Raw genomic sequence first — 107773 nt, forward strand, 5'->3', positions numbered from 1 at the left:
ACATGCACAGTAACACACGGGCCGCTGCTGTCCCAAGGTAAGTTACCGAAGGGGGAAAACCAAAACATCTGAGCGCAGTAATGTTGATTTTATCCAACAGATCTGCTGTTAAGAGCACGAAGGTATGAGTGAGGAATGAGATAAGTGAGACAAACTGGTGGAGGAAGCAGGAAGAGAAAAAGGAGAGACTGGCGCAAAGAAACCAAAGCTGTGAGACACAAGCCAAGCAGCCTGCTTATTGCTGCACTAGAAAAGACAATTAATTAGTTTGCTATGAATCGCATTTAAAAAATCGATACTGATGGTCAACGCATCGATGCTTTATGAGGCATCGTTGTGTTTGCTGAGACTCTGGATGTTTAAGCCTGAGAGCAAAATGCTTCCAGAAAGTTCTGTTTGTATTGTAAAACCTCTGCTGAGGGACCTACGTCGCGCCCCTCATACAATAACACTTAGTTTCAGTTCAGTCTTAGTGTTTCTAACAAAAGAAGCTAAAACCAAAAAACCACAAAGAAATTTAAGAAACTGAGGATCACATACAGGGAACATCCTTCCACATGGTTATGAGAGTGATGCAGAAAATGACAGCGCCATTAGTGCTAATGGTTTTACGTGATCTAACATTAAGGTGCATTTTAAATTTAGGCTGCACGCTGGTGTCCAGCTGGACTTGTTTGGTGTGTTGATTCCCAGGACTCATCATCAGCTGTCACTTCAAGTCAGAACACAGGACAGCAAACATCAAAATGATGATTCTAACAAAGTAGCAGCAAAGTCATGAACACGCAGTCGGATTAGTCATCCACACAAACTCCAGTGACTGTAACTTACTGATCATAAAGTCTGCCCATGCTGATCATGTGGCAGCCGTCATCGTTAAGGGAGGTTCGATAAGAACGTGGATTACGCTCATTTCTAACAAACAAGAGGCGAGTGCCACAACACGTCACCTTCCCAGAGTTTATCATCTTATACAGAGGCTCAGTGAGGGTCTTCAGTACGCCTACTGTATAATAACTGAAATAAGTGGTTTTACCTCCATTCCTTCGTCCCCACAAACAAGACAGCAAGTGGGTGGGGTCTGTGCACCTGAGATGACCCTATAAGACAGGGGCGGGGAACTCCAGGCGTCAGAGGCCGGTGACCTGCAGGTTTTAGATCTCACCCTGGGTCAGCACACCTGAATCACATGATGAGGTCATTCCCAGGTCTCTGGAGAACTTCAAGACATGTTGAGGAGGTCATTTAGCCGTTTAAATCAGCTGACACATCTAAAACCTGCAGGACACCGGGACCCTCGAGGCCTGGGGTTGGACACCCCTGCTACAAGAGAGCCCCCCCCCCCTTCTGACATCACACAGCGCAAAGATTAGCAAAAAAGTGCCGTTGTTTTACATCCACAAAGGGGTGGGTGGTAGTACTCGTCTCTGTCAAATATTAATAAGCAAACAAACAAAACAACAACAACAACAAGCAATTATTGAATGACGTGCTTCATCTCTCGAGTGCAGATGTTTTTCCCCTCAGCTTACATGACACTGTCGAAAGAATTGAAGAAATCTGACGTGTCTGAAGAGCAATCGGGGAGTAGAAACGAGCAAAGTCACCCTCCTGCTCTTATGTGAGCTTCATGTACAGACAAGTGCTGGCACCCTCCCTGCATGGACTGGAAAAAACAAACATAAACATGTTAACAGTCTCTTTGTGTGGACAACCACACGTGTGCCTGCATGGGCTCGTCTCACAACCATCCGTTTCCATGGTGACAGCAGAGAAGTGCGTTAAAATAAGAACGACGGACAGCCTGGAGGGGACAGACAGACATGTGGACACGCTTTGTTCTATAAAGGCTACCGGTCAGAAAAGGCGAAGGTGTGTGATGACAGCAGCTGTCACTAACGATGCGAATCTCTGCCAAGAAGGCTGCTTAAAACGGGAGAGCGGCAGTCTGCAGACACATGACGAGAGGAGGGATCACCGGAGAGGGAAGGGTGGATGTAAACAAAAACATGTGAAGAAACAGATTATCACTATCATGACGGCGCCTCAGCGTCGCTGAAGTGGAGCAAACAAAGATTCCTCTTAAAGAGCACAGATCCGTCTGTCTGTGCAACCCTCATAAAACAAGTGCATGCTGGGAAAAAGCAGAGCTACAGACGTCTTTGCTGTTTTCACGTATACAGCATAGAAAGGAATACTGAGAGGCTCCGTCAACGTTTACACAGGAAAACAAAAGACTGCATATCCCACAGTTCACTGGGTTAAACTGACCATAACAGCAGATAAGTCCTTATCAGCTGTGTTTTCACAGTGTGGCCAGCAGTAGATAACCGCTGACCACCCAATAAATCTGCAAACACATAATCTAATGCAAATTTGTCTAACAGCAGTTTCCAAACAAGTGTAAAAAGCTGAAGCCTGTGTAAACACGTCATATCTTGGACTTTATTTATTCAAATTTTAGCGTCTACCTTTGTAAGATAAAAGTCATCTGTTAAAGACATTTTATGCTATTATTCAAATGGAAATGATGTTTCGCTTCCTCCACAGCTGTGATTTACAGCAGGCACCAGGACCTGTTGTTTAGTCATAAGTATACGGACATGTTAAAAGACTCACAAACCCAATCACAGGAAGCTGCACTGACACCACAACTGACTCTCCAAGTAACTCTTTTCTGAGTAACACAGAAAATGTCAGATACGAGTACAAATAGAACATTTGCTTTTCTTTTTTTACCTCTGAAGTGTAGAGATGGAAACGATCAGGATGTCCCGTCTCCTTTGTGCCCAAATCATGCAGCAGAGGCGATGACCCACTTTGGATCAAAACCTTTTGTCTCCTCGCTGCGACGTTGACATTTTCAACAATCAGCACATTTACACGTAGTACTGTCATCACTGAGTGCAGACAGCTGGATGAACAATATAACCAGCATCACTTGTATTTTCTCAGTTAACAACTGCAAACAGTAACGTTTCCCTAAATGAAGACTGCACAGTGAAGCAGGTTCACACATTTTTTATTATTACTCCTGTTTTCTGAGTACTTGGTGATGCTTCTCTCGTGAGTCTCTCATGCTGCAGACGAACTTCAGCTCGACTGACAGCAGCCCCTGAAGCAGGCCTCCACCTGCCGTAGGTTCTGGTTAGAGCAGATCTCCAGCTCAGAGCAGAAGGACCATCACTGACAGCTGGAGTCTGAGTGCGTCTGACCAGAGGATCAGATCCTCTCTTGGGAAGCAGAATGATATTGAGACGACCACCACAGCAAAAAAAAAGCTGGGTTAAAGATAAGGTACTAAGGCTCGCTGTGTGGGTGGGGCCGGACCTTCATTACCCCACCTGGTGATGTTTTGTGAGCACAAACAGGCATGAAATCCAAAATGGCGTGACAGGAGTGAACCAGTAAATCAATTATTTACATGACTGAGCATCATATCCACCACTGGAAAAGCACATTTCCAGCATCACTCCAGGTCACGCAACAAGAGTCGGTGTGCAAATCTGTGAGTAAGCACAAGTCCCACGTGAGACCACGTCGGAAACACGTTTTCCAACCAGGTGATAAATGAAATGCACGTACACGTGTGATAGATGACACAGCAGGCTAAGTTCATGATGTGGAGAGGATGGACGTTCTCTCAGGGTTCAAACAAAGTTCAACGGGCTGGAAGACTACAGCCCTCCCATGAGTAAACGAGTACGTGTGTGTCTGTCTGGAGCGTCTTGCGTCCTTTCTGCATGGCAACAGCCTATGAAAGGGTCACGAATCAGAACGGTGAGCTCTGCCACTGCGGACCTGATTTTGTTCTTTTCCACATTAACTCCATGTTTGTTAGAAACTCACTGGCCTTTGATACCAACTCACCTTCAAAACAGTACAATTAAAAAATGTATTTAGAAATATGTAATTATACATGTTTATAAAAAGCCCCACAGGAGACAGTTTGCATTCACACTAATGCAAACGAGGCCTTTCATTCATCGAGTGCTAACTGTTACACAGGAAACATGTCAGTCTGCTCGGTATGACAGAAAAACCTCAAGTGACGGAGCAGGTGCTGAAGCGTGTGGGAACTGTCTGCAGTTCCTTTGTTCTCATGCACAATTTCATGCGTGTAGCAGCACAATAATCAGCTTTGGTCTTCTGGTAAACAGAGCAGGTCCTCGTCAACATGCTGGTAAAAACAAAAATCTCATGAAATCGCATCATGTTCTGTTTCTTCAAATCACTTCATAACTGAATAATCAGATCAGCACAACATCTACCAACACAATCAGCATGGTTAGCATGCAGCGGTGAGTGCTAACATTATAGACTGATGGTTATTATACGTACAAGTAATATGTGGGGGAGGAGGAAGTGCTGTACTGATGCTGGAAACGGCTCGCTGAACCTGCTCTGCACTCTGTGGAATGTGGTTCCCGTTTGATTCGTCACAGGCTCGTGAGCCGACGACGTTAAACGGGGGAAATATTTTCCTGCACATTAAATGGTGACGCTGGTAAAACATAGAACCTGGAACATCAGCACAGGCTGATAAGATGATCTTCACGTTAAGTAAAAAGAATAAATGGATAAATAAAAATATTTCTAAAAAGCTTGTGGTGCTGTTCAAATAATTCCCAGATGAAGGAAAATGAGCAGCAGCCAAACGCTCGTACACTCTGGCTACGTCTGGGAGATTATCTGCAAGCCGCTCTGGCAAGGAATCAGCCACAGAGCTCTTGTAAGACAACGCAATAAATATCTGTTGAAAAGAAACTTTCCTCTGAATATTGTCTCGATTTGAGCGAACGATGCAGCACGAGACACGTTTTAGGAAAATCTGCCCAAAGTGCTGTTACAGATCAAGAACGAACACATAATAATAAAATAAACACAATAATCCCTTTCCATTATTTTCAGTAGCATGAGGTATTAATTATTATAAATAACCACATCATTACAAATTTATAGCCTAACAAAGTCCAATTAGAAGCTACATTGAAACACATGACAGGGCTGCATGACACGTTAAAGTCTTGGTACTGGTCCTAGAACAGTTTTATTTATACAGCGCCAAATCACAACAGCAGTCGCCTCAAGGACCTTTATACTGTAAGGCCGACCCTACAATAATACATACAGAGAAAAACCCACCAATCATATGACCCCCTATGAGCAGCACTTTGGCGACAGTGGGAAGGAAAAACTTCCTTTTAACAGGAAGAAACCTCCAGCAGAACCAGGCTCAGGGAGGGGCGGGGCCATCTGCCGTGATTGGTTGTAGATATACAACTAAACTTAAGCGAATAGCTTGTGAAAGCACACAAAAGTAAAACCAAAAATAGACAGTGAGTCCTCGGGTATGCTTGCCCACTTGTAAGCACATTAAAGACCAGTTAACCATTTACAAAACAACAGAGCAGTTTCAAGTTTACAATAACCATCCAGACAAACGCTTTCAACCAATGATTGGCCAATTATCTGTAGCGATTAATGATTATATTGATTCTTCACAAAAAAGAAGTTTTAGCACCAGTTTAATTAACTGACTGTTATTATAACGAGTTCCCAGGAAACCTGCCCACTGTGGATCGAGAGCTGTGACACCTGAACCGTCTTTTGGAAACCTGGAAAGAAACAGCATCGTGCCAGTTACGACACGGACGCGCCCATTTTTCTTGGCCTGCGTGTGCCCAACCTGTGTGTTCGTGTGCGATTGGCTGGCGCGGCTGCAAGGAAACAAATATTTTAAGTTTAAAAGGTTTCTGTGCCAAAGCCAGCTCTGCGAAGTAAACCGTTTCCTCTCTGTATAAACCACAGGAAACCAAAATCAACACCAATGCCCCGAAATAACTTGTGTTTAGGAATCTCTAGGAAAATGTCTGACAAGCATAAACCAGTTGTTTAACTGGTGTCTGTCACTACCAGCGTAATCCAAAGTGGTTTTAGAGTAACGACATCTTTTGCTCTGCGCCCCGTCCTTCTCGAGCAGCATTCACTACAAAGCTGGCACCGAGTGTCAGCACAGCACACAAACAACAGAAACTGGGGGCTCAACACTAAGAATAGTTCATAGTTCAGTCTGAAGCTCAGTTTGTCGCTACCTCTTTAGAGCAGCAAAGAAAAAACCATAACAGTCCCAATGCCTACTGTATGCTTTTAGGCTGTGTGCTGTCTGACAGTAGGATCAGTACACAACAATGATTAAATGTTACACACACTGATGTACAGTATGAACTTAAGTAATGAGCCCTTTTGGGGGGGAGGGGGTCACTAAGTGGCATATGGTCAAAAACTGCTCAAGTTAAGCCCATTAACTGTAGCTCCTCCAAAATAAAAGCACATTCGAACACACCAGCTTGGCTCTCTGCATCCATTTTTAAAATCCCTCGGCTGTTTTGACTGGCGAGGAAAACAGGCCTTCAAACTGGGTTAGGGGAGCTGTGTCTCCCTCAGGCGCCCTTTGCTGGAGCAAATGTGACAGCGGGGCATTTTGGAGGGGGTTGAGCTCAGCTCAAGGGGAGGTTGGCTGAGTTTTGCCCTAATATGGACATGGGCTGGGGGGTGGGGGTGCTGTTGGGAGGGAGGCAGGCAGGCAGGGAAGAGGGTGGGCTGGGTGGAGAAGGGGAAACCTGCCTAGCACCACCACAATGGCAGCCTTGCTCTTTATCCTCCCCTCTCACAGCCTGCTTCACATACCAGCACAGGGTTCAACTGTTTTGCTCTGCTAACCACACTCTGGAGGCTCTCTGCACACTGAAGAACTCTTCAGCAGCCGGGAGTCAGGCATCGAGCACAGTTCACTTTTGAGTACTTGTGCTGCTCTTTGAAAGGCTCTCACTCAGAAACAGTACATCTCATATCTGACAAATGGCTACGCGCTCCAGCTCGCTGTCACCGGAGCACAGAGCTGAGCCTCCTCAGCGGCTGCTCTCGGCTCTGTATGCCCTCTGGTTCAGCCAGCTGGGTCATTTTACACTCGCTCCATACAAACTCACCACTATCCCTCCTCTAACATCTGCAGGCAGATGAAGAGAGACGAAGATAATAAACAGACAAAAAAGTCACAGTGACCGTTATTCTGTTCGGTGAGTAGGAGGGGTGACGGGGGGAGGGGTGTCTGCGGACATAGTAAACATCTCAGAGAGGCCTCTGTCAGTGCTGAGAGTGGGATAGATGGAGGGAGAGACTGCCAAGGCGTTTAAGAGTGCATGAGGAGAACAATAAACGGAGGAAAACGAGCAAGTGGGAAAGCAGAAGCAGGAGGCTGGTATTCGGAGAGCAGGGGGAGGCAGAGTCGCTGGCTGCTAGCAGCTAGTGCTGCGTAGCGCGGGACTCCAGGCGTAAAAATTCCTCCTACGTTTCTGTTCAATGCCACTTCTGTTCTGCCCAGCCCTGCTTGTCAACAGCAATGTAGATACAAAGGGAACCATGTCTGTGTGTGAAACCAGCGCTAGCAAATATGAATGTGAATGCATCAAGCTAACTTCCTCAACACATGCCCTTTCTCTGAGAGCTACAGAGGCAGCAAGGTTGTCTTAACATACTCAGATAGATGTGCTACTGCCACAGACTGCCTTGAAGCAATGACATCAGTAGACTGTGACTTGATGATACTTCAGATACTCCAGATAAAGAAGTTCTTATTCTAAGAGAGGGAAAAACTTTTTGACAGCTGGATAAGGAGACTGGCACCTGTGTCTGTCAGGTAAATATGAAAACAAGACAGCCACAAAACAAAAACCAAACAATCAGCCTTCGAGGACTTATCAAGATCATCCAAATATGCAGGTTGTTTATTTATTCTAGAGATTCTTCTGAATGCTCCTGTGGTTGCAAAAGAGATCTGCCACCTTCATCTACAGGGAGTGCAGAATTATTAGGCAAATGAGTATTTTGTCCACATCATCCTCTTCATGCATGTTGTCTTACTCCAAGCTGTATAGCATAGGTGTCAAACTCTGGCCCGCGGGCCAAATTTGGCCCGCAGCCTAATTACATTTGGCCCGCGAAGCCGTGCCAAATGACTATTAGAGCTGGCCTACTGGTATTATACAGCTAATATATATATTGTTTAGGATTAAGCTTTGCTTGTTCCATATTCAGTTTTTCAGCAAAACGTGTTTGAGTCCATAAGAAAAGATTCATTCTCATATCTGGAGGAAGATTTTTTTTTCCAATAAATATTAATGTTAGCCCGCGACTTTGTTCCAGTTTTGAATTTTGGCCCACTGTGTATTTGAGTTTGACACCCCTGCTGTATAGGCTCGAAAGCCTACTGTCAATTAAGCATATTAGGTGATGTGCATCTCTGTAATGAGAAGGGGTGTGGTCTAATGACATCAACACCCTATATCAGGTGTGCATAATTATTAGGCAACGTCCTTTCCTTTGGCAAAATGGGTCAAAAGAAGGACTTGACAGGCTCAGAAAAGTCAAAAATAGTGAGATATCTTGCAGAGGGATGCAGCAGTCTCAAAATTGCAAAGCTTCTGAAGCGTGATCATCGAACAATCGAGCGTTTCATTCAAAATAGTCAACAGGGTCGCAAGAAGCGTGTGGAAAAACCAAGGCGCAAAATAACTGCCCATGAACTGAGAAAAGTCAAGCGTGCAGCTGCCAAGATGCCACTTGCCACCAGTTTGGCCATATTTCAGAGCTGCAACATCACTGGAGTGCCCAAAAGCACAAGGTGTGCAATACTCAGAGACATGGCCAAGGTAAGAAAGGCTGAAAGACGACCACCACTGAACAAGACACACAAGCTGAAACGTCAAGACTGGGCCAAGAAATATCTCAAGACTGGTTTTTCTAAGGTTTTATGGACTGATGAAATGAGAGTGAGTCTTGATGGGCCAGATGGATGGGCCCGTGGCTGGATTGGTAAAGGGCAGAGAGCTCCAGTCCCACTCAGACGCCAGCAAGGTGGAGGTGGAGTACTGGTTTGGGCTGGTATCATCAAAGATGAGCTTGTGGGGCCTTTTTGGGTTGAGGATGGAGTCAAGCTCAACTCCCAGTCCTACTGCCAGTTTCTGGAAGACACCTTCTTCAAGCAGTGGTACAGGAAGAAGTCTGCATCCTTCAAGAAAAACATGATTTCCATGCAGGACAATGCTCCATCACACGCGTCCAAGTACTCCACAGCGTGGCTGGCAAGAAAGGGTATAAAAGAAGAAAAACTAATGACATGGCCACCTTGTTCACCTGATCTGAACCCCATTGAGAACCTGTGGTCCATCATCAAATGTGAGATTTACAAGGAGGGAAAACAGTACACCTCTCTGAACAGTGTCTGGGAGGCTGTGGTTGCTGCTGCACGCAATGTTGATGGTGAACAGATCAAAACACTGACAGAATCCATGGATGGCAGGCTTTTGAGTGTCCTTGCAAAGAAAGGTGGCTATATTGGTCGCTGATTTGTTTTTGTTTTGTTTTTGAATGTCAGAAATGTATATTTGTGAATGTGGAGATGTTATATTGGTGTCACTGGTAAAAATAAATAATTGAAATGGGTATATATTTGTTTTTTGTTAAGTTGCCTAATAATTCTGCACAGTAATAGTCACCTGCACACACAGATATCCCCCTAAAATAGCTCAAACTAAAAACAAACTAAAAACTACTTCCAAAAACATTCAGCTTTGATATTAATGAGGGTTCATTGAGAACATGGTTGTTGTTCAATAATAACATTATTCCTCAAAAATACAACTTGCCTAATAATTCTGCACTCCCTGTATGACCACACAGATGAAGGTGGCTGAGTAATTAACGTAATTAACACACGATTGCTAAACAAAACTAATTTTACCACAAAGGTTAGCTAGCATATGGTTAGCGTCACTGCAGGTATCATATGGATGCAGGCACTTCTCTGAGAGCTATGTTACATTCACTGAAGCATTACATTAACAGACTTGCCTTAAGGTCATGACATCAGTAGACATGCAGATACTTCAGACAAGTCAAGCAAACATGCATTCAAAGGAGACAGGGTCAGGGAAAACAGCTTGATAAGGAGACTCGCAATCTGTCAGTTACATATGAAAACAGGACACTTTTAATTAGCATTAAAAAACAATGCAATATCCACATCAATCTGTTTCACATGCTGGTCAAACACAGCCTTTTGCTCATTTCTGTATTTGCTCTCTACCAGTGAGGCCCGGCAGCCAGTGCTTCTTTCCCCTTCATCACTCCAATAACATATTTTTCTTCTTATTAACTCTTTGCATTTTCAGTACACCCACAGATGAGATTGCTGTTCACAGCTTAGAGAAACGCTCTCAAAGTAAGTTCTGTAAAAACAGAGCGAGGTGCTGCTTATGAAAACGAACCTATTTAAGGCTTTCCATAAACACTGCTGTGAGGGCCGGTGTCATCGCGTCAAAGCGTTCTGCGAGGACACTTGCAGCTCCCTGGTCTGCTGGCCTGACCCAGGCACACCACGGGGCAGCCATTGTTGCTGCTACAGCAATCTCACATTGATTTATTCTCAAGAAATAAATATAGGTCTTTCCTCTGTATCTTACTTACACGCTGTTACGGCCCAAACTGCTTCTGTGTGTGTGCACAGTGTAAACCCAGGGTTTCTCATTGATCTAGATCATAAAGTACTGAAAGGTCATTTTTGTATAAATATTTTAAATGATCAACTTTCCCCTTTTTGTTTGCAGTACAATATTCTGTAATGGAAATTTCTGCTCAAGAAAATCAAAAGTGGTCGAAATGAGCAGTTAAGACTTGGGAAACATATTGTTCACAGCGCATCAATCATTAGTGATGCATCACACACAGCAAATGAAATGATGATAATAGCTGTTTATTGTGGTTTGGCAGGGCTGCAGTACGTCACAGAAAGTCGATTTTTTCCTGTAACACCCTCTGTCGGGAATTCAAAGTAATTACAAAATCAAATTATCAAGATTAATAATCAACATTAATCATCACAATCCCAACATACAGTAATCGGGGTCAGAGTTTAAGCCTGCAGCCCCCCCCCCCCCCCCCCCAAGCTGCTGCTGGTTAGATCTCGCCCACTAGTTTTACAACCTTCACTGTAAAGCACGACAGCCACCCATTCCCGCCCTCACACACTTTTAGCTTGTCATCAGAATCAGAATCAGAATCAGAAAGGGTTTTATTGCCAAATGTTGAGCAGGTTTACAACATTAGGAAATTGCTGCGGTGCTTCAGTGCAAAACATAGTGTCATAAATAGCACTTAAATAGACATGAAAAAATAAAAGTAGGGATAAGAATTAAAAGTGCTACGTAGAAAGATATGTGCATGAGATATACATGAGTGCAGGTGGTGATCAGTGCCAAACATGGAATGATGCAGTGACACAGCGTAGGGTCATGTGTTAGTGGCGGGAACAGTCATATGGTTATTGTTCATGTGTCCAACAGCAGAGGGGAAGAAACTGTTCTTATGGCGAGAGGTTCTGGTGCGAATGGACCGGAGCCTCCTGCCTGAGGGGAGCAGGTCAAACAGACTGTGTCCAGGGTGAGGGTCATGAATAATAAACTCTGAGTTTCGGGGTTCCTGCTGAGATCGGTGACTGTGCACAGGCTCTGATCCTTCTCAGAGTCGTCCAAATCCAGAACAACAAGTGTTGTGGCACAGCTGGCTAATCAAAGTTATAGATATTATAAAGTCAGAAATAATGTGTTGTGTATCTGAGCAGTGAGTCCAGTTTGATTCCCAGCCGGCTGGACTGTTTGCTACCCTGACCTTGTTTCCCATGTTTCCTGTTTTTCCCCCCACTCCATCCTTCGGTTCATCTCGCTGCAGAATTATGCTTACAAAGAAAAGTGTCTTGCACCACATGGACTAGGAAGCATGACACCCCGTAGCAGAAGGCTGACAGCGTTTAGTGTTAAATGGTGATCGCCTCTACGGAACCGAACACAAATATAATTACACTTTTACACCCACGAGCAACAACATAAACACCAGTGACAACTGGATCAAATGACATTAATCACTGCACAGGCACCAGTTAATATCAGGCTGCATGTCGACAGTCAGTTATTAAAGTTTAATGTGCTAGGAGCAGGGAACATATCTATGAGAGTTTGACATTTCCAACACGGACGTTGCTGTGGGGTCTTCCACATATGCAGTGGTTATCACCAAGCCCGGCGGGAATTATGAAATTACAGTAAACTGGAGAACTTGGCAAATCCTAACGGTCTCATTTTCACCAACACTGAGGGAGCTGCTGAACAACAGCTGAGCTCAGTGAGCTGTGAAGGATAACTGATGCAAGAAGAGCAAGAAGGGCAAGGCTTGGATTATTCTTTGCTGTGGACAAGTACTCATGTCTGTTGTACTTTTATCAAGCTTGCAGTTATAGTAAGAATAAAACCTGCAGTAGTCAGTGTGATCAAGCCTACAAGGACAAAACTGTGTTAAGCTCCAGACGCTCCAAACTGTCGCCCCACTCAGGACACTGACATGTGTGACCGAGTCCACGGGAGAACGACGGACTTTCCTGACCAGCTAAACACAAACAGAAGTGTAGACTAATCGACTGCTTCAACAGTAAGTAGCTAACATGAGCAAGGCTAGCACCAGCTAGCTTCATGTTCAGTGTAGTGATTCCTGTGGCTCCGTTTATTCTGACACAGCCAAACAATCCTGAGATGCAGCACTTAATCTTTGCTCATTTTCAACATTTATTACAGTCGTTAGTGTGGAGATAAGGGAGCTGCAGTCTCCAGCAGAGAGCAGGGACAGGTGGCTATAATAAAGCCCCCAGTAAACCAGTGTTGTACAACAACGACAATTAACAAGGCTTCACAAAGCAGCATCTCAGCTGCCAACAATCACAGGTGACAAAGGTTAAGCGTGTAGTTGGCTGATCCCTCACACGCCTCCCTACAACGACTGTCACCCACAGCTCAGTCTGACTCTTATCTTGTAGTTTCTGAACTGTGAGCTGCTCTTCCAAAGCGTTCCAATTTTCCACTGGCCCAGAAAAAATGATGCTTTCGGCATTTGGAACCAAGTGAACTGCCAAAGCAATTTTGTGCAAACTGTTGTAAGTAATTTGAAATAAGCACTTGTATAACGACTTGGGCTTCAGAAACATGTTAATACCAGACATAACGCAGACCTCATAAGAATGAATCTCAGGTTGGTTACAAAGTAGCAAAACCTGAACAACAACCAAAGCAACCGAAACAAACTGAAATAATTATGTAAAAAACAAACAAACCACAAAACCAACTATTGCTGTGTTATTAGGCCACGTGAGACAGTTTGTGGTTATAAAAGCGGATGAATTCAAATCATGTCATTGACTAAAAAAAAGTTTCCTATTATATAGTAAACTTCAAAACAGCCAATTGGGAGTCTGCGTTCCCAGTACAACAGCACACCAAACCAAAAAATGACTACTAACAGTAACACACGAGCAGCCGAGATAAACGGAGGTGACCATCACGACCACGGCTCTGAACAACAGCGACACAGAGCAGCGAAACTGCAGCCAGAGAGCTGCTGTCACGCTGACAGGATGCAAGCAGAAAAAGTGAAACGTGAGTGGGAAGTGTGCAGGGTCATGAGGCAGAACGGTTGTACACACACGTATTTGCGCACACACAGACAGATAAAGACACACAGACGGGTAGTTCGGTGTAAAACAGGAACTACGGCAGGACGGCCACGGTCTAGTACACACAAATAACCAGAGTAATATAACCAGGAGGCTTAAGAACAATATTCGCGGTGAACACTAAATGTTGGAGGATTAGGCTTCAAAAACATTTTAAGCTTTTAAGAGAATAAGCTGTCCTAACAGTTAGGATTTATTTATCTTGCTCAGCCAGACTGAGAGCCTGAAAGGCTCATTGTTTCAGTAAGCACTCAATTAAAGCTGAAATGATCACCTTAATTAACAGCAGACATTTGTTGTTGTCACTGCAGTAAAAGCACGGGTGTCATGGATAACACTGGGAACGGCTCTGGTTTATTAAGGTGTTGCAGTAGATGGAGGCAGTGTGACAGAAAGCAAACGTGCACAGAACCAGGGCCCCAAAACTGACGCAGCCAATCATACTCAGCCACCTTTGCTTTCCATACAAAGGTAGTTTTATTCTTGGACTCGAGAGCAGCTCATGGTCCTTCTTCAGCTATTGCTGGGCCTTGGTGACAACCCCCAGCTGAAGGCATTTTAGCTCACTTCCTTGAAAACAGAAGGGTGGGTGGGCCTTTGCTAATCACAGCCAGATTTTAATTAATATAAAAAAACTAAACATAAAAGCAGCAGAAGAAATTATTCTGAGCAAAACAACAAATTTTTTCCTCCGAGAACATTCCAAAAACGTCGCAGTTTTATCTGCATAGAGGAAAGAAACACGCCTTCCAGCTGTGTTTTCAGAGCGGGGTCTATTTTACTCAAACACAAAATATACTGTAGCTTAAAAAGAAAAAAAGGGGGGCTAGAAATACCATAAAATGCAACAAAGGTTGATTTCTGTTGCACCAAACATGGCCACATGCACAGCCACCCCCAAACATCAACTTAGATCCCAGAAAAACCCAGAATACAAATCTATTATCTGCAGACCTCTCACGCAGATGTCCACACACAACTCGCTCGTCTTGGATCAAACACGCTTTTTGTACAACTCTTGTACCCCTAAACTTATGAGGTCTCAAAATGCTGGAAAAATAAAGCATCGAGCACCTTTGAGGGGAAACACTGACACTTCAAATGATCAAGGTAAAAATGTTGCACGTCTGGATTGGACGGTAACTTTTGTTACCAAACTGCATCTAACATTCTGCACCTTTGCTGGAAATGTCTTTTTAAACAAAGTTCAAAGCTGCAGCTCATATATGAAAACAGCTACACAAACACACAGAACCTGTTAGCTGAGCATCCGAGGCTCTGGAGCCAGGGAGAAATCGGTCCTGTTTTCTCTTCCAGCCCAGATGGCAGCATTGGCTGAGTCAGCAGTGGCGGATGGTCCGCAGCAAACTGGATGACTAGCTGCTGATAACAGGAGGAGAGCTCTTAGCCAGCGTGTTCAGTCTGAATGAAATCATGACTTTAACAACTCTAACACAAATCCTTTCTTATCCTAAAAGGAAGTACACATTCAAACTATTATAACTGCCAAAAGCCCTCATGTTTGACTTCTCTAACGTACTTTATGCAAATATACTATTTCCATTCCGCACATACATCAGTAACGGCCCACATTGCTAAATGAACACAGAAAGAAGAAGCATCATTTTGCCCAAAATATGCCATGCATAAATAAAATGTGCCAGACAGTCTGCAGAAGCTGCAGGCTGGCCTCGGCTGGCGTCGACGGTGAAATAATGACACGACAAGACTTCCCACCGCTTGCACAGCTTAAGCCTCAAGATATTGGACTTGGCAATGGTGCAGCGCTAGCAGGAAATCCTTTGGGATTTCTCATGTCGTATCACAAAGCGACTTGTGATTCATAGCTGGACTCGGGCAAACAAAAAATTGCTGCTGTGAGCAGTTTCATTTGAAGTCTGAGAGCAGCAAAAACTGCAAATACCACATTACCTTTGAAACAGCCCATGACAGGCTAACGTGGCGTTCTTCAGTAAAGCTGCTGCTTCACTCTATGAGCAGAATGGCTGCCAGGGCAGCACCAGCGGCTCCCCTGTGCAATCACAGCAGTTCACACTCAACATAAAGATAATGTTTTATCAAAACTAACATGCAAGTTTGGGCTAGCTTGACACTGACAGTTTCTGTTTTGTTGTTAAAGGAATAGGACACAGACCATTCATGCTCTTCTTTTCAAGCAGTTAAGCATCTTTATTGTCATGTTACAAAGCATCTCACAGTGGAACTGATTAAAAAAAGTCTTCCCAAGCTGTGACGTACAGCAAGTGTTACACAGTGTTACACCATGTGCTTCCCTCAGGCAACCTGTAATGCAACAGCAGGTTGAAAAACCACAAAGTACAAATATGCCACTGTTCGACAGGGTGTGAGATACCATATCCTGTTTTTCTGTTGCAAAGAAAACCTTGAGCAGTGAGAGCGCAGAACTACGAGACTTTCAACTGATATCTGGCAGCTTTCTGACAGGACGATGGGCGAGCAGAGTGCTGGACACGCCATTCAAATTGTGCCATGCCTAATTTTTAAAGTCTGACATGTTTTTTGCTCGTGTTCTCGTTTTAGCTGGGAATGTTGGAATATGTGGAATGGTTTACAGCAACCACAGGCAAACAAATATAAACTGATACTTCAGTTACTTTAGCCACATTGTTGAAACAAAGGTAGATAGTTTCGTTCTTGTCACACCCAGTGTACAGAACAGCATGCATCACAGGTCACTAGAACAATATGCATTCATAAGAATATTTAACAAAGGTCCTTCCCAGTAGTGCAGAGGACCTCTTATTGGACCAAAAGTCTAATAAAGTCAAACAGAACTGGCTTAAATGCTGCAGCATGTATGACTCTGCGTGTCCGAGCACATCTCCACGGTTTCAGTGTGAACACCACTACTAGTTCTGCTTGGCCATGCAAATAACATGCAAAGCATTTCAACTTCCTTCATGTGAGATCAGGTTCATTCACACCAGCTATTGTCTAACATGCAGAACTCTGAAGTGTTAACCAGCATTCCAGAAACGCTGCAATTACTCCCTGGAATACTGACTGAAACAGGACAAATCTGCTCACACATGCCCCCACCACACACACACACACACACACACACACACACACACACACACACACACACACACTTGGGAAGTGCAGCTGTTGCTGTATGTCCTCTTGAACAAAAGAGCGCCATTTCAGTACACCAGGGCCTTGATGGGCACATTCCTCTTATTGCCTAGAAAAATTTGCATATCAAGGTGGTTTTCAAATTGAGAGATTTGAGTCAAGACAAGTCTGTCAGTCTGCCTGTGCTGCAGGCTGTGAACAAATTTGCACCCGGCTCTTGGACTATGTTTGGTTAATTCCTCTGGCAAGGCACAGCGAATCTAGATTCCACCACCTACATGGCAGCACTGCAACGGATGGAGGTACTGGGCTGAATGAACCAGGGGCGGGGGTGTGTTGTTGTTGTAATAGGAAATAATAAAGTATAGCCTGGAATAACACCCGGAGGGCCGACGCAGAGCTCCACATTGTGCGTCCTGACATGATCTACAAACAGCTACTTTTATCAGCTGCAGACTGAGGCCACAAATACATTATAACCGCCTTTCCCCCTCTGCCAGTTCAAGAGGCAGCAATCAGTCAGAAATTACAGCAGTAGAAAGGAAATCATTTAATCCAACCACCTGCCTGAGGATGAACTGGACACTGTTATCAGTCTGCAGCGGTGTCTACACAGCAGTGATTTCAGACGGAGATAGTTGTTAAACTGTTATAACTTTTCACCGAACCGGGTTCTAACATATATCTGCTATCAAAATAGAGCAAAAACAATGCGTTTCTATAAATCAACAACGGGAAAACAAGAGCAGTGTGGCTCGAATTTAACGCCTCCAGCAGTCCCGAGCTAAGTTTGTGGGCTAACCGGACCGTGAAGCTAGCACCACTAAGTAAACCTCGGAAAAGAAATCACAACATATGTGAATATCAATAGAACAAAACCGCGGGCAGATAAGACTTAGTACAACAATTACGCTACCACGTAACTCATTTCAGGAGCTAATATTAGCTAGCAAGTTGGCGCTTCCTCCGCCTGCTCCCCATTACTCCATGTGAACTCGTTTGACAGTCCCCGATTTGTACGGGTACACATTTTGGCAAGACACCAAGTAAAGTTAACCCACAGACCCCACCATCTTTGCGGCCGGCAAAACACGAATCGAAGTTGCGCAAACCTCAAAACTCACCGGTATGTCTGTCGGTGTAGGAGTCTACAGGAGCTCAGCACCGAAGCCTGGCTGTGTGCAGTACTTTCACCGACCTTGGCAGCTCTGTGTGTTCCCGGCAGCAACAGAAAACAACACTCTCATCACCCCTCCCTCTGCCAGCAGAAAAGCCATGAAGAAAGTCCGGTTTCAAGCCACGCCCACTCCCGTTTCGATTGGTCGATATTAGGGACAGTACGAGAGAAGCCAATTAAATTCACTCTTTTCTTCTTTTTAATATCCAATGATTATGCGGGAAATTATTTAGCCTCCACAGTGCCTGGCAGAGCTTTTCTGTCTCAAACTGAAAGTTCACGATGAAAATATAATAAGCTTTATATCTTTTATCATTCATTAAACATAAAGGTTTATGCATTCAGGTAAGTTTAAAACAGACAAATCAGGCTACGACATAATGCGATTTGTCTGTTTTACATATTCTCAGTGTGTTGAAATGTACAGATTAAATCGTCAGCTTTTTTGATGACTCATAAGGATTTCTTGATTTATTTCACATCGATGACAGTAAACTAGGAAGAACATTAATGAGTTATTTGGCGGAAAAAAAACGCACAGAGAAGGATAATAATTAAAAGTTAAATTCCAAAATAAGGCAAGTTTGAGCTCTTTTGAATTTGTAGGACTTATCTCTTGGGTTGGGAATCTATCTAAGCAAGCAATAGTTTACAAATTGGATCTCACATCGCTGGACAAGAAACATTTGAACATTGCTTTGCTTTTCGAACAGGGACACTTTCTTGGTTCAGGCAAATAACAGACACACACACACACACACACACACACACACACACACACACACACACACACACACACAGCCTTTAGAAATGTCAAGGCTCTACAATCAAAGCAGACACTTTCCAATGCAAGGCCAAATAGAGCTCACAGATGCTTTCTTGCCCGTGCTGCTGCTGGTGTGATTTTTGAGAAAGCTTATTGTTCTCAGCACTGTGGCTGAAGCTACGCACAGAGTGAACTTTTATTATCCCTCTATCACAACTGCTTGCTTTTCATGGAGTTATAGTTCCTCTGGTAACTCTATGCACGCCGTGAAAAGTGAAAGTATCACTACCTTAAGCTGACAGGAAGAAACATTACAGAGACGACACCTCAAATCTGGGGAAGAGCAGAGGCTACTGCAATTAACTGAATACATTTAAAAATCATATCTCGCAATAAGAAATATGTATTTGTACACTAAATCATAATTAATTTAATATATTTTTGCTTATATAGTTCATAATGATAAATTGAATACAAGACGTCATGCTGCCTTTTGTATTAGACTGCTACTTGCACATTAGCGAGGCATCCTGGTTGGTTTTTCTGAACCTTATGTAATTAAACAAACTGTTGACAAAGCACAAAACAAAAACTAATGACATGGTTTCTAGTATTGCTTGAAAATACAATAATATTCAATTCAGTTTGGTGCCAAATCACACTGACAGTTGCCTCAAAATGCTTTATAGTGTGAGTAAGCACTTGGCAAAAGTCCCTTTTAACAGAAAGAACCTCTGGCAGAACCAGCCCCAGTATCTATGTATAGATATAATATAGATGTGATATATAGTAATGTAATATATGTTATGCTAATGAAAGTCTGTTTTTCAGTGAGCGCTGCATTAGAAGAAACAAAGTTATTATAATACATCCTTTTAAACATAATTGAATGAGTTTGAATTTTTCTAACATCTGTCAGCACAAACAGGACAAACGACCACATGACTCACGGCCAATTAAATGTTGAAAACTTCTGCCACTGAAACGATCGCGCTCCTTTTCTAAAGAGATTCCTACTGATCATTTAAAGAGTAAGTTTCGCCCTCTAGCTTGTTTCTGATTGGACTGAGTGTGATCTTCCCATCCTTTGCTTAAACTAAAATGTTGAGGCTGACTTTTCAGATCAACTAACTTTAACTTTATGCTTCACCCAAACTATTTATGTCTTTAACCAAAGGTATTAGTGCAGCTTCCTAATGTAAAAAGCTGTATGCTCAAAGAGAACAAATTAAAAGCTGAGATTTCTCAGGTTCAGTCCAAAACTGCCACCTTGTGGCAATTTCTAGCTACGTTATCATGATGCTGGCAGCAGTAAAAGTGGTGCTCCAGTTTAAAAGTCACACTCTGCATTAAATCTGTTCTGAGAGTGCATGCAGTGGGCAGTGTCATGTGCAGGAATCTCTATAACAAAGAAAAAAGAAAAAAAGATAAAGATTAAAAAAAAAAATCAGTGCCATACTGAACACTTGAATCTGTCACAGAGTAATAATAAAGTCAAAAACAAATCAGGCTAGCTGGATCATGCATTGCCTTTCTCAGTTTTCCAGATAATGACCAAATTAACTCAGTCAAAGCTATCACTTCAAAGCTAATGTGTACTTCTACTGTAGTCTGTCCAGTAATATCTCGGCTTCCAGAGTTTCATGTGCTCGCTCCATCATATGAGAGTTGTTCTGTGCTTCTTTACATTTAGTTGGTCTGGTGCTGTTTTATTAATTTCATGCTAGAAGAGCAAAGCTGTCACAAAGTGACTAATTACTCACCGTAAGATTTATAACAGACAAGAGTGAATGAATACTGAACACATTTAAATTCATTGCATTAATAATTGCATTCTTTAATTAGAAAATGCACAGTTACAGATGGACTACGAGTGTATTAAAGAGCATCAGCAAGTAATATAAATATTCAAATCATGAAAAAAAATTAGCTTTGAAGATCAACTTGCTGCAATTTTGTTATTTAATTAACTGCTTGATTTCAGAACTTATGAACTTATTCATGACTAAAAATCACCAAATAAAATGCATATGGTTTTTCTGGCATGCAAATGTAAGAAAAGATAGTCTCAGTACTTATGAAATAAAATATGGATAATACAAAGCAAAGTTTAGAAAAAGAAAAATCAGCAACATTATTCTTGGTACATACTTAATCTTTATGCATGTAGTCATTGCAGCATCACACATACATCAGATAACTAACAGATCGCCCTGTAGCCCTCACCTCAGTAGTGATGAAGTGCTTTGAACGCCTGGTCAGAGACTTCATCATTTCTTCACTACCAGACACACTGGACCCACTACAGTTCGCTTACCGTCCAAATCGTTCCACAGACGATGCCATCTCTCATCTCCTCCACACATCACTCACTCACTTGGACACTAGAAGGGGGAATTATGTTAAAATGCTCTTCATAGACTACAGCTCTGCATTTAACACCATAATTCCCTCCACACTCACCACCAAGCTGGAGCATCTGGGACTCAGCTCATCTATGTGTCAGTGGATCTCCAACTTCCTAACTGGCAGACCACAGGCAGTAAGGATGGGCGGACATGTCTCAGCCTCCACCACTCTCAGCACTGGAGCCCCCCAGGGGTGTGTTCTGAGCCCCCTGCTGTACTCTTTGTACACATATGACTGCGTGGCCACTACCAGCTCCACCACCATCATCAAGTTTGCTGACGACACCGTCGTGGTGGGCCTGATCTCTGATAACAACGAGACGGCCTACCTGAAGGAGATTAGGAATCTGGAGAACTGGTGCCAGAGGAACAACCTCCTTCTAAACGTCAGTAAGACAAAGGAGCTGATAGTGGACTTCAGCACTAAGCAGGAGAGGAACTACCAGACCCCCGTCATCAACGAGTGCCCAGTGGAGAGAGTGGACAGCTTCAAATACCTCGGAGTTCACATCACGCAGGACCTGTCATGGTCCTGTCACATCAACACCGTGGTGAAAAAGGCCCGACAGCGTCTCTACCACCTCAGACGCTTGAGAGACTTCCAACTGCCCTCCAAGGTGCTCAGGAACTTTTACTCGTGCACCATAGAGAGCATCCTGGCGGGAAACATCTTAACCTGGTTCGGGAACAGCACCATGCAGGACAGACGAGCTCTACAGAGGGTTGTGCGGTCAGCTGAGCGCACCATCCGCTCCGAGCTCCCTGACCTGCACTCAATCTACAGCAGGCGGTGCTGGACCAAGGCCAGGAAGATGGTGAAGGACCTCAGCCATCCCAACAACAGACTGTTCTCTCTGCTGAGGTCAGGAAAGCGATTCCGCTCCCTGAAGACCAACACAGAGAGACTGAGGAGGAGCTTCTTCCCGCAGGCGATACGGTCTCTCAATCACACCACCACACAGTACTGACCCACACATATGGTTCTTACACACACACTGGACTTTCTGGACTTTGGTTTTGCACAACACTGGTCACTATATTCTTCATTTCCAGTTAATACTTGTACAGCTGCTGTTATTGTGTATATATTTATTTATATTTAGATTTCTTCATACATTCTTATATAGTTCTATATTGTGTATTTTGTTGTACAGTTATTTTATTTTCAACTTTAATTTATATATTTTATCTTATTCTCCCAGTTAAATTTACCCTTCATTCTAATTTGTGTTTCTAATTTGTGTTGTACAGTTATTTCATTTTTAACCTTAATTTATATTTTATTCCTTCCTAGTTAAATTTACCCTTTTTAATTTTTCATATTTATTTCCTATCTTATTCATAGCCTTTTCCTTTTTTGTTCTCTTTAGGTCACGAGCAGTTGTCCAAGCATTTCACTACATATCGTACTGTGTATGACTGTGTACGTGACAAATAAAATTTGAATTTGATTTGAATTTGAATTTGATTAAAACTGTAGAGGTCACACATCCACAGTCCCAGTTGCAAATACTTTACATACTTTATTACTTTATTAGGTTTACTACATGAGGACAATGCTGCAAAACATAATAAGAAAGTTCACCTCTGGGTGGCAGCAGCTCCCTACAGTCCTCACTCAGCTACATGTGCACATGTTACCAACTGATCTGGACACAAAGAGGAACTCTGTAATGTTTATCAGTGATGCATTGCAGGTAATAAATGTATAGGTGCATATGTGGTGCGCTGCGGCTTTATGCTTCAAGTATCGTGTTTCATGGCTGGTGATTCATGAATATTTGCTGTCAGTCTCCTGCTGTTTCACAGGCTTACAGGTGCAGAATCACGCTTCAAAGGGAGAATTTATACATATTTAACAGGAGCCAAAGGCAGACACTGTCATTCAGCTGTGATGCTACAAAATCGATGTGAAATGTTATCCAGAACTGCGTGATCTCAATTTAGTGGTGACAGAACCAGGATGAGATGCAGTCCTGTATTACTCGGAGCAGGATCCTGTGCATTGACATCAGGGATTGAGAATACAACTGGTGTGCTACCCTCTGTGGAGCAGACATTGTTATTTTACATGCTATTTGAGGCATGATACAGCAAATTGCTAAATATTTTACAATGGTTTGTCTGTGATAACAAAAAGCTGCCCATTAGCAGGTAAACAAGAGAGAAGGTAGGAAGCTGGAGCCAAACGGTGGCCCTGAGCAAGGACACCCAAGTCTTGTTTGTGCTTTGCATTAATCTGCTCCCAAGACGGGGGATGAAAATGAGCTTAATATGGTGACATAATGCAGTTGGCTTCAGATGCTTTTTGAGAGCATAAAAAATATTCTAGCATTAACATTCACACCCCGGGGTTGGAAACAAGCACAAAAACAATGCTGTGTTAGTGCTCCCCTCTCACGTTGGCCTTGGTGTCTCACAGAGAGGAACAGTTCACATCTCCTCTTTCATCTCCTGCACCAGACTGAGAGCCGTCCTGCTAACGGGCTGTGTGTGTGTGTGCGTGTGTGTGTGTGTGTGTGTGTGCGTGCGCGCGTGCGTGTGTGTGTGTGCGTGTGTGTGCGTGTGTGCGTGTGCGTGCGTGTGTGTGTGTGTGTGTGCGTGTGTGTGTGTGTGCGTGCGTGTGTGTGTGTGCGTGTGTGCGTGTGCGTGCGTGTGTGTGTGTGTGTGTGCGTGTGTGTGTGTGTGCGTGCGTGTGTGTGTGTGCGTGTGTGTGTGTGTGCGTGCGTGTGTGTGTGTGTGCGTGCGTGTGTGTGTGTGTGTGTGTGTGTGTGTTTCTCTGGATGTTCAGCAATCCTCTCACACAAAGAGCTAATAAAAGTGTATTTGATCTGCTCTCATTAAGTGCATTCTCAGCCTAATTAACTGGTCTGAATCCTGGTTCTTTCCTTCCAAATGCTTTAACACTGAGATATGCAAAATGTCGGGTTTTGTGTCAACATTTCCACTCGTGCGGGTTAGACTCTAAATGCTGCCAGTACAGGTGTGAGTATGAACCGACTGCAAATGGCACCGCGTCCGACCGCCTTTCGGTAGAACAGGTCACTGAGGTGTTGTTGTGACTTTCTCAAGACCTTCAAACTGCAAAATGTCCAAATATGAAATAAAGCAGCAACTGACGAGGCTGAAAGATGAAGCAAAATCTTAGTTCTTTGTGTCAGTAAGTGGTTATTTTTGTTGTTTGGTATATTCTCCTGAGTGTCTTGTTTTCTTAACCCTGCTGTGTTGCACATCAGTCTTGTCTTTGTGTGTAGTTACTTCCTGTTTTGTTTTTATAGTCTTTTGCCTCTTGTCCCGTTCGAGTCCACATCCTGCCTACAACACAGCTACAGTTCCATAAACTGCAGTTCCAATAATGACCACTTGAGACTGAGTTAATAGTATTGTAATTATTTATTTATATATTTTGACAATTCATCCATGTGGGTGGTTGCTTTCTAGATAAACAGTATGTCCTGCTGTGTGGTGCAGCCCATCCAAGAAGTTTGTACTTCTGTTTTGCTGAGTGAATTGTTATTACACTGGATCCAAAACTACAACAAAATGCAAAATCCATGAATGTATTACAACATAGAATTACAAAGATATAACAACCATAATACACACAACCCCCCGTGTCGGCTCAAACACTGACTGGCAGCCTACGGGAAGCTCTTGGCCTTGCTGAGGGGCCCTTTGCTGGGTCGAGATGCTCCCAGGAACCTGCTTTTCTTTCTTTTGACTTCCTCCAGTGTGACCTTGTCTGAATGTTGTGTGTTTAGTGGTAAAAAACCCTGCAAAAAACAACACAACCCACAAACATAAACACAAGCTTCACCCTCTTGTCAAGCTCACAGCTATTTGAAGTGAAATGCTGTTTGAATGCTGCCTGTGCTTAGAGCGTGCAGTGCCTCAGTGCTCCACTTCTGTGCAACAGCCATGTGCCTCATAGTGCAGTCACACTAATTGGCCTCTGCTCTCTGAGTATGCACACACACACACACACACACACACACACACACACACACACACACACACACACAGCAAACAGCCTCTCCTCAGATCTGGCAGGCTCTCCAGATTTTGGATCTTTCTGGGCATTGATCTAATCACCTCGGTCGTACCTCTCTGCCTGTCTCTTTCAAGCTTGTTATCAAACTCCTGCCTCTACTGCCTCGCTGCACTAAGAGCGGTTTGATGGTGCTTCCTGTTAATTGTTCACTTTTCGAGACAAATAGATTTTCAAACACAGGTATTACATGTGACACACAACACACTGTGGGATGACGCTGAGACTGAAACTCCTTCCTTTTTCTTTTTATTAAGTTTTATTTGGCGTTATCAAAATTTCCTGCAGACTCATTGACTGTGTTAATTTTACGAGGCACGGTACATCCATATGCTGTATTTAAAAATACACCAAAAGTATTCACTCATGCATCTAAATCATTGACCTCAGGTGTTCAATCACTGCCGTGGCCTCAGGTGTACTAAACCAAGCAGCTATGCATGCAGACTGCTTCTGCAAACACTTGTGAACGAATGGTGGAGCTCAGTGGAGTCCAGCATTGTAATAGGATGCCACCCGTGCAACAACTCCAGTCCTCACGACTAATTATTCCTCTGTCAACTGTTAGTACTGTTATTACAAAGTGGACACAGTTTTGAATGACAGCAACTCAGCCATGAAGTGGTAGGTAGTGTCTTTCTGGTGCTGGGCTCTGCCCATAGTGCCAGTGAAAGGAACTCTTAAGCACTGGCATACCAAGACATTTGGGACAAATTCATGCTCTCAACTTCGTGGGAGCAGTTTGGGGATGGCCCTTCCAACATGACTGTGTACCAGTGCACAAAGCAAGGTCCATAAAGGTCCGTAAAGACCTAGCCTTGAGTAAGTCTGGTGTAGAAGAACTTGACTGGCCTTAACAGAGTCCTGATATCAACCTGATAGTACACCTTTGGGATGAATTAGAATGGAGACTGTGAGGCAGGCCAGAAACTCACAAATGTGCAGAAAATCTGAAGCGGTTACAGCTGACATTACATTAAACCCTATGGATTAAGAATGGGACGTCACTCAAGGTCACTAATAGGCAGACTGCTTGCCTCCACCCCTGGGGAAAGGGTAACATCTCCTGGGTTTAGGTTCCCCCTCTGGGGGCGAGGGTACCTGGACCCGGGGTATAGAGTATGTTTGGGGAGTGTAATTGTGTGTACAGTGTCCATTTGTGTCTATCTTTACGCTGTGTGAGTGCAGAGTATTTGTATATGTGTGCATGAGGGTGGGAATGCATGTTTGTGTCTGTGTGTGCCGGTTTGTCTGTGTCTATATGTCAGGTCGGGTCTTAGACTCCACCTCTCTGGGAACTCCCAGGCCCTCCAAGGCCTGTCTCCCCTCACCACACTCCCTGCCGGTGACTGATGCCCTCAGGGGTCGGTGCGTTGGTGGATCTTGGTGTCCGGGGCTGGGCGCTCAGGTATGTACCAGCTCACTCCCGGTGGCTACTTGGCGGGGCCTGGTGCCTGTTGCTCGGTCAGGCCTCTTCTCAGGCCTCTGGGCCTGCGGCTCGGTTCACTCTGGCACAGCTGGCTGCCGGCAGAGCCGGCGGGCACACCACTGCAGCCTCCTCTGGCTTCTGCTCCGTGGCTGCTGGGTGACCCCTCGTCTGGGGCTCTCCTCAGCTCTTCCCAGGAGGGTGGCACGGATGCCCCTCCGGCGGTCCTCCTTGGGCTCTCGCACTCTGGGGCCTCTGGATGTCTGGAGCCTGGATCTCCTCCATGCCTGCTTCATGCCCTGGGGGGCGGGGCTATGGCTACATCCTCTTGCAGACCATTACATGGGGAAACCTTTTGAATACAAGCGCACTGATCCACACAGGCGTGCACACGGGTGTTCACTGTCCATAGACATAAACTACACCTTTCTTGGCTGCTACTTCAAAGCACATTGTGCGCTGTCTGTCCTGCGTGCTGCACAACAACATTCAATATTTAGTATTTACTGCTGTTTACACTCAGCGAGATTAACGTGGTGGTGTTGTGTTTAGTATGTTGCTCTGTTGCTTTTGCTTGTTTTCTCCTTTTTCTCTTTTTAAGTTTCCTTTCTCACTGTCCCTCTCCCCTCCTGTTCATCTTTTCCTTCCTCTTTGTCTCTCCCTTTCCTGTCCCTCAGTCATGTCTGTCCCGTCTGTAACAACTGAAAATAAAATAAAATAAACAATAACAACAAAGGTCGATCGGACCAATACGGCAAGGCCGTGATGATCCACTTGGCAAAGTAAATCCATCGGGTCTCCTTGTTAGTCTTCAGACAACAATTCTGACGGCTAAAGAACCAAATGGGACAGGCAAAAAAACCCAAACAAACAAAAAAAAACGACGAGCAAATACCTTCAGTACTTAAATAACGCACATAGACACCGTGTCACGGTTAGCGCTGGCAGACCGTGGGGATGAGGGAGGTCTGGGCTTCTCTGCTTGGGCTGGTGCCCCCGCGACCCGGCCCCGGATAAGCGGAAGAAGATGGATGGTGCTGTGCATTATGGCCACCAGTGTTGGCAAGTTACTTGAAAAAAGTAATCAGTAACTAATTACTGATTACGCCTCCAAAAAGTAATCCTGTTACTTTACTGATTACTTATTTTAAAAAGTAATTACTTAGTTACACGAAACACAACCTAAATATGTAATAAAGCGTCAGACCTTTCAGCCCAATTCTATTTTTTCTGCATGATATGAAATATAATCAAATGAAAAAGTCTCTTTTTAAAAATAGTTTTATTAGTTTTAATCTTTTAACTTTATGCACATTTCATCAAGCAACAATTAAATTATATGCAACTGTGTTTGACTTGAATGTTTTTAACATTTAAACCTATTTCCTGCATACTCCTGCATATGAAATAAAATCACGTTTTATGTTTACACTCTTTCAAATAGATAAAAGTAAACAGCAGAAAATCAATAAAATCAAAGATTCAGCAGCTCTGAGTCCTGTCGCTCTTAAATCTATTTTCACCTGTTTAGCAGGAGTGCTGCAGCGCTCGTGTCAGTGGGGGGATCCGAGGGTTTCTCGGTAAATGTCACATTCCCGTGGCGGCGTGCTCGCTCAGAAGTTTAGGGGTTTTTTCCAGTAGAAAGAAGTTTTCTTCCCACGCAGAGTTTACAGCAGACGCTGATGTTTTTGTCACTTTTATGGAATCAAACTCAAAGTAAGGTCAGTACTTCCACACTGTAAACGCTGCACGCTCATACTCTCTCCCGCACTCGAGCTATGATCCATTGTTGATCTGCACACGTCTGTTACCACGAACGTCGCACGTTACATTAGCACGTTACATTAGCACGTTACATTAGCCTGAACAATTCACAGAGATCTGAGGTTTTGCTGTCAGTTTCCTGCCCTAAAATATAATAAAACTGCAGCTTTCAAATATCAGTTTGATGATGAAACAATAAACAACATTTACAAGAGGCAACACTACACCAAAAATCCACAGTTTTCCACAATAACCCCCCAACCCTTCCACAAACACACCGTTGTGTCGTGGCCAGTGGCGTTGGTGCCCCCCCCGGCACACAGTGAGTGGCCGTTTGTCACCGTGTTCTCATGCAATCAGCTGAGGCATCAGAGCGCAACTAGCAAGAAGGCGTGAGGGACTGCTTGGTGCCAAAATGAGCGACCGGAGGGAGTCACGAGGGAGCGAGATGAAGGCAAGGGGAGAACGAGAGCGGGAAATACTTGAGAGAGCCAGTAGATGCAGTACACACTCTCAGAGGCTTCTGTCACTGCAGAGTTAGAGGAAGGCACCGAGGGGGGGGGGGGGGGGGCTGATATGGAAATAAAGGAGGAGGAAAGTGAGGACACAGGAGAAAAAAGAGACAGATAATGAGGATGGGAATCAAAGTGAGTGACAAAGGAAAGGAGGGGAAGGAGGATAAAAATAGGAGGGGAAGGCGAGCATTCAAGAACGCGTGAGAAACGGCGTTCTCTGCAGCTCAGACCACGACGCCACACTGCAGCATCACTCCCACTGTCCAGCAACACACTGCGTTTGATTTATGACCTCATTACAAGGCTGCTGTCAAGGTTAAAAAAAGCGAATTCATCTACTCACCACACATACCTCTGGGTGCAGAGTGTCCACCCACGAGCTCGGCTCTCAGACTACAGACAGCATTCATGTTTTTAAATTCATTTTGAGGGCACACTTCTCTTATTTATCCTACAGAATTATTGCTCTCTTTTGGTGCTATTCTGTGTACGGGAGGGTCTGAATCAGACGTATTGCTAATGCACAAAGAAACAAGAGGGCAGGGAGGAGCTGGAGTCATGAAACAGACCGAGCTTTAACGTCCACTATAGAATTAGCCTCTGGTTCTCATTCTGCATGCACAAAATGCTCCCGTTGCTAATATCACATATTCAATTCAATTCAATTCAATTTTATTTATATAGCGCCAAATCACAATAAGGGTCGCCTCAAGGCGTATCCCTGTAGAGAACTGCTTCTGCCAATTAGCAATATGTGAAGTCCGGTGCAGGCTGTCTGTTTGATAGACTGGGGCTCAGTGCAAGCTCAGCTCATGCGCTTCCATCTCAGACCCAACTTTTTGCAGGATGAGCAAAGATTTATTCAAAATAAATAAATCAATCAACACCATAAAAATGTGGCTTTTTGCCCAACTTAGTTTTGCGTGGCACGCATTCAGTTTTCATGGTCAGGATTGAACCTTGTTGCAGTTGGAAATTTGTATTCATGCCTGATCCTGCAGAAACCTCCAGATTTAAAGGAGTAATCCAGTTACTGTGAGTATCATGTGGGACAGTCAGAGCAGGTAGATTAGAAAAGAATGATCGAGAGTAAGTATGAAGTATGAACCGATCCTCACACAATGAATTCTGTGTTTTTCATTGTTTAACCGAGTTCTGACTTTCTTTGAACTTCAGCTGTGTTTATCTATCCTCAGAATTACATTTAAAGCCTTTTTAACTAATGAATGTAATCACCTCCACCGGGAGGTTAAACATGGAAGCTCAGGAGCTTTGAATGAATTTGGCTAAAGCTTCGTAGAGGTGTAGAGCGGGCTCTTGTTAACAATTCATTGAAGAGTTGCCTCACTTCCACCGAGGTCTTCAAGATCAACTCAATGATTTATTGGTGGAAAACTGACAGAAATCTTTGTAACTTGGAAACTATGATTTTTTACCCTCACACCTCCACATTGTTAGTTTTTCTTCATCATTACATTTTAGCTGCTGGACACTCGAACAACATGTCGCCTTCACTCAGATTTAAACACAGATCAAATCAGTCCCTTGCCTGGTCTTACTTCAGGGTTTGTCTGACCTTTCTCTACCACTTCCATTTAAATAACAAATTACTGCAACTCAGTGAGTTTTAGTCACAAAGTTTAGGACCTCTTACATATGGCCGTGTGTTTTTTTATCAACAAATCTCCACATGGTTCCCTTTCCTTCCTTTAAAGCAACACATCACCCAGCAGAGAATCATCTGGTGTCTCGTGTTAACAGTTTATTGCATTCTGCACTGTTACCCTGTTACTGCAGAGCACTGTTCACCACACTTTACCGTTACACTGAGCCACTGTAGTGTCGTCTCATATTTATTTTGATATCAATTCTGTTTTTGAAATAATTGACTCAATATATATTTATATATTACCATCATTTATTTCTTTACATATGCCATTGGACTTAGAGCCTGCGGCACAATCATAACTGCTGCATGTTCAATGAACTTAGAGTCTCATGTGATCTGTTGGACGCTCGCAGTCACTTTCTGTCTTCAGAGCTTCAAGAAAGCAATAAAATGACATTATGTTGGAGTCAGTTTATGATAACACGATTAACTGTGATAAATCGGTGAACACTGTGAATCTGTTGCTGTGTATGTACACGGAAATTCACATCACACAAGATTTCACATTATCTTTTCATTCAGAGTCTCGGAGACTTGAAACTTGCTTTAAAATGGGAAAATAACCAGAATGCAGCCAGCTGGCAACCAGTTGAATTGAGTCTCCTTCTACAATTAGACACTGTTGCCAACAAGTTGCGTTCACTGACACAGACTCACACTGATTTCAAAGTGTTGCCAACCTGTCAGATTAGGCATCTGCAACCTTGGTCATTCTACCCGAGGATGAGTTCAGTCAGAGACAGGCTGCTTCCCATTTGATGAGCTGTGATCAGCAGTGGTCACCCAGACGTCGAGGGTTTCGCACACTCAGTCTCTGGATGGCCACAATGTTGCACAGCAAAAAGTCTGAGGTCAAATCCAGGCTGGTGCTTTTCTGTGTGGAGGTTACACCTTCTCCTCGTGCCTGTGTGGGTTTTTCTCTGCTGCCCTGGCTTCTTCATGGTAAAAACATGTTTGGGTCTGCCCTGAACAGCTGTTCTAGCATGCTTCCTCCTTCTGAAGCAGGAAGGGTAGCAGCTCTTTCTGCTGATTGGTTGCTCCTTGCAAGGAAGCGAAGGTTTGAACAGCAGGTGGGAGGAGCTTGTGTGCTCAAAAACAAACATGGAGCTGGACCAAGATCCAAAATAGGGATTTGCACCATCTATGATGTCATGAAGCAAAACATTAATAAATAAATGAAGTAGTTGAATTTTGACTCCAGTACAAACGTTATAATTGAGTGTTGGAGCAGTGATGACTAATCACCATGGAAAACAAATCTGTTCAGTACTCGAGGCTATCCGGTTAGCTCAGAAGCAATCATCACTTCCACAAAATATCCAATCAGTCTTTTATACATGCTATTAAAATAAACCGACCACGTGGTCTTTTTCACTGCCAACAACCACACAACAGCCACACAACTCAGCTACTATTCGCTCACTTTATAAGTATGTGTGGGGTTACACACACAGAGCCCCTTACCTCAAACCTAACCTGTAACTTTGTCACTAAAACCACATTTGGAGTCTCAAAAATGTCTTCAGACTTGTGTAGAGCAGGATTTTGGTCCCCATGGTAAACGTCCATTTTTAACAATATCTTTTAAACAAAGCAAGAGTAAACTTCAGTTTAGCAATTATGGGTAGTTTTGGTAAATTTGTCAGGAGTAACACAGCTGCTCCAAAACTGAAATTTCCCGTCTGAGGCTAACAGTCCTCTTCTCTACAGCTTCTGTCACAGACAGCAGACTCTCCTCTCTCCATAGTCTGCTCTCTCAGTGACGCAGCAGCTGCTCAGTTTACCTGCTGCAGATGCTGTTCGTGATGCTGCATCTCTGCTATAGCATGCTTTGAAAGCATATAGGATGGTGGAGAGAGAGACAGATGACAGAAGGAAGTGAAACGAGCCATTATCAGACATCAGAGAGAGAAAGCAGACGAGTGGAGGTGAGGTAAATGAAGTAAGAAACTTAAACGGGGAGGCAGATGGAGAAGGCGAGAGAGCGAGTCAGACGGGAGGCTGAAAATGTGAGAAAGAAGAGGAAGCGTGAGGGCTTCACTCCTGGTCCTCTCCAGCAAGAGCAATCGCACACTGAATTATAGCATCTAGACATATCTGTGAAAGTCTTGTGAGATGACCACAAACAAACGTTACTGCACTCATTTAGCCACAAAGGAGCATTAAAAGTGTTATACAAGTAAAAGAAGCTAATGCACTTGCATCAGCGTTTTCAGTTATACAACTATCAATGAAAAAACTTGACATGTTTTCTTTTCTCTTTTCCTCACAAGTCGTGCTCATATTTAATATGAAAGCTGATGCAACTAACAGTTTAGCAAAGAGATTCCAGAAATAAACCTCAACTCCCTGCAGAGAGAGAGAGCTCAGGCCATTTCCAGCATGGTGTTCACTATCAAACGAAGGCTAAAACAACAGAAAAAACACCCTATGTGAGACAACAGAAACAGCCAGTCACATCTGCAATATCGACATTTTTAAGCAGGCACACTATGCTCCCATCTTAGACCCTACCTGGGCAGCTCACCTGCAGCTAATTTATGGCAATCAACAGAGGGTATTTATGGCCAGCTTCACCGTCGCCTCACTGCCAGTTTGTCAGCCACCCTAAGTTGGTAACTGGCTCACATTCTAGCTCGGGGTCCAAGGTCTTGTTTGCTTGCTTTGCTTCTTTGCTCCTAGCTGGTTACATCACGACATCACCGCCAAGATTCACCTTTTGGATTCTGGTCACAAACACTCACAGGATTTCAGCCACACTAACCTGCATCCACGCACCCACTAACACCTTTTCTCTCTCCCTCCAATGCGCTCTGCGAGCACCGGTCACCGGTTATGTCTCGGGCCGCCACGCTGGAATTTTCCACCTAGTATTATATTGTGTATCAATCCACGCCAAGCTTCTAGGTTTTGTTTCACCTTGTCAGTGACATGTCGTTGTAAACAAAAGCTTCTTCAGTTAAACTGTCCTGCCTCCGCACAACAATCCTGAGTCCAGTTCTGGTACAGGCCTCTGGCCCCCTTGAGAGATCTAGCAACAAGCCTTGCTGAGTCTCCGGTACAATCCTGTAACACTTTATAGCGAAGCTCATGACTAAGGATGAAATTCTTCTGTATTCCACTATAATGTGTCTCTTTCTTGTAAAATTCCCAGAAGTCGGACAAGGTTAAACAACTCCGTGATACGGCCTGTAGCCCTGAGATCGCACTGTACTTACGACGTAAAAGGGCAAAATATTATTTGTTTTTCTGCAAAATTACTCTGCAATAAAATTTATTATGCAGTGCTTAAGTGTACTTACATTATAATTATTTCTTTGTTTTCTATAATAACCTGACTTGTTACTCCCTCATTCTAGTATGCCTAACTTTAAGTATTTGTATGGAAATATATTTGCATTGTAATTTCAAATAAAACAATGAAATTTCATTTGATTACAGGGGAATTAGTTTGAATCCAAACAATACAATTTGTGGATTTTATAGGCAGCTTGATCCACATAGTAAGTGCTACACCAAGAAAACCAGAAACAAAGTAACCATGCTTACGTTGCCCATATGTGGACGCATCGTCCTATAAATACCAAAGAATAGCTTTAGTTTGATTTTGCAAAACACCATTTGCTAATACTGGCTGCTCACCCTAAGCATGGCGTAGGATTAGAGTCAGGGTTAGCACATATGATGACCTCAGAGGGTCATCAAAATGCTCCAAAAGACGCCAACACCAGAAACAGTCTTAAGGTTAGTGACTGAGATTAGCAGAGGTGACCAGCAGCAGTGGCGTTAATCACGCGTGACTACAGCGCCGGATTCAGCCTGGGTGTGAAGCTTAAAATAACAGGTGGACAGGTTGAGCGAGACAAAGCAGCTGATTATCTGTAATCTGGTATTTTGCAGTCTCTTCGGTCTTTCCTGGATCGGATCTGGTCCTTCGGGAGTCCAGCCTCTCCTCCACTGTGAGTTTGAACTCATGCATGAAGCTACAGACGCAAAGGTGAAAGTGGATTTCTCTTAAGTCTGCGCGGATGCTGCTGCTTTGTAGCGATGACCTCAGCGTTTTGTGAGTTTAGATGCTTGCAGTTGAAAAAAGGAACGAGAGGAGCTCTGACAACAGCTGGTGTTGTTTTCATGTACAGTGATGTTGAGAGAGGATCGCGACACCGTGGGGAAATGCTCCATCGAGAAGATGTTCTCCTCATTAACGAGAGGAGAGGAAGAGGTGAAAGCCAACTTCTTTTTTAGTAAATAATGGATATCCTCTGAAATATTCAAAGTCTGCATTTGAATTATGTAACGCAGCCTCTGCGAATCAAACGTCTCGGTCAGAGTCGGAGTTTCGAGAGGCTGAAGATGTGAAGATGGAAGTCAAAGGTCGTCGTCGTTACTTCTGCTTAAAACAAAGAGCGTTCCCCGGCTCTAAACGGTGACCGCTGTTACCGCATTACATAAAAACTGATCATTGCAATCCTCCGTCTCTGCTGTTGTTTTTCTTACGCACACGCCCACATGCACTCATGCACACGCAAAATTAGACAGGCGCCACTGATTGCCTTGAATTTTGCATGACAGGGACTGACATGCAATCAGTGGCTGGATTTTCTTTGCTTACCCCGTGGCAGTTTGCTGTGTGGGCCTTTTTTTTTCCTTTATAAGAGCCCCCCCCATAATTAGGCTTATGCTTTTCTTTGTGTGCTCTTAAATAGTTTTGCTGCTTGTGTTTTAATGTTCTCTGGGACATGGGAAATGCCACGACTTGGGGAACTACAGAAACACGAGGAAACTGGAAGACAAACACTGGGGAAAGAATCAGCTTGATAACGGAGAAGGGGACAAAGACGAGGTCAAATACACCAGGGCAACTGAATACAGTTAGAGCAGAGCAGACAGGGTCGGGATTTAGCTGATTGATTTTGATGAATTAACACGTAAATTCAGGTTGAGACAACTCTTCTCCTACTGTGCTTTTTATCGGCCTGGCTTGTTATCCCTCACTTTGTAAGAGGACTTGTTGATTCAACAATCCTTCGATACAAAACACAAACACGTAAATTCAACTTATCAAATGTACGGCGTCCACAAAGCAGCTCACAGACATGCTCTGTCAGCATGCTTCACAGGGCACTGCGCCTGAAATGGTCCCACATTTATTCTTTGAGCACAGAGCGTGAATCACCAGTAAACACCGGCCTGTCTCTGGACGTTAAAGCTAAAGTTAAATAATGTGTTTTTGTTAGTCCCCGTAGGGAAATTCCTCCTCTGCATTTAACCCATTCACTCAGTGAAGCAGTGGGCAGCCACCAAAGCAGCGCCGGGGGAGCAGTGTGTAGGGACGTACCTCGCTCGGGGGTACCTCAGGGTAGCCGTTCAGTAACCCCGACCTTCCGATCATGGGGCAAGCACTCTACCTCCTGAGCTATCCCTGCCCCCCTGGATAGTTATGTCATAAATATCCAGACTGAGAGCCACTTAAAAAGATAAAGGCCAAAAACACAGTTCTGGCCTTTATCTTTTTATTTGATGACCACTAAAAAAGGTCAATTGGGCCTTAAATGTATTACATTAAATGAAATACTGTAATTATATTCAAATTGGAAAATAATTGCATTAAAATCAATGGATACGTATCCGATACTTGAGGGATTTTGTTTATTTTAATGCATGTGGTTTTAGTTCTCGTGCAGCCAGTAAGCTATTTTATACACACACATGTAAATCATCAAGGAGACGGCGTGAATGTTTCAGGTTTCATCAAATGAAACCATCTCTCTCACAAACACATATATATACACATCCTGGACTGGCGGGGAACAGTAATGCCACCTGTCCCACTGACAGGTGATTGGTTACATTATATGTGCGTCCCTCCATCTGCAAATGCAACAAAAGCTACAAATCAAATGACTTTGATCACCTGCAGCATAACCTGGGAGCACCTGTATTTATTCCTGCTGACTTTATATTTGAAATGTTTACTCCAGGATAGTAAAATACTACAGAAGTACTACGGTAATATCAAAGATTCCTCCTGCTACATGAAGACATCCTTTGGGAAGTTCTGCTCACCATCCTTTCTACTTAAGACCAACGTACAAGACCAAAACAGTCACTGTGTGGTCAAAGGACAGCACTGACTCACTGAGAGGCGACTTCAACGGTACCGAATGCAACATTTTGATTGTTCCAACATTAGGGCTGCCCCAAACGATTATTTTGATAGTCGACTAATCAGATCATCATCCATTGGACGTAAAAGTATAGCTTACTGCACCAGCAGCATCTGCTCTTATATAACTATCATTAGCTTACAGCTTTAAGTGTTTAAGGTATGTGCTAACTAACAATAAAGACAAGATGATAGTTTATTAAATTTTAATGACATTTGCAGATTGTTTCGGTGAAGTTTAATAAACTCCTTGCTATCTAAAATATAACAGGACACCGGAGTAAATTCTGGAGCATCTCACACTTCTGATAATCAGCTGTCTGCTTGACGTTTATTCAGCTGTGTAAAAACTATAACTTTAATCTCAGCCAAACTGATTTACTCAGGAACAAATAAAATACTAAAAAAGCCAAACAACAACATTTTTAAGTTATCTAAGTGACTCATGTATCATGTTTAACCTGAGTAGTGAAAGACGGCGGTGGGTTTGAAAACGATTTGCCGGGAGTCCGGTGTTCTCACGGCTCTAGTTAGCCTAGCCCCCGGCTAGCTATCGAGCTAGTGGGTAACAGACGTCTCCGAAAACGTCGGAGCGCTTTTGAAAATATGCGGTGTCCTGATAAACTGAGCAGATATTTGAGGTTTACACAGCTACATTCTCGCCTGAAAATATGTTAAACGTTTATTTTGTGACCCAGAAAGAATAATAAGAGTAATATTAAAACTAACTAGCTGCCGCCATTGTTGGAAACTAAGCTGGGCTGCGCTATGAATTCTGGGACACAGCTGCTTCTTCTTCTTCGGGGTTTAACGGCAGCTGGCATCCTTGTACATGCAGTGCTGCCATCTTCTGTTTCAGTCCGTTATTACACTCTTAAATCCTGCCACTTATTCCTGCGTCTTTTGGGATCTTACAAAGCTTCAAACGACGCGTCGACTATTAAATCAGTCGTCGACGATTTTGATAGTCGACGTAATCGTGACGAGTCGACAAATCGTGGCAGCCCTAATGTGGAGGGAGGCAGGAAAGGACCCAAAATGCAGACTCAATGCAGAGGCACAACTTAAACTCAAAATGGCTTTAATGCTGGACACGAGAAAAACTAAACTTGAATATACAAAATAAACTTGGAAGGCAGAGACCACACAGACATGTATGAGGGAGATCACAACCCTGACAAAGAGAAACACAGGGCTTAAATACACTGAGGGACAATGAGGGAATGAGACACAGAAGGAGGCATAGCTGGGAGTTATTAGGCCGGACGAGACAAGGAGCGCAAAACTAGAAACACTGACATGGGACATGGACCTTCAAAGTAAAACAGGAAACACATCGACTGAACTCTAGACATGTAAACTTAACAGAGACCGGGGAGACAGGACAAAGAGACCTGAAACGCAGGACAGAAAGGCACAGAGTGGACACATCTAACAAAACCTAAGAACTGAAACCTTAACAGCCATAACCAAAGCCTAGGATAACAAGAACAATAATCACAACAGCACAAAGGACGCAGAACATAAACCATAATATAAAATAAACAAAACCATAAAAAACACAAGAACTCAAAATGTTGGGTCACAAAGACCCAGAACTGTGACACCGTAACACAATCCTCTCCATGCTTCGTTATGAGACAGCTCAGGGCCTGATATGAACTTTCACTGGGAAAGATCTCCACATGGACGTGTATCTGCACTTGTTCTCAAGGTTAAATCTAAAGGTTAGCTGTGCTGGGCACGGCAGCACCAAGGCATGAATAAAGATGAATCTCAAGTCAAATGTGAATCATGTTATTCTGTGGTAGAAATACAGTTTTAAATAAAAAGGAAATAAATGAAATCCTTTCCTTCTATCACCCAACACACTATCTTCAACTGTAACAAAATATTTTAAAAGATCAAAGAAAAGATTTAAACTTCTCATTTTGATTGTTTGTATTCAGGTGTTTCAAGAAGAAGGCGGTTAAAGGAGAAATGCCAGCCTTTGGTGTTCTTGGAATCGAACCTACAAACTTAGGATGTCTTCTTGGCAGAATTGCTGGAGGTTAATCAAGTTAGATGGAGAATATTGGTGCACAGCCATTTTCAGGTCTGTGTCAGAGGCGATGTTAGGTTCAGCTTCTCACTCTGACTTGGTGAAAATATTCCTGTGTGCTCTTGGCAGGTTGTTGTCTTGGTGCAAATAGAAACTTTCCCCCCCATCCTGCCATTTTAGGCACTCTGGTAGAGGAATTTTTCATCTGGCTCAAGCCAAGACTACCTGCATAACCTATCCATGGGGAAAAGAAGATACGAAGAGAAACTATGATTTCTGGGGACTTCATATTCTGCCCTGGCAGCTTTATTTAAATCCCTGGAAGTGGCCATGTCTCTCCATGAGCTCCAGTTTGGCATTTTAGCTAAGCTAACATCGAAGACATTTAAAGAATAGTTGGAAGGCAAAGAAGCACCGTACTGTTTTGCCCTCCAGGTGGGTGTGTCCCAATTCATGTGAAAACTATGAATTGGTGATTGTTCCATCTGAGAACAATGGAGGTTAAGTGTTCAGGACATAATGCAGGTCATCAGCTTACAGGAAAGCCAGGCTTGATCATCGACTCCTCTGCTCCGTGTGTTAAAGTGTAAATGAGATACTGAAAAGTTTAAAGTCATAGAATAAAGTGCTGCTCGAATAGCTAAATGTGACTTGCTCTAAAAACAGTTTGAGGACCCAGTACGAGTAAACCAGTCCCTTTACCAGTCATGTGGTTTCCAGAGTGGCACCTCTTCCAACAAGCCAAACGTGTTCGGTCTTTTTCTAATTAGTAAGTAAGTAAAATTTATTTATAAAGCGCTTTTCACAGACAAAAATCACAAAGTGCTTTACAACACAGGAAATGGAAATATAAAAACAATATAACAGTAAATAAAACGATGTAAAACAATAAAACTATAAAAACAGCATAAGAAGAAATTAATCAAATGCTTCTCTAAATAAAAATGTCTTCAGCTGTTTCTGAAAAGAATCAATGGAGTCCGTGCAGCGAAGAGAGAACTCCACAACCGTGGTGCCACAGAAAGGCCCGATCACCACGAGTTTTAAAACGAGTGCGCGGTACCACCAGCAGTCTCTGATCTAATGACCTTAAAGCCCGAGAAGATGTATGTGGTTTCAGCAGGTCAGATAAATATTGAGGAGCCTGACCATGCAGGGCCCTAAAGGTTAGAACTACAATTTTAAAATCCATCCATCCATCTTCATCCGCTTTGTCCGGGGCCGGGTCGTGGGGGCAGCAGCCTAAGCAAAGAGGCCCAGACCTCCCTCTCCCCAGCCACCTCCTCCAGCTTATCCGGGGGAATACCAAGGCGTTCCCAGGCCAGCCGAGAGATATAATCTCTCCAGCGTGTCCTGGGTCTGCCCCGGGGCCTCCTCCCGGTGGGACATGCCTGGAACACCTCACCCAGGAGGCGCCCAGGGGGCATCCTTGTCAGATGCCCGAACCACCTCAGCTGGCTCCTTTCGATGTGGAGCAGCAGCTGCTCTACTCTGAGCCCCTCCCGGATGGCCGAACTTCTCACCCTATCTCTAAGGGAGAGGCCAGCCACCCTTCGGAGGAAGCTCATTTCTGCCGCTTGTATCCGCGATCTCGTTCTTTCGGTCACTACCCACAGCTCGTGGCCATAGGTGAGGGTAGGGACGTAGATCGACCGGTAAATTGAGAGCTTCGCTTTTACACTCAGCTCCCTCTTCACCACGACGGACCGGTGCAGCGTCCGCATTACTGCAGCTGCAGCCCCAATCCGTCTGTCGATCTCCGGCTCCCTTCTCCCATCACTCGCGAACAAGACCCCGAGATACTTGAACTCCTCCACTTGGGGCAGGAACTCATCCCCGACCCGGAGTGGGCACTCCACCCTTTTCCGGCTGAGAACCATGGCCTCAGATTTGGAGGTGCTGATCCTCATTCCCGCTGCTTCACACTCGCCTGCGAACCGTTCCAGTGCGAGCTGGAGGCCCTCACCCGATGAAGCCAACAGAACCACATCATCTGCAAAAATCAGAGATGAGATTCTGAGGCCACCAAAGCGAAAGCCCTCCGCCACTTGGCTGCGCCTAGAAATCCTGTCCATAAAAATTATGAACAGAACCGGAGACAAAGGGCAGCCCTGGCGGAGCCCATCACCCACCGGGAACGAGTCCGACTTATTGCTGGCAATGCGAACCAAGCTCTTGCAACGGTTGTATAGGGATCGAATGGCCCGTAGCAATGGGCCAGACACCCCATACTCCCGCAACACCTCCCATAGGACACCCCGAGGGACACGGTCGAATGCCTTCTCCAAGTCCACAAAACACATGTAGACTGGTTGGGCAAACTCCCATGCACCCTCAAGTATCCTGGAGAGGATAAAGAGCTGGTCCAGTGTTCCGCGACCAGGACGAAAACCGCATTGTTCCTCCTGTATCCGAGGTTCGACTAGCGGGCGAACTCTCCTTTCCAGCACCCTGGCATAGACTTTCCCAGGGAGGCTGAGGAGTGTGATCCGCCTGTAGTTGGAACACACCCTCCGGTCCCCTTTCTTAAATTTTAAAATGAAACCTAAAATTTACAGGCAACCAGTGAAGGGAGGCCAAGACTGGAGTGATATGCGATCTTCTCTTGGTGCCTGTTAAGAGACGTGCTGCAGCATTCTGCACAGTCTGAAGACGATTTAAGGCTGATTTGTTAAAACAAGTAAAAAGGCCGTTACAGTAGTCTAAACGAGAGGAAATAAAAGCATGAATAATCATCTCAAGTTCAAGCTTTGATACCATTAATCTGATTGTCATGAATGTTAACATTTAACATGCTGACTGAAGCCTGTAGCCTCTGACATGTAACGCTTTGGGGTTTTTTCATTTGCTCTGAGCATTGCATGATCGCACATTGAATTTTGTGGGATCGTCCACTCCTGGGAAGATTGTGTTAACCAGCACCTCGATGCTCCGGACCAGCAAACTGCCAAAACTCCTGCTTTTATAGAGGTGCTCACACGTTGTGTTAGTCAAATGATTAGCAGTACATAGCTAATACTTACAGAGCTTTATGTTTCAAGTGGAACTAGATACCAAGAATGACAATCAGCCTGCATTTACTTGGTGCTGACAAACTCTAATGGCAGTTCTTTCTTATGTTTGATGAGTGCTCATGGTATAAATACCATAACACTCTGAAACTTGTGCCACTGAGGGGAAATAATCAACACAGAGGTGAGAGGATACTGCGTTTTAATAAAGAGCACAAGGCAACCAAGGCTTGCAAAGAGAAGTTGCATGAACTCTAAAGCTGTTAATTCAATAAAAAACCCACTTTTTGTAACCCTTCATCCTGTGAGGGTAAAGATGTTGACAGCAGTGGTCAAAACAGTCCTTCAGCTGAGCATGATGGACGGTATCCAGCTTCCCTGGTTTTCATAGGAACAGACTAAGAAATACTATCTGCTGCTGTGCAGACTGCAGTTTACCCTTCACTGATTATTGTTCTAGGCTTTCCAAGCATGAATGTCTGCTGGCTATCAAACGTCAACATCCATCTCCTTATGCGCATAAACTCTTGTTTTAGTTACATTTAGATTCTTCCTACAGCTCTCCAATAAGTAGATTGTTCTCAAATAGCCAAACAAAGTGGATTAAGCAAATGATTCTTCCACTTCTAACATACTTTGTGTCCTGTGTCCCAATCCCTCTACATTAGACACAGTCCCTGACTTCAGCGTGCCTTCCTTTTTTAGAAGCAGTCAATAGTTATCAAGACAAAGCTGCTGCGCCACCTGACTGCCAGGCGTCTGCAGCTACCTCCCCCTCCTCCCTCAGGAGGGAAAGCCTGGGAAGGAGAATCCCTTTGTATGAACTGCAGAGCTGGAAGACACTCGGCTGGGCGGGATGACAAGCTGACTGCAGAGGTGAAAATGAGGAGAGATGGAGGAGGTGGAGGAGGAGGAGAGTGGTGCTTCTTCCCTTTCATCTCTTGCTCTTTGTCTCCCTGTGTTACTGCATCTCTCTCTCTCTCCTTTGATTGGTATGCAGAGCCAGGCCTGTTCGGTTCTGCAGTGTGAGTTTGTGAGTGCTGCTGCACGTCAGAGAGGGGGATCGCACTGCAGTGGCGGGTGGAGTGAGCACAGCTCACACACTTGCAGATACATACATACATCCTGTGCTGCAGCAGGAAAGCCCTTTTTGAGCTAAGTCACGCCTCTCATGTTATTTAAATCTAAATTTGTATTTGCTTCTGTTTGCACAAACAGAAATACGGCCTGTGGCTGTCGATTTCTATAGTTTTGTGGTAGATGTTCTGCTACAATATGCAATCTTTTGTCTTATACAGAATACACAATGTCATGAAACAAATTGTCTCATACAAGTTGTCTCTCTGCACACTATGCAGGAGAGGCTGCTGTTAGTGAGGGGAGACACTAAAGCAGACAAAATGCAAGTGCACCATTACACGCTAGTCACATGAACCCACACCCACCAGTGTGTTCATCTTTAATGAGCATTGGTGGGTGTGGGTGCTCGGTGGGTTGGTTGGGCGTCGGTATGGTCAGTGGAGTCCCAACAGACTTGGCACTTGTGTGCAGGAACCGAACACTCACCTCACGAAATGATAAGTTTATTGTAAAAACAGTCTGGAGGTGGCCCTAGCCCGCTGTCTACAGCTGCAAGCAGAATCAGCTTCATCTATGGACATTTTATTGCCGCCTGTAATAACAGCACAGGCTGAGTGGAGTCAGACTATCAGCAGCAGCTCAGAGTCTCTTGAGAAAGATGTTGAGCTGAGCTGTTAAGCAGCTAAAATGATGAGGATTTCTTATTAGTGCCCCCCCGTCCCTACACTATTTAGGTGCGCTCGCGTTGGGGTGGATGATTGAGCCGCTTCATTGGTGTGGTAATGTCTCGCTCTGCAGCAGGGAGGAGGGATGGCGGCTCAACAACCTGCTCTCTACTGCACCGCCGAGAAGACTTCAATGGATTTTCTCTCCTGGCGCTGGTTGAACCCAATTACACTTGAAGCAATAAATCCTTAGCAATGCAATTTCCCCTCCAGAGGAGACGTCCCGGGCTTCCCCCCCTTGCGCTCTCCGCTGCTGTCTCTTTGCTCTGCAACACACTCAAACGGTGTTTCTCCCCCTCCGTCTCTCCCTCAGCCACTCTGCTCACTCCTTTGTGCTACACTCCTCTGTCTGTCACTCAGTCGTTTGATTTTTCTGGTTTCTCCCTCCTGTTTCTCTCGGTCTTTATCCGTCCTCAGCTCCCTCTAATGCTCGTTCCATGCCCTTATTACATCATGCTCCCTGCGACCTTCCTGTCTGCCTCCTCCTTTTTGCCCTGCAGATGTTTTTTCCTCCCTACATATCAGCATGTCCCCCTAAAACCTCTCCTGCAATCACCTCATCGTAGCAGCCCTGTTCTTCTTCCCAGTCATCTTTGTCTTTCTGTTTGAAGTACATTCCTCCTCACATGGATAACTTTTTTCCCCCCTGGAAGAATGTTCCAGAGAAAATGTAAGACATTTGTTTGCATACTTTATTAATCCCCTTAGGGAAATTACCCAGTGGGCAGCCACCAATCCAGCACCCAGGGAGCGGTATGTAGGGACGGTACGTTGCTCAGGGGAACCTCAGAGTAGCCGTTCGCTGGATTTGAACCCCCAACCATCCCATCGTGGAGCGAATGCGCTACCTCCTACCTCCTAATGCAGAGGCTGCTGCTGACATGTCATTGAAGCCTTGGTGTTGCTACTTCAAACAGCATTTGGAAGCTGCTTCTGGCCCGAGGCCAGAGCCTTGCTTTATTTCACTGATTACACTCTTCAGGCGCACAACAGAGACCAGGAGGTTTTCTGAGTAACAGCGCAGAGAGATCAGCACTCGCTCTGGAAAGGAAGCCATAATGAGCCGTTTGATTTTGCTCATAAAATAAAGCCATTATGAATTTGATTGATTGCGCTCAGGTTAATGCGTGATCGATAAAAGGCAGATCAATGAACTATCTGTGTGCTCTGCATTTCGCTCTTCTAGTTTCCACCCAAACTCGGGTCTCTCCTGTACACGTTTCAAATGTTTTCACACTCTTAGGATGCTTTTACATGCTCACCTGCACGTGTCAGTGCTGCGTGTGTGGACTCCATCACTGGACACAATGTGTGACTTATTTCAGACGCTTGTCCATCTCTAAGGGCAACTCAGATTGTATGGATACCAATCTGAGATTACAGCAGGCGTCCAGCCGCCACCATCGTGTTTTTCTGCCTACATTTTCCTGAGGGTCAGCGCTGCCAACGCCAGGCTGGTCACACTGTGACATTTCTAAAGGAACCAGCAGGGAAGGGACATTCAGAGGAGATACGCAGATGTTAGTCATTTGGTTTGTACTGTCATGCAAATGACTTATTGTGTTTTCAGTAATTCTTATTTTGGTATGTTATTAGTTTGAAGGTTGGATTTGCTTTATTCCAGTTCGTTCTGGTGGGAACTACACATGTGATCTGCTTCACATCACCAGTTTCCTGCTCGCTCAGATCTTCATCTGCCACTCATCTTGTTCTTCCTTCTGCTCGCCTTCCACTGTGGGGCACAGAGCTTTCAGTCGCTCTGCTCCTCGGCTCGGGAACTCACTTAGATTTCCTTATTTAAGTCACATCTCAAAACCTACGTGTCTAAACTGGCTTACTCGCTTTAAAACAGATCAAATCATGTTTTTTTTGTTTGTTTTTTTAATTTATTGTTTGTGGTTGTATTTTGCTGGTTTGTGTATTTTAATTTATTAGAATCTATTTTAATCTACTGTTTCATTGATGTCTTTTTCTCTCTGTAAGGTGACCTTGGGTTTTAGAAAGGCGCCCTCAAATAAAATGTATTATTATTATTATTCTGGATTTTGAGCAGTGTGCATATGAGAACACACTATAAGCAGACCTAAGCTGTAGCTACATAATCAGGTCAGGACCTGAACACCCCAGGCGTGTGGACAACGCTTCCCTCAGCCTGTGTTTGAGTAGACAAGCGTGTATATTTACTCTGAGCATGCACCACTATTTCATTTTTCAAGCTCAGCATAATTGTTAGCTGTGCACCTGCAGTGGCCACATCTCTGTTCTTTTAGATTCTCTTTTGGTCCTCAGCAGTAAAGCTACAGAAACATTTGGATCAAAATCTGGAAAACTACACTCACAAGTTCACGCTGCATACGGCCACAACCCTGTAGATTTGAAAGAGGAACTCCTCCACAAACAGTGACGTGGTTGTTGTTGTAGAACAGAGGCTTATAATGTGACATATGTACTGTCTGTGCTTGTTAGCTCTGCACAACACTGTCAGCCTTGTTTGGACCCAATCAAGGCCCTCTGATACCCAGCAGCCCAAATTTAGTTTAATGAAACCCGACCTCTCTGGAGCCTTCAAAAGCATCCTTCCACTTCCAGCCTCTGCACCACCTCCATGAACTCTAACTATTATTGGATATTTATATTTCAGGCTGAAGTAGTTTTAAAACGCTGTGGCATTCAAAATGGAAAAAGTATTAATGTATAACACAGACGTTTGAGGGCAGGGGGCATTATTTTCCTGGATGAATTTAAAAAAAAATCTGTAGAAAAAATAAAAAAAGCATCCAAATCTATGTTGCTGCCAATCATTGACCCATCTCAGTGCCCTAATACAAATAACATTCATATACTTCTAAAATGTAGTTTATGGAAATGACTTTAGTCTTTTGGTGTTGTTGTTTTTTCCAATAATAAACAGTGGAACCATGTAAACATGCTGACCTTTGAAGGGTTAAAATCCAAAAAATATTATTAAAAGTGATTAATAATTGATGCCTATATTTCAGGCTGAAGTAGTTTTAAAATACTGATTCATTTAAAGTAGAAAAAATATTACTATATAATATTTTTACACCAGTTTTTTGGGTGATGGCATTTTGTGGCCAGACAGTTTTTCAGGATCCTCTAAATCACAATAAAAGCTTTTATACGGGAGTTTAGGCTGTGCTGAAGTTAATCATACCAAATGTTGACTTTCAGTTTCATTAGAATTGTACAACCATGTCCCATTTATATTTATATTTTAGCAAAATATAAAGAAATGCAGTGTGCTCAACTACTGCATTGATATCGTATGAAATATACGATAAAATACTGACACACTCGAACACACCTTGCACAGTTTGGAGTCAATGATTTCTCTCCAAACAATAACTATTTTCAAACGTATATTCATGTAAAGAGCGCGTAATCAACAAGTTTGACGTCAGAGCAGAATAAACGGTTTTGTTTGTTCATTTACATTTTTTACACAACCAACTTAAAGTGTGTTGGTCGCTGGAGAAAACGAATGTAACCCCCCCGCCCGCCCCGAGGGGAGTTTCTCTGAAACAGAGGAGCAATGCACAGCAACGACTCTGCAGCATCGAGTTCCTTAAGATACGCCTGTGAATATTTAATGGAGCTGCTTTTGAAAGCCTATTTTTATCATCTTGGCTCAATAATTCAAAGCACCCTCCTCCTGTTCTTATCTGCAGCACTGTGTGGGTGCGTCGCTGTGCTGCACATGCATGTTTGTCTTGTGTGTTCTACTGTGGTATTTTGTGAACCGTGTGACAGCGAAGCAGAGAAAGGAAACACTTTGTTGTGGTCTGCGTCAGTCGCTGGGTAATTTGTCTGCCCCCACGCTGGGCTATCAAAGACGCCCAGCCGAGGACATAATTTCAAGATTCGCGTGCCTCTGACCAGTTTTTCATCCTATCAAACTCTGCGGGGAGTTTGGGGATCTGTAAGCTTCAGAATATTTCCAACAACAACTGAGATGAGAACGAAAGCATAACGAGAAACAGCCAAATTGTCCCACAGCTTGGAAGTCCTATTTCCTGTACTCGGTTTACCCTCGAGTCTGAAATCTCGTCATGAAAAGCTCTGCGTTTGAATAATAAAACCTTAATCAAGCTCAGACGCAGCCAAACGCCCAGCACTTGACCTACAATCAAACAGCCAAGTGGGCAATCAGAGAGCTGCTATTTTGCTTTCTTTCTTTTTTACATTTATATCACCGCATCTAATCAGGACAGGTTTGGATAGGTCCTTTCTGAATGTGCCGACCTTCCAGCGTTGCCACAGAGCAGATTTCAGTTGATTTAATTAGACGCAATTACGACAGCCTTGAGTCCAGTGAAGAGAAACGATGCAAGGACGTTAGACATCCTAACAAGGCCTGTGGGCTTTGTCATTTGACGACAGGATGGAAGTATAACCGCTTCTCCTGCATCCACACATAACAGTAGCAGCTCAGTCCTCAATGCTACATCTGTGAAATGACCCTAACCTATTTGTTTCCGCCAGTTCAAAAACATCTTCCTTGATGTTGTGGACCTTGTCAGGCCTGCAGCTCCTAGTCCAGCCTTCCTAGTGTCTTCCTGCATCTTGTTAAGTCTGTCTCTGTGCAAAGTTTTTTCCTTTTTTTGTTATTTCCTGTTTTATTTTGGTAGTCTCTTGCCTGTATTTGCTTTAACTTCCCCTAATTGTTTTTTGTTGCAGTGTATTCTGTGTGTGTTTGTAGCCGTTGTCTTTGTGTTGCTGTGTGGTGCTCCTGTTTTCCCAGTGTGCTCTCTGTCTGTTAAAGTCTCCCAGCCAGTCATGGCAGGTGGCTGCCCCTCCCTAAGGCTTTGCAGGAGTTTTCTTCCCGTTAAAAGGACGTTTTTCCTTCCCAGGTGCTTGCCCATAGGGGCTTGTATGACATTTCTCTGGAGTCTTTACCTTACAATAAAAAACGTGTCTCCTGTAACTTCACAGCTTTCTCCAGGACAGAGTTTTCATATGCTTATTGGTGAAATCTGTCTTTACAAAGACTTTGATTCACTAATGTGTACACGCAGGTAGGAACAGGCGCATGTCGGTGACTGAGGGCCACTGTTGAGAGCTTTTTGAGAATGGTTTGAATGTAAATGCACATCAGATTGCTTCTATGAGCAGCTAATTGAGAAACCAGGTTATAATTCAAATATATTTATCTTCTGATGGAATCATGCCAACACAGCATGCTGCAGCGGCTCCCTCCATCTCTTGTTATGTAATAATTTTTTTCTCATTCTTATTTTAGTCGTTCGTGTTTGTTTCTGGGGGGGGGGGGGGGGGGGTGACTATAATTCACTTACCAGATTCCTTCTGTCAGAGCCTGATGGAGCTCTGTGCCATATAATAAACCTCCTTGTGTTTTCATCCATGTGTGTACCCTTTGGTAATTGTACACATGAAGTAAAAGGTACATGTGCAGGCATGGCCTCTACGCATGAATTTGCATACATGTAGCCTTGTCTAATTAATGTGTGTGTGAATGCAAGCTCCTTTTCAAACAGGCTCTTATGGAGACAGATGGCTCAGGTGCCCCCCACGCCCGTGTTCGAGCTGCAGTCCTGCCGGTGCATTGCGTCGCTCTCTGCGTGTGTGTTCTGTTGCGGGTGTGTTCCTCCCTGCGTGCGTGTGCCACGGCAGTGTCAGTCTCCACAGCGACCGGGATTGGTGCTGCGGCCCCTGATGGTATCAGAGAGAGGAGCGCCAGCAGACAGAGCCTGGAATCACTTGGGAACACCCCCCCAGACAATGCTGAGGCGAATAGAAGGCACTTTGTGTTTTATGGCTTTTTTAATGCCGGACTGACTCACTGCTTCCTTTACTGCTTAATCAAAAATACTTTAATCTTCCTGTGGACATAGTGGAAGAACATTACATTGTAATCAATAATTTGGTCCAGTGTCACATGCGGTGCAAATGAAATTCTTCCTGTTTTTAGATCATGAATGCTTAATAGACATGCATCTGTTACAGCGCGTCATCCGGACCGTCGTATTTCCACTTTTTATCCTCTTCAGAGCTGCCCTCCCTCCAGCCTTAATAATCCTCTGCACTTCTCTCTCCATCCGTCCCCTTCTCTCATTTCTTCATTCATCAGCGCCTCACACTACCTCCTCCACCCAAATGAATACACTTCCACCTGCATCACCCTAACCTGCTGCACATCCTTTCCAGCTTTTTCTTTCTGCCTAACGAGTCTTTTCTCTTTCCTGAGTATCCAGCTTTAACTCACTGTAATCCTTTTTCTTTGCTTCTCCTCGGCTCAGAGAATCCCACTTTGTTGCTGTTAACTTCTTCCTTTGAAGACTTTCTTGTACTTCCTCGTTCTACCACCAAGTCTCCGTTTCTTCTTCTCTCTGTCCGGAGAATGCACCAAATACCTTCTTGGTGCTTTCCAGCATGACTTCAGCTGTACTTTTGGTGTCTGCTTGTTTTGTGATTGTCAGTGTGGATAACAGTGATGTTTTCTTTGATTTTGCATAGCCTCAATAAAGTGTTAGTTTTTGTGCTGATTCTGATGGGGTCTGAAGTTTTTACATAGAATTAAATGTCAAATTTAATACCTCAAATATAAAAGCAAAGGAAATTCTGGTTATAGTTTTTGCATAAGACACGTTTGTTATTTGACAGATATGTGCTCTTTGCTAAAGTACATTTAGCATCATGTTAGAATAGCAAAGGCTTCACACACTGTGTAGTGTAGAGGAAATTTGTTAGCATCTGTGCTCATTGCTAATATAAATCAACTGTACCGAGATCCTCGATCTGTCAAATGACTGAGTCATCACTCAGTAAAAGCCTGTTTCAATCATAACACTGGTACATTTTCATTTAAATTGAAGTCCAGTTATTTGTATAATAGGAGTTTTTTAAAAGCAGTGAGTCACATTTTAATTCTTACAGATTTCTGCATTTTTGTTAGTTTCTTTTATTTAACTTGCCACCGTCCACGTCCTTGTTTAGTCGTGTTCGAAACACCCAAACTGCTATTTTTCTCAACACAATGCCAAGCATGTTAAACACAACACCCACCTCAACGCACAGATGGGATTCAACATGACTGTGTGTCGTGTCTGCTTTGAAGCTGCTGTGATTCTCATGGAGCACTGCAGCGTGTGTGTGGGATGGCACGACAGACCTCCCGCGTGTCGGTTGCTCGCAAAGCTGGCGCACCTGAAAACTCCAGCTTCGCCGAGCAAGCTGATTGCAGGTGGCTCGTTGTCCAGTCAGAAGACTTACTTTGTGTTTTCAGGCATAAAAACAAACAGCAAAATCCTTCAGTTTTGCAAAGCTTTAAGTCCAGCGAGGGAAGAAAAGCAACATCTGTGAGTCCTCAGTAAACTGCTTTTACCCAATCAGTCTGCTGTTATAGGCTGTTTGCCCCAGAGCCATTCTACTTGTTGAAGACAAATGTGACGCCGAGCCTCGGCGCCAAACTGCTTTTAAACCATTTACAACAATTTCAAATGAAACTCTTCACAGTGGCAGGATGTGTCCCATTCAGTGGCAGCAGAAACATGAATGTGCTGTTTTCCTGAGGCACTGGCACAGTCTTATGTAACCGCACTGATGCTGCTGTGTTATTATTCTCTGCCGTGCAGTCACGTCGGCTGTCCGCCTCAGAACCATCAAACAGTCTCTTCCTCCTCCTCTCTCCTTCTTTTCTTTTTACCTCTTCTTTTATTCTCATTAACCACCTCAATCAGATTCGCTGTGTTATCGTTTTATGTCTGCCAGTTCCCTTTTCTCCCACTCGTTCAGTCCTTCTTTCGTTCCTTTTATTAATGTGATGGCACTGGTGTGTGTTTCTCAAACAATATTTCGTGCTGTGATCTAATCCCTTCTGTTTCAAATGCAAACTCCTGCAAAGCTGGGCGTCCTTACACCTGGATGACACAGCTTGATGGGTACACTGTAAACTCTGTAGGCAATCACTGGCAGCGGGCTCATTCTTCTGCAGGTCAGCATAAAAATTCAGCTTGCATGGTTTGTTGCTGCTCCATGATTCACTTGCTGCTTTGCTCACTTGGCTACTTGTTCACTTTCCCACTCACCCGCCCACTTGCTTCCTTTCCCAATCGCTTAGTTGCCTCGCTCGCTCACTTGTTAAGTCATTCACTTAGTAACTCATTTGCTCGCCTAAACACTTAGTCCATACATCTCCGTCTCTAATCGCATCATTCGCTTCAGTAAATTCTACAATCGGCACTTCAAAAATGTGTCAGTTTTGATGTTTCATGGCTTGTTTTCCTGTTCCTAACAAATTCAGGTGAAGTTACATCATGGAGTCACGTCACCTTTGCCCCCCTCCTCCAAGTTTCTCATTTAATAATAATCTGCTGGCTGTCATTTATCATTATTAATAAAATTAATTTCTTAGATCATTTACATTAAAGTATCCCGGCACTGCTAGTTTCTTCTTATTTTGCTTCCATGGAGATATTATTTTTAAAGTGGCCTTGAGCAACAGTCCTCTGGGCTTTTTGAAGGTCTTTCAAAGTTGCTTAACATGCGTCACGGTCCTGGGTCACCTGACCCGGCGTTTTGAGTTTTCTTGTGTTTTTTGTCATTTTGTATCATGATTTGTGATGTTTAAGTCCATTTTGTTAATCTTGAGTTTATTCTGTTGTCTTTGCCCTCTGTGTCTCTTTCTGCGTTTTATATTTGTCGTGCTTCCCTCCTCGTGTTCCCCCCGCCTGTCATGTCATCCACGTTTCCCCTGTCGTGTCTCTGTGCGTGTGTTCCCATTACTTCCTGTTTTACTTTGGTAGTCTCCTGTCAGTGTGCGCCATGTTCTGTTTAGCTTCTCTTACTCTGAAGCTACCTCGTCTCATGTGTTATGTTTAGCTTTGCGTGCTCTGTTTCACTGTATTTTAGCCCTTTGTTTTCTTCTGGCCAGCGTTGCGATCTCCCTCTTTGTTGCGTGTTCTTGTCCATGTGTTTAGGTCTTATAACTTCCCAGTTGCGTATAATTTTCCATTCAGCAAATAAAGCGGTGTTTTGAGTTTAAGTCTCTGTGAGTCTGCATTTGGGTCCTGCACACAGTCAGATCATGACAATACTACCTTAAGGATTTAGGACGCTGATCACAAAGTCTGAAGGGCTCAGGCTTCTATTGTGTTTCGTCTTCGTACTGATGAAAACAGCTGTTGACTGATTTTATGAACAGTGCTGTACACCGACCAGGGACGCTGACAATCTCAAAATTATCATTTGTTCTCATTTAATTCTACAAAAAATGAACCTTAAAAGATACAGACAGAAAACTGTATTTGTGCACTGAGACAGATGCATCGGGCCCTTCAGTTGATCCATGAACCTTCATGATTCCAGTGGAAGGCTGGCTGTCAAGAAGCCATGAATGAATAGAAACGAGAAGAAAAGACTGAGGTGCACATTACACAAGTAGAGTACTGTCAGATTACCCTGCACTACCATCCAGAAAGATGCTAACAGCTGATTGGCAACAACTTCATTTTTCAGCACGACAAAGATCCCAAACACACAGTCAATGCAGTAAAAGCAAATAATGCGACAGTATGAGTCATGGATTGGCCTCCCCACAGCCTGCACATCCATAGTGTTGAAGCAGTGTGGGATCGACAGAGAACCCACACACTGTATTAGCATGTTTGTTTGCACACGTGTCATTAAATTACTGCACCTATTTCCTATTTTCCTGGCAAAATCTAGAGAAATAAGAGGATGTTAAATGAAAACAACAGCAGTTGTTTTGGTTGTCATGAGCTGAGCTCTTTATATATACAGATGGAGTGGATTACAGCAGCACTTCCTGCCTCCTCCTCCATGAAAGACCTGCTAATAACATGAAAGCCACTAATGCCACTGAATAATCTTATAATGTCCAACACCACTGGGTGAAAACTGGATATGACCAGTAGTAATGTAGCTCAGTACAGTTAGGCACCTCTACATTATATTCAGTAAGTAAACATATATAAATATACTATTTGTTTGAAACCTTTATTTTACTAACGTATTATTTTGTAGATGATGATTAAATATTCAGATTTCTGGTAGACCAGCCTGTCTGTGCAACCTCACTTTAGATAACATCCTGGTGACTCCACGATGTTGTGCTGCAATGTTCTACCCAAACGTGACCAGACACTTGATTTCAAACCATATTTTCCATTTCTGTTATTAGCAGGTGTTTCGTGGTTGGAAACTGAGGGACAGCTGGGAATATTCAGTTGACTACGATTATGGAAGTTAACCGATGTGATACTTCATGAACATTTATCATCGACACTGTCAAATTAGCAAATGCTATCCAGCACTGCGCTGCACAAATGCATCAAATGTCCAAAAGTTGATTCTGTTCATCTGGATGTTTTCAGTGGGAGAAATGTTTCGTCATCATCAGCTGACTGCAGGTTTCAATCTTAGAAACAGGACATTTGCATAATGACTGAAACAGCCCACTGAGGGAACAATGGGCTGGGATGTCAGTTCCTTAATCTTAATTATGCAAATTCTCATGACCATTGATCAACAACCACTGATCAATAACCATGAGTCCCATCCACAGAGAGCTGGGGAATGGCTGCAATCACAGCATTGTAAGATGGTGACAGATGGACCCTTAGGCCCCTCCTCCATTCAGAGATGGTCTTTCTTTTTTCACGTAAATGGCCTCCTTGACTCCGCCCTCAAACCAGCGTTCCTCCCTGTCCAGGATGTTACATCCTCATCATTGAAAGAGTGTCCACTGGCCTGTAGGTGTGAACAGACTGCAGAGTCCTGGCCTGGTGAGGTGGCTCTTCTGTGTTGTGCCGTCCTCTTAGCCAGAGGTTGTTTGGTTTCCTCGATGTATAAATCCTGCCAATCCTCCTGCACTTAACTGCGTACACCATGTTACTCTGTTTGTGTCGGGGACCCGATCCTTGGAGTGGACCAGTTTTTGGCGCAGCGTGTTTTGGAGTTTAAAAGCCACAGAGACGCGATGTTTAGAGAAAATGTGTCTCAACTGCTCCGATACTCCTGACACGTACGGGATCACTACAGGTTTTTGCTTATGTCTATTTAAAATAGGACGGAGCCGCAGGCGCACAGTCAGTTAAAAAGGTTTTAATTTTAATATAAAATAAAAGTAACCGTGTAACAGCTGCACCTGTATATAAATAAAAGGGTAAAACACTAAAAGACAATCAATATCTGCGGTGCCTACTGATACAGAAAAGTAAAACAAGAGGCAAAGAAAATCGACAGCCGCAGCAGTCACAGTCTGTCGAATTACACCAGGTTAAAATAAGTTAGAACACACTGATGTGTCGGGTCCTTTGCCCACAGCCAGAAATCCACTCGGCAAAGCAGCAGCTCGGTACTCTGTAAATGAAAGCAGGAGATAACTTACGCCGGTCAGTAAAATGCAGCGGGAGTATCCCTCCAACTGTATTGTTTTCGTTACCTGTCCACAAGTTCGTGTGACACCCTAATAAATGTGGGTGAGTGTAGGTGAGGTCCACTGCACGTTTCTCACAGGAACGCAATGCTTCCCACCTACAAGGGTGCAAATAACTGTAAATCTCTGCCAAACAGCCAGAACCCAAGTGGTACATTTTTCTATAACCTACCGTCTAACAGAACGGCCGGCATCAAGCTTTCATAGAAAGAAGTTAAAAGTACCAACTTGCCCAGCTTGGACCAAGCACTCGCAGCCTCAGGTTTGCTAGAGAATATCTATTTGCCCACAACTGAGCTGATGAAAGGGACGAAATTTGATTGAGATTTGATTTTGACCCAGGTGTCATCCACATACCTGAACCAGGGACTTGGTGGTGTTCCAGGGTAGGACAGCAAAGCCCTCTTTTCCACTTCTTCCATGTACAAATTGGCCACACTGGGTGAAACTGGCACACCCGTGTTTCTGCCTGTAGAACTGAGCCTTGTATGTGAAGTAGGTGGAATGAAGACACAGTTCAAACACACTTGGTGGATGCTGAGAGCGGTCCTGTTGCTGAGGTTGGGGGCATCCTGTAGTCTCTTATGAACTACCTCCAACACTTCCGTGACTGGGATGCAAGTGAAGAGAGACGTAACATCGTACCATGGTTTCATCTGCCTCCATCATGACATCTCTCACCTTCTCAACAAAACCCAGGGTGTTCTGGATGTGGTGTTCAGAGCTGCCCACCAGCGGGTTGAGGATCGAAGCCAGAAACGTCGAGATGTTATAGGTGACCGAGTTGATCATGCAGACAGTCGGTCTTAAAGGTGCACCCTGTTTATCTTCGGTAAACCACACAGACTTGGTGTAGATCCCCCTGGGTACAGCCCATTGTTCCCTCAGTGGGCTGGTTTCAGTCATTATGTAAATGTCCTGTTTCTAAGATTGAAACCTGCAGTCAGCTGATGATGACGAAACGTTTCTCCCACTGAAAACATCCAGATGAACAGAATCAGCTTTTGGAGATTTACTTACCTGGATGCATCAAGAAGTTCATCAACTTCCGGTGGCTCGTAGCACCGCATGGCCGCATAGAGAGTGACCTCCGGCACCAACCGTGTGTTTCCCCGGACTCGAGAGCTGTATTAGGGCTACATTGCCATTTTTCGACTCAAGAATGAGTGGGGATAAATCTAAAAAGGGAGGATACGGGCTACGAAACATTCTTGACTGTGAAATGGAGAAGGACGCCGCGGCTAGTGAGGCAAGCCTCACATCGGGACAAGATGGCGACCGAGGTGAAGGTCTGGGTTGGCTTCGGGATGCTGTGAGTAGCGTACTGGTGGCCGAAATGGCTACATTGCGAACCGAATTGAAGAGTGACTTCAAAGCATTCGGTACGGAATTTCGGGAGGATGTAAAGAAGCAAATGGCCGAACTCTCTAAGGAATTGAATCAAAGATTACACGAGATGGCGGATCAGGTGGAGGAGATGACTGGTCGGCTAAAGCACGTCGAGGACAACATGGCTGACTCGGAACGCTGGGACATTGGTGTTAGGGATACACTTGTGCAGCTGTTGGAAAATCAACGGGCGCTTCAGGAAAAGGTGTCCGATATGGAGGGCCAGGTACCGACGGGCTCCCTGCCGAATGGTACAAAACCATGAGGGAAAGCCTTCTTCCCCTGTTGGAAACTAGTTTTAACTACATTTTGAAAGGAGGTCTGGTACCTCCCTCTTGGAAGGAGGCCTTCATATCGGTTTTGCCAAAGGGGGGACAGGATAGACTAAACTGCAAATCTTATAGGCCGATAAGTGTCCTGAACTCAGACTATAAACTATACACAACTATTTTGGTGCGAAGAATGGATGCTGTAATGCCTTCTTTGATTGATGAAGACCAAACGGGTTTCTTGAAAAATAGACAAACCCACGATAATATTAGACGAGCTTTACACATCATCGAACACATTAATAATAAGAAAAAAAGCTCAATTATTCTTAGCTTAGATGCTGAAAAAGCATATGATTCAGTGAATTGGGACTTCCTCTTCCTAGTGATGAAAAGATTTGGTTTCTGTAGCGAGTTTATAAGATGTTTCCAAGCTCTTTATTCTCTCCCTACTGCCAGAATAAAAATTAACGGTAGCCTCTCCGATACTATTTTTTTAGAACGAGGATGTAGACAGGGGTGTCCAGCAAGCCCCTACCTCTTCAACTTGTTTATCGAACCTCTAGCCCAGGCTATACGTCAGGAAACATCGTTGAAAGGGATTGTAATAGGAGGGGACGAGTACAAGGTGTGTTTATATGCAGATGATGTCTTGGTGACAATCACGGATCCCAGCTCAGGTATACCAGTGTTAATGGGGATGTTGGAAACATATGGCCTGTATTCAGGGTATGTCCTTAATGTCAAAAAAACTCAAGTTCTGTCATTTAATTTTTCTCCGGACCAGACACTACTGGCAAAATTCAAGTTTAATTGGGAGGCAACTGCTATCAAATATTTGGGAGTGTTTCTGCCTAGAGATCTGACACAACTGTACGATATTAATTACAGTCGTATTAATAGAGAAATATATAGCGATCTCAACATTTGGGCCTTGCTCCCTCTCGACCTTGGCAACAGGATACAGATAATTAAAATGAATATTCTCCCCAAACTACTCTATCTTTTTCTTGCTTTACCTATTCAAATTCCAGAGAAGCAATTCAGGGAATGGAATAAGCAGATTTCGAGATTCATTTGGCTTAACAAAAGACCAAGGGTGAAGTTCTCTACTTTGCAGTTGCCGAAAGACAAAGGGGGCTTGGCTCCACCTTCATTAAGGAATTACTACTTATCTGCTCAGCTGAGGTCCTTGGTGTGTTGGTGTAATCCATCTTTTTGTGCGAGGTGGAAGACGATTGAGATGTCTCTCTCAGACACGCCAATCCAGTCTAGACTTGGTCACGCGGCTTCTGATTTGGACGATACCTTGACGCCCAGCCACTGGGTCACTTTTACATTAAAAATATGGAGGGGAGTGGTCAAGCAGGCGCAACTCCAGGAAGAGATAAAACTTCTGAGGTGGCCAGCGTATGACCCTGATTTTCTACCTGCTTCCCACGATAGTAGATTTAAACAATGGGTGTGGCATGGAATCACTGCTGGGTGTTTGGTTATTGTAAAATCTAAAATTATGGCTTTTGATACCCTATGCAAGACTTACGATCTCGGGAAACAAGACTTTTTTCGATACTTGCAACTCCGTGACTATATTGGCAAAAGACTGAAGAGCTGTGTCCGTGGAGACTTCTCGATTGTTAATATTTTCATTGATGCTTATGACTCTGGGAGTAACAGAGCCTTGATAAGTAAATTGTATAAATGTATGACTAAGCTCAAAGGGCACTCAACGATTTACATAAAGCAGAAATGGGAAAAAGAAATGGACATTGTGATTACAGAAGATGGGTGGGCACGGATCTGGGAGACACAGTTTACCACGACTAACTCCAACATGTGGCGGGACTTCTGCTGGAAGAACATTATACGCTATTTCATAACGCCTAAACAGAAGTCTAAATTCAGTGCTACACCTGCGTTTTGCTGGAGGAATTGTGGGGAAGTCGTGGCTGATTACGGTCATATATTCTGGTCCTGCCTACTCATACGACCCTTCTGGACGGAAGTTATAAAGATAATTACAGAGGTGTTGGGATTCCACGTGTCTTGTACATTTACCTCATTGTATCTGGGGTATTTTACAGACGATTTAGTTGCAGATGATGTTTACCTTCTGAAAGTTCTCTTGGCTTCTGCGAAGAAGGCCATAACAAAACGCTGGCTCTGTAGAGATCCTCCCACTGTAACACTTTTTACCTCTATAGTGGAAGACGTCAAATTGATGGAATGTATGACTTTCACTCTGCGACTGCAGGGAGATTTGGGAAGGAGACGATGGAGAAAATGGCTGGACTTTACAGCTTGTGGCAGCACCCTTTGATGCATAGAATTAGCAATGCAGACTTGTTGACGTATGTATGTGTGGATGTGCAGATGTATGTACAGGTGTATGTTATCTTCCCATGACCTCATACTGTTTCTGTTTTTTCTTTTTTCTTTTATCTTGTTGCATAAAAATGTTCCTAAACAAATAAAAAGTGTCAAAAAAGAAGTTCATCAAATGCTTCTCATTAACATCTCATTTTATTTAATTTTCTAACTACATCCTGATACTTAATGTTTGATTTTAAACACACAGCACATTTTTTTTGTTGCCTCACAGCAAGAAGGTCCTGGGTTTGATTCGACCATCAGGTCTTCCTGTGTGGAGTTTGCATGTTCTCCTCGTGTTTGTGTGGGTTTGTGTGCATGCACGTGTTACCCCTGCGACAGACTGGGTGTAGCCTGCCTCTCGCATTAAGACACCCACGACAGGATGGATGGACTGTATGATGCGCAGGCTGATATTAAACAGGTGCTTAAATGATATGATTGCAGGTACACTACTTTCCTTTCCAGTGTACGCTGGCTCACTGGTTCACTCTCTTATCCCCAGTTGTTCTCACTCACTTAACACTCTCTCCATCATAAACTAAGTGCACCACTCGCCCACGCACTACTTTCTTTCATCATTCATGCACTAACTGCATTATTCACTCACTCATATAATGACTCCAAACTTTTGCGCCCCGCCCCCCGACCAAACACTTGTATCACTCTCTTATTGAGTGGCTCACTCACTTGCTCATTTATGAGAATTGCATCATTCTTTGCGTTGCAGAGTCGATCACAGCATCGCTCAGTCCCTCATTATTCGACCAAACACACCAACTTCACAGCTAAATACACAACTTCCTCACTTTTTGCATAATTCAGTCGCTTGCTCCTCTCTGCCGCCGTACTCGATCCGCGGCGCATTAGCAACGCTGCTGCACACTGTTCACAGTTCGACTTCAAGGCTTCTGTGGTTCTAACAAGCTGGGATGAAAGAAATCCTGTGTTGTTATTGATTGCGGTATCACAAGATAAGGTTTTCTCACCACGGCTATTAAATGACGACAGTTTCTGCACTCAAACCTCGAAAAACCCTAATTAAGAAGTGAAGCATCTTCATTTCACTTCAGCCCAGCACAGAGCAGGAACATAAGAGCAATTAGATGATGGTAGATAATGATCGAGCCGGTCTGTGCGTCAGGAATCAAAAAGATAACGAAATCAAAAGTTAAGGTCTTCTTTTACACACACACACTTTGTTTATCTGGGCTGCACTCACACGAGCAAAGTATTGCGTAGCAAACAAACATATTAGCGGGGGTAAACAGGATGTGCAATAAGATCCAACAGTGAAATCAATACTGCATCCCTCTTCGGCTCCTGTCAACCTGCTGCCTGTAGCATCAGGCTGAAGGGCCAGGAGAGCAACTTTAATCTGTTAATGATGCACGAATGATCCAAATTTACAAGAAAATGTTAAATGAAGCAAAATCAGTTCAAATGTAGCAAAACTATAAAGTATGTAAAGAAATGTTGCTTTCTTCAGAGGGGAAGACAACTGTTGGACATGTTGGACTGTGTCAAGCTGGGACATGATGGGAGTTTCCCACTGAAATATCTGACTGACGTTTCTTTGCTGTGTGTCCACAAACGTTTAAGTTCATGGCAATGATTGTGTGATGATATAAACAGACTACACAACATGACGGCTTCTTTCATCAGCAGAACAGACTTCGTTTGTTTGTAACTGGGAGTGTTTAATAAGCTGATATGATACATGCTTCTGTCTGTGGGACAAAACCAACCTGAACCAGTTCGAGGGAAGCAGAAAGAACTGTGCATGTATGTCAGTCACACTGTGACTGCACACTTTGCATGTTTGTGAGTCTGAGGGTGAGGATGCTCGCACATCTCTGCGTGCCAGCCTGTTTTTGTGACTCGTCTGCAGGGAATTTGTATTCCAATGCCTCAACCATGCATGCGCCCAGGCGAAGGACTGCTGGCTGTCCAACATGTCCACAGCTGTGTTATTGAATAGCTCTATATAGCATTATCACTTTGACCTTCAGATTAGTCTATTGACCCTGAAGGAGAGGTCAGAGGTTGAATGTCAGGTGAAATCTTTAACGTTAGTTTCTGTGCAGTATGTTAACAATACAAACCACACTTGTAAGCATCGTAGTTTCTAAGTTATCAGGCTCCATTAATCAATTTTCCAAAGTTAGAGGATGTTTAGATTTAGAGGTGCACGTCGAAGTAGCTGGTTAACAGTAAAAGCTAATAGCTAATAGTCTGAGTCAGCAGACGAGGACTCTGCAGCACAAAAGTGCAACAGCAGCAGCACTTTCTGCTGTAACGTTTAGTAAAATAGGAACACGCCATCTTCTGCCAAAAGGAAGTTGTCATAAACTGAACAAGCAATAAGGCCGTTGATCCTGAGACCCTGTGACACGATTACTAACTAATACGTAAACCAATGCTGATTCTTTATTTCTATGCTGCTGTTATTTTTGGGGGCACATTTATTAATGTGCGTTGTGTTTGATCTACGTCGGGGCGGAGCAGGCATATGTACCCCCGTCCGTGGGGTTGGAGTGGCGCGTGGAAGGCGGGCTCTGAGCCAGCACCACTGACACACATAGAGCTTCAAACTCACCAGTGCATGCTGTGAGTGTGGTTTTCACGTTAGTGTGTAAATGCCTGTTTTTACACGCATACACACTCCAATAAAGGCAGCAAAGTTTCTGAATGTTCAGTGTTACTCATTTGTCATGGAACAATTTCCTACCAGCACGCTTAAACAACGGCATTATTTTTAGTTCCCAGCCTGCACCGCTGCTGCATTCTGCCTGCTATGAGAGATGAGGATAATAACACACTGGACTTAATTTAATTTGCATAATGAAATTTTGATTTATCAGTTGAGGGAATATAAAACAAAATAGATAATTGCAAATTAGCCTCGAAGTCTGGCATAGCTGTCTGAAAGGAAAAATGTGTCCCAGAGCAGACAATTAGCGTCGCAGCGGGAACAACATAAAGCGTGAGCTCCTCTCCACAGCACCGGGCGCGATCCTCACACTCCGACTAAAAAGCAACGTGGAGAAATAAGAGAGGAGACCTTTTTGAATCCAGGGAAAAGTCTGTGTCTCTTTCCCACTCTTTCAGATTGTCCTCATCCTTAGTTTTGTTGGCATCCTTTGATTTTCTGAGCCTGTCAGTCTCTCTGTTCTCTGGTACGACTGTCATTTGCTCAGCCTGCCTTCTTCCCCGTCTCTCCCTGCCCCGGATGCTCAGAGAGACTCATCCAAGGTTTCCATCCACCATCTGCTCCACAGACTGCAGGGGTCCCGTCCAGTATTATGTCTTTGTTTGTTCATCAGAGTCCAACTGCGAAAATCCTCGAAATAATGTTATTGAGCCTCACGTCATTTCTCCTTATTTAAATGATGTGTACACTGAGATGGACGATGCCTTTTACCAGGACTACACAGGAAACCATCTGTTTCATTTTTTACCAAAAACCTTTGGGGCAACGGCTCGAGTTTAAAGGGAGATATTATATTTGAAAAGGGTCAAATTTGATTTGACACGAAATATATTTGTCTAAAATGTTATGTTTGAACATGCAAACATATCATTAAATCGGAGGATTAGACTGTTCACAGTTATTCCTTCCTTTTGTTGACATGTTGGAGTCAAAGGATTTTCACAGACAGATGGTGTCCCCAGTTTTTTCTCTCTCCATAAATTTGAAAATATGGTCAGCAGCACAAAAGGATTTCTGCGTGTCCTTCTGACAAAAATGCTCAAATATAAGGAAAAGTCAGCTTTATTCATACAGCACATTTCATTGTCTTAAGGCAAAAACAGCAAAATCAAACTAAACAAGTGAATGTGCAGTTTCCCAGGTGATCACTGCACTTTTTTATTAAATGGGCCCAAATTTGCATAAAAGTCTAACAAAGTGTGAAAACAGATGAATGTTTGCAGTGAAGATTTCTGCAAAATACTCAAAACTGACGAAAAGAAAATCAGTGGAAAAATTACAACAGAGTTTAATATACAGCAGCAAACATTAAATGTATGTGACGTTCAATTCAATTTTATTTGCACGGTGCCAAAATCATCTGGGTGCTTCATGTACGGAGGTAGATCCCACAGCAAATGCTTCCTGTGACGCCGTCTGCTCCAAGGTCTTGGTTATTGGATATTTTTCATATGATTTACAATCCATATATTTTGTTCGTTTAAAGGTTTAAACGATAAAGACGTGTTTCAGTGAGTGATTCGTGTTATCTAGTAATTTCAGTATAAAAGGATCATTGGGAGATGCCACTCCCTTCCATTAATCAATGAGTTTTGGCGTATTCAGACTTCTACCAGTGTGGTGTGCCACTGATAAGGTCTAATTATACTTTAATGAGTCAAAATCCTTTGGGAATCAATGTAGTGAACACTCCCAATTTAATGATACGTATCCATTAATTAATGCTTTAACCTGCAGCTGGTTCTCAAAATTACTGTACATGTTTATTACAGCCTAATTTAATGTGTGATCTGCTGATTGCAATTAGAGAGTCTGTTGACCTGAAAAATATATGAATAATAAAATATAATATAATATGTATATTATTTATGTAATGATAAAAAATGGATAAACATTCTATGGATGAATAATTTATTGCAAAACATATAAGATAATTAATTAAAATACAAACAAATACAAAATCTAAAAAGTTGGAAAATTGTTAGGAAAAGTGAGATTATGGCTGACACTAAACCAACACTAAATATAGAAACAATCAAAGGAAATGTAAAGTCTGAGAACACCGTCGACACGGGGGCATAACTCAGACACCTGTATGGGCTAAAACTTTATCTTAACATTTTTCATCTTGTGACTAAAGTTATTAGTACAAAAAATTGTTTTTGTGGATTGTTGGGATTCATCTGAGGAGAAAATGCTACCAAAGGAGGAGCGACCGGTGATAACAGGCAGGGGGAGGAAAGAAAAACAACGAGGAGATTGTTGATATTGAACACAGAGAGAGATGAGTTTGAAAGGAGATATGAAATCATCTCCACTATTATCTGACAAGTAACTTTGCTCTGTGTGGAACAGCTCGTCCAAGGGTTTGTGATGTTCTTGTGTTTTTATTATTAGTCTGTTACGTTGCAATAATTAGCTGCTGTTTGTGCGCTGCATCTGTACGCATTATGCTAGCTAAAGTAGCCAAAGTAACTAATAACCTAGCTGGTAACTTGGGTGAGGTAACAGTGGGTACATCCGTCTTTTAAATACAGGCTATGGTCTCAGATGCTTACAGTATGTGTTAGAAACACTTGCATGGGTCACACAGTAGGAACAAAACAGCACTTAGAGTAGTTGTTTTAGCCTTCTTAAGCCTAACGTGTGCTAACATGCATACTGGGCTATGACAGCATATTTGATTATATAAGTATAACTTTTCATGTCTGACTAGCTGTGAAAAAAAGTGAAACAGTTTGATCTAATAGATTTCTGATCATGGATCAGCCTAAAATTGTGAAAACTGAAGGGACTCTAAGCAGGAAACCTCATGAGGGTCAATCAGTGAGAGGACATTTTCATTTGATTGATATTTTCACAGTAACACAGCAATTTATTCCAGTAACTTTGGCCCGATGCATGAAGATGAAAACGAGAGGCTGCTGGAAACGACACTCTTTCAACTGAAAATTAATTCCAAGTGAGCAGCATTGGCATTTTAACTCCTCTCATAACACAGCCCTTAAAGTAGGCCCACTTCACTCCATTTGGCTTATAGTGTTTGGGCTGTATCTCTTACATAAATGCTGCTGTTGCAGAGGGACGGATGAAAGGAGTGATGGATGAGGAATGGACTGATGCTGGATGGGTGGATGACAGAAGAGGGAGGATGGACTTGTGCAGTGAACCATCTCATCTGCATCCATCCTAATCAGCAGTAGAAAAAAGGTTGTGTGCACTGTTGCAAATATTAACTGTCTGTGATAAAGAAACGGGGCGATCGTGGCTCAAGAGTTGGGAGTTCGTCTTGTAATTGGAAGGTTGTCGGTTCGAGGCCCGGCTCCGACAGTCTCGGTCGTTGTGTCCTTGGGCAAGACACTTCACCCGTTGCCTACTGGTGGTGGTCAGAGGGCCCGGTGGCGCCAGTGTCCGGCAGCCTCGCCTCTGTCAGTGCGCCCCAGGGTGGCTACAATGTAGCTGCCATCACCAGTGTGTGAATGGGTGGATGACTGGATATGTTAAGCGCTTTGGGGTCCTTTGGGACTAGTAAAGCTATACAAATACAGGCCATTTACCAAGAAACGTGCTTCTGTTGGAGCAGTGTAACGTACGTGACTATAAATGTGTGCTTTTGGAGTCTGTCTTTGTTACAGCAGGCACAGAGTTAGTTTATATCCACATGTTGTCTGAAATTATTGTTATTCATGACTGAAGACTTCCTCCTGCCTCCTCCTGCATTAGCATTAATATTTACATGATCATTTCAGCACCTCCCTCTGTGTGGCTGTTACTTTAGCTCAGGTCTCTCTACAGCTTCTTACAGATTGCTCTTGAGCATTACACAAAGAAATTTACAAGATGCACTAAAACAAGCTTGATTTATAGAGGCCTCACCCAGACCAGCTGCCAGCTACCCAGCTGGGGTGCGACCAGACATCACATGACATTTACTGCATCCATGCTATGAAGGGTGAAAGCTGTTTTAGGCAGATAGTTTGAGCTGTTTGAGGGGTTTTTTTTGTCAGAATAATAAATAAAAGGATTATGAAAGAGGGGCAGCGGGGGTGTAGTGCTACCTATAACATACTATAACTATACTATACTCCCTTACATGTATTGAATGACATGATGCTGTGGAGGTAATATAGTATCTACAGTATTCTCGGGCTGTCTAAGTAACTGGTTCAGTTTGTAGAACAACTATCATGGAAACCAGCAAACAGCATGCGAACACACAGTGACAACACTAGAGCATCGTGGGCCGTACACGGACCAGTGAAACTCTCCTTGCTGCAAATGCAAGAAATCTGTCAGCATGGCTCTCTTAAATGATAAGAAAAGTTTTGATAAGTCTCTGCCCAGACTGCAGACTATAAAGACAGAGAATAGTAAAAAACACAGGAAATGTCCTGTTATTTAAATGTTTATCTGTTACTCTGCTGTAGTATGAATGGCCATTGATGACGTCTTTGTCATTAGGAAAAGCTTTATTTCACATTTTCCAAAGCCATATAGTGGGCCAGATTGGAGTCTTTGGGAGGCTGATTCTGGGCCCCGTGCCATATGTTTGACACCTTCGGTGTCGATCACAGTCAGTGAAAAATATACTTTGATATGAGCCGTTGGTTCCTGCCTTTTAAAACTTGCACAACTTTTAATTTGAAGGCTGTTCCCCAGGTCCACTTTGCATTACACATTTTCAAGCTTTACTACTGCCTGGCTCGTAGCTTGCAAGTGTTTCCAGAACATTTGGTATCTTGCATACAAACTACGAGTGAGCGCAGCAATCTGCTCGCCACCAATGACAGGAGGAACCCTCTCTGTGACTGATTTCACCTAGCAACAGCTGGCAACCACTTACCAAACATTTGTGGAACACACATTTGTGCCTCGTGACCACAGGTTGTATCTGTAGCACAGTCTGTAAATAGCCATCACGTCAAACACCTGTGTGCAGGTGCATTCTCCTTCCAGTGCTTATCTAAATGGTGCAGCTAACACACGCTTTAAAATTCTGACCTTCGTGTGTACTCCATTTACACACTAATATGCAGTCTGCATGCAAAGCAAATGCTAAATGTGTGTTGAATGCACTGTGAACAGAATGCAATCAGGCGTATGATCACATCTCAGCGATAATGCATACGGAATAAACTCAGCAACCTGGAATACCTCATGCTAACCGTAGATCAGATGAGATTATTAGCATAGCTGTAATTCTATGTTTAAATATGAACAAAAGGCAACAGATTCCATGTTTAGTACCAAGTGCATGAATCAGCACAAAGCTGATAGTGATTAAACATGCAAACTGTACCGAGCACATCCATCCACTCTCGTCCTGCATCGATGCAGCGCTTTGACTGCTGCACTCTGCCAGCCTCCAGTCTGTCCTTATGTAACCAGCTTACATCGGCTGTAGCACTGGAGCGCATGTATTAGTGTCTGTGTGAGTGAGTTTCTTTAATAAATATAGTCGTGATAATCTAAACAGAAACGTTCCTGTTAAACAGAAGTAATTATTATTTAATCAGTAAAAGACTCCTGCTGACAGCACGTGCTCCTTGTGGGCACTTCATGGAAACTGATGCCAGATCCCAAAGCCAGCATTACATAAACTGAAGACAATAATCCTCCTGTTAACTATGTCTTTGTTGCCACTTCTAGATATACGGGAACAATACAACACAGGAGCCTGATGCTCAGCAGATGCAGAGAATTAACCATTAAGCAGTTAGAGAATAAGTTGTTTTAAACATCACCTTACTTTAATATCCAGTTTAACTCAAACACAACTTTTGGTAAGTCTTTATATCAACAATACGAGTACCAAAATATCAATATATCATCTCCAGGAAACTCTCGAAATCTTGATTTTATTACTAGAAGGTTTGCCGTGTGTCCCAGCACAGTCCCAGGAGACAAGGAGTCACTCTAGGAGAGCTGGACAGGACTGTAGGAGGCCCCGACCCATCAGCAGGACCAGTACGTGCCCCTTTGTGCAAGGAGGAACAGGACGAGCATGGCCCGAGCTACAAAACCTCCAGCAGGCCACTGTTGAGAATGTCTCTGATCAAACAATCAGAAACAGACTTCATGAGGGTGGCCTGAGGGCCCAACGTCCTCTACTGGGCCCTGTGCTCACTGCCCGGCACTTCCACTGGCATTCAGGTCTGAAAGCAGGGTCAGAAGAAAACGTTAAGCTGCCTGTAGCATCATTCAGCATGTCAATGCCCGGCATCATGTTGCAAGAGTAGGAAATTCAACAGAACCCCTCTGGGACGTCTTGTTTCAGTCCCAGGTTGCACCTCGGGCTCAGTCACTGGTCTGGGGGAGATCTCCCAGGACTCCATTCGTCGTCTCATTAGGAGCGACCCAGATGCTGTCAGACATGCATATAGTAGCATGCAGTGGCACGCATGCAAACACGCCCCCTGTGTGGAATTTTCAGCAAAATGGACCAACCTGCTGCATCATTTTTGTTGTGTTGTTGAAGAAGAAGCTCAGCGAAGCCTTTCAGTTCATTGAGATTTGATTACATCTTCCACCAGCTGAACAATAAGTGTTATATTTAATGTCAGCCCCTCTGAAGTGAAGAGTTTTGGTTAATAACTGTCTTTCTACTGACAGAAATCGATACGAATGCAACGGAGCCACATCATCAGTTGGCTTTTTGTTCGAGAGTCATGACTTTTTCTCTCAGTGAAAAAGCTCATGTTCTGTTCCCTACACCCACGCTCGCAGCCGACGGCAAAGCCGACATGAAATGAGCATCACAGAGCAGAAACAGCAGTGTCCAGCCACGGGAGGCATGATTTCTCCCAGTAATGTCAAAGCTGTAAAGGTGAAGCACCTTCTTTAAACAGAGCATATAAATGCGTGTTGTCATCACCTGTTACATCCATGTTTTCTGTTGTTTCATTTGGCCCGGCATGTTTTATCCCACCATAAAACCTTTTCTGCTTCTGTGTCTGCAGTCATCATGTCTCTCCGTTTTGCTGAGACTGGAGTGACAAAGCTTTCCTTTCTGGCATTTCACTTTGACTTTGTGCACTCAACAAGCTGCCGAGTGCTGGAACAAACCGTTTTTTCCTTTCTTCATTGATGTCTTTGCCCTTCTGCTCCTGTGCTGAAAATAAACCATCACACTGTGAGGCGCACTCCTGATTTTCATATGAGCAACAAAGAGAACGAAAGATGCAAAGGACTCATTCACTGTCATGCTACTTTCAGCGAGACATACAGTATTAATGCTGCCCTGCTGTCTGACAGAAGGAGCGGCTGTATTTGCATCCATCTGTGTTTGTTGTTCTGTAACGGTGAGAGGCCATGGTTGGTAGCTTGGCTGAAGCTATGGAGGTCAAAGCAATCCAGCTGTTCTGCAGCTTGGGAAACTTGGGTTCCTCTTGTTTCACAGTTATTGCACGTGCACACGGTGCTGCGCAAAGCACACAGAGGATGCAGTGAAAGTAAATGCTGCACTGGCTTGCAGGGTTTGAGTTCTTTCTGGAAAACTCAAATAAAATACAGCCTCAATTTCAAAAGAGTTAGAATGCAGCATCAAATGTAAATGCAAAAACTTGTTTGACTTGAGGTAACTAATTATTTACATGTTACATGAATTCAATTCAGTTTTATTTATACAGCACCAAATCACAACAGCAGGCGCTTTATATTGTACAGTAGATCCTACAATAACACATACAGAGAAAAACCCAACAATCATATGACCCCCTATGAGCAGCACTTTGGCGACAGTGGGAAGGAAAAACTCCCTTTTAACAGGAAGAAACCTCCAGCAGAACCAGGCTCAGGGAGGGGCGGGGCCATCTGCTGTGATTGGTTGGGGTGAGAGAAGGAAGACAGGATAAAGACATGCTGTGGAAGAGAGACAGAGATTAATAACAAGTGTGATTCAATGCAGAGAGGTCTGTTAACACTGAGTGAGCGAGAAAGGTGACTGGAAAGGAAAAACTCAATGCATCATGGGAATCCCCGGCAGCCTACGTCTATTGCAGCATAACTAAGGGAGGATTCAGGGTCACCTGGTCCAGCCCTAACTATATCCTTTAGCAAGTCCAGAGCTTTCACCAAGAAACAAGACCCACGAATCCTGTATCAGACGAGAACGGGACAGTATCCCTCTCCCAAAAGTCCAGCAGCTGGGCTCCTCAGTTCCCGGATTTTTCTGCCCGTTGTCAAAAGGAGCATGAATGCCACATAGTGCTAAACATGGGCCTGTTCCAACTGAAATATGCTGCAAGCATCACGTTCAAAATGTGCCAATATATTCCTTAAAATGCTGCATCCCAACAGCCTCCCAATGTGTCACATCCAGTCCTATCAAAGTCTCCAGAGCTGAAATGATGTCTTCAGATGTATATATCTTTGAGCAATAAGTAGCTCATATTACTCAACAAAACTGATGGTTGCTGGCTCATCACGCCTTCTCTTGTCCTCTCACAATGAGGTGATATATCTGGCTGCAACATGAAAAATTGATCTACTCAGATAACAAAAACTTTCATTCTGCATTGACGGACCAAGAAACTGTTTCACGTTAAAAGCTTGCTTACGGGCTGCCTTCCCATCACGATGTCTGTGTGTGTCTCTGTCCTCTTTCTCTTTTCACTTTCGCTGACTGTAATTACAGATCTCTGCAGCAGCAGCTTCCCAGGTGGACCAACTCTCACGAGAGCCCTCCTTCAATTTCCTCGTCAGATTGGACTGGTGTCTGATCAGATCTGGAAATGTGGTGTCAGAGTCAGAGTGAGGTGCCTGGCGTTCCCAGCATGCACAGTGATGTGAATATACCTGTATTTGTATTAAAGTGCTAATGAAATCCAATTTAGTTTATCCATGTCTGCTTGCTGCAAATATGTTATGAAAACACGGGGACTGCAGATGCTTTATAGTTTAATTTCCCTCATCCTGCACTTGAGGGAAAACAACGCTGGCCAATCAGGGCAGGATGAGTTTCTTGGGAGACTTGGCAGCCACACTGATTTAGTGTTTGGGAAAAGTGCTTTTTGTATACGTAAAAACCACGAGAGGAAAATGTGCTGATTGCTTAACCCAGACTGGCATTTAAACGAGCGAGAGGACGTAATATCAGTGCAGCATTTCTTCAAAAGCTTTATATGTTTAGGCTCATACATGGTGTCCTGTTCATACCATTTCCTCTGGTTTGCTGCAGGTTTGACAAAATTAGAGCTAACCATATTACATATGACATCAGCTGCCTCACTGTTGTGACTGCCTACCTTATAGCCTTAGTTTAGCTATAGGACAAATGAGCAAAAATGGGCTCATTCAAACTGGGGATTTTTATGATGTCATAGAGAGCCAAGAGTGCATGAAGTAAAGGTAAAATTCAAAATTAAAGGTACATCTTTTTAAATGGTGGCTTATATTTGTATAAAATGTGAATAAGCATTTACAGTCGTGATCCAAACATAAAACTGGTTTTGACAATGTTACGTAAAGAAATCAAGCAGACTACATCCTGGACGACGCTGATTAGCATGCAAGCACTCCTTGCTAACAAACAACCTAGCAGTAGTGAAACTTGGAAAAAAGCAATAAAAATTACAAACACAGAACATAAAAGCTGTGCCTTACGACCGACACCGAATTGATTCAGAAGGTTCAGCTTTTAATTTCAAAGTAAATATTCTACATTCCTGGTTTTTCTTGCATTGCTGCTAGCAAACAAAGCAATCACAACAAGGTTTTTGCTAACCACTTGCTAACTGGTTTGGAAACACGCATTTGTTATGCAGGGTTCTCACTGACCTGTTTCTAGGCCTTCAGTTGAGGTTGATTTCATAGTGACTACCAGCGAACTCCAGCAACCTCTCCAATAAGGCTGAGAGTACACATTTTACCCTGGCACTGAGTGGTTGGTTATGAAACTTAACCACATCTGGATCTCAAGGAACCACACAGAGTCCATAGTTGGCCTAAAATGTGCCAGTTTACGGTCTAAACTGGTCCGAAATCGCACAATGATTGAAGCGGGCTTTAAAACTTTGGTGAGCCACTGTCAGAGTACGGTTCAAAAAGCTGTTTATGGACATTCTTGTCACAGAGATTAAAAAGCATTTCTAACAACATCTTCGACAGCCTTGAGACTACAGTATGAGCCACAAGCATCCAAACTATTTTAAGCCTTAAAATCTTTCCTTTAGCTTTCCTGCTAGAAATACCCAGGAATTACACCCAGCCTCAGTGTGAAGGCCACCCTGCAGACACATTTAAAATAGCTCCCATTGATTTGACCCTTTTAGTGGTACTGTTTATTCTAAAAGGTCTATGGAGGCAGACATCCAGGAAGCCGGCACCACTGAAGAGCTCGACAGTGGGCGACACTTTTATTGTTGATTTAAGTTCCTTAAACAGATGAGTCAGTGGTGAGCAGCTGTCATTGGTGGTTTGCAGTTTGTTTTTAGACCCATAGCTGCAGCACCCAAGGAGAAATACTGGGATTGACATTTAAAAGAAAAATCCATAGAATGATGACTCACTCAAGAAACAGGACTTGGTGATATGTACATCCTTTGCTGTTACAGTATTTAGCTTAGAAATGTGGCCCTACTGCTTATGAATTACTGTAATACATGTTTTGCATGTTAGTCAAATTCACATAGAAAGAGGATATGATGCAAAAATAATACCTAAGAGGACATTCGTTACTGTGATTAGCAGAGAAACTGTGAGGTTGTCAGCAGCTCAGAATAAGAAAGCATCATGTCTCTGTGCTCTCATGTGTTTCAGCTACGTTTCATAACTGTGTGGAAATAGCCAGGAGCAGATGTGCAGATGTCCACCTCCAACTTTCCTGCCAGTCTGCCTTCTCTTTGTATCCCTCCACAGTACTAAAATGTCTGATTTGTCAAAAGGCTCTGAGGATGAAGGAGAGACACCACACCTCATTACTACAGAGCCCAAAAATGACACAAACAGCAACAATAAATGCTTCCATCTCGTACTTTCTCTCTCAAACTGTGACTTAACGAGAACAGAAAACGCCAAAAACGGTGTAAAAACCATACAGATAAATAAGATATTCATGTTTTGTTTGCTGTTGTTCCACAATCACGATTCACTCTACGGTATCTTGATGTCATTGAAACATTTGTTATTCCAAGCACAAACGTTCATAATTAGTGACAGTGGGTTTTTCCTGTTTTGTGGAGCAGGTGATGCACTTTGTGTTAACGTGAAGCAATCTCTGCTCTTATTGTGAAATTGGATTTCAGATTTTTTAAAATCTAAACTAAATCTAAACTCTCACCCCCACGGTCTGCCACACCGACCGTGACAACGTGTGCATTTGCATCATCTGGATAAGCCCACACGTCACGTGGTAATAACAGTTGTAAAGGTTTTGGGTAAAGACGGGCAGTCATAGAGACAGAGCGCATCATACTTTTTAAACTATGGAGAGGAAACCGATGGCCCGACAATATGCAACCACAGGCTAAATCAGTACGCTGTGGACAAAAGACTGATAGAACCTTCAGGTCTGTGAAGGGCGGTGGGGGGAACTCCCCTGGTTTCAGGAACTTCTCTGGTTGGATATATGCAGAAAGATGAGTGGACACGTCTGGGAAACTAGACACAGCTGAACTAAACCTGGTAACAGGACATGGGGAAGTCAATCTAACACGAGACAAATGGCTATCAGCATAAAACCGGAAGTTGTGTTACATAGATGATAGAGCTCGTATGAATAACGAAATCACCAGAATCCAGAACACAAAGTAATAATAACTAAAGACTAAACTTTTTGCTTTTTTCTAACTTCTTTCTCCAGAAAGGCTCATTCATTTTCAATGTATTTTGAAAAAACCTGAAAGATTTGCAGATTTGCCCCGTAGCACCGAAGCAGGCTGTGTGGCCTGTTCTTCCCTAACATATTATTATGATGCATCACAGCTGTCAAAACGATGGACTTGCTCCGTGTCCAGGCCCTGTTCCTTCAGAAAGCCAGATAAATTCTTCTGCAGTTCTGGCAAACAGGTGGGGTTTATTTTTCAGATCAATACAATAGTGCAATTTAAAATCTGATCATTTAGCTCCAAAGCACAATATAACGTAGCGTTTTTGATCCGTTGTACCGTCTGAGAGGTGGCGTTCTCTCGGCACAACATTTGCTGTTTATGCATTGCCCCTCTGTTGTCTCGAGATGCCCTTGTATGTAATTGGCACGGTGCTTTGATTCTTATTACTTGCTCAGCTGTAACAGGGGGATGGGAAGTTGGGGGGGGGAGGGGGGTCAGCAGTGTTTTTAGCCAGGGAAATGGAAATTACCTAACAGCAACAATCGTACTGAGATCTCCACAAGATCATTAATATTCATCAAGAACATAACACGTCTTATGCAAAACAGCACAGGCTGGAGAGGTTTTTAAAAAGAAATATGATGAGTTTACATGGAGCACATGAACAGGCCCCGGCTGGGTGCAGGTGCATGCTGGGGCTACAGGCTGGTTTAGCTTTAGCTTTAACTGCAGCTTATAGGCAGCAGCATGATACTTTGATCCGATGGCACTTTAAGTGACGGCGTGCTCACAACTTCTTTTGAAACAATGAATGCATCGCAGAGAACTGGAGGGGCTGCAGCATTTGTTGCTGTTCTTTCACTGCACAGTGTCAGGCTCTGCTTCTCTGCTTCTCTGCAGCTGCACTGGCTGCCTGAGCCTGAGACAGTCGTGTCTGCTTAGTTCAGCAATCCAGTGCCTCGCATGCAGCTTTCCTGCCTTATCAGACAAGGAGGAGTCTCTCCACTGTGTGTGTGTGTGTGTGTGTGTGTGTGTGTGTGTGTGTGTGTGTGTGTGTGTGTGAGCTCGTACATCATGAAATATCCAAACACAAGTTGCCTCTTTGTGAAGTTCTGCAGAGTTGTTCAGCTACTGGAGGATATCCGTTGTCTAATCCTTCACCAATATTTATTATGCACAAACTGCTGTTTGCATTGATGCTCTTAGTCTAAGGTGAGCACTTTGATAAATTAAATGTAATGAGAAACACTTCTAGAACCCAATATATTCAATTATGAGTGCCACTGGCTTTAAAACTCCTTTTTTATTTCACAAAACGTGCCTTCATTGAGATACATTGTTTCCATCTACTGTCCATTTATCGCTGCCTATGCGTTGTCCCATTGCCGTGTGTGTGTTTCCTGTCAGGGAGCCAAATCTAAAATTTATCGTGAAAATAGGCCACAAATCTTTTTCGTTCTCAATTGTTATTGGACTCTAACGTGATTTTCCTCAAGAAGAAAAGGCCCCGGCTGACTTTTATACGGTAATATTCAGCGAAGTGGCTCAGAAATAAATGACTGTTGAATCCATGTAAAGGTATTATGCTAAGCCTGTTCAGTACCCTTGAGAAGAGCCATGAAAATAGACTGCACTAGTAAACTCAGCACTATTACCTAGTGTGGTGGTGACAAACGTGATGCAGACAGACCTTTTAGACTGTTTGACTTCTGATGGCATTGGTGGATATACTGTGAGGAAGACGTGGTCGTGTTCTTGCTTCACTGTACATCGTCTCTCAGAAAGTTCAGAGCTCAGTTACATTCGTCTTCATTTGTCATCAAGATGGTTTTTTGGTGAACATTTGTGTTCTTTTTGGTCAGCAGTGGTTTTCTCCGTGGAACTTTTGCATCTTTTTGTTATTGTTGAATCATGAACTCTGACCTCAACTGAGACGTGAAGCCTCCGGTTCCTCCGGTTCTAGGCTCTTTTGCGACTGCATAGATGATTGGCTGATGTGCTCTTGGACTAATTTTAGTAGGTCAGTCACTCCTGGGAAGTGTCGCCAATCTTTCAAGTGTTCTCCATTTGTGGATAATGGCTCCCACTGTGGGTCCCAAAACCTTACAAATGGCTTTGTCATCCAATCCAGATTGATAGATGTCAACGACTTTGTTTCTCAGCTGTGTTTTAGGCCTGAATAACATCATGTTTGCAAGATATTTTAGTCCACTTCACTTTGTCAGAGAGTTTAAGTGACCTCTCGATTCAGCAGGTCTGGTAGGATGTGGTTGGTGAACTTTTTCTTCTAAAAAAGAAAAATGTTACTTTTCCAGCGCGCACTAGGTTTCCCTTAATAAATGATATCATCATTTAAAAACTCCATTCTGCATTTAGTTGGGTTATTTTTTTTCTAATATTAGTTTGTTCACTGATCTGAGATATTTAAGTGTTTCAAATGTGCAAAAAACAAACTTTTTTAATGGCATTAATGGCAACCATGCAAAGCACCTCAGTAATGGTTCAAATCAAGAACGATAGCTCTGACGGGTCATTGAGTCACACTCGCTCATGGTTTTGTATGCATCCACCTGACAAATCTCATAAAGTGTACCATTGCTGCACATCTGCAAGGCACTTTGTAACCCCTGGTTCCTCCTCCTCATGATGAAGAGGGCTTTCTCAGAGTCATATTTGTCCTCACTGATGCCTGCTCTGTCTTCTTGTTGTTCTGCTTGACAGGCTCGGGAGGTCCCAGAACAGAAACATACTAATTATTCAAATTGGGGGAAACAAAGCAAATATGTGTCTGAGGTCAGATGGTGCCACCATTCCTTACGTCTTGTTTACAGTTTGGTGCAGATGCAACACGATGATGCTGACACGAGCTCATCATAGAACATTAAATCGTTTTTCTCCTTCTCAGCTGTGGATTATCCAAAGCAACCAGGACACTAGCATAGACGTACTTGACAACTGATGTACTAATTGGTGCAGTTAAAGGCCTCATCAGCACAACTGATTAGGTTTCATATGTCGTGGTGATTATGAGGAGCATTAAGCAGAACTCATTAATAAATATTACAGGATGCCAATAAAAGGCGTGAGGGGAATACTTAGAATTGTAAAATGTTTCACCAGCTTCGGTCTCTGAGCGTCAGCCTTTGTTGAAATCTAGCTTAGATTGCAATGTTACGTTTTCCAAACAATAGCTGTTTTTAAATTGAACTTCTGCTAGCATAGCGCTCATTTATTGATCTTTAACAGCTCATTAGGTGAGGATGTGAGTGTGTGTCTGAAAGGAAATGTAGGAGCACTGCAGACGAGTCTGTTCTTGATGAGGTTTGTCGTGCATGCACATCAATGTAAACGGCACAGGGCGCATTACTGCACGGCCTGAATGATTAACTGATTTTTACATGAATGTCTCCTTTGTTACTTTGCTAGCATTAGTGCACTTTTTAGAGGTTTCTGAGCCTTGATTTGCACGAGTGACACACAGTTAGAGCTGTTTGCAATCTGTGCTTACACTTCACCCAGACCAACACTTCCTAGAACATTATTTGCTTGCTATGAATGTTTCAGGAGACAAGTCTTAAAAAGTCTTTAAAATGCACAGACATGCTGATAGTTTGATTTGGACATGCAGAAAATGTTTCCATGCAGCAAGGCAGAGTGCACCTCCTGCATGTTTTGCACTGTAATAGCAGAACAATGTTAGGACCAGTAGGCTAGCAAACTGCCACCCACATCTCCCAATGACTGACTGAAAGATCTGAGGAAATGTTGGCCGGGGCAAATGCACCTGCTGCCAGAAGCTGTGAACACATACCAGAGGGATTTTATGCTTTGAGAGGAAAACAGAAGGCAGGAAGAAGTTTGCCTACTCGGCTGTCATAAATCTTCACTTGCAGTGTGAACACTGGCTGACTCATAATTTGCTTTTAGGGCCATCCTGTCTGTGTAAAGACATCTATACATTCACACCATATGGCTGCCTGCAAGTTGTTTCGTTTGCATCCCCGTGTGAGTTTACTGCTGAAAAAATACAGTTAAGGAAAACAAATTATTTTCTAATTTATCTGTCTTTCAGTACGCTCAAATGAGTCAAGTCAAGTCAAGTCAAGTCAACTTTATTTGTCAATTCTGCCACATGTACAGGACATACACAGAATAGAAATTGCGTTACTCTCAAACCCTAGTGATTTGAAAAATGCAAATAAAATAATTAAAAAGTAAAAATTTAAATAAATACAATACAATTTTACGTATAACAAAAAAAAGCTATGCAATATACAATATACAATATACAATATTCAAGTAAGAAGGCATAGTGGTGCAAAATAGGCAAATAGTGCAAATGGAGATTTAGTAGTGTACGGTAAGAGATAGTGTAACAGCAAAGTCTTATGAGGTAATGGCAGTCCAATGCTCCACAAAGTGACTGGAGCAGGCCAGTGCGTCAGAGAGTGAGTGTGTGTGTGTGTGTGTGTGACAGAGTTCAGTGAGACCGTGGTGGAGAAGAGGGGAGAGGGGGGCAGAATCGGGAGGGAGTTTAGCTTCCTGACAGCCTGATGGATGAAGCTGTCCTTCAGTCTGCTGGTCCTGGCCTGGAGACTCCGCAGTCTCCTCCCTGACGGCAGCAGCTTGAAGAAGCTTTGCATTGGGTGTGTGGGATCAGCCGCTATGCAAAGGGCTTTTTTAGTGAGACGGGTGCTGTAAATGTCCTGGAGGGGGGGGAGAGAGACACCAATGATCCTCTCTGCAGCTCTCACTATGCGTTGGAGGGTTCTATGACAGGACGCATTGCAGGCTCCAAACCACACAGTGATGCAGCTCGACAGGATGCTCTCGATGGTGCCTCTGTAGAAAGTGTGCATGATGGGGGCTGGTGCTCCTGCTCTTCTTAGTTTGCGGAGAAAGAAGAGACGCTGCTGTGATTTCTTGGCCAGTGCTGTGGTGTTGTACGTCCAGGAGAGATCCTCTGTGATGTGCACACCCAAGAACTTGGTGCTGCTCACTCTCTCCACAGACGCTCCGTCAATGGTCAGAGGAGCATGTTGGGTGTGCATTCTCCTGAAGTCCACGACAATCTCCTTCGTCTTCTCCACATTCAGAGAGAGATTGTTGTCAGCACACCACGTGGCCAGGCGTCTCACCTCACTTCTGTAGTCGGTCTCATCCCTGTTGCTAATGAGACCCACCACCGTTGTGTCGTCCGCAAACTTGATGAAGAGGTTGGAGCTATATGATGGAGTGCAGTCATGGGTCAGCAGAGTGAAGAGGAGGGGGCCCAGAGGTTTGCTGCAACGCTTATACGTGATCATTAAATTATGGCGCTGAGGTACAACATCTCTGAATATCTGACTGTAAGGCATGTTCACTTTCGTTTGTTAACAAATCAAAAAGTTGTGGAAAATTTGCAGTTCATTGCAGATTGGATGATATTTCCACAAGCAGTGTGTTCAGCCAAATACATGTAAGTGTATGTAACTCACGCCGCACACTTTCTCTGCTTGCAAGGATGAAAGTTACGACTGCAGTGGAGACGGCGCAGTGTCGAGTCCTCTCATGCAACCAGTTGCACTCATCAGCACAGACTGCTTTGCATGACTGATTGATTGCAATGTGCTGGCAATCTGTCTGCACTTAATCAGGCCACAGTTACACGCCGTCTCCCATCAAGTGACCTCTGCAATCGGCTCGGTTGCGCGAGGGTTAAAGGAGTTGCACGCTCACAAAGCAGACACAGGTAAATGTCACTGATTTAAAAGAGAGTTTTCTATTATTAACCATTATGGCATTGCTCACACACATGTTGCCTGCAGAGATAAAAATGTTGATTCAGTATTAAGTATTAATTTTTTCCTCCAAGTGATGCTGCGAGGTGAAAACTGAATAATCGCTGCATCTTCTATAATTGAATAAAGTAATGTAAACAGAGTTATGAATGGCTCAGAGGAGGGGAGCCTGGCAATTAGCTTTACACACATGCAGAAGTAATGCAGCTGAGAGAGGAAACAATAAAACCCAGACTCGGTGGAGCGTTACTGACGGATTGCAGTTCAGGAGGTGGAGTGGATTCTCAATCTTACTTTTTTCCTCTCGAGAGAAAAGTGATCAGAAGACGCCCGAAGAACAAACATCACACTTCACAATCATTATTTACACGGGCTAAATCACTGCCCTTCTCCTCCCACTCAGGTTTGTCCAGTTCGCTGTGACTCATCAAAACATCAAGCTGACGCAGATAGGAGAGAAATGTTTGACAGACTAAAATGCCACTTCCCTGGCGCTAAGCCACCACATTCATCATGCGTCACAGAGGGAAAAAGCTGCAAATGGGATATTGGAAAGTGTTTTTAGTTTTTTAAAAAACAGCCAGTTTAGAAAAGCCAGCAGTAACACAGGATTTATGGCCTCGCACTGATGCCCGTTTGTGTGGCTCTATGAAAAGGTCGGATTGTAGGAACTCAGACGGTGCACAGACACATGGCACAGAGGAATTTGTAAGGTCCGGTTTCCCCAATGGTGGCAAAACCCTTAGTAAGCACAACTGTTGGTCACCAGCTTTGCACACATCTCAGGAGGGATTTTGGCCACGCCTCTTAGCAGAAACTCTGTGGTTTCTTGGTTTCCCATTAAGCTTCAGCTTCCACGATAGATTTTCCATAGGACTGAGTTGTGGAGACGTGTTCACAGTCACAAACCAGCTTCCACTGGTTGTTTCATTGGAAAACAGCTGCTGTGTCAAAATGTGATCTACAGTCGGCTGTGAGTGTAAAATACAAAAACGTCAATGCTTCAAAATCCCTGATTTTCCAAACATCATCATTCTGCACTGAGTGCTGCACCGCAGCTGCTACGCCGCCCAGTTACTAAATAAGAGAAAGTCCATCATGTGATCAACAGTGTTGCACTGAGACTGATCCACGACTGTACATTTAGCCCCGTTGATCCTCTACTATAACCACTGAGCATGTGGTTCCTCACAAAGCACAGATAAGAACAAAAGCCCACACAGATCATAAATACAGTCAAACCGCACATTTGTAAATGGTTTCTGCCTGCACGGTGCATCCTTAACAGCCTCAGGAATAAATTAACTGTCAGCCAAGACGAATGGCTGCGTTGCCCAGATGGGCTGTGGGATCCATGGCAACCGCTCCACCGCCTTTTAAAACGTTGTTGTGTTTTGAGTATGATTTACTCATCTGGGCTCCGTCTTTCTGCTGTTTTGTTCTAATCAAGCTTAAACAAAATGTATTGAAATGTATTCTGTCCAGCCACACGGCTGCCACAGGCCCTGCCATGCTCCCGACCTCGGATCACATGGATTTACATGGTTGAGTATGAATATAACTCCAAAGAAAAGCATTATTCCTTTTCCTGCAAAAATACAAAGATGGTTACAGTGTTACTGTCACCATCCTGGGTCGTTTGACCCAACGCCTTTCAGCATTTTTATATATTTTGATGTTTATGTTCAAGCTCTTTGGGTTACCTGAGTTCATTCCTAGGTTGCTGTTCTAGTTCATTGTTTCTTAGATGCTCCTTGTATCTTCACCCCTGTGTTTGTCTCCCTCACCCTTCACGTGTTGTCATGTTCACATCTCATTATGCTTCCTGTTTTATTTTGAAGAGGTCTGCTGTTCCATGTTCATTGTAATCAGCTGTTTCCCCCCAATCACCTCCTGTGTGTATTTAGTCTGTGTTTGCATTCATTCCTCGTCCGGTCGTCTGCTACGTTCACGTCATGTTTCTAGGTTTGACATGTATCCATGTCAGGGCTTCACGTTCACGTTCAGGGTTTCTTCACGTTTCAATCTTCACCCAGTCGAAGTTTTTTAGTTTTGCCTTTACCCTTTTAGTTTTCTCCTGTTTAAATAAACAGCTCGTCCGTTTTTAAATCAAAGTTTTGTTTTGCGTGTTTCCACACAGTCAGCCTCAGCCACACTGTGACCGTGACAAAGGGACTCTTACCTCTTTATGTACTGCTATACTTCATGTTACCTCATATTCTAGAAAGTAAAGGCTGCTCCTGTCGTGGTTATCAGGACAGTATTTGCTCCAAAGACTAAAGTAGTCACTGCAGTCAAGCTGGATCTTTGCTCTGTATATGTGCAGTGTCAAGTCCAGTGTAAACACAACTTCAGCTTTCATTTCTAAAAATGTCTCCATCCACATTATAACCATAAGCATATAGAGATGTCAGCCAATCAGAAGCCTGCAAACAACCACATGGTGCACAGTCTGACTACAAAACGGGTGAAATTGTCACACTCCTCAGAGTTTTGTTTTTAGTGACTCAAAGTGCATTTCTGTGTGGACATGTGCACACAGGCGACGTTTCTGATTTGGTGAAACGTTCTCAGTGTTTCTGAACTTGAATTCAAATAACAGTCAAAAAGCCTGACTTTATTTTGTCTTTTAATGTAGTGGATACAGCAATGCATTATTTAGGCTTACTGCATGTGAAAGCCATAGGCATGTATTATCAATTAAATATACATATAAACTGATTTTATGCGCGTTCATATTTTCCACTGGCATCATATATACAGATTTAAAGGCACATCACAGGTGACCTCAATTTTAGATGACACCAACTCACCCAGGGAGACCACATAGTTTCATCCTGTCAGAGATGATTTCAGTCCATTTAAAACTGAACCTGATGAGCTGCGATGGGTCTGGAGCCACAAAAAGACCAAATAAACGGTTTGCTTAATGCTAAGGATGCTTAAGCTTCAAAATGAATAGAACCAAAAACATTGCTATCAGGGGTGCAGCGATACACAAAATTCATGGTTCGGTTCGATACTTTGGTGTCACGGTTCGATATTTTTTCGATACAAAAAATGTTCATGCCTTTTTAATTTGTCATTTATTAAAATTATAAATATATATTTAACTCAAAAGTACAGTTTTTAAATTGAATGTTGCTGAAACAACAAAGTAATAAAATAATAAATCTATCTGATGGAGAAATCTCTCATCTTTGGAAAAGAGAGTTTATTACAGAGAAATGTCTCTTTCCAAAATAAAAGCTATACTATACGCTTCTTCTGGGCTATATTCTCAGCAGCATATTAAACATATCAGGTCCCCATAAGGAGAATCCTGTGCTAACGGCTGTAAATGACTCGGGTAAAGTTTGTAGCATGTGTGCTTGTTGTTTTGTCTGCTTCCACTTGTCTTTGCACTAGGATGATGTCGGAGTAAATGTGCAGTCATATTCGTTGTGTTCCACTAGTGCTTTCAGGTTAATCTCGTTGAAATGACCTTAACGCCACAACACGGCAAATCTCCGTTAACGAGCTACCGCGGATCGCCCCGTGCGTGGGGCTGGACGGCCAACACGTTAACGAGCTAACTGCGCTAACACACTAGCTCCCACCCATGTAATTGAGCATTGCTGGCACATCCAACATACTGTTTTACTTTAGTCCATGACTCGCTTACCTTCAGGGTCATACGTCACATGAAAACCAAAATAATTCCAAAGACCAGATCTGAATGAGGGTGGGGGAGGGTCAATTTGCCATGTTGCAAGGAGAGCTTAGCTTCTGTCTCGCTAGCTTGCCCTGCGCTCAGTGAATCTGCGTTCGACTACTCCGCCTAGGCTGCACTGTCGAGCGCAGATCCACTGAGCGCTCAACACAGACAGCATCGTCAGAAGGAAAGTTGATCAAATAAATAAAAAATGTTGTATTGTTCCATACATATGCGTACCGAACTGAAAGCACTGTATGAACGGTTCAATATCGATACGAGTATCGTTGCACCCCTAATTGCTATGTGAGAAGAGTTTGATAGAAAGGAGCCAGGAAACAAGTTACCTCTGACTCTTCCGCCTCGACTTCTGGCCGAAGATCAAACCCTAAAGATTCCAGGTGATTGTGTTTCTTTAGCTCTGAGCTGACTGACAAGTCTCTTCAGGTCCAAAGGGGATGATGGGAGAGAGTGAGGAGGAGAGAGGAAGCAGCAGAGGGACAGATCAATGGTTAGTCGACCCTGACAAAAAGATCAAGGGCTGACCTCTGAGTACAAGATGACTATCTGGGCAGAACAAGAGTGAAGCAAGGGTGAGAGGGAAAAGGCTGACAAGGCTCTGTAGACACTGCAGTCTTCCCAGTGGTGCCTTGGGCTAAAGGGGGAAACACTATGTTCTAGATCCTTTCATAATGATTTCATTAAATGTCAGCAATATGATGGGAGAAGACGTCACAGCAGCCAGTATGTCTCCTAAACGTTTCAAAAGATCTCATTGCCTGCAAGTTTTCCAATTTTCCACCTGTTTGATTAACAAGTGATGAGGTTTAAATTTAAAGTACTTGATCAGGACCTGTTTATCAGGCTCTTTGCTCTTTTTAGCAATTTAGATTAATTCGTATCATAGAAACATGCAAAATAATCTAAATAAAAACTGATAGGGATATGAAAGGTAGTGAAGCAATATATTTATTTAACCCTTGTATGGTGTTCGGGTCTGTGAGACCCGTGTTCAGTTTTTTTCAAAAGAAAAATTAAACAATTAATTATTTTTTCACGTGTAAATGTGTTGTGTCTTTCCACTCACTCCACTTGATTATAACTGATTTATTTATAACATTTTATATAAAAGAAAAACGAGAAGCACATTAATTCATAAATGTGATCTAACAAAGGTAAAGGGAAAAAATAACCATGTTTGCTGTTCATATGTCTTGTAATTGGGATGAAGTAAACATCTGTTGAGTAATTTAACATAAAATTGTTTGATAGTGTTAATTTGGAAAGCCAAAACTCTAGCGGGTCCACCAGACCCATGAACACTGGCTGAGTAACAAAAATACGAACACCACACAAGGGTTAAACAGTTACAGAATATTTTCAACATTTTTTTAGGAGGGTTAGTACTGTCACTCTCCTGGGTTTCAATCCCCAAACCAGCTATAATCCAAAGACCGACGTCTCAGGGTAATTAGTCATTACAGTGGTTTGCAAAAGTTTTCGGCCCCTTGAACTTTCCCACATTTTGTCACATTACAGCCACAAACATGAATCAATTTTATTGGACTTCCAGGTGAAAGACCAACACAAAGTGGTGCACACGTGAGAAGTGGAACCAAAATCATTCATGATTCCAACATTTGTTACAAATAAATAACTGCAAAGTGGGGTGTGTGTAATTATTCAGCCCCCTGAGTCAATACTTTGTAGAACCAGCTTTTGCTGCAGTTCCAGCTGCCAGTCTTTTAGGGTCTGTCTCTACCAGCTTTGCACATCTACAGACTGAAATCTTTGCCCATTCTTCTTTGAAACAGCTCCAGCTCAGTCAGATTAGATGGACAGTGTTTGTGAACAGCAGTTTTCAGATCTTGCCACAGATTCTGGATTGGATTTAGATCTGGACTTTGACTGGGCCAGTCTAACACATGGATATGTTTTGTTTTAAACCATCCCATTGTTGCCCTGGCTTCATGTTTAGGGTCGTTGTCCTGCTGGAAGGTGAACCTCCGCCCCAGTCTCAAGTCTTTTGTAGACTCCAAGAGGTTTTCTTCCAAGACTGCCCTGTATTTGGCTCCATCCATCTTCCCATCAACTCTGACCAGCTTCCCTGTCCCTGCTGAAGAGAAGCAGCCACCACCATATCTGACAGTGGGGATGGTTCAGAGTGATGTGCAGTGTTAGTTTTCCACACATAGCGTTTTGCATTTTGGTCTCATCTGAGCAGAGCAGCTTCTTCCACATGTTTGCTGTGTCCCCCACATGGCTCGTGGCAAACTGCAAACGGGACTTCTTATGGTTTCCTGTTAACAATGGCTTTCTTCTTGCCACTCTTCCATGAAGGCCAACTTTGTGCAGTGCACGACTAATAGTTGTCCTGTGGACAGATTCCCCCACCTGAGCTGTAGATCTCTGCAGCTCGTCCAGAGTCACCATGGGCCTCTTGGCTGCATTTCTGATCAGCTGCTTGTTCGGCCTGTGAGTTTAGGTGGACGGCCTTGTCTTGGTAGCTTTACAGTTGTGCCATACTCCTTCCATTTCTGAATGATGGCTTGAACAGTGCTCCATGGGATGTTCAAGGCTTGGGAAATCTTTTTGTAGCCTCAGCCTGCTTTAAATTTCTCAATAACTTTATCCCTGACCTGTCTGCTGTGTTCTTTGGACTTCGTGGTGTTGTTGCTCCCAATATTCTCTTAGACAACCTCTGAGGCCGTCACAGAGCAGCTGTAGTTGTACTGACATTAGATTACACACAGGTGCTCTCTATTTAGTCATTAGCACTCATCAGGCAACGTCCATGTGCAACTGACTGCACTCAGACCAAAGGGGGCTGAATAATTACGCACACCCCACTTTGCAGTTATTTATTTGTAAAAAATGTTTGGAATCATGTATGATTTTCATTCCCCTTCTCACGTGTGCACCACTTTGTGTTGGTCTGTCACCTGGAATTCAAATAACATTGGATCATGTTTGTGGCTGTAATGTGACAAAATGTGGGAAAGTTCAAGGGGGCCGAATACTTTTGCAAGCCACTGTATAAATTGGCTGTAGGTGCACATGATTGTGTCTCTTTGTGGTATCCCTACAACAGATTGGCAACCCGTCCAGTGTACCCTGCCTCTTACACTGAGAGCTGGGATATGCATTGGAAGAGTATAAAGAAAACGAATGGATCCTTTCCTATAATGACAGCCTGCAGTGATAACGTCCACAACCTGTAGCTACAAGTGAGACAAGGGGGGGTTTGGTTCTTATGTAGCACTTTGCCACTTGAGCACTCGTTTTGCTTTTTCTAACACATATATGTTCATGCTCTGTTTTTATCGAACATGCTCGCTCTGACGAATGCATCAGGAGCAACTCAAAGTTGTTGCCCAAGGATGCTTTGGCATTGAGACTGGAGCAGCCCGGGATCAAACCCCCAACCTTCCAACCTGCTTTCCTCCCTGAGCCACAACCGCAGCAGTTTCTCCAAATGCTGCAGGTCAGCACTTTAAAATGTTGATATTACCTCACAGAAGAGAAACGAAGACATGTTTGAGCTCGTCTGATGTGCAAACATCTCCCGACGTTTGGATGGCACATTTCCCCTCTTGGTTGATGCAAACGAAAAACTCTCTCTCTCCTTTTCTCTGTGACTCCTAAGCCCTCTCACTCATCCTCTGTGACTCTGTTTAAAAGGTTCCTGCTCACCACTCAAGGAGCTTTTCAGAGGTTAACAGCACACTGCCCGTCCTCCCCCTCCATCACTAAATAATTTAACCAGCACTCGACGAGCTCATCGGTTAAATCTGGTCGGGGGACAAATCTGACACAACACGCTCATCCTTGACCTCCACAGAAAGTGAAATCTAGACCCTCACGTGGACGACTGATGGGAATCACTTTTAATCCATATGACCAGGGATCACTGCTTTGCTGTTTCTCCACGTTTACCTGAGTGACAGTTGAAACACGCACCTCAGGGCATGCTCCAGCCAATCCTTATCTCCAAGGCGCCTGAGCCTGCACATCGCTGTGCTGCAGCAGCATAACTTCATTAAAGTCTCATTGTGTCTTGGAGCAGGCTTGACGGGAGCTCTAAGCTGCCCGTCTGCGAGCCACCGCTGACTTCAAGAACAAGCGTTCCACTCTCTTCTCACCCTCAGATCCTTGCTTCCTCCTTCCTCACTTCTTCGCTGGTCAGACTGAGCGCTTGTTAAATAACACGAGGGCCCCTCGAGATTTGCTGATAAGCCTGTTGTTGAGCGGATGGACCAGAAGAATCCCTTACTCACTTGTAGCTGTCTCTCCTGGTTTTTCAGCTGCCACTGAGACTCAGGAGAGAACTGTAACAAGTGCATGAGGCAGGCCGTTCATACTGAGAGAGCATATGTGCTGAGCCCTTTTTTGTCTTTAGAAACATTTCTGTCTTATTGCATTTATCTGATGCTTCTATTTACAGCGACTTTCACTGAGTGCATTATTACCTGCAGCTTTTTCTGCTTCCCAGCACTCGGTCAATCTGTCGATGGACTTGAAAGGATCCTTTGGTAAATGCAATCTGGAATCAATTGGACTTGCTTGTGGTTGGATTTGTATCAGAGGATTTATAAAGCTGCTCACTCTCTCTCTGTTTGCCTTTGTTTCAGCTGCAGAATATCTGAGTCAACAGCAGCTCGCGGCAGATTTTCGGCTCAAAGCAGAAGGGCATCCTAGCCCAGCCATATTTCAGCAAACAGTTTTATGAAATCACGTTTATTGTTTGCAGAAATTCTGAACCAGGTGTCAGTGTTTTTCCCAGCTGAGTGTTTTTGTTTGACTTGCTTCGAGCTTCTTAAGCTGCAGTAAGTCGTGGATCAAGAGACCCACTGCTCTATTTTTGACTGTTCAGAAACGGTGCTCGCTGCATATACTTTCACCTGGTGTCTGCAGAATATTAGATGTCAGTTAAACTAATAAAATACATGTTTGCATGGAACGAACTAGTTTTACTTTATTTATTGATGAAAAAACACATTTTCATTTGTTTAGTTTTTTCAAATATGGTATTTAGAACACATACAAACTAAAATAAAGACCTTTCTGAAAAACTGGCAAAACAATAAATTTTGCCATTTTTGAATGTTTAACCCTCTGAACTCTTGGTGATGACCCAACGCCAGACCCAAGCAATCAAAACACTTCTGTTGCACCGTCTCGTGTCGTATCGTTCGGTTCTCTCTGGTGTTGCACTGCTTTTTGCAATTTTTACACACTTTGTACTTTATGCAGTCCTGTGTTGATCGTTACATGTAGCACCGTGGTCCTGGAGGACCGTCGTCTCGTCTCACTGTGTCTCACTGTGTACTGTCCCACTGCACATGGCTGGAATGACAATAAAGCCACTTGACTTGAGACCACAGGGCTCTGGTAAAAGTTATCTTAAGGTTTCCACCTATGGTAACTCAGAACAGGGAGTGCAGAATTATTAGGCAAATGAGTATTTTGTCCACATCATCCTCTTCATGCATGTTGTCTTACTCCAAGCTGTATAGGCTGGAAAGCCTACTACCAATTAAGCATATTAGGTGATGTGCATCTCTGTAATGAGAAGGGGTGTGGTCTAATGACATCAACACCCTATATCAGGTGTGCATAATTATTAGGCAACGTCCTTTCCTTTGGCAAAATGGGTCAAAAGAAGGACTTGACAGGCTCAGAAAAGTCAAAAATAGTGAGATATCTTGCAGAGGGATGCAGCAGTCTCAAAATTGCAAAGCTTCTGAAGCGTGATCATCGAACAATCAAGCGTTTCATTCAAAATAGTCAACAGGGTCGCAAGAAGCGTGTGGAAAAACCAAGGCGCAAAATAACTGCCCATGAACTGAGAAAAGTCAAGCGTGCAGCTGCCAAGATGCCACTTGCCACCAGTTTGGCCATATTTCAGAGCTGCAACATCACTGGAGTGCCCAAAAGCACAAGGTGTGCAATACTCAGAGACATGGCCAAGGTAAGAAAGGCTGAAAGACGACCACCACTGAACAAGACACACAAGCTGAAACGTCAAGACTGGGCCAAGAAATATCTCAAGACTGGTTTTTCTAAGGTTTTATGGACTGATGAAATGAGAGTGAGTCTTGATGGGCCAGATGGATGGACCCGTGGCTGGATTGGTAAAGGGCAGAGAGCTCCAGTCCCACTCAGACGCCAGCAAGGTGGAGGTGGAGTACTGGTTTGGGCTGGTATCATCAAAGATGAGCTTGTGGGGCCTTTTTGGGTTGAGGATGGAGTCAAGCTCAACTCCCAGTCCTACTGCCAGTTTCTGGAAGACACCTTCTTCAAGCAGTGGTACAGGAAGAAGTCTGCATCCTTCAAGAAAAACATGATTTTCATGCAGGACAATGCTCCATCACACGCGTCCAAGTACTCCACAGCGTGGCTGCAAGAAAGGGTATAAAAGAAGAAAAACTAATGACATGGCCTCCTTGTTCACCTGATCTGAACCCCATTGAGAACCTGTGGTCCATCATCAAATGTGAGATTTACAAGGAGGGAAAACAGTACACCTCTCTGAACAGTGTCTGGGAGGCTGTGGTTGCTGCTGCACGCAATGTTGATGGTGAACAGATCAAAACACTGACAGAATCCATGGATGGCAGGCTTTTGAGTGTCCTTGCAAAGAAAGGTGGCTATATTGGTCGCTGATTTGTTTTTGTTTTGTTTTTGAATGTCAGAAATGTATATTTGTGAATGTGGAGATGTTATATTGGTGTCACTGGTAAAAATAAATAATTGAAATGGGTATATATTTGTTTTTTGTTAAGTTGCCTAATAATTCTGCACAGTAATAGTCACCTGCACACACAGATATCCCCCTAAAATAGCTAAAACTAAAAACAAACTAAAAACTACTTCCAAAAACATTCAGCTTTGATATTAATGAGTTTTTTGGGTTCATTGAGAACATGGTTGTTGTTCAATAATAACATTATTCCTCAGAAATACAACTTGCCTAATAATTCTGCACTCCCTGTAGTAATGAAGTACAAACAGACAGGCACATGTCAGTGTTGGCCCAATCCTTTTCTAATCCAAAGCCTAACTCGTACTTTCCACTAAAGGGGATCTCATTCACGTCACATGGTTCATGTTTAGGCCACGTAAACCCCACTGGGGCTTTTTAAAGCTCAGACACAAAAAACCCCAATATTGTTCTCGGGGGTTTTCTGCTATAAATATCCACAAAGATTTCTTTTTGGAAAAACGCAGAGTGACTCCTGTGAGTGTCCATGCAGAATACAGGTGGAGCATGCTTAACCCTCATGCAAACTTACCTCACAAATGAGATTAGCTTCATTATGTGTCAGAATTGTCTGCTAGCTCTGCCTACACGTTTGGAGATTAACATTATTGATAGTATTGATTGCTGATTTAATTTGTCACAGACAAACAAAAAGCATGTTTCTCCTTTCAAGCCAAGACATCCGGGAATCTGCTGCATTATTTTTTGACTATTTTAAAGGATGTTCTGACATCGTTAGGAAGCTGATTTGTTAATTCTAAGGATGTCGCTTTAAATTAAGCGCTCCATACAACAGCTCCAGTATACGGCGGTCCTGAGGGGGCGAAAGCACAAAAAACACAACAGAAGTGTTATTACGAGACGATAATGTGACGGAACAGCAGCAGAAGTGACCAATAGAAACCAAAGCATGGCGAGGACGCTGAGCCATGCTTAACAGAAGGTTTAATCACATGAGTGATATGGTAGTCGAATACCCCGAGCTGCACCTTTAAAGAAGACACAAGCAAAACACAACAATGCCAACGGGGCTTCCTGGAAGTCCCACAGTTCATTAGAAACTCAGTCCATAAACGGCCGGTTTACTCTGGTCACCAAAATATGAAAATGATTATAATTACAAGTGATTATCCTGAGCCCTCATTAGCTGGAGTGGTTTCTGTGAACCACATCCTATTAAATTCATCCAGCTGAAATTAAAGACAGTCCCACAGGAAGTTTCGACTTCAGAGACAAACAGGCCAAATAAGCAACAAACCGCAGCGAGCTCATTTGGATGCGGCCGCTTATTAGGTGGGGAAATAAGCATCGAGCTGCGCTAACTTCTCTGTTTGTTTTCACCGAAAGCAGGTGAGAAGGAGAGTAATACCGCGGGAGATGGACAGGAAGCGATAAATAGAAGGCAGTTATTTAAAGGGTGTGATGTGCTGGTGGGTGGATGGAGATCTGTCACCTCGTGGTTATTCAGCATCCAAACGAGCGAATTCTCAGGCAGCGGCGGCGACACGCAGAAGGAGCCAGTGTCATCTTCCTGTGGGAGGCGAGGAAAGAAAGAGGGAGAAAGCCGAGATGGGAGGTGGCGAGGCACGTGGCCTGTTACCATAGCGATGAGTCTCAAGTCAACCTGCAGATTTTTTTATTTCTTTCGTTTCCACATGAAAACTCCTCTCTCCTCCTTTCACTTACGAAACTTTGCGATCCTCCACCTCTCAGCCACTTTGGGAAGGTGGAATTATTCTGCCAAATAACCCAACGGCGCTCTGAGATCTGCTGTTTACTGTAGCCCGACAGCCAGATAACGCTTAGTCATGACGCTCATTTATATTCATGCTGCTGTAACTTATGCTCAGAGACACAAAGCAGGATCCGTTTGGAGAGGCTCGTGTTTTTGTGTGAAACGCGATATGCGTTGCGTAACGCGCCTTGATGTGTCTGACAAACGCGCACGCACGCGCACACGCGCTGAGGGCGGCTGTGATTTATGGCGGTGAAAAATTGATGCTGATGTTTAGTAGATGAAAGAGTAGCGCAGGTGTGCAGGAACAGAGGAGAGAGAGGGACGCTGTGGGAACAGCTTCTGTCACTGTGCTGAATACTGCTCATCAGGACATGCGCAGGTCTGAACGCGTATACAGCAAAATAATTCCTATTTATAAACGTGGCGTTCAAATAAAACTAGTGTTGCTTGTTGAAACGCAGCGCTGCTGCTTCTCCACATGGAAACAACAAGAACGAGGCGACAGGGATGCAGTCCGTGTTTAATCAAACAAGCGTCCGGTTTTATTTTTAGCACTTATGAGTTCAGGATGTTTGTAATGCTTGGCCTCACATTCCAAGGGTCAGTCATGGATTTGTTGCATCACACTGACCCTCCTGGCAACCATTAGCTGGCTTTAACAGAGCTATTGATCAGCAGCATGAAATCTAATAATGTTCTCTGAGGCAATCACATCAGCTGGGTCTGTATAACGAAGTCTGGGGAGATTGCGTGATCTCCGTGGGTCTGTGTGGTTTCTCTCCAGGTAGCCGGGCTTCCCCCCAAATGCAAAGGCATGTGTGTCCAGTTAATTCCTAATCGGTTGTGGTTAATGATGAGAAAGTGTTAAAATGTGACTTGTTAAGACCTCAGTTACACCCGCCGGTGCTCATCTGGCAACCACCTGTCACAAATAACAAGCGTGTATTCAGGAGGAATTAGGAAGAATTGGGAATCTTGGAAGTCGTCCTTTTAGAAAGTGTGTGTCTTCATGCAAAATGTTAAATAAGCAGTATGTTGAGTTTATACTGCCTTAGTCAAGGTAATAAGAGCATCCTGCCCACAGCAGAGCAGAAACATACTGCACAGCAGAGATGCTGAGATAATGGATGGTAACGAATTTTAATAGGCGGCTGTCGTGGAGAAGCCACGCAGGAGACTCAGATGCTGTGACAGCCACAGGAAGCAGCCCAGTCCTCGCGGGAACACCGAGAGAAGTTGGAAGCAGCTGGAGTTGAGTGAGATCCAGCTGTTAGCTGTGGTGGCTCAGCATTCAGCATTTCGAGTTGGCAGCCAGCCCCACAGCAGTGTGGTCACTGAGGTAATCTGCTAGAGACCAGCAGCCTCCAACAACCACCTCCCAGCTGCTCAGGCAACACCTTTTTCCCTGGATACCAGAGGTTGCCATGGGGTCACCGACTGTGTGACTGAGTGGTCAGTAAGGCTATAAAAGCAAGTATGTTACAGCACACATATTTGGGTTTTAGTGCGGTTTTGAGGGATTCGGCAAAATATTCCCTGAAACAGTGAGTTACAGTCATTTTACTCAGAACGCCCTCAGGGACGTATATACATGCTGTGGTTTTTAATCATCCTCGGCAAAATATCCTTTACAGACGACTGAAGTCTGGAAAACATAAACATCAAAAATGAAATAGTTTCCATCTTTTAATGCTTTGCCATTCACTGGCTCAAGACTCAGGGCAACGATGGAAACAATAATCATAACTCTCTAAGTGGAGAAATAACAAACGGGACTGCAAAGTTAACATGAAACAAGCCTTTATTGTGCTGCTCCAACAAGAACAGGAGAAACCAACAAACACAGAAAGGACAAAGGCTGGGGCCATGATTACAGATGAGAAACAGGAAGGAGAGGAACAGGTAATAAAGACAATCGAGGATCAGGAGAAGACAAGTAGTGGAAGTAAAACTGCCATGGACACAGCAGAAGACTAAGCTTCAGAGTAAAACAACCAGAGGAGACCAACCTGCATACTAACACTCACGAGGACGAACAGAACAAGAAGGTAAAAGCGACCTGAAAGCCAACATTTAATTCACGGGTCCTTTCACTGCCGCTAAGCTCAGCTGACTGACTCGGCCTCACAGACTCTTTCACTTCTCTGCCTCCAAAAGCTCGCAGATCAGATTCATGAAGCACCTGAGGCGACTTCTGTTGTGATTTGGATCTATAGAAATAAAATTGAATTCAGTGGTTTGTGTCCTGAGATGCTGAATGTCATCAGCTTTCCTTCTAGTGGCCTGGTCAAAGTAACACCAGGATCCAAGGTTGCTCTTTGCTGACACGACCAGTTTGTTTCCTTCGCCGGTCACTTGTTTTAATGTTGCTGCTGATCAGCGTAGAATCAATAACTGAATAAAGGGCCTTAATGTCTGCTTACATGTTAACTGCCACACCAGTACGCTTCTAAAATCTAATATAATTATAAGAACTATATAGATATACAGTAGAAGGGGTTGGACATATTGGACTGTAAACGTTGCATTATAGAAACTAACCTTTGTTATTTACAGTTTTTGCCCGTTGCTTGAACACCATGAACCCATGCCTAGACTAAAGTAACACAACTTGAAGCTTTTGTTACCATACCTCAAACACATGTACCCCTACCTTAAACAAAAGCGCTGCTTTGCACCCCAGTTCCAATTATGCAACACACCTACTCCTTTATGCAACACACATGGTCCTGCATACTACACTCTATTTCATACATAAGACACTTCGTTCACAAAGTGAAATTTCAGGGTGCCATTCGGAAAACACATGTATCCAAAATACCAAACACATCGGGTAATTGCAACCACTCAAATACACACCTGAAGGCACTTACTTGCAAAACCGAACACCAATTAGCCAACTACAAAAAGCCCTCAGTTTAGCCATTTCAAGAACTTTGCAAGCATGGATGGAGGGAGAGCAAGAGGAAGAGGAAGAGGAGGAGGAGGCCGAAGAGGCCATGCACGGACCCATATTTCTGATGAAATAAGAGCAACTTTGGTGGACCATGTCATCAACCATGGCCTGACTATGAGGGAAGCTGGGCAGAGAGTCCACCCACATCTAAGCCGCTTCACAGTGGCATCTGTAATACGAACATTCAGACTAGAAAACAGGTCTGTCTTCACCTCCATACCTTCTGCTCTACTCAGATGGTTCCATAGCACTGTTCTACAGTATATCACATCACCATATCAAGTGTACGGGGTGCTAATGCTCCTTTTGCAGCCAAAGTGGCTGATTCCTTATATTGAAGTACAGTGTTGTACAGTGGATGACACAGTACATACAGTAAAGTACTGTATGAAAAATAAGCAAACCGATGACAATATGTGGTTGTATTTCTCCAGAATGACTCGAAGACCTTCTGGGGGAGGACGGCAACGCCTGTTCACACAACAGCAGGAACTTGCCATTGTGGACCTAGTGAGGGCAGACAATGCCATCCGTCTCCACCAGCTACGACGGAAAATACTTGCAGACAGGCGAGTGTTCAGCAACATAGACCATGTGAGCATCACCACCATCAGACGCATCTTGGGTAAACACAGCATCACCATGAAGCAGCTCTACAGAGTCCCATTCGAGAGGAACAGTGACAGGGTCAAAGGACTTCGAGCTGAATATGTACGGGTACGTGTAACTGTCCCTTACATTTACAATAGAGTATTGGTGAAGTCCAGTAGCAGCTGAATATGTACCATATCAGTACCACATGGATCCATTCTGAGAGCTACACAGGTACCTGTGTGATGTGGTGAGGGTGCTGTATGTGTAGCACTGTAGTACAGTGACATGTTCCCCTTTTTTACAGAGAATCTCAGCCATGGATGGAGCTGCACAGCCTCATGAATACATTTTCATTGATGAAGCTGGATTCGACCTGAGCAAAACAAGACGACGGGGTCGTAATGTAATTGGCCAAAGGGCAATTGTGCACGTCCCAGGGCAGCGCGGGGGAAATATCACATTATGTGCCGCCATATGCCTTCGAGGGCTTCTGCACCATCATGCAATACTAGGTCCATACAATAGCCAACACATACTCACATTTCTAGATGCTCTCCATGATATAGTTGTACAGAACAGACCAGATCAGCCCAGGTTTGTGGTGATATGGGATAATGTCAGTTTCCATCGGGCTGCTCTGGTCCAGGCCTGGTTCTCCAACCACAATCAATTTGAAGTGGTATGCTTGCCCCCTTACTCACCATTTTTAAACCCTATAGAGGAATTTTTTTCGGCTTGGAGATGGCGAGTATATGACCGCCAACCACATGCCCGCATGCCTCTTCTGCAGGCAATGGAACAGGCCTGCGGCGACATTCAGGTGACAGCAATCCATGGATGGTTTCGACATGCAGGAGGATATTTTCCCCGGTGCCTAGCAGGAGAGGACATTGCTTCTAATCTAATCTAATTACCAAGATGGCGCCGCGTATGGTCGCCCTGGTGCTTCAGTGCGTTACTTTTGTCTTGTTTTTGTGCATTTCTTCTGTGTCTGGGCACTCCTCTGGATATTCTTACACCAGAGAAGAGCTCCTTAACTACAGGACTACAACACCTGTGGATTTATTTCCAATATTTGTCGCATCTGCGGCAGATTTACTGCTGACTTTGATCAGGAAAGTGAGACGTCGAAAGAGAGGGAAGCGAGCCGGCGTACTCGTGCGTTTGAGGAGACGCGGACTGAGAACGGCTCTTCCTAATGTACGCTCACTCGCGAATAAGATTGACGAACTGGCCCTGATGAGAAGCATGAACAGAGACTTTGCCTCCTCCTGTGTCTTATGTTTTACGGAGTCGTGGCTCAGTGAGAACATCCCGGACTGCGCGCTCAAGCTGGAGGGCTTCCATCTGCTGCGCGCGGACCGGCAGGCCGCTCTCTCCGGTAAGTCCAAAGGTGGAGGTGTCTGCTTCTACATCAATAGTGGCTGGTGCACAGATGTGACAGTGATTGCTCAGCACTGCTCTTCCTCTCTGGAATACCTTTTTATTCACTGCAAACCGTTTTATTCTCCGCGGGAGTTTGCTTCATTCATCCTGGCCGCTGTTTACATCCCGCCAGACGCAGATGTGCAGGCAGCTCAGTGCGCACTCGCGGAGCAGATACTCCACATGGAGCGGACATTCCCGGACTCTCTCATCATTGCTCTTGGGGACTTTAACAAAGCCAATCTGAGCCATGAGCTTCCCAAATACAAGCAGTATATTAAATGCCCGACCAGAGAGGAGAGGACATTAGACCACTGTTACAGCACGATCAGCGGGGCCTATCGCGCGGTGCCCCGCGCTTCACTCGGACTTTCTGACCACGTCATGATCCACCTAATCCCCGCGTACAGACAGAGGCTGAAGCTCTCCAAACCTGTCGTGAGGACCAAAAAACTGTGGAGCAACGAGGCTGTGGAGGAGCTTCGCACGTGTTTGGAGACCACAGACTGGGACACAATGAAGGCTGCTTCTAACAGCTTGGACGAGTTTACGGACACTGTCACCTCCTATATCCACTTCTGTGAGGACAGCATTGTGCCATCACGCACCAGGGTGAGTTATAACAATGACAAACCCTGGTTTACTCCTAAACTCAAAAAGCTGTGGCTGGGAAAGAGAAAGGCGTTCAGAAGCGGAGACAGAGACTGCTACAGAGAGGCCAAGTACAGGTTCACTAAAGAAGTGGACATTGCTAAACATCAGCACTCTGAGAAGATGCAGCAGCAGATCTCAGAGAATGACTCGGCCTCTGTGTGGAAAGGTTTTAGGAATATCACCAACTACAAGCCTAAAACCCCCCACTCCACTGATGACTTGCTCTTAGCCAACACCCTCAACGACTTCTACTGCCGTTTTGACGAGCCATCAGGCAGCCTTCACACCTCCAACGGCCCCAACAATAGAGGCACTTTGGACACTCATTCCCCCACCTCTCCCCCCTCCATAGAGCCATCACCACCTTCAAACTGTTCACCTACAACACCCCCCTCCTCACCCCACACAAAAGAGGATTTCACACCACCTCCTCCCACCACAACTCTTCATATTCATGAAGCAGATGTGAGGAAGCAGTTTAAGAGTCTGAATGCTCGGAAAGCTCCCGGCCCAGACGGTGTGTCTCCTGCCACCCTCAGACACTGTGCAAACGAGCTGGCCCCAGTGTTTTCTGGCATCTTCAACTCCTCACTGCAGGCATGTCATGTGCCTGCCTGCTTCAAGTCCTCCACCATAATCCCTGTCCCCAAGAAACCTAGGATCACTGGACTAAATGACTACAGACCCGTGGCTCTGACATCTGTGGTCATGAAGTCATTTGAGCGCCTAGTTCTCTCCCATCTCAAGACCCTCACGGCCCCCCTCCTGGACCCCCTGCAGTTTGCATACAGAGCCAACAGGTCTATAGACGACGCCATCAACATGGCCCTACACGTCATCCTGCAGCATCTGGACTCCCCAGGAACCTACGCCAGGATCCTGTTTGTGGACTTCAGCTCTGCCTTCAACACCATCCTTCCAGACCATCTCCGAGGCAAGCTTTCCCAGATGAATGTGCCTGATCCCATCTGCCGGTGGATCACTGACTTCCTGACGGACAGGAAGCAGCACGTGAGGCTGGGAAAGAATGTCTCGGACTCCCGGACCATCAGCACCGGCTCCCCTCAGGGCTGTGTTCTTTCTCCTCTGCTCTTCTCCCTGTACACCAACTGCTGCACCTCCACCCACCAGTCTGTCAAGCTAATCAAGTTTGCAGATGACACCACCGTTATTGGGCTCATCTCTGACGGGGATGAGTCTGCCTACAGGAGGGAGGTTGAACGTCTGGTGTCCTGGTGCAGCCACAACAACCTGGTGCTGAATGCCCAGAAGACAGTGGAGATTATTGTGGACTTCAGGAAGCACACAGCCCCACTCCCCCCCATCATCCTGACTGACACCCCCATCACCTCTGTGGACTCATTCCGCTTCCTGGGTAACACCATCACCCAGGACCTGAAGTGGGAGCCCACCATCACCTCCGTCATCAAGAAAGCCCAGCAGAGGATGTACTTCCTGAGGCAGCTGAAGAAATTCAACCTGCCAACACGGACGATGATGCAGTTCTACACTGCAATCATCGAGTCCATCCTCACCTCCTCCATCACCGTGTGGTACGCTGGAGCCACTATCAGGGACAAACAGAGACTGCAGCGTGTTGTGCGCTCTGCTGAGAAGGTGATTGGCTGCAGACTCCCATCTTTGCAGGACCTGTACACCTCCAGGACACTGGGGCGTGCAGCCCGGATCTCAGCTGACCCTTCTCACCCTGGACACAGTCTGTTTGACCTGCTCCCCTCAGGCAGGAGGCTCCGGTCCATTCGCACCAGAACCTCTCGCCATAAGAACAGTTTCTTCCCCTCTGCTGTTGGACACATGAACAATAACCATATGACTGTTCCCACCACTAACACATGACCCTACGCTGTGTTCACTGCATCATTCCATGTCTGGCACTGATCACCACCTGCACTCATGTATATATCTTTCTACGTAGCACTCATAATTCTTATTCTCATGTATATATCTCATGTATATCTCATGCACATATCTTTCTTTCTACATAGCACTTTAATTCTTATTGTTTGCACTGAAGCACCGCAGCAATTTCCTAATGTTGTAAACCTCAACATCTGGCAATAAACCCATTCTGATTCTGATTCTGATTCTGCTTGCGATGTTGATGAGGTCCTGTGGCCAGACCCCAACAGACGGCGGGATCCATGAGCCCACTTATGCACAATTGTCATGGTTTTTTGTGTTTACAGTATAGTGTTTTTTCTATTGCAGTATTATTGTGTTGTTGTTGTTTTTTTTTTGCTTTATCTGAATTCATGGTACTGCAATGTACACTATTGAGTAGGTCTATTTGCGTTTTTGGTTGTTTGGAAATGTGTCTCCTGTAAATGTGCCTTCTGAATAAACAATGGAAATCAAGGACTGCAGTGTTTTATGTAAAGGAGACTAGTGTGTTCCCCCTGATCTGTAAGTGTTTGCATATGACGCAAGTATGTGTCATTTTGTCAACAGAGTTACATTTTGACAAAGGAATGTTAGGTTTTGACAGCAGAGTTTAGGTTTTGGGAGTAGAGTTTCAATTTGGCACAGATGTGACTGGTATATTTCCCAGTGTTGTGTCATGTGTACTTGTGTGTACAGTTTTGGCACAGCGAGCGGAGTTTTGCAAAATGTGTTCAAGCAGTGGGCAAAAACTGTAAATACATAGAATTTAAGAAAAGATCAAACTTCCCAGTGAAATTGTATTTTTCATAAATCTGTGTTCCACAGTGGAGAGCAGTGCCTGTACCCCAACTCTGAAAGTGAAAACTGCAGGATGGAGAAGGAAAGGTACTTTGTTCAATCATGGATGGACCTGCTGCTTAATGCACACATCTAATCAGCCAATCACATGGCAGCGACTCAAAGCCTGCAGACATGGTACAGACGACCTGCTGAAGTCACCATGTGAGAAAAGCGTCAATCATCTCAAACTGGATTCTTGAACATTACAGTGTTCACTCCACTCAAATGACCTCCACAGTCACCAGATTTCAGTCCAACAGAGCCGCTTTGGCATCTGGTGGAGTGGGAGATTTGGGTGATGCTATCATATCCATGAACCCATGAATCCATGAATCCATGCTCAAAAGAATTAAGGCAGTTCTGCAGCATCGGGAGGTGAAAGTGACCAGTGAGTGTGTACGTATTGCATGTATGTATATGCATAAAATTTGATATCCATGCACATCAAACAATATTCCTTCTACAAATTCAAACAGCTGATTGAGATTATTTCCATTAGTATCACCGTATTCGAGGCCCAGCAGCCTTCCAGGTCTCACTTGCTCCCCATCCCTCGCTCATCCTTCGAATGGAAAACCAAAAGATGAGATCACCAAAGGCACCAAACGTGACTGTAACTCTGTGAGAACTCATACAGCTGTGAAAGTTGATGCAATATTATATAATCATCAGTTTTCTTATCTGATGCACTCTGTACGAAATGTTGCAAATACGCTTTGTTTGGACGACAGTTCCAGTTTTCAGGGTTGATGCACTTTCTTTGAACACCAGTTTATTTGTGTGTGCGTGTGTGCGTGCGTGCGTGTGTGTGTGTGTGTGCGCGCGTGTGTGTGCGTGTGCGTGTGTGTGTGTGTGCGTGTGTGCATGTGTGCGTGTGCGTGCGTGTGTGCGTGCGTGCGTGTGTGCGTGTGCGTGGGTGTGTGTGTGTGTGTGCGTGTGTGTGTGTGTGTGTGTGTGTGTGCGTGTGTGTGTGTGTGTGTGTGTGTGTGCGTGTGTGTGTGTGTGTGTGTGCGTGTGTGTGCGTGTGTGTGTGTGTGTGTGTGTGCGTGTGTGCGTGCGTGCGTGTGTGTGTGTGTGTGCGCGCGTGTGTGTGCGTGTGTGCGTGGGTGTGCGTGTGTGTGTGTGTGTGTGTGTGCGTGTGTGCGTGCGTGCGTGTGTGTGTGTGTGTGCGCGCGTGTGTGTGCGCGCGTGCGTGTGTGCGTGTGCGTGGGTGTGTGTGTGTGTGTGCGTGTGTGTGTGTGTGTGTGTGTGTGCGTGTGTGTGTGTGTGTGTGTGTGTGTGCGTGTGTGTGTGCGTGCGTGTGTGCGTGCGTGCGTGTGTGCGTGTGCGTGGGTGTGTGTGTGTGTGTGCGTGTGTGTGTGTGTGTGTGTGTGTGTGCGTGTGCGTGGGTGTGTGTGTGTGTGTGCGTGTGTGTGTGTGTGTGTGCGTGTGTGTGTGTGTGTGTGTGAGGAGAAGGCTGGGTTTCACAGTAACAAACACTTCATAGATTCCTGTGATTTGCTTTGCTGCATTGCAGCAGTGGTTCCTCTCCGAATAGGAGGGAGAGTTGAAAAAAGCTCCACAGCTGTCTAAACCTCACTTCACGTCCTGGACTTAAAGCGTGACACACTGCTTTATAACCTGTTGTTCTCATTGTGAAGAACTGTTGAGAAGATCCAGGACTCGTTTGTGTCTTGCTCCGACTCTCTATCTATTAACTCTGACGTCCTCGTATCTTTTTAAGGTCCCTCTGTCGAATCCATAATACTTTGAAATTCCTCCGATCTCTCCATCATTTCATTCGAAACACTAATGGCATTATTTTCCCAGGCGTTGCATTTTCTCTGACCAGATCAAAGCTATTTATTAGCCTCTGTGCCAAAACAGACATCAGTTCCAAAACATCAATATCATACTGTGAGAGGTGCTGCCTGCCTCGTGATGCTTCGGACAGATTTGCCAATCTTCTGTTTTTCTCTGTGGTAAATCAGCTAATCTCTACAGAGATGTGCAAGACAGCTGAGTGAAGAGGTGCGATGCTGGCTCACAGTATCGACAAACAGTCCAGCAGAGGTAAAACCTTTTCGCACAGCAGTGCAGTCGTAATGATGGGGCACTTTGCAGGAGGCTGTGTTGATGGCAGCGAGAGAGAGGGGGGTGAAAAGTAAAGCAGAGCTCTTTATTCTATTTTTAAGGCCAGTGGACAAAACGATTCCCTGTTTTAATGAATAGCTGTGCAGACTGGGTTGGATTAACATGATTTTCTTTATATTTCTGCTTCCATGGAGCCAGATTTTCTTGGACTTTTGTTAAAGTGGTCTTCGGGAATACGTCTCGTGACTTGGCTGCTTCTTCAAGCATGTTCAGTCTGGTCCTTGTATCCAAACATTTCCAAAGGAATGTTTTTTATTTGTTAGGCGACTTATCGCTGAGTTATGAATCATTCAAGGAGAACAAATAACAGATAAGTTGTCAAAGAAGCGATTGTATTGTTTTAAATTGTATCTTTAGCCACTTTGTTACCAGCAGCCTGTTGTTTCGTTTGTCAAAGCTACAAAAAGCCAAAGATGAGAGTGTGACAGGCTTAAAACAGCACTGTTGTGCCAACAAGCCGAAAATGTAAAAACTTCAAAACACATCTCAACCTAGAGCTGGGCGATATATCGAGTTTTTAAAACATATCGATATATTTTTATACGAGATATAAGATGTGACAATATCTTTTATATCGATATAGTCTATGTTACGTTATAATTATAGTTGTGGAGCCGCAAGTTTGCCTCTCTTTCATCCACTTTTGTCTCTACGCAACGTTACTCCGCCTCGCCTTCACTGAAGACAACTCCCCCTCCTCCCCCATCGCTTCACATGCAGGCAGCGACAAGACGGACACGCATCGCCCCATGCGTGGGGCTGGACGGCGTCAACGTGCTAACGAGCTAAACATGCTAACGAGCTAACAGCGCTAACCCTAAAATCCTTTCATTCTCTCAAAAGTTGATAGCGCGCCTTATGTATGAATTCTGGTTGTGCTTGATGGCCGCGAACTGATTTTATGTGGTACACGGCGCTCAGCAATCTGTCAAAAATGTTTGAGTACGACTTTGGTAAGCTACGGAGCTGCACCGCTTGATAGATTGTCGGCGCATTACGGCTACCGAGGAGCTTCGCGGAGTGATACGTACTGTGCATCAACGTAATTATACCGTATTGTGTGTGTATAAGGACCATAAATGGCACCTGTAAGAGACGTGGTTATGAAGCGGATTTCAAACTCCAGGCTGTCAGTCACACAGCAAAACTTGGGAACAGAGCAGCTGTGAAATCTGTCTGTCTTTGTTATTACGCTCAGCGTCTTTTAGTTTACATTTTGACTGCACAATTGTGAGCTCTTTGTTTAGCACAAAAACAACATTGTTTTCTTTTATTTATGGAGCATTATTATTTAATGAATGCTCATAATTTAATTTTGAGTAATTTTTCATGTACATCTGTGCTGTATGTTAATAAAAGTGCCTGTGTGACATCTGGGACACAGCTTTGACTAAGAACTCTCTTTTTGTTCTTACTTTATGGCTTAAAAAAAATATCGAGATATATATCTTATATCGCCATCCAGCTAAAAAATATCGAGATATGAATTTTGGGTCATATCGCCCAGCCCTATCTCAACCCCCCCCCCCCGACAGAGGACTTGAGGGATGCATTTGGCTTTTAGTTGATTCGTCTACACTTTGCTGAAGCCTCATCAGAAATGCTGTTAGTGGATGGTGTCTGTCAAGAAGCCGTTCTCAGGAAAGGAACACGGGGAGAAAAGGGTGACGTGTCGGAGCTCAGCTAAATGTTGGAGATCTTAAAACTGATGGAAACATGAAAGCAGAAACACACCATCAGAATTTGATGCGATGCCATCTTCATTTTCCAGCATGACACTGATCTCAAACACGAGCAGAGCAGTAAAGTCGTACCTCGATTGAAAAAGACTACGTGGAGTAATTTGTTTGGTAATATGTGGTTATTCAAACTGTGTTTTTCCCTTATATGTGTTGTATTTCTGTGTTTGTTTGCACCTGTTTCCCATTTTTCCAGCACAATGTAAAGGCATGAGGGGCTTTTGAGACTTTTCCACAGTATTGTTGTTAGCATGGTAGCATCACGGCTACTTAATTTCTCTTCAGCTCCATAATCACAGACGTCAGGATGGTATTTATCCTGTAAGATGCCAGACTGTCTCCTAGTTGATTATGACCCCAAAATAGTTAATTCACCTACAGTTCTGTACTTCACACTGTACCAACCCATTGGATTCAGCATGTCTTCATGTTGAACCAGAGGGATCAGTCTGTACTTTGTACACATCAAAAGAGGATGATACAAACGCAGCAGCAGAAAAAAGATCAAAACCACTCAACACTTTCTGAAACAGTCGTCGTGATGCAGCAGAGCGCCCTGTCATTAAGTTGGACTCAAGACGCTGCCAGTTAGAGCAGCTCAGACCCTTTGGGGGTATCGTGAAATAGCCTGGCTGTATAGCAGAGGAGTATTTCCCAGTGGCCTTGCCCAAGAGAAGAAGAGTTTGTCCCCCAAATAAAAGGCTAAATCGGTTTCTGCAGAAGCCAGTGATAACACTTCAGATATAAATTGTGTCAAATCATCCACTCTGCATAGATTTATCCTTGGAGGCCCATGAAAATATCTCACTGGCATCATCAGAGCGCCTCGACTGACGCGGTGACACAGCAGCAATGTTCCTGTTCCTCTATCAGTCATTTCCACCTCTCTGTACCGCCTCATCTGTCTCCGCGCTGCCAACAATCACCTGACAGTTTACTCTGAAGCATTGCAGCGGCCTGTACATTCATCGAGCAGCAGAGTCCAGCGGTGTTTGGTCATGGCTGATGTGCAACAGCGCCCTGGAGATCAATGATCAGTGTAGTGAAGCAGTGAATCAGGGGCTTTGTGTGGAATGAGAATTCGCCTGCAGGATCGATGCACTATAAACAGTTTCACCGCCAGCTGAGATAAATACACCTTATTAAGTATCGAAGAAGAACGCTGCATCCGGGACCGCACACAGCAAAACAGAGCAACAGATGCAGTATCAAAGATCAGATGTGCCGCTGCGTCTCTTTGTTGCATTCACCTCAGCACCTCTGCATAAGCGCTGCTGTTACTGAAAACAACTATTGTTTAACGTGACCCAGACGTGACCCAGACGGCGTCAGCTTCTGCTGTCAGTCGCCCCGTTTAGACTCAGACATTTCGACTGATGCGTGTCCCTTCAGGTTTAGAGTTTCTTACACTTGTGTTTTTTCGTACATACGCCATCATTTGGGGGGTTTTGCTCTGTTTACTGACAGAAACATTCTGCCTCTGACTGCATTTTCACAGCATTTTGTGTTGTCAATAGACGGAGAGGACAGCTGCTTTTAATGACATAACGATGGCTTGTATGGTAGCAGTGAACACAAACTGCACCAGGAAGGAACTGGTGTTTTTCCCACTGCTGGGTTTACTGGTTAACGTGCTTATGTGGATTTGGCTTTGCACTAAACCATTTGATCATATCATGTGAGCTCTGACGCACGGCCTCATGTACCCAGTGCACAGTGTGCCTGCATAACCACAGTATCAAACATGGGTTTATTGGGATTCGCCATTCATCATTTTCCCTAGTGACATTTTCCACTTCACGTCTTCAATGAGTTTTACAAAAGGATTCCTCCCAGCTGCATATACGCAAAAGAAATCTCCAATGTCGTGCTCTGCTTTCCCATCATTCTCCTTCAAACCAGTGGGAGCGGTCCACCATATCTGTCAGTATTTTGCGTTTATTATGTTTTGGTTTCATTTTGCATCATGGATTGTTTTCTTGTTCTCTTGTTGTGCTGATGATGATGATGATGATGATGATGATGTTTATTATTAGAGTTTCATGTTTCTGTTTATCCATGTTTTAGGAATTGTGGTCTCATGTATTGTTTGAGTTTCATGTATTATTTTCTGTCTGCCTCTCTGTGTCGAGTCCGTGTCTTTGAGTAGTGTTTCATGTTTCCTGTTTTATTGTGAAAGTCTTTGTCTTGTGTTAGTATGTGCAGCTTTGTTCCCCTGTCTCGTCAGCCCTGATCTCTCCCAGCTGTGTCTCCCTCCTGTTGCCCATTCCCTCATTACTACCCTGTGTATATAAGCCCTGTGTGTTCCTGTGCTCGGTGTCGCGTCGCACCCTCAGATTATACCTGTGTGTTTTTGGTTTCTGCATTCACGGCATGTTTAGTTTTCATGTCAGCAATAAAGCCGAGGTTTTGAATTACAATTCTGTGTTCGAGTCCTGTGCTTGGATCCTCCTCTCCGCCTGCCCGCACACAGAGCCCTGACAATATCCAGGAAACCACGGCCTCAGCCTTGGACGTGCTGATTCACACCACAGCCACCTAACAGCCAGGTCATGTTTCGGTGAAGCCAACAGAACGACATATCTGCAATAAGCAGGGATGTACTTCTGAGGTTCCCACATCACAAACCCTTTATTATCCAGCTCTTGATATCCAGCTATGCTTTGATATCTTATGCATGAATATCATAAAGAGAACTGGAGACGAGGGACCACCTTGGAAAAGTCCAACACCGCCTTTGAAGATGATGATGCTCGACTTTGTGCAAAGGATGTAGATACAGCCGATGAGCCGATGAGCTCATTATGATCGCCCTGCTGGGTGTAAGACTTCTCCAACACCACAAAACACATGTAAGTGGGATGGTCACACACGTATGACGTACTCCAGGAGTCCTGTAAGAGTAAAGATTCAGATCTGGTCCACTGGTCAGACTAGATTAAAAGATCAGATGTATCACGCCACAACCAGTAAAACTGGTCAAAGTGCAACAACGATGGACTTTGTGAAATCCAAATTCCACATTTGTTTCATGATCTGATTTTTTTTTAGCATTTTGTGAAAATCGTGGACATTTTTCTAATTTATTAAACGGAAACTTGAAAACTGATTTACAGTCGGTCACCAAATACACGCGGCTGCTTCTGTGTCTCAGACAAACCCAGCACGAATGAAGCAACCTGCTCAGCGTCATCAGAGATCGTCTTTAAAATGTGTGACCTACTTCTGTACAGGCCTCTGTGATGGTCACAAGCACAGAGTGCCCACATCATTCACCCGAAATGAGGTGTGTGCGTGGCATATTTATGAGGCAAAGCCATTCAAAGACGATCCACTTGGAAAAATAATGTTTCACAGTGTCTGAAGAGAAAAATCATAAATCTGATCAAAAGCTGAGAAGAAAAGGACATGTCTTCTGTCTTTTCCTCGCACCCCTAAGCTCCCGCCTAGCAGCATCCCCTCGCTGCTGAACCGAGCAACAGAACCACAATAAACAGATTAACTGTCATTTGACCGCTGAAGTGAAAAGTCAGCCGTGAAATGTTCGTTGCACGCAGTGTGTCAGATCCAAACAGCTGGCACGACAGCTTTAAAAAATGCGTGCTTTATGTTGCAGTCTGTGCAGAAGATGCAAAGCTAGATTAGAAAGAATTCACTTCTACGGCGGTCATTCTGCAGGAAACACGCCGACTCTGCAGGATGTGCCCTGACTTCTTACTTCTGGCTTCCCTTTTAATTTCATTTAACATTAGCAGCTTATTAAAGCAGTTGATGCTTTTAAACAGATTAAACTGCAGTCATCTAAGATGAGGGAACGAATTCTCCTGCTCGTCCCTGCAGATTAATGCCCTCTCCCATCACGCCTGTGGGGTTAGCTAAGAAGCTGACAGCGATTAGTCACTGGGTGCGGTGAATTTATGACAGCCCCTCATTTTCATGTCAGCTCAGTGACTGTGCTTCAGCACCAACACTCTGAATATTTTCTTATTCAATCAGCCCAATGAGAACATGTTATGAAATCTGTGTTGATTTTGCAGACCTTGTTTGCCAGTCAGAGGCACGATTTCCTTCTTGCGCTCTC

The 107773-nt window shown here is 43.9% G+C and overlaps 1 protein-coding gene and 1 long non-coding RNA gene across 7 annotated transcripts in view; both read right to left on the reverse strand.

Moving 5' to 3' along the window:
* fam49a (family with sequence similarity 49 member A) overlaps positions 1 to 17993 on the reverse strand; it is a 32269-nt gene extending 14276 nt beyond the window's left edge. For 4 of the 6 annotated variants that reach the window (XM_085246585.1, XM_085246589.1, XM_085246587.1 and 1 more), the window contains exon 1: positions 17857 to 17993. The gene's annotated coding sequence lies outside the window, so the exon portion shown is untranslated. The remainder of the gene's footprint in view (positions 1 to 17856) is intronic. The other 2 variants (XM_085246588.1, XM_085246586.1) reach the window with 2 other exon arrangements.
* Positions 17994 to 24633: 6640 nt separating this feature from the next.
* Positions 24634 to 83404, reverse strand: LOC146557453 (uncharacterized). Its single transcript, XR_014888549.1, has 3 exons — positions 83296 to 83404; positions 82068 to 82146; positions 24634 to 24856 (listed from the first exon to the last, which is right to left on the reverse strand). It is a non-coding gene; the product is annotated as an uncharacterized LOC146557453 (long non-coding RNA).
* Positions 83405 to 107773: the final 24369 nt, after the last annotated feature.

This window comes from Mchenga conophoros, linkage group LG15, assembly GCF_057382185.1.
Source record: "Mchenga conophoros isolate Kocher_MC1m ecotype Shallow Benthic linkage group LG15, M_conophoros_male_GT1.1, whole genome shotgun sequence".
NCBI lineage: Eukaryota > Metazoa > Chordata > Actinopteri > Cichliformes > Cichlidae > Mchenga > Mchenga conophoros.